Source organism: Taudactylus pleione, unplaced genomic scaffold, assembly GCF_031769625.1.
Source record: "Taudactylus pleione unplaced genomic scaffold, aTauple2 ptg000536l, whole genome shotgun sequence".
Taxonomy (NCBI): domain Eukaryota; kingdom Metazoa; phylum Chordata; class Amphibia; order Anura; family Myobatrachidae; genus Taudactylus; species Taudactylus pleione.
The window spans coordinates 4217256-4361434 of NW_028284938.1; the positions used below are offsets into that span (position 1 = coordinate 4217256).

General features: G+C 43.3%; 2 protein-coding genes across 4 annotated transcripts in view; one reads left to right on the forward strand and one right to left on the reverse strand.

The window, feature by feature from the left end:
- Positions 1–10126: 10126 nt before the first annotated feature.
- Positions 10127–114681, forward strand: SLC29A4 (solute carrier family 29 member 4). Of its 2 annotated transcripts, none has more exons than XM_088451050.1 (11): positions 10127–10185; positions 30174–30351; positions 34207–34335; positions 50863–50976; positions 64091–64219; positions 75880–75954; positions 83540–83796; positions 86073–86196; positions 91280–91467; positions 104611–104851; positions 113136–114681. In XM_088451050.1, exons 2-11 carry the CDS (start codon positions 30186–30188, stop codon positions 113282–113284), a joined length of 1572 nt encoding a protein of 523 aa, XP_088307176.1. In that variant the 5' UTR covers positions 10127–10185; positions 30174–30185; the 3' UTR covers positions 113285–114681. The 2 variants fall into 2 exon arrangements, with proteins under 2 accessions (XP_088307176.1, XP_088307177.1); XM_088451051.1 differs by lacking the exon at positions 10127–10185 and adding an exon at positions 10548–10590.
- Positions 114682–125649: 10968 nt separating this feature from the next.
- WIPI2 (WD repeat domain, phosphoinositide interacting 2) overlaps positions 125650–144179 on the reverse strand; it is a 143126-nt gene continuing 124596 nt past the window's right edge. For both annotated transcript variants that reach the window (XM_088451036.1, XM_088451035.1), the window contains 4 exons: positions 137577–137741; positions 136186–136293; positions 135661–135788; positions 125650–128835 (listed from right to left, as the gene is read on the reverse strand). In XM_088451036.1, the coding sequence (XP_088307162.1) occupies positions 128723–128835; positions 135661–135788; positions 136186–136293; positions 137577–137741 (514 nt within the window). In that variant the 3' untranslated portion in view covers positions 125650–128722. The remainder of the gene's footprint in view (positions 128836–135660; positions 135789–136185; positions 136294–137576; positions 137742–144179) is intronic.

Below are 144179 nucleotides of genomic sequence, written 5' to 3' on the forward strand. Positions count from 1 at the left end.
TGTGTTGTGCTGTGCTGCTGTTGTCCATAGGGGCTGTGTCCACTACTTCAAAGTCCATAGGGGCTGGCTGGACTGTGTTGTGCAGTCAGTTGTCCATAGGGTCTGTGTTCACTCCAAAGTCCTGTGCAGTGTCCCAGTCCTAAAGGGGTGCTGTAGTGTTGTCCAGGGGGTGCTCTGTCCGTCAGGGGTGCTCCCCCCAAGTGCTAAAAAAAATATTTTTTTTCTGTGTTTGTGAATTGTGTGCGCAGTAGCCGCACGTGCATCAACAAAGTAGTGCCAAGCGTGCGCCTGTGTCATAAGTAAAGGGCCGGCTGGCTTGACCGTTAAAGGGTGCTGTAACCCCCAAAGTACACGCCAAACCAAATAAAAAAATATTTTCTGTGTTTGTGAATTGTGTGCACTGTGGCTGCACGTGCATCAACAAAGGAGCAGCGCCAAGCGTGCGCCTGTGTCCCATAAGTAAAGAGCCGGCTGGCTCATTTCTTAAAGGGTGGTGTAACCCACAAAGTGCACTACTCTCCAGCAAAAATAAAAAAATATTTTCTGTGTTTGTGTGCGCCTTAGCCGCACGTATATATCAATATAACATAAATGGAGGACCAAACTTTCTCCGATAAAAATAAAATAGGGAAAGATCAAGAACCACTTCCTCCTAGTGCTGTTGCTGCTGCTGGGAGTTGTTCATCATCCCAGAGAGGAAGTAGGAACACCACTACTTTTACTAAACAATTGACCCTCCAACAGTCCCTAGCGATGAGGATGAAGTACGACAGCAGTCATCCTGAAGCAAAATGTATAACTGAGGCCTTGACTGCTATGTTGGTGTTAGACGTGCGTCCGGTATCCGCCATTAGTGCAGTGGGATTTAGACAATTGATGGAGGTAGTGTGTCCCCGGTTCCAAATCCCGTCTAGATTCCACCTGCATCCTCAAAGCAGCAGCGACAAGCGTGCATCTGTCTGTTAAAGGGTGGTGTAACCCTCAAAGTGCGCTCCACAAACAATAAAAATATTCTTTTTTTTTCTGTCTTTGTGAATTGTGTGGGCTGTAGCCGCACCTGCATCCTTAAAGCAGCAGCGACAAGCGTGCGTCTGTCTGTTAAAGGGTGGTGACACCCTCAAAGTGTGCTCCACAAACAATAAAAAAATATTTTTTTATGTGTTTGTGACTTGTGTGCGAAGTAGCTGCACGTGCATCAACACAGTAGCAGCGCCAAGCGTACGCCTGTGTCATAAGTCAAGGGCCGGTTTGGACATCTGGTCCGGACTGAAGGACGTGCCAACAATTTCTGACAAGTCTACTGTCACTGCATATGATACTGTCCTCAAAGCAGCAGCGACAAGCGTGCGTCTGTCTGTTAAAGGGTGGTGACACCCTCAAAGTGTGCTCCACAAACAATAAAAATATTCTTCTTTTTTTTTCTGTCTTTGTGAAATGTGTGGGCTGTAGCCGCACCTGCATCCTTAAAACAGCAGCGACAAGCGTGCGTCTGTCTGTTAAAGGGTGGTGTAACCCTCAAAGTGCGCTCCACAAACAATAAAAAAATTCTTTTTTTTTCTGTTTTTGTGAAATGTGTGGGCTGTAGCCACACCTGCATCCTTAAAGCAGCAGCGACAAGCGTGCATCTGTCTGTTAAAGGGTGGTGTAACCCTCAAAGTGTGCTCCACAAACAATAAAAAAATTCTTCTTTTTTCTGTCTTTGTGAATTGTGTGGACTGTAGCCGCACTTGCATCCTCAAAGCAGCAGCGACAAGCGTGCGTCTGTCTGTTAAAGGGTGGTGTAACCCTCAAAGTGCGCTCCACAAACAATAAAAAAATTCTTCTTTTTTTTTCTGTCTTTGTGAAATGTGTGGGCTGTAGCCGCACCTGCATCCTTAAAGCAGCAGCTACAAGCGTGCATCTGTCTGTTAAAGGATTACATCGGTGACAGCATCCAAGTAGGCATGTCAGACAGTCCGTACCTGTACTGGCAGGAAAAAGAAGCAATTTGGAGGTCCCTGTACAAACTGGCTCTATTTTACCTGAGTTGCCCCCCCTCCAGTGTGTACTCCGAAAGAGTGTTTAGTGCAGCTGGGAACCTTGTCAGCGAAAGGCGTAGGAGGTTGTTTCCACAAAATGTGGAGAAGATGATGTTCATAAAATGAATTATCAACTCTTCCAGGGAGACCAGCCTCCAGAACGTACAGAGGGACCTGTGGTTGTGGATTCCAGCGGGGACAAATTAATACTCTGTGAGGATGAGGATGTACACAACACTGAAGAGGGTGAGGAATCGGTGGATGAGGAGGATGAGGACGACATCTTGCCTCTGTAGAGCCAGTTTGTGCAGGGACAGATTAATTGCCAGCTTGTTTTGTGGGGGCCCAAACTAACCAATCATTTCAGCCTCAGTCGTGTGGCAGACCCTGGCGCTGAAATGTTTGGTTTGTTAAAGTGTGCATGTCCTGTTTATACAACATAAGGGTGGGTGGTAGGGCCCAAGGACAATTCCATCTTGCACCTCTTTTTTTTCTTTGAATTATGTACTGTTTGGGGCCTAGTTTTTCAAACTGCCATCCTGTCTGCCACTGCAGTGTTACTCCTAGATGGACCACGTGTTTGTGCCGCCCACTCGTATCTCTTAGCATAGTCATCCAGCTACCTCAGTGCAACCTTTTGGATATAAAAACACTATTGTGAGGTGTGAGGTGTTAAGAATAGACTGGAAATGAGTGGAAATTAAGGTTATTGAGGTTAATAATAGCATAGGAGCAGAAAAACACACAAATTCTGTGATTTTAGCTGTTTTTATGCTTTTTTAAAAAAAAATACAGATCCAAAACACAAAACCCAGAACCCAAAACACGGAAGGGTGGCTTTGGCAAAACCAATCCAGATCCAAAACACGAAGAAAGATCCAGATCCAAAACCAAAACACAAAACACCCCTAGTTCATATACCAAATAAGTTGATGGTTCATACATCTGGCAGTATGTCTTTATACTGTAACCTCACAACATTAGTATTGGTAAAGGGCTTTATTTCAAGAACTTTTTCTATTAGACATGGAACAAGCCAGAGATATCCCTTGTTGGCCTTGCTTTACTTATGGATACCAATCTTCAAAGCAACCCAGATATATCTGCCGTTGGAGTTGGCTTCCCATAGCATAAACCCACCTTATATGATGGTGATGTATTGCATCAATCTTCACACCTCACTTCATTCTCTCTATAAAGAGCTTTGCAGCATACATAAATGTTTCTAACTTTAAAATGAACTCTGATAAGTCATAAATACTTCTGTGAAACATAGGTCACTCTAACAATGTTCAACTTCCTTGAGAGCAATTATGCTGGCAGTCACATCAGAAAAGTACTGGATGTCCACCTTACCAATACTTAGGAGTATATTTACTAATGGTAGATTTTAATCAATGTTAATTGATTTTAAAATGAACTAAATCGATCAATATCGATGTTGTGTTTCTGGGTCTAAATCACAGTTTTACTACCACTTGAAAAACCAATCAAAAATTGTGTACTAGTAAATGTGTGATTTAGCCCAAGAAATACAACATCGACATTGATCGATTTAGACTGATTTTAAATCGATTAAAATCGAACTTTAGTAAATCTATCCATTTACTATAAGCTTTTTACTACAGGTTGAGTCTCCCATATCCAAAATGCATGGGACCAGAAGTATATGGATATCGGATTTTTCTGTATTTTGGAATAATTGCATTCCATAATGAGATTTCTTGGGGATGGGTCTCAAGTCTAAACACAGAATGCATTATGTTTCATATACACCTTATACACACAGCCTGAAGGTAAAGTTTTAATAATTTTGCGCATTAAAAAAAGTTTCTGTACACTGAGCCATCAGAAAGCAAAGTGTCACTATCTCAGTCATGCTCCAAAAATTCAGTATTTTGGAATATTTGGATATGGGAAACTAAACCTGTATTTTCCCTGATATATGGAGACCATTAAAAGAATCTCTTAAGCTGGAATGAAACGTATTTCTACTGGATTGATCACATAAATATGGTAAAAATATAATGTCCTGTCTAGGCTCTTATTTATCTATTCTAGATCATTCCAGTCTGTGTACCCTCTTTTTTTCTCTGTAAGGGGTCTATTCAGCATTGATTTTTTTACATAAAAATACGGAAATTATGATTTCCGTATTTTTTATGTAAATCCCCTATTCAGCAATGGGTTAATGGAGAAGATAACTCAATTATCTTCTCCACTAATTCCCATCTCACTGAGTACCGCACTGTAGGGATCAGCCATTGATCTCTACAGTGCTTTAAAGCTTTTTGCTATTCAACATAGCAAAATGTGTTAAATCACTCGATAAATATTTACTTTACATAACGCCATTTCAGAATGGCGTTATATGAAGAAAATGCCTTTAATTTCCCAAAAAATGCAGGGACTACAGAGGGAATATTTTCCTGCAGTATCTTGTAAGCCAGCTCAGTCTCTGTGCCTGCTTCCCGGTAATCGGCAGCAGGTAAGGCCAATTAGAGCCTATTAAACCTGCCGAAAGTGATTGACATGTGTATACAGGCTTTATACTAGCCTGTATACATGTATATTTATGTGCTATTATATTTACAATGTATATATATATACATTGTAAATATGAAAGCACATAAATATACATGTATACAGGCTAGTATAAAGCCTGTATACACATGTCAATCTATTTGGACAGACTGGAGCTGTACTTACCCCTCCGCGGTCACTGGGAAGCCAGGACGGAGACTGTTCCCAAGCGCATGACTGAGCATGCGCAGAGGAACAAACAGAAGGGATTGTTTTCGGAAACCGAAAACAATCCCTTTTGTGACATCGCAGGGAGAGCGTGTTACCGCAACCGCTGTCCCTGCTGAAAATCTTGCTGAATAGCTCACTAAAAAATTGACAATTGATAATTATTTGTGACATTGTTACCTGATAATATTGTGGGCAACATCGTCACTGTTGCTGAATAGACCCCTAAATCTCCAACAAAATATTTCTCAGTGTGTTTAGTTTTCTCAGCCTGCTCAGGTTTCATTTGTGGATCTTGCATAAATGCTGTTTAGATGTGGCCTTGGACATTCCCAATTTCCATAAGTACTACATAGAAGCCCATTTCACCAGTATAGCTTTTACGCCTGCACATTTTGAGGGTATTTTCTATACCTTCTATACCCATACTCATTGTTGTGGATCCCTGCTAAGCACAGATCTCCACCTGTGAAGGTTCTCCTGTCACTCGCAGGTTTGCACTTTCCATTTGTGATTACTGTGCCAGAGTATAAAAAGTTTTACTGTTAAAAAAAATCTAAATATACGGCTACGCTGTTGAGCAACCCAGCTCCTCTCTCAGCATCCCAACCCATAGGTTTTGTCAGGATCTCCAGTTCCAACGCAATCCACGCTGACAATTATCTGCAACAGTGTACAGTACTCCTTCTTTTAATAGCCATATTATTATCCCATTATCAACCTTTAAAGGGCCCATATGAACTGAAGAGGAAGGAGGACACAAGAAAGATCTTGGATGCCAAATGGATTAGGACAACGTTAAGAGTCATTAAGCTTTACTTATTACCAAAATGAGAAGGACTAGATGATAAAATGATGTACAGTGGGTAACTAACTAATACACAAAAGCTAAAATAAAGTTGCCAAATACACTCTGGGCCTAATTCAGACCCGCTCACGAGCGCTGAGCGCTCGCAAGCGGGTCAATGTTAGCCCAGTGCGCATGCGCACGACGGAGGCGGCTCCGTCGTGCGCATGCGCAGGACCAGGATAGCGACGGGCAAGCCGTTACTATGGGTCTCGCTACAAAGGGGGCATGCTGTCGATGGTGAGTGACAGCACGCCCCCTTTGGTGGGCGTGCCGGGGGCGTGGTTGCCCAGACGAAGGCGTTCCCATGGGAACGCCTACCGTCTGGGGCCGGCCCCACTGACATTACAAGTGATGTCAGTGAGAGTGCTTTTGGCTCTGATAGAGCCGAAAGCACTCCAGGGCTTGCGGCAGACGAGACCCTACCACAAGGGTCTCGTCACAAGCCCGATGGTCGCGATGGTCTTGACCATCGCGACCATCTTTTTGGCCGCTTGCTATAGCTGTGGGTGGTTACCCACAGCTATGCGAGCGGCCAGGAGGCCGCTCTAAAAAAGAGAAGGAGGGCACTGATTCAGAGCGAGCGCTCTGTCAGAGCGTCCGGCTCTGAATCAGGCCCTCTGTACCATCTATTCACATTTGTCCGACCAAAGGCAAACCAGAAGGACCCTGAGGGTGGCAAACATAAGTGGACAAACGACAATATGTTCGTGCACAAAATACTAGCAAATTCATCCACAGTTTAATTAGTATTTTTACCACATTCAATGAATACATAGGATTCTGTGTGATTTTCTCATGTCTACTACACACTAGAAATACATGTTTTGGGGGTTCATTCATCATGTTTATTATTGGGGGCCAGACAGCTGCTGATATTTAAGTATCCAACTCGCTGCAAGTAGCAGGGATGGATGCATAAATTCAACATTGCTCCGGTGCGAAGATAGCTGATCCGAAAATCAGCTATCTCAGCAAACTCTTTCACTGTTACTTCCGTTTCAATGAAAGTTAGCACTGCCGAGTAAGACAGGAGTGGACGCATCTGAAAGGATCCCTCTTCACAACCCAGGACTCCTTCCCATAGGGATGGAGCGGGGGTGCGGGAGCAAATGCCATCTAAAGATGGTGAATGCTTCTGCAGTCAAGCTCCAAAAATATAATATTTTGAAAAATATAATATTTTTGGAGCTTGATGAATTTAGGACCCCAAACTAGTGTATGGGGACAGCAGGACAGCGGGGCTAAAAGGTAAACAGGAGATATCAGTGATATCGTCTGCCCTACAGTACCTTTAAAATGAATAGCCCCGGTTCTTAATTTCTACAAAAGTAGGTGAAAATGTTAAGTATCTCCTGCCTTTGTATAAATTAAGTGATGATGAATGGAGCCCTCAAGGTCCAAAATCCATCACTACAGACCTGAACTACATGCAATACAGCAATAATACATTTTTCTTGTTTTACCAGAAGACAACAATAAACTTCATTTAGTGTATATACTGTATGTACAAGTAATCACTGCATTGGTAATATGTTGTGACAATCTGTGTCATAATAATGTCATAATACTATAGAATGAATTGACTAAAGTATCATTTGCTGCTCAACCAATCTCAATTAGGTTACCATGCTCATAGTGGCATCACATTCAGGATTCCCTTCTTTATTCACACATCAATAGAGAATAATTAATTATTTAATAATGTGGAAGAAAAAAAATCATAATTCTGTAAACCTCTTTGAAATCAATGAACCATTGTAATGAATGAGTCATTTAAATGAATGGGAAAAATGCAGCACACCCATGGTGTAAACTCTCTAGTGGGTATGAACAGGGCTGTCAAGAGTATGGGCATCCCCATGGGGCCCTTTTGTCAGGGTGGAGCTGTGTCATCTTGGGTGCACTCATCTTCCACTCCGAGACCTGCACAGATGTCATGGCCTGGGTACCTTGTACCAGCCTCCCCTCTTAGCACCCCTGAGTATTTCCAGAATGTGTTCCTATTACCTTTTTGCAGTCACATGCTATGAATAGCATGCCAATTGAGTATGGACACATCAGGGCTGATTCAATTACTGCTGTTTGAATGGTTTTCAGTGGCTTAGTGGGATGTGTTGCTCATTTGCATTACCTCCTCATAGCACTGGTGTCATGAGTTAATTTAGCAAACGTTTGTATGTTTCCTGCAGGCAGGGGCGTAACCAGAGGTGTGGGGGCCCCATAGCAAAACTTCCTTGGGGCCCCCAGCCCCATGATACTTACATGCCCCAGCCCCGTATCACTTAACTCCTCCTGAGTCCGGCGTGCAGCTCCATCTCTCCTCACTGAAGGTGGGAGGAGGCGTGCCCGTGGTCTGGGGATGTCATCATAGCCACGCCTCCTCCCAGCTTCTAAGAGAGCTATATCAATTTTAATCAGACACCGGGCGTGAGCCAATCGGAACTCATGGACCTGCAGCCGCTGCTGATTGGCTGCTGGTCCGCGAGTTCCTATTGGCTTGCGACTGGCTCCTGATTAAAAAAGACATTGGCGATGTACTACTTAGCTATAGAGGGTGCAGGGGGTTGCTTGCTGGGTCAGTGGGCCCCCTAAAATGCCGGGCCCCATAGCAAGCGCACCCATTGCACCCTTTATAGTTACGCCTGTGTCTGTAGGTACTCCGGTTTCCTTCTACAATCCAAGAGCATACTGCTAGGCCTTATTGTCTTCTGACAAAAATGAACCCAGTATATATGTGTGTCCATGTGTGAATATGTGTGTGCTATAGGCCTGATTCAGCGTTATACATTAAGCTGTTGTTTTTCACAAATGGAGCAATTTTTGCCACTGCGCATGCACCTGAGTCGCAGTGCGCATGCATTAAGGTGTATTACCATAGTCGCACGCTGCGAGTCTTTAATCACAGTGTGAATGACAGGCAGGGAGCATTTGGGGGTGGTAACGAGGAGTGTTGGATAAAAACGCAGGGGTGTCTTGACCATTTTGGGGGAGTGTCACATCCTGCGTCTGCATTCCCGTATGCAAGTGACATGGCGAAGGCATCTCAGTTACGTCAGCCATTCTGAGTGACAATAGACTCACTTGCAGAGTCGACGTTTGCCTGATCTGCGTCCGATGCTGTGTATGTGTATGCTGTTGCGGACAGCTGTGATGGCTCAGGACCCGACCGTTGCTGCATTAGCATATTTTTGCACATCCACAGCTACGGAAATCGCGATTAGCGTACAACTCTGATTCAGGCCCTACACATGTAATTTTTAATTCATTAAATATATTTAGGTACGAGCAGACGTGATCTACTGTAATTAAAGCTATGTGCATCATGCAAAGCTGCTTGCATGTAATTGAATCTGCCCCTATTTGGCATAGAAAGGGTTCTGTTTTCGCTTTCTGTAGCAGAATACCAACATGAAGCTTTATACATTATGGAAATAGTGGTGCAAAATATTGCGACCATTGTATATGGTGCTAGAAAACCTGTGACAATCTGTGAAAACCCAGGTGATAGTCTGACTGGATGTGCACTGGCTCTCTGGCTGACTGGATGTGCACTGGCTCTCTGGCTGACTGGATGTGCACTGGCTCTCTGGCTGACTGGATATGCACTGGCTCTCTGGCTGACTGGATGTGCACTGGCTGACTGGATGTGCACTGGCTCTCTGGCTGACTGGATGTGCACTGGCTCTCTGGCTGACTGGATGTGCACTGGCTCTCTGGCTGACTGGATGTGCACTGGCTGACTGGATGTGCACTGGCTCTCTGGCTCTCTGGCTGACTGGATGTGAACTGGCTCTCTGGCTCTCTGGCTGACTGGATGTGAACTGGCTCTCTGGCTCTCTGGCTGACTGGATGTGCACTGGCTCTCTGGCTCTCTGGCTGACTGGATGTGAACTGGCTCTCTGGCTCTCTGGCTGACTGGATGTGCACTGGCTCTCTGGCTCTCTGGCTGACTGGATGTGCACTGGCTCTCTGGCTGACTGGATGTGAACTGGCTCTCTGGCTCTCTGGCTGACTGGATGTGAACTGGCTCTCTGGCTCTCTGGCTGACTGGATGTGCACTGGCTCTCTGGCTCTCTGGCTGACTGGATGTGCACTGGCTCTCTGGCTCTCTGGCTGACTGGATGTGAACTGGCTCTCTGGCTCTCTGGCTGACTGGATGTGAACTGGCTCTCTGGCTCTCTGGCTGACTGGATGTGCACTGGCTCTCTGGCTCTCTGGCTGACTGGATGTGCACTGGCTCTCTGGCTGACTGGATGTGAACTGGCTCTCTGGCTCTCTGGCTGACTGGATGTGCACTGGCTCTCTGGCTCTCTGGCTGACTGGATGTGCACTGGCTCTCTGGCTCTCTGGCTGACTGGATCTCTTCACAGCTCATCTAGGGGATGGAGGCGTCACTTCATGTAGTGGATACCGATTTTTCTGTACAGTAGCAGCAGCGTCTCTGCCTGCTGCTTATGCACAGGTTGTGGTTATCCATGCGCATGCCTAGCAAACCTACTTCTTCCAAGGATGATTAGAAATAACAATACTTCTAAATGAGCAATAATTTACAAGACAAGTACACAGGTATGCATTATTGAAAGTTGAGAAGCCCAGTATTTCTATTCAACCACCTATTCATATATACATACATACACCCCATATAATATTTCGTTTTAATAGCTTACAAGCAGAAAGAATGACGTTACGATTGTCTGTTTTTATCTCAATCAGCTGATCATTTGTTTTTTTATGTCCTTATTAGTGTACAAATCTCTGACAATATGGTTTAGCTGGTATGAGATGATGTGGAGGGTCTGTTATTATTATACTGTACATATGACTAGAGAGAAGCCGGAGGAGGGCCCTGTATCTGCAGTAACCTTTGGAGGAAGAATATTAGTAGGCGGGATTGAATGGAAATGCATTATTATGTCTCTGCCTCAATCCCTCTCAGTGCCTCAGAGCTGTCCTTTGTCCTGGATCTAGGTGGTAAGATGTTCTTTCTCCTCTCATGTCTGTCACTGGCGTCTGTCTAGTCCGTTCATCCACTGTCCTCAGATTAATGTGTCGCCCGATTATTTATAAATCTGATCTGTAAAATACAAGCAAAAATAAAGCCCTGTTTTGTGCACAAGAAGTCTGCGGCCATGGTGGGGCGCTTCCTCAACAGATGGTCCTAAAACCTCCGTAACAATCAACAGATGGGTCTGCTGCCTAATGTACGTACAGTTGTCTATGTCATTGTCTTTTGCTGATAATTGTATTTTGCCCTCGTCCTGTGTAAGTGTGTTGCGAAGCGCTGCAAAAATAGAACAATATTATATGTTATAAAATTATTATAGCATGGCCGTGTATTAAGGGATTTAGTGAAAACAATATGGTAGCCGTGTACAGTAAGTGGTACTGTATAAAAGGATTGGTGCACATGGTGCATGATAAGTTGACGTAAAGTCACAGATCTGATAGCATTGGGAAAGGCTAGGACCTCCTTATAATTGATTTAAATCTGTGCTAGAAATGACAATTCAGTATACATGGTTTCACAATCTAGAATACATAGGAATATTTATATTATATGTGCCGTATATATATCATATATACATTGCCACAAAAAATAATGTTATGTTATTTTTGTTTAGTTAAGATTTTTAAGGGTTTGTACAATACTCAGTTTAATGTACATACATTACAGACAAAATATTACCTAATTATTTAGGGTTACAATTTAACTATTTGAGTTAAGCTAATAAGGCATAAACTGGTTGTTTCATTAAGTCATCTGGTTGTTTTATTATTCCACCTGAGCACACAGGTGTGGTTCAAATATACCAGGAATCATTGATTTGGAATGAATGGGTACATAGAGATTATGGTGATAACACTGAGAATATTATCGGGCAACATCGTCACAAATTTTTATCAATTATGATAAAATATGGCTGCTATTCAGCAATATTTTCTGCAGGGACTGTGGTTGCGGTAACACGCTATCCCTGCGATGTCACAGAAGGTATTGTTTTCGGGATTCCAAAAACAATCCCTTCTGTTTCTTCTTCTGTGCATGCTCAGTCATGCGCTCGGGAACTGTCTCTGTCCCTGCTTGCGGTGACCGCTGATGGGGTAAGTACATCTCCAGCCTGTCCAAATTGATTGACATGTGTATACAGGCTTTATACTAGCCTGTATACATGTATATTTATGTGGTTTTAATCGCACATAAATATACATGTATACAGGCTAATATAAAGCCTGTATACACATGTCAATCACTTTCCGCAGGTTTAACAGGCTCTAAATGGACTTACCTGTCGGCAATCACTGGAAAGCAGGCACGGAGACTGGGCGGGCTTACAAGATGCTGCAGGGACTTATGGGAAAATATTCCCTCTGTCCCTGCAGTTTTCGGAATATTTAAGTATTTTCTTCATATAACGCCAATTCTGAGATGGCGTTATATAAAGTAATGATTTATCAAGTGATTTAACACTTTTTGCTTTGCTGAATAGCAAAAAGTGTTAAAGCACTGTAGAGATCAATGGCTGATCTCTACAGTGCGGTATTCAGCGAGATGGGAATTAGTGGACAAGATAATTGCGTTATCTTCCACATTATTCCATTGCTGAATAGGGGATTTACATAAAGACACGGAAATCATAGTTTCCGTATTTTTAATGTAAAAAAATCAATGCTGAATAGACCCCTGTAACACTAAACTTTTGGCTTATATAAACAGATGCATTGATATAAATTCAGTGTTCAAGTAACAAGAATATAAAACCTGTATTTACATGCATCAGCATTTTGCCACACTACACTGAGGTCAAAAATTAAATTCCCATTCATGGCCTGTCTGAGTATATATGTGGAATTTGTATGTTCTCTTTGTTTTTTGTTTTTTTTTGCATGGGTCTTCTCCAGGTGCTCTAGTTTCCTCCCACACTCCAAAAACATGTTGGTACTCTACTGTGTATGTGTGCTTGTATGTAGGGAATATAAGAAGAAAGCCCAAATGGGACAAGGACTGATATTAATGACTTAAATTCTCTGTACAGCACTGTATAAATTGGTGGTGCTATATAAATAATTGGTAATAATAATAATCACCATCATCACTAATTAAGGGATCTGATTGCCCTATGTATGCAACGTGTATAACTATTACCATGTATATATGCTTACATATTCAACATTAGGGTGCCTGGGAGAAAAACCACATACTGTACTGTATGGATAACTTCAAAATAATGTGCCAAAAGACCAGCACTCTCAGTCTAATAGTGAAATAAATCTTTATTTTGAAATTGCTGTCTCTCATGAGGACAAATGTATCCTTGCTAAAAGTCGGAATAAAGATTTATTTCACTGTTAGATGGAGAGTGCTGTATTTGGAACATTGTGTGGTGTGTGTGTGCATGCGCGTGTGTGTGTGTGTGCATGTGATAACACAAACCAATGGAAATGCACTTTCATCAGGGATTAGGTACACACAAAACACTTACCTGAATAGCATACCCCTTCGCCATATGTAACATACCAGTTGCTGCAGTCGGAGTAGAAAGCACTGGTGTATGACATCTCAAGTGAGGATGCAGTCAGGAAGCCGACGGTCGAAATGCCGACCTCCGGCTTCCCGACTGTCAAATCCCGGCAAGGTACTAATGACAGGCATCAAAATCCCGATGCCTGTCATTAGACCTACGCCGGGAGCCCGGCACCCTTGCAAACCAAACAAAGGTAAGCCAGGCACCGACAGCTATGGGGAGGAGGGTTAGGTTTTAGGGCTCCCCAGGGGACTTAGGGTTAGGCAACCCCCTGGGAGGGTTAGGTTTAGGCTACGGGGAAGGGGGGGTTAGGGTTAGGCACCCCCGGGGGGTTAGAGTTAGGCAATAGGGAGGGAGGTTAGGGTTAGGCACCCCTAAAGGAGGGTTAGGGTTAGGGGGGAATAGGGTTAGTATATACTTACCTTTGGAGCTGTCGGGATCTTCACTGCTGCTGGTCTTCCGGCATCAGGGGTTTGAACTGCCGGACATAGGTCCGGCAGTATTTCTTACCGATCCCCTCAAGTGAGACCCGTGACCATGAGACAACACTAACAAAAACAAGTCTATCAAACATCAGTAAAAGCAGACCAAACAGTAGAAAGCATATGCATAATAATGTACAACTTGCATCCAGAAATACAGCTCAAATATAAGCAAGCTCTGTGTACTGGGCTAATAAGCATCATATTATTCAGTATATAAAAGCAAATCACCATTAAGTCATAGTGAATGACATAAAAATAACAACATCTCATAATAATTAAAGAGACCGTCTACCTGGGAAAATGACCAGATAGCTATTAACAATAGAAAGCTAGTAAAGACAGATATGCTGTTAAATACTTAAATAAAAAATATCTACTGCAACTGCGTGGAAAAAAATATTATTGCTAATAAGGTACCGTATCCTTACAAAGGCACTGTATGTTAACGAATAATAATAAATATAAATATAATAAATATATGGACCTCTTCCAAACATATAGACAACATATAACAAGAAAATGACAAGAAAAACCAATGAAGGCCAATAATTTGATTGAGTGCTCTCCAACCAATATATCCACTTAATTTATAACCTAAGTAACTTTTTAGATTTATCCCCTCCTCTGGTCTATAATATTATTCCAGATTTGGCTAAACTATGTGGACCTGTGCTAAAAGTCTGGCCACTGGCTATTTCTATCGGGTCGGCCACCATGATCACAGACCTATGAAGGCCATCCTTCTTTAAACTGGCATTCTATATTGCCCACATATCACTTGCCACGTGGTCTAAGTAGTACAAGTTAAGTGATCATTAATTTAGGATTTTTCATCTAGATTAATGGTGACTGATTGTATAGTCCGTATTAAGGTAACTACAGGTAAGACGATTGTGGCATTTAAAACAACCTTTTTTTTGGCACTGCTTAAAAAAATATTAGATACTTGTTTCCTTAGATTGGTGTCGCCAGTTTAATATTTGTCCCTTTGATTAACAAGGTATTAAGTGAGAGAAGCAAAAAATAGCAACCGATTGTAATGGACAATGTACAGTATAATACAGTTGAAAAAAATCTGTGTGCACACAGAATTGATATATTGTAGTTAGTAATCTATAACACTGTTCATAAATAATATAACAGCAATAAAATTGCCCAAAATGTTGACGAGAAACGCATCATTTGTTCTCTGTACCAGGAAGTGCTGTTGAAGCCATGGGACGGTTGCTGTACCACATGGCACGCTACAAGATACAGTACAACCACAGCCTGTAACATGACAGTTAGGAGCTGATTGGCTGGTTGTTTATCACTCTGCACTTTATCACTTTCCAGAGCCCCAGTGTGTGCTCTGTCCAGCCGGACATCGAGCCATTGTAATTGACAAGCAAGACCCATCCCTCCCAGCTGACCAGAGCGCAGGTTACAGCCAAGAATAAGGAGATATCAGGCAGGGCCGGCAACAGAAATCTTTGGGCCCGGTACACTTATACCTCTGGGGCCCCCGACCAAGCAACTTTTCCTCTGTCAGATAGAATTGTCCCCAAAACAAAATTAATATATATATATATATATATATACATATCAACCACCTGGGGGGGAGAGAGAGAGAGTGTGTGCGTATATATATATATACATATCAGCCACCTTGGGGGGGGGGAGAGTATGCGTATATATATATATATATATATATATATATACATATATATATATATATATATTCTAAAAGCAGAGCAGAAAATATATCATTTTGTTTTTAAATATATATACTGGTGTTAATTTTACAAACAGGGTTCTTATGCACTTTTCAGAACAGGAAGGGAAGGTAAATGGTTACAAGGATTATTTGCACACAGCGGTGGAAGGCACGGACTTGTTATGCATGTAATTTTTAGGTCACACAGATATCACAAGATGGAACTTTGACTAGGAATACAGATATTATAATCTTACACCAGTGGGCAACATGACAGGGGGAGAAGGTTAAACCTGGTCACTGTATCATAAATGAAAACTGCTGCCACAAACAAGTTGAATCCAAATAAACTGTCAAGAGAGAGAGAGAGAAAGAGAAGAGAGAGAGAGAGAGAGAAAGAGAGAGAGTGAGAGAAAGAGAGAGTGAGACTTTGACTTCTTGATGCTGGCCGGAGGTTCCGGATGAAAATCGTGCTTCTCATCAGGCTGTCTGCTCTTGTGAGGTGGACCACGGCTGCTGAGACTGAGAGGAAGGAGCGGCAAAGGACCCAGCGGAAATGTAATGACGTTGCTACGTCATTCACCCCGACCATGTGATGTGACAGGTGACCGGGAAGAGAGGACGGGCAGCTGCTGGCCACTTGCTCTCCTCGCCCATCAGTGTATACATTACAATTAGACCCCGCAGACCCATTTTACCCCTCCGAACTTCTGGGCCCTCTGAGCCTTGAGGCCCGGGTCAGGTGTACCCTTAGTCCCCCCGGGCCTGACATCAGGTCTCTATCGGGGGTGCCTGTCTTAGAACCAGTACACGCAAGCTTTACTGGGGTGAGACTGCACTTACAGTGTATTGGAAGCCACTATACACTATATAATACATCATTTAAAAAAAAAGTTTTGCATTTACAGCGCTTTCACCTTAAGCTTGAATTCCCCTTACAGTATACTAACTTTATCCTGCTTTTTGCAACTAACAATTGAACTGCTACTGGATATTCACCTTCATATGCTTATATGCTTTTACAGCTTGAGTCTCCCATATCCAAATATACCGAAATACGAATATTCCGAAATACGGAGTATTTTTAGCATGACTGAAAAAGTGAAACCTTTGTTTTCTGATGGTTCAATGTACACAAACTTTGTTTAAAGCACAAAATTATTAAAAATATAGTATAAAATAACCTTTAGGCTGTTTGTATAAGGTGTATATGAATTTCATGTATGTACACAAAGTTTTTTTGAGGCACAAAATTATTACAAATATTTTATAATATGACCTGCAGGCTGTGTGTATAAGGTGTATATAGAACATAAATGCATTCTGTGTGTATATTTGGGTCCCATTCCCAAGATATTTCATTATGGTAAGCAAATATTCCAAAATACGGAGTATTCCAATATCCAAAATACTGCTGGTGCTAAAAATGTTGGATATGGGAGACTCAACCTGTATTACTGACTACAATATATCAATTCTGTGTGCACAAAGATTTTTTTAAACTGTACTTTGCCCATTTTCTGTTACAATTGATTGTTATTTTTTGCTACTTCCTGTTTTAATTATATACACAATAATATTTTATATGCTATTGGGTGTCATTATACAATGTAATTGTGCCTTGCTCCAGCGCTCCCTCTTTTTGCCTTTTATTTTGTCTTTTGTGGGGAAACAGCATCCCCCTTCTTTCCAGTGATGAGCAGCAGAAACAGTAGTACATTTGTTTGATCTGTTTTATAAAGATTAGACTTGCACATAATTAGCGCAGGGGTATCAAATATGCTGCCCTCCAGCTGCTGGGGAACTACATATCCCAGCATGCCTTGCCAATGTTTTAATATACCCTAATAGCAAAACTGTGGCAGTGCATGCTGGGATGTGTAGTTCCACTGCAGCTGGAGGGTTTCATGTTTGACACCCCTGCTTTAGCGCCTGGCATTTCTTTCTTAAATGAGAGTGTTGTAGCATTGTCAAGTCAGGAACAAATGAATCTATCATCAGGCTAAAATGAGTAAAACAGCATTTTAGGTACCCGTTGTTCCCACAGGATCGATGGAGATTTTCCTTTATAAAAAAAAAACAAGTTTTATCACTCGTTGTGAATGATAAAACTCGTTGATAAATGAGGCGCCCAGTGTCTTATGGTGGATGACAAAGTGTTCCTGTTTATTAAATATAAAGGGAAGTTTTGTACTGAAAACCTTTACAAATTGTGATATCTAGATTATTGACTGAATCTGTATCTATCGTATATGTGAATTTTTCCAGGCTATCCATAGCATTTTATGATTTAAGTAATTCAACAAAAGCATACATAAGTTACTCTTTACATAACCAAGAGCCCATCAATGTATCTAGTGTACATAAAGGTTGGGGTCAGTGGAAAAGACCCCTTGGTCTATTTTAAATATATAAGAGTTGGCACACATTGTTGCTACATTAGACTTAGGGCCTGATCCAGACCCGCTCACAAACACACAGTGCTCGCAAGCGCGGTCGATGTTTTCCCCCCTGTGCATGCGCCGCGTCCGGCGTGCGCATGCGCGAGCCCCAGCTAGCGGCTGAAGTTCAGTCACTCCGGGGTTCGCTACAAGACGGGGCGGCTGTCGATGTTGATTGACAGCTCGCCCCGTTTTGTAGGCGGGTAGAGGAGGTGGTTGAGCAAATGCAGGCATTCCCAAAGGAACGCCTGGCATTTGTGGGCGGCCCTACCGACAACACTAGTGATGTCAGTAGTGGACTTCCAGCTCTATTAGAGCAGGAAGTCCACTCGGGCTTGCGGGAGCCGAGACCCTACCACAGCGTCTCGTCGCAAGCCAGATGGTTGCGATAATCGCAACGGTCTCCAGGCCACTCGCACAAGCTGTGGGTGGTCACCCATAGCTTTGCGAGCGGTTTGGAGGAGGGAAAAAAAAACGCCCTGATTCAGAGCGAGCACTCGCTAGCAGCGAGCGACTCTGAATCAGGCCCTTAGTCTCAAAACCCACTATTTGCATGTAGTGATCCCCATAAAAATGAAGTAAAATAAAAATAAAATAGAAATAATAAACAGATCAGTCCCCTAGATAGTGGGAATTGTCCTCAATAAGAGGACTTGTGGCTATTAGCCCTTCATGGTGTAGGATACATGTGAAATGATTGGAAACATTCACTCTACAGGCATGACTAGGGAAATTTGTGGTAGCATAAGCAAAAGAGAAGAGGTATATTTCAGAAAAATTGTCTGGTTCTAAACACACAGTTGGAGATATGCATTGAAGAAAACTGATAAAACTGATATATGTGGGAATTCAATTAGGTGCGAGTTTGGTCCTGAGAGGCAAATTCACGGAAATTTGCCTTGTAACTACAGTACAGTTGCTATTCAATTCCAAACTCACATTTCAGAGTAATTTCACCTGTTTTTGTTCACACCCCCCAAAACAGGTGAAAAAGTAGGGAAAATCTTTATTTTAAGATTCAAAATATCGGTACTTACTTCATGGACACCCCCCCCCCCCTCTCTTTCCCTAATTACTAATTAGGAATTTGGACATTTTCAATTAGCTAAATTGGGACACTAATTATATGTCATTTTGGGAGTGAAAAAAAAATAAATGGGCTCAAATTACACCAAAATAAGCTTTTTAGCTAAATAATGAACACCAAATTTAATGAAAGTATTTATTGCAACGAAAAATAATTGCTTTTTTACATTTTTTATCATTGTTTTTTCAATTTTTAAAGTTGCCTCAAATTACCCTGAAAGCATATATTTTTTCAACTTTTTTTGTGTTTTCCGTTTCATTTCTTTGTGATTAAAAAATGTCTACAGAGTTTGACACCTTATAAAACCATACAGTACTTTCCTTATGCCCACTTTCAGGGCCTCATTCAGAGGCGGTCGGAGGATGCAATCGGTCGCTCAGAAACTGGGCGGCCGCTTGCATCCTGACCGCCCGCCTCTGTTTCGGTCGTTAGGCTGTGGGTTTTCACCCACAGCTCTAACGACCGCTAGGGTGATGGTCGCGATGGTCCATCGGGGCTTACGACGAGACCCTAGGGTAGGGTCTCACTTGTCGTAAGCCCCGGAGAGCTTCTGGCTCTGTCAGAGCCGGAAGCTCTCCACTGACATCACTAGGGAACGCCTCTGTTTGGGCTGCCACCCCCCCAGCCCACCTTCCAAACGGGGCGAACTGTCAATCAACATCGACAGCTCGCCCCCTTTGGAAAGAGACCCGCTCGTAGCGGGTCTCACGCATGCGCACGAAGGAGCCGGCTCCCTCATGCGCATGCGCACTGGACAAACATCGAGGCGGCCATGCGGTCGTAGACCGTACGGCCGCCTCTGAATGAAGGCCTCAGTCTTCTATATGATTCTGCTACCGAAGTTGTCACTTTTTGACGGTCCAGGATGGTCTCCCCACTTTTTCATGCTATTTTCCTTGCTCACTTTTTGTACAAATTTCGCACTCTCTCACTGCGAGTATTACGAATTGGCATTTCTAATTGAATTGTGCGCATATCGGGTGTGCAAATAAAGGCAAAGTGTGCGAATTATATAGTGAAGTGTGCGAGTTTATCGCCTTTTGCAAACTCGCAAAGGGAACCTAGATTTAATGGTTTCCCTTTGTGTTGCTGAAGACTCTTCTGGAACTTAAGGAGTGTGTATAATAGAGAGTAAATTGCAATAAACAGCTTTTTGGAATATAGTATCCAGTTCTTTCTTAAAGCTTAATGCTGGATCTTGTGTAAGCTTCTTGTATGTTGAATTATCACCAATTTGCCGATTTATTATTCTCTAATACTGTATCAGGATAAGTACGACCTTGCAAGTGGGTGGATTGTGGTACAGTATCTGCATATATACCAAGGTGTTGGAGAGCCTGAAATTCCTTTAGATAAGTTGTTGTGTACCGGACCAGATATCTGACGCCATTTAGCTAGTGTGAAATGAAGCATCCTTGTACAGGTTTCACTTGTGGCAGTTGCTGTTGCCCGTTCAAATATTTATTTGTTGTTGTTGGAATTGTATGGGGTTTGCAGGGAAGAGTTGCTTCTTTATGAATGTCAGTTTGGCTAAAGTATTCCTTAAGTTTAAATTGGTGACTTAAGCTGGGTACACACTGACAGATACATTGGCCGATCAATTGATCGGCCAATGTATCTGCTGCCCGTTGGGCAGTGTGTACCCGCGTTATGTCGGTGAACGTTGGCGTTCACCGACATATCGCATTGGCTGTGCTGCACAGCCGATGGACAGATATGTCTGCAGACATGGTAATGTGGTAGGACTGCACTCTACTGTATGGGCAGTTGGGGTGTGGTGTTGGGGTGTGGGACGTAACTAGTGTGTTTAAGGGATGCTGCACTTTCCTTCTGGCAGGAGTACCGGGTCCTGTGTGGTAACTTGATTGAGAGGTAGGGGTTCTAAAGTGCGCTCTCCCTGTGAGTGCAGTGGTGGTGTGGGTGTCTGGGACTATTGTGTAGTAGCTAGTGTGCTGGGTGTGAGTGGGGGTGGCGTGTGGGACATGGAATAAATGAGAGACAGACACAGATGAGGAGGCCAAATGTTTTAATGGAGTAGTCACAATGCTTCTCCTATGTGGTCCCAGGCAGAGGAAGGTGTGGTGGTGGGTGGGGGAGAGAGACTGGGGAGGTGGGTCGACCCTTTCAGGGGGCTCCTTCCCGTGTGGTTCAATACACCGACACGTTACTCCTGCTGGACCTTTGGTCAACAGTCTTGTGGAGTCTCAGGTGGTGGGAGGGTGGAGAAATGGGGGAGGCAGCAGCAGGTGTGTGGGGGTGTAAGCACCCTTGCGGCGTCCTGCGGGTTGGTCAGAGTCTCGAAGTCTGATACCTACAGGTAGGATTTGGCCTGAGGTGGATGCGGCCGTGGAGGTTATCGTTGCTGCAGATCTGTGCTGTATGGATGGACTGCTGCAGTTGCAGAGTTGGGTTGCTGCTGTTCAGGGGAGGAAATCACTTTGTCTGTGGAGGTCAGCGACCGGGTGGTGTTGGTGGGTGGTTAATGCGGCTGTAGATTCTGCTGCTGTTGCCGGGCCACTAAAGCGGGATTTGGGTGCTGTTGTGGGAGCCGGAGGTGGGTGAGGAGAGTGGATGAGTGATGCCCACCCCTGTAGTAGGGGGTGGTCTGCCCGGGACGGGCTGGATGAGGTAGCCCTTGGGTGTGCTGAGCTAGATAGGAGCTATTCAGAAAGTTGAGGCGGTGCTCGCACCAGCGAGTGCAGGGGCAGGGAAGATGGAACGGCCTGGACCACCGGAGGTCCCCGTGGGGATGAGGAGCATCGGTGGGGGTAGGCCGTGGTTCTGGAGTGTGGGGGTGTAGGGGTCTCCAATGCGTTTCGGCAGGGGTTCTGCCTTCTTCAAGGCAGACATATCTGTCCATAGGCAGGTGTGCACGAGCGGTCTGCAGACCACCCATACACACAGAGTGGCAGCCGCGAGGAGGGGGGCGGGATGCGGGACCCGCCCCCTGGTCGCCGGGACCCGCGGATGAAGGCCGTTCAGTGTGTATGAACGACCATCATCTGCAGATATATCTATTCTGCACAGAAGCTCATTCTGGCTACACGAGACCCACTGCAGTCAGGCCTGCTTGAAACTCCACCTCTGTGCATTCATTATCCAAGCTCCGCCCCTAATCTGCACTAAGCTCCACCTCCAATTCACACCAAGCTCCGCCCCCAAAGCTGTATTCCCCTGGATGCCTGAATCTTTGTCCATTCACCTGGGCCCCCTCTCCTCAGTTACCCGCTCCATCAACACTGCAGCAGCCGGGCACCAGTCTACATAATCGGAGGTGTAATGTATGTCTCTCTATAAAGTAATCAAATTGGTGTTTGTATTAATGCAAATACATCACATAGTAAGCTCCAGGAGGGTTATTGTATATATTCTATAATTTGGGAAGACACCCTTACATCTTCATTTAGTAACTTCAGAGTGCCACTCTACACCTACTTTGTGCATGTATAGCACATATTATATATATATATATATATATATATATATATATATATATATATATATATAATATGTATAGAGATCCAGTAGTTTGGCACTTAGCATAAATATCCAAAAAAGTTGTTGGGTGCCCTCCTGTGGGTGGGATACACAGCAAGTATCTCCTAAGGAGCTATATAAGCCCCAGGGGAAAACAGATAGGCGGCACTCCGAAGGTAGCAAAACAGTCAATGTGTATTTAAATCAGAAACATAGTTACACACATAGTGTCAACGCTTCAAGGTCAACGGCGGACCTTTTCATCAGGACTTCACAAGCCCTTACTGTGTAGTATAGAGTACCACCCCTGCGCTGTGTTCTATCAGACCACACTGCTCCCAAAGGGACAGTGTCAGCCAGAGCCGTAACTAGACTATTTGGTGCCCTGTGCCAGAGAGAGCATTGGCGTCCCGCAATTTTTTTAAATAGGGGCATAAGATAGCACACCTGAAAAAGGGCCATGCCATGGGGAAGGGCCAGGGAAGAGATAGGGGTACTCCTGGGGCAGCCAGGAGATGCTGTGGATAAAAGAAGAGGAAACTACAAGTGAGAATGATAACAAACAGGGAAATTGACATGTCCAAACAGCCCTGCCCTGCGGTGCCCTGTGCCATGGCACTGGTCGCAACACCCTAGTTACGGCCCTGGTGTCAGCACAAACAGGCAGAGCGGCAGGGCCTGGATTAAGGGTAATGGGGGCCACAGTCATTTGGCTTGTGGGGGGCACCTACAATCATCCCCCCTTCACTGTGCTCAACATCCCATTCTCTCTGTTGTCCGTCCAGTTTCCACTGTGCTGTGCAGTTCTGTGTCATAGCTGCTCTGCACTGTGTGCAGGGCAGGGGCGTTAAGGAGGGGACCCGTGCGCAGTCTCTGTCACGGGCCCCCTCCTCTCAGTCCAGTGGCCGGCAGCGCACTGAGCACAGCGCGGCCAGCGCCGCACTGATAGACTCTGGGCACTAGCGTGTGCCCAGAGTCTATAACGCATGCACAGGCCACCGTCAAAATGGCTGCGGTGTCCAATTTCCCTGTACTGCGCACGCGCAAAATGGCAGGAAAATGGCTTAGGCGCCCATTTTCCAGACGTTTTTACAGCGCTGACACCGGCACCAATATGGGACTCCGGAGAGGTGAGTATAATATGGTGCAAGGTGTTCAGTGTTGGCCCCCTTGGACCCAGGTACCCGTGTGCCACGCACACCCTGCACCCATTATAATACACCCCTGGCGCAGGGTCTCGGAGCAACTGTGTTGCTGAAGGGGCTATTCATGGGAGCCCTCCATGTGTGTGGGCCCTGAGGTGACCACTCCCTCTGCCCTGCCGTTAATCTGGCACTACACTGCAGCTTCATCAAGCTGGCCTCCTTGTCTCTGACTGACTGAGCTCTGCCACCTGAGAGAGTTAAGAATGAGGTAGATAATTTTAATTCTAGTCAGTGTTTCTATAATTAAAATGTGGGGTCTGAAAGGGATATTTATGTATTTATATGTATGTGTGTGTGTGTATATATATATATATATATTTATATATGTGTGTAACGATGTACTTAGTTGTTAGCACCTATTGGTGTTGAAATATGTGTGTGAAATTTTCATTAATGCATCAAACATGTACTTTAGTGTGAAAAATCCAGAACATGTTAGGTGTAATGATGCCTTGTATACAACAATGGATACTGTATTTCTAAAAAACAGTGTTAAAGTGCTCAATGTACTATATATAAAGTGTCATGTGAAAAAAAATGCATTCACTATGATAAATATAAAGTGCTAGGTATCAAGAATTATTCTAAAAAATAATTTATTTTAAAAAAACACATTTATTACAATCATTTCATATAAATACTAAAAATGCATCATACACACAAAAATAAAATTAAAAATAAATAAATGAAACACAGGGGTATAAATAATATAAGATAATAAAGAGTAAAATAATTCAATATTATGTAAAACAGTATCTATTCGGTACCATGAGTATTTAGAGATGAAGTCCAGTGTGACGAAACGCGTTGGCTATTAACTTTGCCTGCCTAAGATGAACTTGATGAGATTAAAGGGGCCTATCCATTAGCAGATCTTTCTGAAAGACAACAGACAAAAGTTTTATCTTTTGAAAATTCCTAGGGCTGCTGTGATAGATATCTGTCATGTACATGACAGATTTTTGCAAACGACGAATGACGAACGATATTGCATGACATCATTCTGGGAGTGGATTTTTTTTTATGTTTCTATTACCGCAACAGATATTTCTAATATCTTTCAGTAGTAAAGGATAATTGACCAACATGTTGGAGAGACAAAAGACCCAATTTGTCGGCTGCGGGAGTGCACATTTTTATCGTTCAGAGCCTATCCATTAGCAGATAAATTGAACGACTGAACGATAAATCGTTCATCATTCAAATTTATCTGCTAATGGATAGGCCCCTTAAGATAAGAGAATTTTTTAACATTGTTTATTTATTGCATAAAAACATTTTAAATTCCTTCTCTAAATACTCATGGTACCGAATAGATACTGTTTTACATAATACTGAATTCTTATACTCTTTATTATCTTATATTATTTATACCCCTGTGTTTCATTTATTTAGTTTTCATTTTATTTTTATGTGTATGATGCATTTAGTATTTATATGAAATGATTGTAATAAATGAGGTTTTTTATAAGAAATTATTTTTTAGAATAATTTTTGATACCTGGCACTTTATATTTATCATATTGAATGCATTATTTTCTCTTGACACTTTATATATAGTACACTGAATATATTTGACTTTATCTTTATATACAAAATACATTGCACCTGAGCACTTTAACAATGTTTTCTAGAAATATCCATTGTTGTATACAAGGCATCATTACACCTAGCACATTCTGGATTTTTCACACTAAAGTACATGTTTGATGCATTAATGAAAATTTCACACACATATTTCAACACCAATAGGCGCTAACATATAAGTACATTGTTATACATCTCTCGCTGAGGGCTGGCCAACCACAGCCCTATATCTCTTGGATAAAAGCTGCCACCTTAGATAATATATAGGGGGGTGTATTTACACTTTTTCACGTTTAAAGATACATACCACATCATAGATATATCAACTATCTGGCACCGCAACCGTCACTTCTTTCACACATTTTTTGGTGTATATATATATATATATGTATGCACATATATATAAATATCTCCAACAAACCTCACATATTATAAATAACATATGTATATGTATGTATGTGTCAAAATATATATACCAGGTTGTGGAGATATGGTCATAGCGTACGATGTTATAGAACTACAAGTATCTGTAATACTCCTTTCACACCGCGAACCCGAGTCGCACCCTGGATTTTGTACACGGGTCCATCCCGAGTGAGACCCCTTTCAGACTGGTGGCCCTACCTGGCTTATTGCCAGGTTGATGATGTCACCGCCATCATGTGCCACCTCCATATTAGCCGCTGCCCAGGGCCGTAGCTAGGGTGGTGCGGTCGGTGCCTCCGCTCAGAGCGCAACAGCGCTCATGATTAATAGAATTTCTATCTTCTTTAATCTGGCGCCGGGCGGCCGCTGCTGCGCGGCCGCAGCGCCCAGCACAGTCAGACAGCCACAGTCTTCCTGCCTCCTTCTGATGTCCCGGCAATCTATTGGGGCGGGAGAGACGACATGACGTCTCCCGATCCAAGTCTCCCACAGTTCAGTGAGGAGCTGCTGGCTACTGTGTGTTGTCGGGTGTGGCTGGCAAGGAGCAGCGCGGTGCAGTGCGGCGCTGTATGTAAAAGTTGTCTCCGCAATAGAGACAGTCTTTCGGAAGTGATCATTTTACAATAGTCTGATGATGCATACCAATAATATGTAAAAAAAAAAAAATGAGAATTGGAGAATTGAAAACTAAATAATCACACATGAGATTTATCTCATGATTGATACGGCCCATAATAAATAAATAAATAAATATATAATATATATATAAATTCCAAAGGAGAGCCGCACTCACTTTGTTGTCACAGTGGGTGCTGTAGCTACATAATAAATTTGTACAAATGGCTGTATTGATCCTTAGCAAGAATCAAAAAACGAGGTCAGCACACCAAAAAGAAAAACGAAAAATTCTAAATAACAAAAGATTATAAAAATCTATTGTATCTTAAACATATATATTGTATCACTCAAAAGAGATTAAATCACTCAGCCTTATAGACAATGCTCAGCAGCTCCCCAAAGAAAACATTTTTTTTTTTTTAGGATCATAGAAAGACATTAAATGAAAGTTCATCATTAAGACCCATTGGTCGTAGTGTTTTCAACTGATATATTAATTCACATTCCTTCTGCAGGAGTTAAGTTAAGTTAAGATACAATAGATTTTTATAATCTTTTGTTATTTAGAATTTTTCTTTTTTTGTTTTTCTTCTATATGTATTATGTTAGGTGTTTATGTGGAGGTTTTTTCTTTGTATATTTTCAATTTATATTATTGTTTGTAATAGGATTGAGATGTGTTATCTGAATTGCGGGTACACAAGCGCCTGTCAGGCAGGACTCTGATTGGAAGAGCACCGGGATTATATACAGGGGTTACCTAGGTAACCAACTAAGTGTTGATATCACTTTCCCATTTAACATGTGACCGAGTGGTGTCACGTGTATCCAGCATTTGTGTAAGCCTATACTTGTTATGCAGTGACGTCATGTGAGGTTTGCCCCCGAGAGATGCACTGGCATTGGTCCCTTTGCAGTGCTTTTTCCGGGTTAGACGTAATTTTTATTGTTTGATTCACAGGTTCTCAAACTTGGTCCTCAGAACCCCAAACAGTGCATGTTTTGCAGGTCTCCTCACATAATTACTAATAAAACAGTTAGCTGCACTTGTGGATTTTTAAAATGTGTCAGTAATTATTGAATACACCTGTGCACCTGCTGGGTGACCTGCAAAAAGTGAACTGTGTGGGGTCCTGAGGACCGAGTTTGAGAACCACTGGTCTGATTGTTTGGCTACGTGACTACAGGAGCACGTGTCACATGCCGAGATGCCGCTTCCGGTTGGAGAGGACTAGCGTGTAGCTGAGTTCCCCGGCAGCAGGTGAGTTCCATCAGTGCTTTTCTGATTTGGCGCCTGTTTACCCTATTTATGTACCATGCTAAACAGTATGTTTCTGCTCTTGATGAAGGTGGTCGCACCACCGAAACGGCCGTCGGGCATAGGACTGTTCACAACGCATGTGGTCACCAGGTTTTGCTAAGTATTGATTATGTACTACACCTGTGGCATGCATTTTTAGTCACCCGATTGAACATGGCTACATCAGTAATATAAATTATTCCTTTTTCAATGGAGTTTATTTGGTGTGCTGACCTCGTTTTTTGATTCTTGCTAAGGATCAATACAGATATATATATATATATATATATATATATATATATATATATATATATATATATATATATTGGTGTCCGTGTATTGGTGGGATTATATGCTGGGGGGGTACCGGCCATCTTGCCTAGGGCACCAAATTGGCTAGGGTCGCCTCTGCTAATGATGATGATTGCAGCTGTGGATAGTAAAACAGTTGACAGAGCGGCTTCCCATTTGAGCCCTATGGAAACTAGCATTAGTATAAGGTATCAATTCAGACTTCTGTGGCATCATGCAGACACAGCCACTTTGTATCCAACTCAAAAGCAAACTTTTATCATTTATGTACCATCAATTTATGCACCATCAATTACACAGCACTGTAAAGAGAGAAAGTTTCCTTTTCATCAGTCAATGCTTTATTGGAGCTTACAGTCTAAGAGGAAGATTTATCAAACCTTTTAAAGAAAACAAGTGGAGAAGCTGCCTATTTCAACCATTCAGATTCTATCCATCATTGTATAGAATGTATGAGATACAGTGCATCCGGAAAGTATTCACAATGCTTCACTTTTTCCACATTTTGTTATGTTACAGCCTTATTCCAAAATGGAATAAATTCATTTTTGTCCTCAAAACTCTACACACAATACCCCATAATGACAACGTGTAAAAAGTTTTTTGAGATTTTTGAAAATTTAAAAAAACAAAAACAAAAAACACTAAGAAATCATATGTACATAAGTATTCACGGCCTTTGTCATGCAGCTCAAAATTGAGCTCAGGTGCATCCTGTTTCCAGCTTAATTGGAGTCCACCTGTGGTAAATTCAGTTGATTGGACATAATTTTGAAAGGCATACACCTGTCTATATAAGGTCCCACACTTGACAGTGTATGTCAGAGCACAAACCAAGCATGAAGTCCAAGGATTGTCTGCAGACCTCTGAGATAGGATTGTCTCGAGGCACAAATCTGGTGAAGGGTACAGAAAAATATCTGCTGCTTTGAAGGTCTCAATGAGCACAGTGGCCTCCATCATCCATAAATGGAAGAAGTTCGGAACCACCAGGACTCTTCCTAGAGTTGGCCAGCCGTCTAAACTGAGCGATTGGGGGAGAAGGGCCCTAGTCAGGTCACTCTGTCAGAACTACAGCATTCCTCTATGGAGAGAGGAGAACCTTCCAGAAGGACAACCATCTCTGCAGCAATCCACCAATCAGGCCTGTATGGTAGAGTGGCCAGACGGAAGCCACTCCTTAGTAAAAAGCACATGGCAGCCCGCCTGGAGTTTGCCAAAATGCACCTGAAGGGCTCTCAGACCATGAGAAACAAAATTCTATGGTCTGATGAGACAAAGATTGAACTCTTTGGTGTGAATGGCAGGTGTTATGCTTGTAGCAAACCATGCACCGCTCATCACCAGGCCAATACCATCCCTACAGTTTAGCATGGTGGTGGCTGCATCATGCTGTGAGGATGTTTTTCAGCGGCAGGAACTGGGAAACTAGTCAGGATAGAGTGTAAGATAAATGCAGCAATGTACAGAGACATCCTAGATGAAAACCTGCTCCAGAGTGCTCTTGACCTCAGACTGGGGCAACGGTTCATCTTTCAGCAGGACAACGACCATAAGCACATAACCAAGATATCAAAGGAGTGGCTTCAGAACAACTCTGTGAATGTCCTTGAGTGGCCCAGCAAGAGCCCAGACTTGAATCCGATTGAACATCTCTGGAGAGATCTGAAAATGGCTGTGCACCGACGCTTCCCATCCAGCCTGATGGAGCTTGAGAGGTGCTGCAAAGAGGAATGGGTGAAAACTGCCCAAAGATAGGTGTGCCAAGCTTGTGGCATCATATTCAAAAAGACTTGAGGCTGTAATTGCTGCCAAAGGTGCATCAACAAAGTATTGAGCAAAGGTTGTGAATAATTATGTACGTGATTTATTAGTTTTTATTTTTTTTTATTAAATTTGCAAAAATCCTAAAACACATTGTCATAATGGGGTATTGTGTGTACAATTTTGAGGACAAAAATTAATTTATTCCATTTTGGAATAAGGCTGCAACATAACAAAATGTGGAAAAAGTGAAGCGTTTTGAATACTTTCCGGATGCACTGTAAATGATACACATACTTGGTTGTATTATTGGTCAGAAGACAACACAGATATCGTATACAAATTCCACACAGATGGGACTTTGATTGGGAATCAAATTCATGGCGCCCATGGTATGAGAAAACAATGCTGCGTCACCATTGCCGTCAACTGCTTGAATATTTATTTCATTATTTCAAAATTATTTCATTATTTTAGAGTTCAGTGCACATCACAACTGCTAGTCTGTTCTTAACTGATATACTGTAACTGATAGGATAACATGGGCTCAAATCACTAGTTGGGAAATCCTGTTCTAGTCTAATTGTTAGTTGCATAGCACGTAATCTTTATTTGAGTTTGTTTCCTCAATAGGGTAAGAAGATTATGCAACCAGCCAAAAGGAATTGTTATAGAGAACATAGTCCAAACCTGACTCCAGAGGGAAATGTGGTTATGAGTTTTAGTTTTGATAGCTGTCAGCTTGAGGAAGAGGAAATGCAGGCAAGAGGAGGCCATCAGGCACAAGGAGTTCTCACACTAATGGAACCAGGTAAACTTCCATGCAATAAAGAACTTTTAAAGTTTATACACACTTCACTGAGAATTATGGTACCCCAACATCACACATTTTCCTGTGCACCTCAGTGGGGTTACTCCATTTATCTGGCACTGGCACGTCATAGCCATAGCTCACAGATAGGTAATGGATGCTAACCTGTATTTCTGGAATGATGAAACCTACTGCGGAGGCGCGGAGTCTAACGTTCCAGCGGTATTCACAAGGGGCCCCCACAAGGAGCTTTGGACTTAGCTGTGTCTGACACGCAGGTCGCGACTCTCAGACTAGGTTCTCTAATACAGGTGCTGGTGTTCTCTGGACAGGAGTAGAGTATGATGAAGAGGTACAGCATAGTCGCAAAGCCGGGTCAGAACCAAGCAGACAGGACAAGACGGTATCAGGAAGCAGACGTATGCAGGTCCTGGAGGCTAGCCAAGGGTCAAACCAGAATACCAAGCGCAGTACCAGGGAGCAGACGGAGTCAGGTCACGAACAAAGCTGAGGTCAGGAACGAGCAGTAGAATCACAGATAAGAACGCTGGAGTAAGGTTTGGGAGCCTATACTCTGGCACAGGAGTGCACTCAGAGACTTCCTTATATAGGAGGAGGCTTGAATTTGGCTCCTCTTGTGACTTCACCTTGAGGTGTGTATGGCCCTTAAAAACAATTATTGAGCAGCCCGTGTGATCCTATGGGAGCCACAGCCGCAAACTGGAAGCCAGCGGTGAATAGCTGAAGCGTGACCCAGGCTGCTGCAGAGAAGGAAGAGCTGGGTAAGATTTACAGCAGCGGGTGCTGTGGATCTCCCACCCACTGCCCTGCAGGCATAGCCTGACACCAGCACCGCTGGACCCGGTACGTGGACGTCAGGATCTGACGTGCTGTGACAGAGACAGAGCAACAGAGAGGAGGTCAAGGATAGCAAAGTGGGACAGAGAAGCAGTCAGAGTGGGGGGTGAAGCAGTGGATTGCGAGGGGGTGGGGCTGGACATAATGGGGGGCGGAGTGGGCAGAACATATGTCAGGTCCCTTTACTAGTATTTTAAAATTTTTATAGCAGTAGATAATAACTATCACTGACTGTATGATGTATTCTTCATATCATATATGCTTGTTCCACTGTATAAACTTGTTCTTAGAGAGATATAACAATTAATCTTATAAAAAGAGTAATATCATTTGAGCAATCAGAGAGGCCAAGAACTAGAGAAACTAAGCTTAGACTCATTGTCAGGTAATACATAAAGAACATATAAAAAAATTATAAATTAGGAGCCGCCATAGATTATACCATTTTCTGTTACAAAGCAGTGCACCTATTACTGAAATGGGGAGTCTGATGTGCCGGCAGTATTCACCAGGGACCAACGCAAGGAGGTATGGACTTAGCTGCGTCTAACATGCAGGTCACGGACCCTCAGACTAGGTTCCTTAAACAGGTTCTGGTGTGCGATGGATGTAGCAGAGTGCGATGAAGACGTACAGCGTAGTCGACAAGCCGGGTTAAAACCAAACGGACAAAACAGTACCCAGGAGCAAACGTATGCAGGTCAGGGAGGATAGCTAAGGGTCAAAACAGAATACCCAGCGTAGTACCAGGGAGCAGACGAAGTCAGGTCACAAACAAGCCAAGGTCAGGAGCGAAAAGTAGAATCACAAACAAGAACGCTGGAGTAAGGTTTGGGAGCCTATACTCTGGCACCAGAGTGTCCTCAGGAAGCTCCTTATAAAGGAGGAGACTAGATTTGGTGCCCAAGTGACATCTCCCCTCGGCTTGCTTGGCTCTTTAAGGAAAATACTGAGCGGTCCGCGCAGCACTATGGGAGCCGCAGCCACTCACTGGGAGTAGAGGAAACCTGCCACCTGGACCACACACAGCGTGTTCTGGGCAGCTGCAGCACAGGGAAGCCGGCTGGATATTGAAGCAGCGGGCACTGGGAGCCACCAGCACGTTGCCCCGTAGACGACCAGCACTGCCAGACCCGTTAAGAAGATGCCTGGATCTGTCACACCGTGACAGTACTCGGGGAAAGGCTCCATCACCTCTAATTCAGTGTTGCACACTGCTGCAACCACTTTAGTGTCTTTTGCCATAGTTGCACTTGCAACTTGCTAGTATAAGCCCTTCCCTTGTCTAGAATTGTGCGTCTGAATATACAAGGACTGGTATGCCCACTTTGTGTGTCTTTAGATACATCCATTGGATGCACCATCAAAACTTGTACCTGTCCCTTGCTCTGTGCAGAATCTCCATCAGAGTGTGGCCTCCAAAGTAAACGATTAAGTGTCAGTTCGCAGCAAGTTATGACACGCCCGTGTTGCCCTTAAGTCATCATTATTAGTCTGAATTGCTACCTTTCAGTCACCACCCAGTAACACCCAATACATCTTCAATGCATTCCCAATAGATTTCTGAAACAGTGCATCTCGATCGCTACTGCAACTCTGTGAAAACACTCCATGGGACTTATGTGCTATGTGATTTCTTAGTTACATAGATGCATGTGCAGTTGAAAACTATTGACCATTTGTGTGAATATTGGCATTGCACCCAACTCAGAATCAGGTCCAGTATCTGTAGCTCAGCAACATCACCATATTCAGCTGCCATTTGAAGGACTATAAGTGCCAGAATTTTCAGCGCATGGGCACTTAGGCCCTCATTCAGAGCCGCTCGTAAGCGGCCGCTCGTTCGTTCTGACCGATGTACGCACATGTGCGCATGCGTACGGATTTTAATACGCATGCGCGAACCAGTCAGTGCAGCCGAAAATCGTTTGTTCGCTATATAGCGAATGCCTGCTACTTTGAGTGACAGAAGGAGGTGTATGTGGGTGGTAACAGGGGAAGGTGCTTGAAAACGGGGAGTGAAATTCAGAACGCAGGCGTGCTTAAAGGTCAAAACGGGCGTTTTAAGGGAGTGCATAATTAATCCAGCAGCGTCATTGACAACGTCACTTGGTTATTTTTAACTCAGAACTGCTCGCAAAATAGCGGTTGAAAAACCCAACCTCAAGAATAGCGAGCAGTTCACACGCTGTACGATGTACTCGATTAAGCAATTAAATAGCGGACATGACGTATGGTGCGAGCGGCCACGGGGCGTATTTTTCAAAATTACAACCGCAAGTTTTGCTCACTCGTTCAGACTTAGAGGCGTGAACAGACCGCAAAGTGCGAATGGTTCATTTGAATAGCCACCCCTTTTTAGAAAACGAACTACCGCAAATAGCGAGCGGCTCTGAATCAGGCCCTTAGTTCCTTTGATGGGACATATATGAAATAAATATTAGGAGAGATACCTCTTAACAACATAAAACAAACAGCACTATTTAAATTGAGGGTATAATCAGTGACATGGTATTTCATTGGTAACCAAATAGTGGTGTTTTTATACTCAACTGGCTCACATTGGTATTTATATGTAATTGTGCTTAGTAAACCTTTTTTGCACACACACACACGCACACAGTACTATTGCACATCTTGATATATGTGTACAAAATAGGATGTAGTTATGAGACCAGCGTTAGGCACCCCTAGGGGGGCGGGTTATGGTTAGGCACCCCCCCCTGGAGGGTTAGGTTTAGGAAGCAGTAAGAGGGGGTTAGGGTTAGGCACCCCCGGGAGGAGGTTAGGGTAAGGCACCACTAAGGGAGGGTTAGGGTTAGGTGGGGGACAGGGGAAAGTTAGGGTACTTACCTGCCCCAGTCGGGATCTTCATCCTGTCGGGCATCCGCTGTTGGGCAGTCGCCGCTATTTCAATCCCATTCTGTACAAAATATAAGCATTGTGTGTGACTATATCTCATTCTTATCATTTAATTCTGATTCTTCATACTTTCAGATGCAAACCCTGAGCCGCTGGACAGATATCATGGAATATATTTTGCAATGCTGCTTGCTGGGGTGGGGTTTCTTCTTCCTTATAACAGCTTCATTACAGATGTGGACTACCTTCACCACAAGTTCCCAGGTAAGCAAAACGTTATTCTTGTAAGTGTTTTAGAATTCAATTTTATGTATACAGTACACTATTGCATGACCACTAAAAATGTGATGCCCATGACCAGAATATGGATTCGGCTTGGGCAAGATGATAGGATCCAGAATAGGAATAAATTCTTGGAGAAATTGATCTTACATTTTAGTTGCAATGAAACTCATTGAGTGAATATGAAGCCATTACATTCAGAGGAATTGGGGACAAAGTCCTCACATTATCTAATGTCGAGACAATTACAGTGAATGTAAAAATTAAAGGCAAAACTGTAGTCACAGATATTGAAGAAGTTTTATTTGTACCAGACCTTGGAAATAACTTAATCACCATCAGTATCCTTGAGAAGAAAAACTACCAAATCAACTTCACAGAAGGCAAATGTACTGTACGCAATAAGAAAGGGATAATGATAGCTACTGCTACCCGATGCCAACAACTAAGAGCCTCATCAGCTAGTGATAAAACTAATTGCATTTGATAAACAGTGCCACTCAGCTGCCAACTGTCATTTACCAAACAGATGACGGTTGGGAGCTGATTGGCTAGAGCACCATTATCATATGCAACAAGTTTTATCACTCGTGAATTGTAAAACTCGTTGATAAATGAGGCCCATGTCTTAGATACTGAAAATAATTATGCAATGGCTGCTGCTGACTCTAGTCAAACTATGGAACTGAGGCATTTAGGGATGGTGACAGAAATGACTATAAGCAATCCTGATCATCTGGTGTGTGACAGTTGCATCAAGGGTAAGCAAACCCTATGCCCCTTCCTGAAATCAGCAACTAGAGCTGAGGCACCACTATCGTTGGTGCACAAAGATGTATGTCATCCTATGGAACATGAATTGTTTAGTGGATTCAGGTATTTCATGACACTAATAAACAATTTTACAAGGATGACCCATGTGTAATTCTTAAGATCAGAAAGTGTAGTGATACACAAAATTGCAGACTACAAGAATTTTCTAGAAACTCAAACAGGTTACAAAAGAAAAAGACGTTAGGATCCGACAATGGAGGAGAGTACCAAAATAAAAGTTTTTCCGACTTCATGAAAAAATATAGAATCAAGAAATTTTGGGCTGAAGCAGTCAAAACAGCAGTTTATCTAAAGAACAATGCACCCACTGTAGCAGTGAAAGGGAAAACACAGATTTAAGCATGGACTGGAAAGATACCTGACATAAGCACTTAACAGTACAGGTTGAGTCTCCCATATATGCAAAGGGCTTGGGACCAGGGGTATTTTAGATAACGGAATATTCCGTATTTTGGAATATTTGCATACCATAATGAAATATCTTTGGAATGGGACCCAAATATACACACATAATGCATTTATGTGTTATATACACCTTATACACACAAATGCAGGTACTTTATACAATATTTTCAATAATTTTGTGGCTCAAACAAAGTTTGTGTACATACAGTACAGTTATGTTACAGTTATGTTTCATATACACCCTATACACACAGCCTGAAGGTAATTTTATACAATATTTTTAATAATGTGTTCCTTAGACAAAGTTTGTGTACATTGAACCATCAAAAATAAAAGATTTCATTATCTCAGACAAGCCAAAAAAATTCTGTATTTCGGAATAGTCCATATTTCGGAATATTTAGATATGGGAGACTCAGCCTGTATTTGGTTGCAAAGCTTATGTACATATTCCAAAAGAAAGAAGTCACGATTTGGACTACAAATCACAAGACTTGTTCTCGGTGGAACAAGATGAGATTCTTGGATTCAAAGACGTTAATCAAGCCAAACAAACAAATATCAGTTAAAAAGACATTTATTAAAAAGTAAAAAAAAGTGTATTATAAACACTTAACTTGCTCATTACCTCATCTACTTAGTATATACTGTAAACTATTTCATTTCCAGGAGCCCCCTCCAATATCTTGGAGCTGGAATCTCATACATTGAGAGAAAAGCAGAGGCTACTGAATATCCTTTGTCCTGAACTTTTTATACCAGCCTGCCATCAGGCTGCAGACACCACTTACAAATATGGGTATAAGTCTGTTTCCAACTACTTGATTAAATACTGATAAGAAAGGTACAGTATACAGTATGTATAAAAACCTAAAGACAATGCCTTGGGGATTTTTGGTGTGTCTAATGGTCACATTCCTTTGTACCACATAATGCAATGCCTGACCATTATCTAATGCCTGATACATTCATAAAAGCAACAACATGGCTTTTAGCAGCCATTTTCTGCACTCCCATTACAATCCACCCTTGGTTTTATGATGTAGAAGGCATTCAATCATTTATCAACTATAACAACCCACATTCATGACTGTACAATTACTAAGGGCTCTATTTACTACAATCCGCATACTGAATGCGGATTGTAGTGTGATATTACCGAGTGAATTCGCACTGCGAATTCAGGCAATATCACAGGGATTTACTATAAATCCCTTGCAGGGACAGAGCTTGCGATAAAGCTCTGTCCCTGCGGATCCCATCCGCACTCTAGTCGTGGTATTTTCGGAAAAAATACAGCGACTAAGAGCCCACGCATGCGCCGACCGACCACCGCTACTACCCCACCACCGACGCTAAGCCACGCCCCTGGTGCTAAGCCCCACCCCCGCGATCCCCCCCCTCCCCCCCCCGCGACCCCCCCTCCCTTCATTACACTTACCTGCATCCTCCTGGCCTCCGGTGATCTTCTCCGGGCTTCCCGATCAGGTGATCTCCCATACTGCACTGGGGCCCGATCACCTGATGACCGGGCCCCAGTGTACTATGGGAGACCAGCTGACCGGAGAGGAGCCATCACCGGAGGCCCGATCACCGGTCCCTGGATTCAGGTAAGTAAAAAAAAATGTTTAATTTTTTTTTTCTTTTTTTTACAGCAATCAGCTTGCGGTCTGCTTAGACCACACAGCTGATTACTGGTACCGGCTCCTGCCTCTGCTCTCCCCATTAGAGCAGAGTGGGAGCCCGGTAACCGGGGGAGACCCTGGATAACGCCACCTCCAGGTGGCGTTATTATCACAGGGCTTCCCCCGGTATTTTTTTACAATTTATTTTTAGTAACTATGGTCGGATCACATTTCCCATTACAATTATGGGAAATGCGATCTGCTTTACTAAAAATAAGTGATACTGGGGGTTGGAGTAGAATTTTACTAATTCTACTCCAATTGCCCTGTAATAACTACAGGTGAAACTAAAATAATGTGAAAAGGGTGTGAAAACACCCTTTTTCACTTTATTTTAGTAAAAATAATGTTAATAAATAGAGCCCTATATCTTCTGCATGATATCCATTCATTCACCTTTCTACCACTAAGGTAATACACATTATCAGGTAACATAATGCAAATCCCTGTTTGTTTTATGTTGAGTATATAACCCCCTTGTGTTAACATACCATTACATTTCATAATTGATATAACATCTTTAACCATTCTTCGGCTTTTCACCATACATGTACAAATACATCTGACTCTTGGACATATTGAGTCATTGATGGTATCTGAAATTGAGATCACACCAGATTCCAGTTGTTGTGAAAGTCTCATTTAAAGTCAATATCTCCCCACCCTGCATTGTGGGAGATCCCATGCAAATTAACAGTCTTCCCCCTGTTGTCATCGGACAACTTGGTAATGTAGTCTCTGATATAGTAGACAAGAAGACACTGATATCTGCAGGCCCGAGATAAATGTAAGGGATGCCATCCTTCTTGATAATACATCCTCAGTAGCGCACGCAGGGGGGGTTTCTGAGTACCCAGAAACCCCCCCTAACCAAACCAATTTTTTTATCAGAGACAGAGACAACCTTGTCTCTGTCTCTGCACTATCAGTGGGCCACCCTTGGAGCTGCCCAGCCGCTGCCTGTTAAGCGGTCAGCGCTTCTGAATCAGGTGGCTTTCATACTCCCTGATGCGGAAGCACTGACAGCTGAACCTGCAGTTGCCGGGCAGCGCACAGTGATCACCAGGGCCTGGACGGAGGCCATCAGGGACTGACTGGAGGCCCAGACAGAGGGGGGGGCCCACTCGCTCCGATGCTGCCGCTGCCGATCCCCGCGCCCGCTATGCAAAGCACAAGCATCAGGTAAGTGTGGGGTTTGGGCTGGCTGTCTGGGGGTAGGCTGGCTATCGGGCTTGGGCTGGCTGTGTTGGGCAGGGGATGGCTATCTGGGGATGGCTGAGGCATGCTGGCTGGGGTGGCAACTGTATCCGGTGCAGGGACTGCCTGGCTGGGGATAGCTGACTGGGCCTGGGATAGGCTGGCTGGGGTGGCTATCTGGTGCAGGGACTGTCTGACTGGGGCAGGGTACTGTCTGGCTTGGGCAGGGTACTGTCTGGCTGGAACAGGGGCTGTCTGGGGCTGGTTGTTTGGGGGCTGGGGCTGACCGGGATATATGGAAACCCCCCCTAAAAATCCTGCGTTTGCCCCTTATCCTGAAAGAAGGAAGAAAATAGGGTGAGTCTCAATATCTATCTAATACAACATAATACAGTGGTCCTATAGATATAATTTTCTACTTAAATGTTCCAGTGTATTTGCCAGACGGCGAAATCTACACTTTAACCCCTGTATACATACTCCTGCTAAATCACAATAAAAATTTGCTTTAATCAGCTACTATACTATAATAAACAGATATATGCATCCTATTGTGATATCTAATCTATATTTAAAACTGAACTTTTGCAAATCACCTGCTGGGTATGAGGATTTTGCTAAATCTTAAAGCTGAAACTATCAATATAAATCAGCAAAACTATATTGAAACTGTACTACTTAAATATAGTATGTCAGATGCAAAACCAGTGTATACGCCTGTCGAGTAAAGTACAGAACTAACTAGAAGTATTTCACCAACTACAGAATCTGAAATAGAGGAGATGAGAGCTATCCCATACCAAAATGCAATTGGGAGTCTGATGTACTGTATGCAAATGTTGGAATTCACACAGACATCATAAATGTAGTGAGCCGCATTAGCCAGTTTACACTGAATCCTGCAAAACAGCAGTATCTTAAGATACCTGGGTACTAGCTCATTAAAATTTATGTTTTCAAGGACTAAAACTTTAAAACTTGAAATATTCTGCAAATCAGATTGGGGAGCAGATGAAGACAACAGACGTTCTTATCCTGGATATCTAGTTGAATTAGCAGTTGCATCAATGAGCTGGTCAAATACAAAAACAACCAACAGTTACTTTAACTTCAACAGAAGCAGACTATATGGGCTTGGCTGAAACAGCAAAAGAGGCACTTTGGAGTACTGTAAGTGAACTAGAATGTTAAACCCTAAAGAAGCTATCAACATCCTATGTGACAATAAAGGTTCTATAGACTTGCCTGCTAGTACGAAGCACCATGGCAGATCAAAGTTCATCTCTGTCATAATTTTATTAGATAACTTGTTAATCTATATCAGTGAGCAAAATATTGCCGATATAAGCACTAAGGGCTCTATTTACTACAATCCGCATTTTGAATGCAGATTGTAGTGTGATATTACCGACTGAATTCGCATTGTGAATTCAGGAAATATCACAGGGATTTACTAAAAATCCCTTGCAGGGACAGAGCTTGTGATAAAGCTCTGTCCCTGCGAATCCCCTCCGCACACTAATAATGGTATTTTCTCAAAAAATCCCGTGACAAGTGCCCGCGCATGTGCTGACCGGCTGCCGTTAAGCCATGCCCCTAAGCCTCACCCCCCGTGATCACGACCCCCCGCGACCCCCCTCACTTGCACTTACCTGCAGTGATCGGGGCTCCGGTGATGTCCTCCGTGGCTCCGGTCAGCTGACATCCCATTCTGCACTGGGACCCGGTCACCTGGTGACCGGGTCCCAGTGCATGATGGGAGACCAGCTGATCTCTGGTCCCTGGACTCAGGTAAGTTTTTTTTATTTTCACTATATTTTTTAGCAGTGTTCAGCGTGTGGTCTGTTTAGACCACACAGCTGATCACTGGGGCTGGCTCCGGGCTCTGCTCTGCCTGTTAGAGTGGAGCAGGAGTCCAGTAACCGGGGAAGACCCTGAATAACACCACCTCCAGGTGGCTCTATTATCACAGGGTTTCCCCCGGTATTTTTTTCACAAATTATTTTTAGTAACTACCAGGCAGATCACATTTCCCATTACAATGATGGGAAATGCGATCTGATTACTAAAAATAAATGATAATTAGGGTTTGGAGTAGAATTTAATGAATTCTACTCCAATTGCCCTTTAGTAACTTTAGGTGAAACTAAAATAATGTGAAAAGGGTTTGAAAACACCCTTTTTCACTTTATTTTAGTAAAAATAATTATAATAAATAGAGCCCTAATAGACCTACATCACAAGTGCTGAGTGCATTTCTTGCAAAATATGGGCTGAAATGTGATGATTAATTATGTTTGTTATTATTATTGCTTGATGCTTTTTTATGCAATCTGTTTTAAATTGAAAACAACAGCATCAACAAACATAAAAGGCATATACAGAGTGTTAATAATCAAAGTCAATAAGACAAGATTTGTACATAGGATTCAGACAGAATACATATATCGACGGTTGCTCGGCCAAAATCAAATGTAGAATAACAATTAAAAATGACAGATTAATAAAGGAACATAACACAGAAGAGAGAGAGAAAAAAAGGAACACAGAGTAAGAATATTAGAAAAAGTGAGAAAGGAGGGGAAGAGCAGAGAGGAAGGGAAGGGGAAGTTCAGTTGTCACCATATCTATGAGGGAAAAATTGAGAAGAGGGGAGTTAAAGTAGGTACCATAATCCTGGGACTCTGCTGAAAGCTTTTATTATGATTTATTACATGAAGATTTTGAAAAAGCTTAAAATATTTAGAACTCGTAACAAGAGACATCTCTAATGCTGGGCATACACGGCCAGATAAAATGCCTGTCAGACCGACAGACATTTTACCTGGCCGGCTGCCAGCCGCAGATGTCGCCGGCATACACTGTGAGATTTCTCTCAATGTGTATTCGGCAGACATCTGCGCTCCGCCTCCGGGGGAGGAGACATTTCCCTGTTCCTTCCGTAGGAAGGAACACAGGAAATGTCTGTCTGTCGGCCGCGCTGGGCATACACTGCCCGATGCGGCCGACAGTTTACCGGGTAAATATCGCATCGGACGGGCATGCTGGACAATCCTGCATGCCCGACCGAGCAATATTTAACCCTCGGTCGCCCCCCCACACACTACAATTATCAGGGCGATTCGCCGATATTAGGCGGATCGCCCCGATAATTGTAGCGTGTATGGCCAGCATAAGCGAACGAGGATGTTGATATTTAGTTAAATGGTTAATCTCTACATGCTGTCTCTTAACTGTATGCTATTGTGCATGGCTCATCTGTCTAAATAACATCACATATATGAGTTAATATTATTTACCAAACTTGAAGGTCATGCTGATTACTGTAGACTCCAAGTGCAAGACTTGCTTACATGCCTCTATAAATGGATCCTCATGTGCACAAGACTGTCACTGTTATTGGAGCATCACAATGCTATACGGCAAGAGCGATAGATACCTTATCGTATTGACTGCAGTTTGTCTGTCTATCACATGTATCCTGTTATATTCAATAAAACATACTCTGATGCAGAATCAGCACGTGGTTTAACCTTCTTGCTCACATCCGCTACACACCTACCAACTTGTAGGCATCTACCAGTAGGTACCAGGGAGCAGAATTGTGATATTATGCCCTTCCTTTCCAAGCATTTTCCAAGTAACTTACAGGTGCTCCAGGCTTGATAGGATATCTTTTGAAAAATTACTGTATGAACCAAGCAGAATGTACAATTGGACTGGCTCCCAGAAATATGCCTGTTATACGTGAATCAAATATTTTCTCAACTAGAAATTCATCTAGAACTTTAATTGGAGGCTAGGTGGCAGGAGGCCATTTTCATCTGGCATAGAAGACTGGACGAATTATTTTAATGGAACTAGGAAAATGGGGCCAAATGTAGTAGGGTGGGAGTTTAGAAAATGTGAGAGATTTCTCACACTTTTTAAACTCGGTCAATGTAATAGAGTCTGAGAACATGCAAACTCGCATGTTTTTCAGACTCAAAAAACTCTCATGATTTAAACTCTCATCCAGATCTTTTCCCATTTTGAAGATACAACTCAACGAATGTAATAATGTGAGAATTTAATGCTAAACTCTCACATTTTCTAAACTCTCACCCTATTACATTTGGTCCATGGAGTTTGCAGTACCATATTAGGGTCCACATGGGCCTGGAGCTGTAATTTATGAAGGGCCTATTGTGTGCCGCCACAAGGGGTGTGTCCAATGCTGCAGGAGTGTGACTAGTTATGTGTGTGTGAGTTCTATACACGGTATGAGGCCTGTGCCATTGAGAGTGGCTAGCACCATGGAGGACATATCTACCACCTACCTTCAACCACCTCAATCTCCCGTCTCTCATCACTCACATGAAGCATGCACCACCTGTTATTTTATATAAAACAACAAAAGAGCAGGAGAGGGTACCCACAAATATTAAGTATCCCTCAAATGTATCTACAGGGTTCCATAGCAGATATATGCTACAGTCTACTGTTTTCGATTGCAAAAGTAGTTTTATTGAAAAATTTACGAAGCTCCGGAAGCTATTGCCATCTGAAGAGGCTATAGGTTACAGTCCGCAAAAAGTGAGGGAGAGGGATCTGTAGGATCCCTCTCTGGCATGCTCCACTCATGCATGCTTATACAGTAGACCACACATGCGCAGTGGCGCATCCAGCCCCAGAAACTAAAAGTAAAGAGATCGCTTATGTGATCACTTGGCAGAGCCAGGCTGCACTCAGAATCCCTGTCCCTGCATGTGGTTCTTGATTGATACTTGCGATACATAAATTCTTATTGGCGTTAAAATCAGTGAAAAGAATTTATGGTCATGTCTAAAACCCAATGATTAATAAATGGTCCCCATAATGAATTATACTGTATCCAGATGTATGTATATATAAATTATATTCCGTGTTTGTAATACCGGAAAAACAGCATGCTGTCCCAAACGGCCTTCTGTAATAATGTATGTGGCAGCACTGTCAGATGCCCCCAAATGCCTGTCGTGTGAAGGAGAGGAAAACAATGTCACAACAAACTGACAAGAGAGGCAGTTAAATAATAATATACACACACTATGGGCCTCATTCAGAGGCATTCGTAGGATGCAAGCAGTCGTTCTGAAACAGGGCGGCCGCTTGCATCCTGAACGGCCGCCTCCATGTCGGTAATTAGGTTGTGGGTTAACACCCACAGCTCTAACGACCGCTAGGGTGATGGTCGCAATGGTCAAGACCATCGCGACCATTGTGGCTAACGACGAGACCCTAAGGTAGGGTCTCATCAACCTTAAGCCCCAGGGAGCTTCCTGATCTGTTTGAGCAGGAAGCTACCTACTGACATCACTGATGATGTCAGTGGGGCCGCCCCCAAACGGCAAGCGTTCCGACAGGAACGCCTCCGTTTGGCCGGGCACGCCCCCGGCCCATCCAGCAAACGGAGCGAGCTGTCACTTAACATTGACAGCTCGTCCCGTGTGCTACGAGACCCCTAACGACGGATCACCCGTCGTTAGCCGGGTCTCGCGCATGCGCATGACGGAGCCAGCTCCGTCGTGTGCAAGCGCACTGGAGTAGCATCGACCCGTTTGCGAGCTCTTAGAACTAACGACCGGGTCTGAATAAGCTTCTGTATATCTATATAGTAATTTCTGGCCTATCCCGTCTCCAACATGCATGTGTTAGGGAGACTGAACAGACGCTAGCTTAGCAGAAGAATGGGAGGAGGGGGATCAGAGCCAATGGAAACAGAGTGGAGGAAGTTCAGAGGATGGGGGCAAGGCAGTGGATAGAGTGGGGGGAGTGCAGGGTGTGGGGGCAGGGCAGTGGATAGAGAGGTATAGAGTAAAGCTAAACTTTCAGTCACCTGGAGCAATGACTCAGCTCAGTGCCCCCTCCCTCCAAAGTAGATAGTAATCACCCTTTACCTATATGACTGCCATATAATACAGAGAACATCAAAGTGACCACCATACAATAGGGTTGTTCCAGTGACTGCAATATAATGCAGAGAACATCACAGGGACTGCCATATAATACAGAGAGCATCATTTACATCCATATAATACAGAGAGCATTACAGTGTACACCATATAATACAGAAAACATTAGTGACCACCTTTCAATATACCAAGCGACCACCATACAAAGAACATTGCAATAAGTGCTATATAATACAGACAACACCAATGACAGCCGTAAAAACAGGGAACATCAAAGCCACACAGCATGGCCCCAGGAATGAGATAGGTCAGACTGCAAGCTAATATATATATATATACATATGTGTGTTAACTATAACAGTCAATGGAGGCAGTACTATGTCACAGTACATATAGGAATAGAGTGCAGTACTTGGTAATTACATAAATAAATGTATATATATATGTATATATATATATATATATATATATATATATGAGACAAACAAATGCACCCTCTTTGCGCTAATTTCTAAAGCAGTAAAATTCAAAATAAACCAAACTATACAATAAATAGCTGCACCTTTTTCTTAATATCTCTGTTAGACAGATATAATTGATAGAACCACAAGTATATTGAATATGTAAATTGTGTAAAATTAATAAAAATTAATAAATAAATAAAAAAAGGTAATCTACGGTAAGTGCTCAAATGAACAGTCCTAGATAAAGATGTAGATGGTAGATTCTTTTCTCTCTCAAAAATGTTCTTATTGTTGAGTCCTTGTTGATCTTTTATAATTCAAAGTGACGTTTAGAGGTAATGGATACATCGTTCTTAAGGTATACGATTTGCCCTTTGCAGTCTCACTGAAAGACACCCTTACACCAGAATACACCCAGATAGAAAGGGCCAATAAGGCCACTATTAGTAAAATAAGAAACTTTCTCAAAAATATAGTAAAATAATGTTTTATTCCATAAAAACAGTAATTTCTATATGAAGTTGCTTATATCAAGTGTTAGTGCATAAATGAGATGGAAACCCAATGGGTTTCGTCCCTAAACGGAACTTCATCAGGGGCACATCATCATAACACTGAACCAACAGTCCTTAACTTTAACCAGAAAGGATCACAGCACAATAATCAGGTGATCTCAAAACAGCTTATAGAAGACGAGGTAATTGAGCACTCTCAGCTCAATAGACAGAAATTAATCCGTAGAAGAAATACACTTATATGCAAACTTACATCTCACTCCTTCAAAAAACAGCTAGTGTTTGGCTGGCTCATCGCACTGCACATGAGATCTTACTTTTTATGGAATAAAACATTATTTTACTATATTTCTGAGAAATTTTACTGATAGTGGCCTTATTGGTCCTTTCTATCTGGGTGTATTCCAGTGTAAGGGTTAAGAACGGTGTATCCATTACCTCTAAACGTCACTTTGAATTATAAAAGATCAGCAAGGACGCAGCAAGGACTCAGCGGGCACCCGGCTCCCTCCCTGCAGCGGCAGCCGAAGCTCACTCCAGAGCTCCGGCTCCCGCATAGAGCACTATGGGAGGGACGTCATGACGTCTTTCCCATAGATCCGTGGTGGAGCCGCGGTTGGACCAGACGGCAGCGGACGCAGGAGATGGGCCTACGGTAAGTATTGTGTTTGTATTTTTTATTTTTAAGAAGGGAGGCATGGGGGCATTACTACTGGGGGCATGTTTATAAGGGGGCATTACTACTGGGGGCATGTCTATAAGGGGGCATTACTACTGGGGACATGTCTATAAGGGGGCATTACTACTGGGGGGCATTACTGTTGGGGGCATGTCTATAAGGGGGCATTACTACTGGGAGCATGTCTATAAGGGGGCATTACTACTGGGGGCATGTTTATAGGGGGGCATTACTACTGGGGGCATGTCTATAAGGGGGCATTACTACTGGGGGCTTGTCTGTAAGGGGGCATTACTACTGGGGGCATGTCTATAAGGGGGCACTAATGGGGGCATGTCTATAGGGGCATTACTACTGGGGCACTACTATAGGGGGCACTAATGGGGGCATTACAAACGTGGGCACTACTGTAGGGGGAATTACTACTTTGGGCACTACTATAGGGGGCATTCCTACTGTGGGCACTACTATAAGGGGCATTATTACTGGGGGCACTACTAATGTGGGCACTACTATAGGGGGCACTACTACTGTGAGCATTACCAATGGGGGCAGTACTATAGGGGACTTTACCAATGGGGGCATTAAAACTGTGGGCATTACCACTGCGGGCATTACTGAGGGCACTGCATGGGGGGCACCAATACCAGGGCCATTGTGTAGGAGGCACCACTGCTGTGAGCATTCTTTAAGGGGAACCACTACTGTGGGCATTGTATTAGGGGCACTACTACTGTGGGCATTGTATTAGGGGCACTACTACTCAGTACTGTGGGCCTTGTGTATAAGGGGCACTAATTTGGGCATTGTGTAAAAGGGGCACCACTGTGTGTCATAACAATAATGTGTGGCGTAATTTGAATTGGGGATACTGTATTATAGAGGGCATTACTGTGTGTGACACAATGTATTATACAGGGTATTACTGTATGTGGCATAATGTGTTATACAGGGCATTACTTCATGTGGCATAATGTGTTATACAGGGCATTACTGCATGTGGCATAATGTGTTATAAAGGGCATTACTGTGTAAGGTGCATTACTGTGTAAGGTGCATATGGCAATTATTCACCACGAGGGGAGAGCTTGGGGGAAGCCCAGCACCCTCATAAGTGCTGGGCACGCCCCACAGTGTGATGAATTGGGGGTGTTCCGCAAGGACACGCCCCCTTTCTGGAGGTACGTCATTTTTTTTTTTGGGGGGGGGGTGGTGCAACTGTGAACTTTCGCCCTGAGCTCCACAATATCTAGAACTGGCCCGGGGGGGGGGGGGGTTCTAGTGGGCAGGGCTTCAGTGGCTGATTATTGTGCTCCTAAAGACAGGAAAACACATTTTCCTGTATGCGGCAGCTCACCGATCCTGTGGGCCTATTTTGATGGACGGCCTGGAGTGCAGCTTCAACCACCCTATTGTTAATCCGGGAGTTTAACTGTTACTGTAGAAGAATCAAACAGTACATTAAATGGTCCCACAAATTTATTAGCTCATTTGGGAGAAGGTTGTAGCAATTTTAGATTTTGTTAGTGGATAATCTGTCTCCTACAGAAATAACTGTTGCTTGGGAATGTCTCCTGACCACCTGCTCTTTTTTTACGAACTTGTGTCTGAAGTAAGTTTTAAAAAACTTTCTCAAATTTTTTTTAGTTTTTGATGACGTTCTTGGACAGCTTAAACATTCTGGACTTTTCTGGTTCTTGCAGCATTACTGTGTTTCGACAATGACGTCTTTTTCAAGGTGTCAAGTATTATCTTGAAACAGGTTCAGAATAAGTACTGTCTGATCTAGAGGACTCCTAATTAATGGAACATCAACAAGTATTATGATAGACACTAAGGGGTATATTATTTACTAAAGTACGGGTTTTTAGAAGTGGAGATGTTGCCTATAGCAACCAATCAAATTCTAGCTATTATATTCTAGAAGGTGCTAGATAAATGTTAAATATAATCGGATTGGTTGCTGAGGGCATCATCTTTACATCTAAAAACCCACACTTTAGTAAAGATACACCTTGATCTCTTAACTCCTGGTATGCAGATACACTTTCCTTCGTGGATTAAATTAATTTATAATTAAAAATAATGCTGCAATTTTTGTCTTGCTTTGAGGTTGTTTTGAAGCTCCTGAGGTGAATAAAGTGACTGGATTTTATTGATGTACATGCAAACAAGAAACCAGTATGAGTAGTTCTGAGGAAAAAGGGTGTATTTTTCACCCTGACGTTCTGCAGATGTGTTTTTTTTTTTTATATATACTTTTGAGGCGCACAAGAAGAAATTGACAGGAAGACACCCAACACTTATTTCTCATTGTAGACTTGGTGTGGGAGTATGTAAATTGGCTTATGTGTTTTATCCCTTCAAGGGTGTGCTTTTCCCATTGTACTCTTTTTTTATATTGTTTTATGGTGGGTTGGAGAAGCCACCATGGATTGAACTGAACCTATCACTATTGTGCAGTGAATTATTTGTTCTACCTTGTATGGCTTTAAGTTAAGAATAATATACCGGATGCAAACAGAACTCATTTTGGTAAATGATTTAACCCAGAAATGCAATTTATTGACTCAAATTCACATTTTCTTGGCTTGTAAGCAAGATTTATGGGTCTGGAATATCCCAAGACTATGGAAACTGAGGGGGAGTGTAAAATAAATGTATGTATATTTCCAATCAATAAATTCCAAAGCCAGAATCAATCAGTCAGTCCTTAATATTTGGACTGTGGTACTTGCGGCACTACTAACAATTATTTTGAGATTGCCATCTGATGACTAACCAATAGGTATCTGAACTGGTAAAAACAGAGTGTTGTTTGTATAAGGAAATACATGTGAACCTAGATGAGCTTCCTTGAACTCCTCTCATCCCTGCTGTTTCCCGACTCCTTATGGTAGGAATGAATGAAATTATTATTTTCTCCTCTGCTAATAAACAGGTTGCCCCAATCTGCATAGGTTCCACAGGAGGAGGAGTATTGGCAAAGACAATGGAATGAAAATGTTGCTCCTGCTTTCTATCTAAAATACTTCAATCAGTCTTAATAAATATTTGCATCCAAGGCAGGATACTAGAATAAAAAAGTATTTAAATTGCACAGGTAAGTCTATCCAGAATTTAATATGCAGGTCTGGATCATTTCGACCACAGTCTATAGCCCACTGCAGGAATTCAGCACAGTATTCTTCTATTGGCCAATAACCGTATCAAAGTAAGCTAAAATTTGTCTCAGCCAAAGTAAATCGGTAAGGGTCATCATAAAGTAACCTCACATTTTCAAACCAGGAGTCCAGTTTTCATGTAAGTGGATAAACATTTTGTGGTCCCTGAAAAACCAATCAGCCAAAATTAGCTTTGGCTCAAATATACCAGTGGTAGCATTCTGTGAACCCCTGAAAACTCCTCCTGAGCTGTTGCTCTGACAAAGAGATTATATATCATCTGAGTAAGACCATGGAACTGATTACCCAACATAAAAGTTGGCTTGTTATAATATAACTTCAGCTACCAGACTTCCTTGGTAAATCTTTAGAGCTCACAGTCTTCAATTATAGCATTCCTCTTTCCTATAGAGCTTTAGGTGCCAACTGGTGATTGGTTGCCCCCAGGTCTTTTATGAGTGGTATTATAGGTTTTCCTAGTTCAGACAAGGATAATTATACCACAAGTACAGTTCAGGGCAGGTGGCAGTCAATGATAAAAGGGGTCACAAGCAAGTTCAAAATCCACATTGCAAAAGGACAGGATACATAGTAATGTAAAAGAGACTAGAAAATGCTATAACAGTCATAAAGTATTACAACTGTCAGCATATAAAAGAGCAGGCAATTACTGAATGCCAATTCTGGAGCCCTTAAGCAGATGATAGTTAGATTGGTAACTAAAATGCCAAAGCTGGCTTTCAGCCAGGCCATTCGGAAGCAACATGGCAACCAACTGACTGGAGGAGAAGTTGCATAATAGAGGATATAGCAATTACACCTACAGCCGGGATGCCGGCTGTTGAAATCCCGGTGCCGGAACGCTGACCTGGGACAGAACACCGGCGCCAGAATCCCGATGCCAGTTCAGCTGCTGACACCAGAATCCCGACAGCCGGCATCCCGAACGTAAGTAGCAGGGGGGGAGTTAGGTGTGTGCTGCGGGGGAGGGGGGAGGAGGCAAGGCTAGGTTTAGGCACCACAGGGGGGTTAGGCTCTACAGGGGTTGGAGGTTAGGGTTTGGCTATGGACCGGGAGGGTTAGGTTCAGATACCACTGGAGGGGTATAGGGTTAGGCACAAGAGCGTTAGGTTCAGGCACCAAGAAGAAGGTTTAGGCACTAACAGGAAGGGTTAGGGTTAGGATGGGGGGGAGGGTTAGAATGCAGGAACAGAGGGTTAGGGGGAGAAAGGAGGGTTAGCATACTAACGGAGCCCCGGTTGGGATACTGAGCATCGGGATGCCACTGTCGGTCTTTTGACAGCTGGCATCCCGACTGCCGGTATTTCATACCCAACCCGCATAATACTGCAAAGTGCACCTACATTTACTAATTCTAACAATGATACATGAAATTCTAACATGAAAATATATGTAGGCACCGCTTTTCTTATTATTTTAACAATTCCTTTAGCACATGTACTGTATCTTTACCACTTTTACCATCAGAATAAGCCTCAGTTTGAGTAAACACACATGAATATGTTTAGCACTTCCATTTTGTTTTGGTGGGTAATCACAAATGTCAGAGAAAAATAATGTTATTGGCTTTATTGTTTCTATACATCTTTTGTTTCTGTCATTTTACATTCAGGTACATCTATTGTATTTGATATGAGTCTGACATACATCCTTGTGGCATTAGCTGCTGTCGTCCTTAATAATGCTATGGTCGAGCTTCTTACGACACACATGAGGATCACAGTTGGTGAGTTACAGAATAATCCCCATGCTTTCATCACTAACACATCAATATACATGCAATACAGCTGTACATACAGCATTGTCAGAACTGCTATGTTGGATACACCAAAAACTAACACATTAATTTCTGCTGCTTCTCACACATTGAGTACTGTATCTCTTCTATGGCACTCATCTCTGGAATATAAACCATATAAACCCAGTGGTGTGTCTGTAATTGGTGCACACGGGCCCCTGGATTCTACCAGGGCCAGATTAACAATGGGGTAGATGGAGCTACAATGCCAGGCCTCCACATAAAAATAGGCCCATGATCATGGCAGCATTTTGATGACCAGCTGCCTAGTTGGCCCCATGGTCAGTCATAAGTCTTAAGTTTTAAAATTGTATTTCTAGTTTTCTCATAAAATTATGCATTTATTTTATACAGTGGGGCTTATAGTGTAGGAGATGTACACACCCATGTGGTTCTTCTACCAAAATAGCACTAGTCACACTGCTATAGACTCTTGAACATTTTCAGCCCCAGGCCCATGTGGTCCTTAATCTGGCCCTGGAGCCAACAGGGCCCACACTGCATCTTTTTGGTATACTTAACTCTTCAGAGCCCCGTGTTGGCACTGCACAAATCACTGGGAAAATGGCTCAGCAGCCATTTTTCAGGAGACTTGCTCATGCGCAGCATAGAAATCACAGGGAACATGGCGCGGGTGTCAAGTTTTCGGAGACCTGCACATGTGCAGTAAACTCTGGCACAGTGCCATAGTCTAATCGCAACTGCGCAGCGTAGAGAGGAGGGGGTCCGTACTGAGGCAGCACACAGGCCTCCTCCTCTTTTAATCCGCCCCTGAGTAAACCAATTTATGTCAAAGAAGAAAGGAAAGATATATTCTCCGAGTTGCAAAGTTTTGGTGTGCTTTATGCAATGAATTAACAGTATAATGAGAAGTACCCACCAAGACATCAATTCTACAGTAAGCCACAACATATTGGGCCTGATTCTGAGCAGCATGCAAAGTGACTGTGACAGGCAGATTTACTACCATATAGTAATGCCAGTATCCACGCGGCCTCATACATATAGTTGCACTGCCGACTGTTTTTCCGTCTGCAACTGTCATCATTAATATCGCTGCTTACACCTACCCCAAGCTTGGTGCAAAAGATCTGTCAGAAACAGACATCCCTTCATCATATGCACAACTCACAATAGAACAGAAGCCTGGCTACACATCCATGACACTCCCACGACACTCCCATGAACTAAATCTCCTGTGTGCGTTCACAGGGGAACTGCCCAGTTGACACCCAGAAATGCCTATTTCACAGATGGAGAGAAAAAGCCATGTTCTGAGCCTCCATCACGGTGCGTACACACAGTGCTGCTCAAAACATGCTATATACTGCAAAATGCATCAGCTTTTGTACTTACATGTGACTTATAATCAGGCTCATTGTGTACATCTCATACTGTACCAGGGCCGTAGCTAGGGTAGTGCGGCCGGTGCCATCGCACAGGGCACCACAGGTCAGGGGGCGCTGTTTGGGCCTGTCAAATTTCTGTTTATTATCATTCTCCCTTGTAGCTTCCTCTTATTTCATCCCCAGCATCTCCTGGCCTCTCCTATCTCTTCCCTGGCCCTTCCCCATGAGGCCATTCCCCTTTGTTGGGTGCATTATGTCCCTTTGAAAAATGAGGGGGCGCGAATGCTCTTTCTGGCACAGGGCACCAAAAAGTCTAGTTACGGCTCTGTACTGTACATATGGTACTTTACACATAGAATAATATTTAACATAGAAATATCAGCCCTGTGATTGGAAAAATCCTTCTGTGCAACCCTGTTGGGACATAATATTGCACTGACCACAAATACAGGCCCTATGGTCCCAAACACAGGGTAGGATGCTAGGCAGAAATAGAATAGAACATTTGTCTAATAGCTTATCTCCTGGCACTACTTGGTGTACTGCTAGGTACATAATGTAGTCAAAGTTATTACAGATATTATTAATGTAGGCCAGGTAATATATATTGACAGCAATTGTACTGTAGTCATCTAAATGATGTTATACTGGGAAAGTGACAATTCTAGGTCTGGTTATGTCCCTGTAGGCTGTGTGTGAATCTGGACCTGTCCTTCATTCTAACCATAGGGTGTGTTTGTTTGGGTTGTTTATTAGTCAACTGAATTCAGGTTCATTCCAGCCAACTGATTGGGGGCCTGTAATCTATTGCAGTGACTTTAATAGAATATTTACTTTACATTAACAAGCTAAAAGGGGCATGTGGTTTACACTAGCCACTGGATGGAAAGAACAAGGGTCTGTGCTGTATACAAATCATCTCAATAGGGTCTGTATTATATTCTAGCCATCTAAACAGATGCATTGTATGTACAGTAAGCCTTTTCAATGAAGTTTACACTGTGTGCTCATTTGAATATGGCATGTATTTTAAAATAGCTCTTTGAAAGTGTGCTGTATATCTCATAGAAGAGTGACTGATCATGGATGTCTGCCTGTCCATTAAATACGCGGGACTACCGCATACTTGCCTACTTTTGAAAAAGCATTTCAGGGAGATTGTGAAAGCAGCACCTATGGGCGTGTGTTACAGTGGGCGTGTACTGATAAATCTGAGAGGCGTGTCCTAAACCTGACTTACATCCACATGTAAACCAGCCCAAAAGCAGTTAGTAAGATCTGTTTGTTGATGAAAACACAATTCATAGGTATCATTGGCCCTCATTCAGAGCCGTACGCTCTGAGCAGAGCGCACGCTCTGAATGAGGGCCGGCCTCCATAAAAATGGAGCGTCCTTCTGGACACTCGTATAGCTGTGGGTCACCACCCACAGGCTATACGAGCGTGCATTTTGATGGCCGCGATGGTCGAGACCATCGCGACCATCGAAATTGCGAGCCGGAGCCTGCGGTTGAGGTTTTCAACCGCAAGCTCCGGAGTGATTTTGGCTCTATCAGAGCCAAAATCACTCCCACTGACATCACTAGTGATGTCAGTGGGCCGGCTTCTGACGGGAGGCGTTCCCGTGGGAACGCCCCCGTCAGGGAGGCACGCCCCCGGCACGCCTACCAAAGGGGGCGTGCTGTCAATCAACATCGACAGCACGCCCCCTTTGATCAGACACAACGAGCGAAGGACTTTCCTTCGCTCGTCGCGTCTGGCGCATGCGCACGACGGAGCTCCCTCCGTCGTGCGCATGCTCAGTGCAGAACATCGACCCACTTGCGAGCGGACAGCTCGCGAGTGGGTCTGAATCAGGCCCATTGTGCCTTATAATAACTAGGGGTGTGCACCGGCCACTTTTCGTGTTTTGTGTTTTGGTTTTGGATCTGGATCTTTCTTCGTGTTTTGGATCTGGATTGGTTTTGCCAAAACCACCCTTCCGTGTTTTGGGTTCTGGGTTTTGTGTTTTGGATCTGTATTTTTTTTTTAAAAAGCATAAAAACAGCTAAAATCACAGAATTTGTTGGTTTCTCTGCTCCTATGCTATTATTAACCTCAATAACCTTAATTTCCACTCATTTCCAGTCTATTCTGAACACCTCACACCTCACAATAGTGTTTTCATGTCCAAAAGGTTGCACCGAGGTAGCTGGATGACTATGCTAAGCGACACGAGTGGGCGGCACAAACACGTGACCCATCTAGGAGTGACACTGCAGTGGCAGACAGGATGGCAGTTAGAAAAACTAGGCCCCAAACTGTACATAATGCAAAGAAAAAAAAGAAGTGCAAGATGGAATTGTCCTTGGGCCCTCCCACCCACCCTTATGTTGTATAAACAGGACATGCACACTTTAACAAATCAATCATTTCAGCGCCAGGGTCTGCCACACAACTGTGGCTGAAATGATTGGTTCGTTTGGGCCCCCACAAAACAAGCTGGAAATTAATGTGTCCCTGCACAAACTGGCTCTACGGAGGCAAGATGTCATCCTCATCCTCCTCATCCACCGATTCCTCACCCTCTTCAGTGTGTACATCCTCATCCTCACAAAGTATTAACTCGTCCCCACTTGAATCCACCACCACAGGTCCCTCTGTACCTTCTGGAGGCTGGTCTCCCTGGAAGAGCTGATAATTCATTTTGATGAACATCATCTTCTCCACATTCTGTGGAAGCAACCTCCTACGCCTTTCGCTGACAAGGTTCCCGGCTGCACTAAACACTCTTTCGGAGTACACACTGGAGGGGGGGCAACTCAGGTAAAATAGAGCCAGCTTGTACAGGGGCCTCCAAATTGCCTCTTTTTCCTGCCAGTACAGGTATGGACTGTCTGACATGCCTACTTGGATGCTGTCACCGATGTAATCCTCCACCATTCTGTCAATGGTGACAGTATCATATGCAGTGACAGTAGACATGTCAGAAATTGTTGCCAGGTCCTTCAGTCCAGACCAGATGTCCAAACTTGGTCCTGCCTGCCCTGCATCACCGCCAGCGGGTTGCTTAGGATACCTAAGTTTTTTCCTGGCAGCCCCAGTTGCGGGAGAAAATGAAGAAGGAGCCGTTGACGTGTCACGTTCCGCTTCAGCTGACAGTGTGTTCACCAGCAGGTCTTTGCACCTCTGCAGGCTTGTGTCGGCCGGAAAGAGAGACACCACATAGGCTTTAAACCTAGGATCAAGCACGGTGGCCAAAATGTAGTGGTCTGATTTCAACAGATTGACCACCCTGGAATCCTGGCAAAGCGAATGAAGGGCTTCATCCACAAGTCCCACATGCCGAGCGGAATCGCTCCGTCTTAGCTCCTCCTTCACTTTCTCCAGCTGCTTCTGCAAAAGCCTGATGAGGGGAATGACCTGACTCAAGCTGGCTGTGTCTGAACTGACTTCACGTGTGGCAAGTTCGAAGGGCTGGAGAACCTTGCACAACACGGAAATCATTCTCCACTGCGCTTGAGTCAGGTGCATACCCCCTCCTTTGCCTATGTCATAGGTGGATGTATAGGCTTGTATGGCCTTTTGCTGCTCCTCCATCCTCTGAAGCATATAGAGGGTTGAGTTCCACCGCGTCACAACCTCTTGCTTCAGGTGATGGCGGGGCAGGTTCAAGAGTGTTTGCTGGCGCTCCAGTCTTCGGCACGCAGTCGCTGAATGGCGAAAGTGGCCAGAAATTTTTCGGGCCACCCAAAGCGTCTCCTGCACGCCCCTGTCGCTTTTCAGAAAATTCTGCACCACCAAGTTTATTGTGTGAGCAAAACATGGGACGTGCTGGAATTTGCCCAGATGTAATGCCCGCACAATATTGGTGGCGTTGTCAGATATCACAAATCCCCAGGAGAGTCTAAGTGGGGTAAGCCACTGGGCGATGATTTCCCTCAGTTTCTCTAAGAGGTTGTCGGCGGTGTGCCTCTTACTGAAACCGGTGATACACAGCGTAGCCTGCCTTGTAACGAGCTGGCGTTTCTGAGATGCTGCTACTGGTGACGCTGCTGCTGTTGCTGCGTAAGGTGATACATCTACCCAGTGGGCTGTCACAGTCATATAGTCCTTAGTCTGCCCTGTTCCACTTGTCCACATGTCCGTGGTTAAGTGGACATTGTGTACAACGGCATTTTTCAGGACACTGAGGACACTTTTTCTGACGTTTCTGTACAGTCTCGGTATCGCCTGCCTAGTGAAGTGGAATCTAGACGGGATTTGGAACCGGGGACACACTACCTCCATCAATTGTCTAAATCCCACTGCACTAATGGCGGATACCGGACGCACGTCTAACACCAACATAGCAGTCAAGGCCTCAGTTATACGTTTTGCTTCAGGATGACTGCTGTCGTACTTCATCCTCCTCGCTAAGGACTGTTGGAGGGTCAATTGTTTAGTAAAAGTAGTGGTGTTCCTACTTCCTCTCTGGGATGATGAACGACTCCCAGCAGCAGCAACAGCAGCAGCGGCAGCAGTAGGCGTAGCAATGCAGGATCCTCCAGAGGAATCCCGGATAGGAGAGTCAGTCATGCCAGTGACATGGCCTGCAGGACTACTTCCGATCCTGACTAAGGAGGAAATTGACGAGGAGGGAGTTGATGGTGTGGTTTGCAGGCGCTTGGATACAACAGGACAACGGGATTTAGGTGTCCCTGGACTGCTTACGGTCTTAGCCAAAGTTTCTGAACTTGACAGTAACTTTTTATGAACGCGCTGCAGGTGCCGTATAAGGGAGGATGTTCCTAGGTGGTTGACGTCCCTACCCCTACTTATTTCACCTTTACATATGGTACATATGGCAAGACAGTTGTTGTCCGGATTTGGATAGAAATATTGCCAGACCAAAGAGGTGGAATGTTTGGTCTTCTGCCCAGGCATGACCGTGATGGGCTTTTTCATCCCACGGACAACAACTGTCTCCCCCGGAGCCTGATTTAAACAAACCACATCACCATCAGAATCCTCCTCGCCAACTTCCTCCTCAGCGCCAGCTACACCAGTATCCTCATCCTGTTGTACTTCAACAGTGACATCTTCAATTTGCATATCAGCAAGTGGACTGTGGGTGCTCCTTTCAGCACTTGCAGGGGGCGTGCAAATGGTGGAAAGAGCCACCTCTTCCCGTCCAGTGCTGGGAAGGTCAGGCATCGCAACCACCACCACACTTGGACTCTCCTTGGGGATTTGTGATATCTTCTTAGAAAGCACAGTTCTTCGCTGTGCTTTTGCCAGCTTAACTCTTTTGATTTTTTTAGTGGGAGGAGGGCTTCCATCGTCATGTGAAGCTGAACCACTAGTCATGAACATACTAGGGATCGACCTTAGCCGTTCCTTGCCACTCCGTGTCGTAAATGGCATATTGGCAAGTTTACGTTTCTCTTCAGCTGATTTAAATGTCTTTTTCAAGGTCATTTTCCTGAACTTTGCCATTTGGGATTGTATGTGCCCTCTACTATGACATTGGGCATCGGCCTTGGCAGACGACGTTGATGGCATGTTATCGTCTATGTCATGACTAGTGGCAGCAGCTTCAGCACTAGGAGGAAGTGGTTCTTGATCTTTCTCTATTTTATTTTTATCGGAGAAAGTTTGGTCCTCCATTTATGTTATATCGATTTGATATATACGTGCGGCTAAACACAGAAAATAATTTTTTTTTTGGTTTGGACTGGAGTGTACTTTGTGGGTTACAGCACCCTTTAACGGTCAAGCCAGCCGGCCCTTTACTTATGACACAGGCGCACTCTTGGCACTACTTTGTTGATGCACGTGCGGCTACTGCGCACACAATTCACAAACACAGAAAATAATTTTTTTTTGGTTTGGACTGGAGTGTACTTTCGGGGGTTACAGCACCCTTAACGGTCAAGCCAGCCGGCCCTTTACTTATGACACAGGCGCACGCTTGGCACTACTTTGTTGATGCACGTGCGGCTACTGCGCACACAATTCACAAACACAGAAAATAATTTTTTTTGGGTTTGGACTGGAGTGTACTTTCGGGGGTTACAGCACCCTTTAACGGTCAAGCCAGCCGGCCCTTTACTTATGACACAGGCGCACGCTTGGCACTACTTTGTTGATGCACGTGCGGCTACTGCGCACACAATTCACAAACACAGAAAATAATTTTTTTTTGGTTTGGACTGGAGTGTACTTTCGGGGGTTACAGCACCCTTTAACGGTCAAGCCAGCCGGCCCTTTACTTATGACACGGGCGCACGCTTGGCACTACTTTGTTGATGCACGTGCGGCTACTGCGCACACAATTCACAAACACAGAAAATAATTTTTTTTTGGTTTGGACTGGAGTGTACTTTCGGGGGTTACAGCACCCTTTAACGGTCAAGCCAGCCGGCCCTTTACTTATGACACAGGCGCACGCTTGGCACTACTTTGTTGATGCACGTGCGGCTACTGCGCACACAATTCACAAACACAGAAAATAATTTTTTTTGGGTTTGGACTGGAGTGTACTTTCGGGGGTTACAGCACCCTTTAACGGTCAAGCCAGCCGGCCCTTTACTTATGACACAGGCGCACGCTTGGCACTACTTTGTTGATGCACGTGCGGCTACTGCGCACACAATTCACAAACACAGAAAATAATTTTTTTTTGGTTTGGACTGGAGTGTACTTTCGGGGGTTACAGCACCCTTTAACGGTCAAGCCAGCCGGCCCTTTACTTATGACACAGGCGCACGCTTGGCACTACTTTGTTGATGCACGTGCGGCTACTGCGCACACAATTCACAAACACAGAAAATAATTTTTTTTTGGTTTGGACTGGAGTGTACTTTCGGGGGTTACAGCACCCTTTAACGGTCAAGCCAGCCGGCCCTTTACTTATGACACAGGCGCACGCTTGGCACTACTTTGTTGATGCACGTGCGGCTACTGCGCACACAATTCACAAACACAGAAAATAATTTTTTTTTTGGTTTGGACTGGAGTGTACTTTGGGGGTTACAGCACCCTTTAATGGTCAAGCCAGCCGGCCCTTTACTTATGACACAGGCGCACGCTTGGCACTACTTTGTTGATGCACGTGCGGCTACTGCGCACACAATTCACAAACACAGAAAATAATTTTTTTTTTGGTTTGGACTGGAGTGTACTTTCGGGGGTTACAGCACCCTTAACGGTCAAGCCAGCCGGCCCTTTACTTATGACACAGGCGCACGCTTGGCACTACTTTGTTGATGCACGTGCGGCTACTGCGCACACAATTCACAAACACAGAAAATAATTTTTTTTTTGGTTTGGACTGGAGTGTACTTAGGGGGTTACAGCACCCTTTAACGGTCAAGCCAGCCGGCCCTTTACTTATGACACAGGCGCACGCTTGGCACTACTTTGTTGATGCACGTGCGGCTACTGCGCACACAATTCACAAACACAGAAAATAATTTTTTTTTTGGTTTGGACTGGAGTGTACTTTCGGGGGTTACAGCACCCTTAACGGTCAAGCCAGCCGGCCCTTTACTTATGACACAGGCGCACGCTTGGCACTACTTTGTTGATGCACGTGCGGCTACTGCGCACACAATTCACAAACACAGAAAATAATTTTTTTTTGGTTTGGACTGGAGTGTACTTTCGGGGGTTACAGCACCCTTTAACGGTCCAGCCAGCCGGCCCTTTATTTATGACACAGGCGCACGCTTGGCACTACTTTGTTGATGCACGTGCGGCTACTGCGCACACAATTCACAAACACAGAAAATAATTTTTTTTTTGGTTTGGACTGGAGTGTACTTTCGGGGGTTACAGCACCCTTAACGGTCAAGCCAGCCGGCCCTTTACTTATGACACAGGTGCACGCTTGGCACTACTTTGTTGATGCACGTGCGGCTACTGCGCACACAATTCACAAACACAGAAAATAATTTTTTTTTTGGTTTGGACTGGAGTGTACTTTCGGGGGTTACAGCACCCTTAACGGTCAAGCCAGCCGGCCCTTTACTTATGACACAGGCGCACGCTTGGCACTACTTTGTTGATGCACGTGCGGCTACTGCGCACACAATTCACAAACACAGAAAATATTTTTTTTTTTGGTTTGGACTGGAGTGTACTTTCGGGGGTTACAGCACCCTTAACAGTCAAGCCAGCCGGCCCTTTACTTATGACACAGGCGCACGCTTGGCACTACTTTGTTGATGCACGTGCGGCTACTGCGCACACAATTCACAAACACAGAAAATAATTTTTTTTTGGTTTGGACTGGAGTGTACTTTGGGGGTTACAGCACCCTTTAACGGTCAAGCCAGCCGGCCCTTTACTTATGACACAGGCGCACGCTTGGCACTACTTTGTTGATGCACGTGCGGCTACTGCGCACACAATTCACAAACACAGAAAATATATTATTTTTTTAGCACTTGGGGGGAGCACCCCTGATGGACAGAGCACCCCCTGGACAACACTTCAGCACCCCTTTAGGACTGGGACACTGCACAGGACTTTGGAGTGGACACAGCCCCTATGGAGAACTGACTGCACAACACAGTCCAGCCAGCCCCTATGGACTTTGAAGTAGTGGACACAGCCCCTATTAACAACAGCAGCACAGCACAACACAGCCAGCCCCTATGGACTTTGAAGTAGTGGACAACAGCAGCACTACACTACACTACACTACACAGCCCTAACTCCCACCCTCCCTCTTCACTGTCCACAGCCGAGTGAGAAAATGGCGCCGACGTGTGTACCTTATATAGGATCCAAAACCCGCGAGACTCGGAAGGCGGGAAGATGACATTTTGCCTCGATTTCAGATCCGAGTCAGGCGGGAAAAGTCGAGCCTGACTCGGATCGGACTCGGATCGGGGGGGCTCGGGGGGGTTCGGATTTCAGAAATCCGAACCCGCTCACCCCTAATAATAACCAATGCAAGGAAATGACACTAATGATCCCATTTGAATGTATATATCTCTGTTTTTTAATATAACAGCTTCATAATGGGGGTAAGGATGAAATGAGGGAGATTGCTAGACTCTTCAGGGAGACAGGGAGATTGCTACTATTTCAGGGAGTCTCCCTGACAATGAGGGAGAGTTGGCAAGTATGGATTACCGAGCATTAACTCATTTGCGATAGAAGCTTCTTGGGAGCAGTCTCTGGGCCTGATTCAGCAAGGGATGCAAGTGAGAGATCGCACGGAGCTGGCCGATGTTGCGTTACTGTGCATGCATATGCGTCGCAATGCGTGTGCACGAACCAGTCACTGCGACTGGGTAAAGGTTCGCACGGCATACACAGTGAGGCGGGAGACCCCTCTGATGTTGATTGACGGGAAGTACTGTTTGTGGGTGGTGACGGGGTGGGGGTGGGGTGGCCAGGCAAACGCAGGCACTTCTGAACGCCATTAAAAGGGTGTGCATAATCAAGGCTGTGCGGCAGCATACACATGAGTACGTAGTACGTTTCGATACACACAGGAAGCGGCCAAAATCCTGCCCCAGGTCAGGTCATCCACTATTGTGCGTCTGGGTCTGATGGTTCTCGTTGTTACTGATGTTTGCACTATCCTGCTTTCTGATTGAGCATTGAGTAAAGGGAGATGGGCGGCACTATGTATTGCTGGGCGTCTGCATCCTTGTGCTGCAGATGCCATACGTATGCATTGATTAGCATGTACTCGCAGCGGCCGGTCCGTGCGATCTCTCACATGCGTCCCTTGCTGAATTAGGCCCTCTGTCACTTCAATGGAATTTTTTATTCCAATGGATTATGAAAGTTCAAGAAAACAAGATTATAGTTAAATAATAAAAAAAATACAGCATTACTAAAGAAAATATTAGGGACGCATTAATATTAAAATAGTACTTCTGGAAAAATATTGATGTCTTACTGCAACTAAAAGGGTACTATTATTTAAAATAATTTTATGGTGGAACTATTATTTATTATGACCTGTATGGAGACACATTTTTTTTATAATTAATCATTTGGAGATGCAATGCAGAATATTTGTAGATAAAGGGACACTATTCTCTATTTTGCCCTAATACCCTTGGACAGGGGTATCAGGTGAGACTCAATTCTACTTTGTATTAGGCCAGCATAACACATTAGTAAAGGAGAGAGATAGTGTTTTAGTACCTTAATAATATTGAATTCCTATTCGAGCAGGGTATGTGCCCTGGGCGCTGTGTCGGATCTGGTGGTGGTGGGGGAGTTGGGCTGTGCACCACTGGCCGCCATCCAGGTCAGTGCGGTTCGGGGTAGTATACAAAACATCCATCGTGATCGACCAGTCAACCACGAACACACGGCCGGTCGATCGCGATGGATGTCCAGGAGCAGCCAGCAGCAGGCAGATTCATACTGGCTGCTGCACCCAGAGCCGGCGCCGAACTGGAGAGGTGCCGCCGCTGCCTACTCCATTGCCGGGTGCCCGCTGAGATTTTGTTACCAGTGGGCACCCGCAGCTTATTCCCTACAGCAGCAGCTGGAGACTCGAGCTCACACAATCATGACATCTCTCCCATAATGCAAAGCGGGAGGAGCAGTAGGACTGTGGCAGTATAGTGTTGTGTGTGTGTCTGTGTCTTTTATGTGTAAGGGGCACTACTACTGGGAGCACTGTATAAGGGGCACTACTGGGGGCACTGCATAAGGGACACTACTGGGGGCACTGCATAATGGGCACTATTACTGGGAACATTGCATAAAGGGCACTACTACAGGGGGCATTACATAAGGGGCACTACTACTAGGGACATTGTATAAGGGGCACTACTACTGGGGGCTTGAATAAGGGAATGGAAAGAATTGTTCCCAGTGTGACGAGAAACGGTGGCTTGTAATGTTGACACACCCACATTTTCAGTGCACACGCCTATTTTTGGCACACAGTTGGGGCTATTTTTCATCTTGCCCTGGCGCCAAAGACCCTAGTTACACCACTGTGTAAATCACATGCAATCTAGGGGTTTAGGGGGTATTTATCAAGGCTTACAAAGAAATAAAATACTTTACCAATGAGCTTTTAACTTACATTTTACAGAGTGTGTTTGAAAAAAATGACAGTTAAGAGCTGCCTAACTCCTTTTTCAAACACAGCCTGTAAAGCAGGCTTGCCGACTTTCTGGCTGCCCCTTCCGGGAGGGAGCAGCCAGATCGGCATTACAGGGGGGGCGTGGCCATCATGAGGAGGCGGGGCTGGCCAGATTATGTGTGTTTGTGAGCGTAGCGGGGGGCGGGCCACGTGATCGCGTGATTTTGGCCCTGCCCCCGCTACACAATGCCGATATTACAGACGCAATTCGATGTGAATTGCGTCACGGCCCCCCCTGCTGCGGGAGTTTCTAAGGTAAGTGCGGGGGGATAAGAGGGGTGGGCAGCAGCCGGGAGGGTTGCCTGCCTTCCCGGGAGGTCGGAAGTGGCACCCGATTTTCTGGAGGCTCCCGACCAAATCGGGAGGGTAGGCAAGTATGCTGTAAAGTGATAGTTAGAGGCTGATTGGTTGGTACTTTGTCTCTCTCCACTTTATCTCTCTCCGAGGCTTAGTACATCTCCCCCTAAGTGTTTAACCACTTCACTTACCTTCTCAGGAAGTTGGTTATGACCTTTTTATTTATCCATTAATTTTCATTGTGTATATGTTAATGTTGTAGTAATAGCAATGAATATCTGGCCACTGTATATTTAATTTGCAGGCTATCTTCTTGCTCTGGGACCACTAATCTTTATTGGAATCTGTGATGTCTGGCTTGAACTCTTTACAGTCAAACAGTCTTATGCCATTAATCTATTTGCTGTAGGGGTGGTGGCCTTTGGATGCACAGGTAAGTCATATAAAAACAAGCTAGATTTTTTTTCTATGGTAATATGCCTTTGTCATGACTAGAAAAAAGTTAAGCAAATAAGTTCTCAAATGCTAAGCAATGAAAAACTTGAAAACAGGGCAAGGATTTATTGTATGATATCAGATATGATTATCATACAATGTCATCATTGTCACCATTATATAAAATGTATTTAATATATGTTACTTGTTTGTGTTTTATGGGTTTTTTTTTTTTTTTTTTTTATTAATTATCCGGCTCTTGTAAGATACTTCATTGAGTTGTGTATGCTTTAGTTTATTATTAGACCATTTGATATTTTTTTATTATTGTCTTATTATAAGGGTGCCACATAGTGTCCATAGCTCCTTACAGGAAATGTACTGTACATAGTGACCATCTTGCAATTTCAGACACTCAAATCTTTTTGTGAATTCCAAAAACCCAAGGTACTAAGAGAGGGTCAGAGCAATGCCGAGGGATGATGTGTACAATGAAGTCAAGGGTCAGTCACTGAATAATACCAGAATAAAATACATCTTGGTAAAAGCAGCTTAACCTACAATGGGCAATGCACCTACACGTTTCTATCTGTGGATCATGTTAGTGAGTGCCATTGTTCAACACTAGCTCTAAGCAACTTAGTGACCATCTTGCAATTTTAGACACTGAAATCTTTTTGTGAATTCCAAACACCCAAGATACTGAGGGGTCTATTTACTAAGCAGTGTTAGGAGACAGAGTGAAAAGTGATAAGGTGCCAGCCAATCAGCTCCCAACTGTCATCTCACAGGCTGTGTTTGAAAAATGACAGTTGGGAGCTGATTGGCTGGCACCTTATCACTTTTCACTCTGTCTACTAACACTGCTTAGTAAATAAACCTCTAACAGAGGGTCAGAGCAATGCCGAGGGATGATGTAGTACAATGAAGTCAAGGGTCAGTCACTGAATAATACCAGAATAAAATGCATCTTGGTAAAAGCAGCTTAACCTACAATGGGCAACGCACCTACAAGTTTCTATCTGTGGCTCATGCTAGTGAGTGCCATTGTTCAACACTAGCTCTAAGCAACTCATGTGCACAAGCAACTCATGTGCAACCGCGCTGAACCAATGTCTAGTGAGACACATAAATGACAACAGAAGAGATGGGCATGTGTAGGGACCCTAATAAAACCCCCTCTTTATGATGATTCCCATGACCGTAAAATGAGGTTTCACATGATACTGTTTATGGAAAAACATTTTTATTGTGCTTTGGCCAGAACAAAACAATTTTCTTGTGGACCATGCATTGAAGAATTTTACAGTGAAAAATCAAGAATCTAGGATATTCTCATTTTCAAACTCAAGTCTACCTTCAGTTATGATTGGGAGTATTCAAGAAATGTGATACTGGCTTGATAATTTATCTGAAGGAAGACAAAATTTTATATTCTTGGTTGATAATCAGACTCTGGAGTTGGCCATATTTGCTCTCGCATTGCATGCACAGAACTAAATTCATTCACCCATATACAGAGTTGTAGGCATCTCTTCTAGCTGTCACTTTCATCAGTCTAGGATATCCATTGACAACAGGCATACTTGCATGCACATGCAACTCTACATACAGATGGGTCCTCACCCGTCTTTGCTGCAGTCGGGTCAAAAAGCTCCTCTCGGCGTGCCTTGTCCTGTGACACTCTGCTAGAACCAGGTGTCTTTTTTTGCCCTAAATGCATTTAAGTTGCAATGTGACTAGGACGCACTAGGAGACTGATTCATTTGATATATGACACTTCTATATCTGTGTGCGACTTAGGACCTGATTCAGAAGTGCACGCAAGTGCACTGCTGAACGCAGATTCCCGATTATTGGGAATCTGCGCCTGCACAGGACCCATTCTGCGAGTGTGCAGAATGGTTTCTGCTAAGAGGCACACAAGCCGTTGAATGCCTCTGCCTGATTGACAGGCCGAGACATTTAAGGGGCGATGTGGGGGCAGGGTCCTGAGTGGCCAGCCCAGGCACTGCGTGGACGTACTTGCAATTGCGATCCTTGCTGAAACAGGCCCATAGGGGTATATTTACTAAAGTGAGAGTTTTTTAGAAGTGGAGATGTTGCCCATAGCAACCAATCAGATTCTACTAAACATTTGACTAGCACTTTCTAGAAGATAATAGTTAGAATCTGATTGGTTGCTATGGGCAACATCTCCACTTCTTAAAACTCTCACTTTAATAAATATACCCCTATGGGCCTGATTCAGCAAGGATCGCAATGGCAAAGCAGCACGCAGGCAGCTTTGCAATTGCGATCCTTGCAATAATGCAAATGCAGCAGGAGGTGTATGACACCCCCTGCTGTATTTGTGATCCCAGCATTGCGACGGAGGTCGCAGACTGGGATCATCATCGCGACCATCGTGACCATTCATGGTAATGATGGACAGCACTGGCGGCCGGCTAGCTGAGTTAGCCTCTATGGGTAACATCTCCAATTCTAAAAACTCTCACTTTTAGTAAATTTACCCCTTAGTCTCTCAAACAGCATGTGAAGTGCTACGATGCAGCGGCTGCAGCTTTTCTCCATGCCAGGTTCTGTTTACAGGCTCAAGTCGCACACAGGTATATAAGTGTCATACTGTATATCAAATTAATCAGCACAGACTCCTGGTGCATCCTAGTGGCATCGCATTGCAACTTAGACACATATTGGGAAAAACAGACGGCCGACACTAGCAGAACTGCACGGGACCTAAGGGCTCACTCACACCGGGAATTTCGCGCTGCATGGCGTATTGAGGCTAGATGAGCAAGGACACATCTGCAGCCTGCAGTTCCATTGGCATGCCTTCGCTAAATTGCCCATATGAGAAAATGCCCAGTTACACCCTTTCAGTCACAAAAAGATTTCATAATAATGTGGCCCACAGCTACCCAGATTAAAAGTTTTATACTTTGAAGAGAATAAGATGGTGATGAAGTCTATGGGGTAGTGGTTTTAAAAGAATAAGTAGGGACTATAACAAAGGGGATGTAGTCAGCATCCCGGCGTGCGGGATGCCGACGGGAGAAATACCGGCGCCGAAATCCGGACAGCGTCGGGATCCCGGTACCAGAATCCCGACTACCGGCATCCTGAAGGTAAGTATCGGGCATAAGGGGGAAGGTTAGGGTGCGGGGTGGCATTAGAGGGGAGGGATAGGTTTAGGGTGCAGGGAGGGGGAGGTTAGGTTTAGGCACTAGAGGGGGAGGTTAGGATTAGGCACTGGGGAGGGAGAGTTAGGTTTAGGATGCAGGGAAGGAGAGGTTAGGTTTAGGCACTGGGGGGGAGGTTAGGTTTAGGCACCAGGGAGGGAGGTTTTGGGTTAGGTGTTGGGGTAAGGGTTAGTTTTACCTGCTTTGCTTATGGGTGTTGGGATTCTGACTGTTGGGATGCTGCTGTCGGTATTCTGACCAGCGGCATCCTGACTGCCGGGATCTCATACCCAACCCATAACAAAGGTACTTAATATATGTATTACAACCTAAGGAAGCAGCTATTACCTTTAAGAGTGTGCTGTTTATATATATATATATATATATATATATACATACAAAATGAACCCTTATATCGCACGTACACTGGTTCAGCTGCACCAATTAGGTGGACCTCTGCTAGTAGAGGACCTAAAAATAGAAATGGAAGAGAGGGGGTACCTTTGGTGCACTACAACTTTGAATATTAACTGAATAGGAGAAATTTCCACCACTTAGGGGGATTTATTGCAGTATTAGCTGTTGGTCAAACACAACCTTCTAGTTATTCTTCAAATCACCATTTGTTTATGTTTTGGATATTATTCATAAAATAAAAGCCCTATGGTAGCCCATAATTCTTATACCTGAATATTTTATTTTTGGTATATCAACAGAGTTAAAAATATATAAAACAATTTACAATACAAATCAATACATAAATAGCATAAAACAACTTTTCGTAAAACCTGCCCCAGTACAGAAGGATAGATATTATCTGCCACCTACACCCTTACAGGTGTGATCTCTTAGGTGGACCTCTTATGTGGTAGGTGCAGGTTTTTCAAAGCGATGACCCTACGCGTTTTGTCCACATACGGGACTTCATCAGGGGTAAACACATAATTGAAACTGGTCTGTCTAAACACTTGATGATATGGAACTGGTTAGAACAATCAATGGTATAAGCTTATTTTCCGTCCCTTGATAGGGAGAAATTCCTAGAAAGGCTCTTAGAAGCGTAGCTCTTATAACGATTTTACTGGAGCAATTAGATGGATGTTTCTCGACCAATAAATGTAACTGTACTGCTAAAAGAGGGAGACATACACTTCATTGGACTGAATAGAGTTTTACCACTTGCTTGGCACTGGGGACCTCATTCAGAGTCGGTCGGGGACAGCAATGGGTAGTAATTTGGCGCCCGCATATGCAAATATTTATATGCACAGTTATGAGAGTAATAACATCTTACCCAAATTTGGTCATGTAATTTTGCATTATAGTCATTTTATTGATGGGGTGATACAGAGGAAAGATTCTGGATGATGGTCAATGATCTTAATGCACTATCAAGCCCAATTAGATTTACTGCAAACATTAATGAGGATCGCATTAATTTTTTGGATGTGACTATATACAAGAAAGATGGTAAACTCTGTACAACACTCTTCAGGAAAGAAACGGATCGTAATACGTTACTCTATGCAACGAGTCAACATCCCCCGAGACTAAAGGAGAGTTTACCGATCTCACAGTTCTTAAGGGTCTTGAGATTAAACTCTGAGAAAGAGATTGCAGAGAGACAGATCCTGGACATGAAAACGCGCTTTTTGGAACGTGGGTACACTAATTCTACCATTCAGAGATGCCCGCTAAAAGCACGATCCAAGTTTGTAACTGGGCCGGTGGTTGATGAACGTACTAGCTTTAAAAGGATGATTTTTACCAGCAGATATGACAATAAGTCTAATAAGATAAACAAATCTATTAGACAGAATTGGCCTATATTGGCATCAGGTCGCATCAACAGAACAACTGTTGATGCGACCGCTTAGCCAGCCTGATGATGCACCTAGTGATAACTGGTTGAAGTCAACTAGGAAGGGTTGCTTTAGATGCCCTAATTGTGTAACATGTCGCTCGATGGTGACGGGTGCGACATTTCCACACCCACATAGTGGCAAACCGATTAAAATCCTGCATAATCTCTATTGCACATTGGACCATGTCATTTATATGATTATATGTCCATGTGGACTTACATATGTGGGCCTTACTACCCAAAATTTTAGAGAGCGGATGGCGAACCATAGAAGTTTGATACGTACAGCTATTCATCAGGGATATCCGATAAACCAGTAGCTAGACACTGGCAGAGAAACAATCATCAGTTATCAGCCCTGAGATGCAGATTGATTGATTGGGTCCCTCCTCATCCAAGAGGAGGTGATCGTGAACTTATGCTACACAGATTGGAAGCACATTGGATATATAGACTGGATACGATCTCGCCTAGGGGGCTGAATGAGCATAATGCTCTTCGTTCCTATTTGCCACATTGATATTATAGGCTATATCTTTGATCTCATAATAGCCGTTATATGGTAAAAAAAATTCTAGAGAATTTCTCTAAAAGTTCTTCTAAAAATGTTTTTTTCTCTAATTGGCTTTTGGGCTAATACAGTACTCCACTAAATGTATTTATATGTGTAGGTTTTTTCCTTCACATAGTTAAATTCTTTTATATTTAAAAATGTTAGTTTGTTTGTCTAAATTGTATTATTTGTCTATTGTCTATTAGATATTTGATATGTATTACAAGGGTCCTGACGCCCGCTTATCCCTAGAAATGCTATTTTCTATAGCTATTCTTTTGGTATTTATCCTGATTGTATAAGATGTACTATTTAATATGTATGTTTTCTTGGGCGTTCTCTATTAATATTCTGCCCTAGTTGTTGCCAGTAATTGGATAGCCCTGTGATTGTAGTCTGTGAACTACTTGTAAGTTGACTTGCCCCTATGGAAGCTGATCACCTGATCGGAAGCATTGTGACTTCCGGGTGATGCGTTCCACTGCGTATGGACTAATCCAGCGTCTGTTGCTGGATATCACATGACCGGAAGTGGAGTGGCTTCCGGGTGATGCGTTCCACCGCGTGGAACGCACGCGGTCTGTGAGCGGCAAGAGCACCACATTTAAGGGCCAGGCGGGCGTCAGGTAAGTAGGACCTTACTCTAAGGGGAGCTGTATTTGGTTGTCACTATGCAAGTGAAGGCTTGATTGCTTGAAAACGGTCCATTTGGGGACCGAAACATCGCCTTCTGTATGTAAGCCTATGATTGGTTTATTGGAATAAATAAGCTGCATTTATGCTGGTGAGTGCCATCTTCTTTAACTTTATATATACTGGGACTTATATTAAAAACTATGGATCATAATACAGTGTATAAATAAATAAAACACCTCCTAGATGGAAAACAAGAAAGCAGGCTATCACAAGAATGTAAAACTCTACGTAACCTCTTGAAAAATTATCTCAATATTAATATGATAGGGCGACATAATGGTCAATATACTAATACAAAATTAAAAAGTATAATATATTACCGTCAAACAACTAAAGCACACATATGTAAAAATTAATAAATATAAATAGGTAATAGTATGGGTGGAAGTCAGACTGTGAAAAGAATTATGATAATAAGACAAGGTATAGTGTAATGCCGACAAACAACTGGATCACATATATGTAAATCAAATAAATAGATAAAATTAGAGATTAATAAGGATGGGAGTCGGACTATGAAAAGAATCGTGATGATGAGGCAAGGGTGGACAATGGCATCCCTCCCTCTATGAGATGTATTTAAACTCAGAGCTGGAGGAACAATCACATTCCCACCCACCCCTATACATCACAGGTAATTGGAGTGTGAGCAAAAGATGTCCCGGTTGCTAGGTGGTGGGTGTGAAAAGATGGTCACTAGACAGGGGATGAATAAAACATGTGTAGAGAACCGAAAACAATAAGATGTAGTGATGTTCCCTATCAAAGGGGATCAATGCCATCTCTCCCAACACCAAGATGTATTTAAACTCGGAGTGGAAATGACGGCAGCGGTACCCAGTGAAAGAGGGAAAGTGTGAATGTGAGTCTAAGTGAGAATAGAATATGGCAAGGTCAACTGGAACAAAATCACCCAGGTGGCATACAGTCTCTAGGGAACTAGGGTCCTGATGTCACACTGCAAACAGGGTGCTAGACATTATTGAGTTCTATAGTGTCATTGAGACCACGAGGAGACAAAGTGTCTAATTGGAAAATCCAAAATGCCTCTCTTCTGCATAAAAGGTTATATCAGTCTCCCACTCTCTGTGTGGTTTTAATGTGCTCAATAGATGTTATTGTGAGTCCTCTCATGTCTTTGGTGAGACAGTTGTTGATAGAGTGTGTGTCTTGACACCTTTCAAAATATTGCTTCTATGTTCTAGAAACCTAATATTAAGGTTACGTGTAGTTCTTCCCACATATTGGATGCCACATTGACATTGAATAATATAAATCACAAATTTAGACTTACAGTTGAGAAAACTAGTAATTTCGTATTGTTTATTGGTGGAAAAAGAAGAGATACTTTTGGTGCTATTGACTACATGTTTGCAGGTGAGGCAATTAATATTCCCACATTTAAAAAACCTTTTCGGTTTCTGTGGTAGCCAATTGGTAGTGCAGAGCAAAGGTTCTGAATTTGAATCTATGTCTCTGATGGCAAAGAAACTGGGTGCTAATTTCTGTTTAAGTGTCATGGATTTTCTAAAGACTACTTGATTTTTCTGGGGTAATATGGAGGTAAGGAGTTGATCATGATGAAGAATCATAGAGTTTTTGTTGATGATATTTTTTATTTCGTTGGCAGATGAATTGTATTGGGTAATGAAAGAAAGAGTTCTATCGGAAGTAATAAATTGAGTTTTATGTGTCAAGGACATATCTGGATTTAATTTATTAGTAGCTATATATTCTGTAGAATTAGATAAAAGGGAACATCTAGTGTGTGACCTGGCTTCTCGAAGGGCTTTATCTGATATATATATATATACATGGGATAACCTTTATTTATAAAGGCAGAATATATATCTTTGCATTGAGTATTGAAGACTGATTCTGAGGAACAGTTCCTCCTGAGTCTGAGAAACTAACCTTTAGGTATATTCAGTTTATAAAGGTCTGAAATGACTTGTAGTGTAAGTAGTTCTGGCAGTCTACGTCCTTTTTGTACGTTGCTGTATGTATTTTGCCATCAGAGACATAAACAGCAATATTAAGAAAATTGATCCTAACCGGTTCAACGATATGTGTAAACTTCAAACCAAAGACATTAGAGTTCAAATGATCAATAAATAATTGAGGTGCACCCATATTTACATCCCAAATAATAAAAATATCATCTATGTATCGGCCATAGAGGACCAGGCCCGACCCGAGACCGCTCGACCAAACATGGCTCTCCTTGAGGAGCCCCATGTATAATTTGGCGTAACTCAGGGCGAACCTGGTCCCCATGGCCATCCCACATTCTTGTAAATAAAAAAGTGCATTGAAAGAAAAATAATTGTGTTCAAGAATAATTCTAATCGAACTAAGTAAAAAAGTGCGTAGGTGTGTATCTACTTCTATATCAGAACTTAAATAGTGATTGATAGCCAATAAACCTAATTCGTGCGGGATATTGGTGTAAAGTGATTCAACATCGCAGGTTAGTAAAATATAAGAGTCCTTCCAAGTAACAGAATCAAGTATGTGCAAAAAATGCAAAGTGTCTCTAATATATGAAGGGAGCGATGACACATATTTTTGTAGGTGTATATCAACAAACAAAGATAGATTCGATGTGAGGGATCCCACCCCAGAGATGATGGGGTGTCCTGGGGAGAAATGAAAGTTTAATGCACCTTAGGCAAATGATATGAAATTAAATGGGTCTTCTCTATATCCCTTCTGTACTGGGGCAGGTTTACCAAAAGTTGTTTTATGCTATTTATGTATTGTTTTGCATTGTAAATTATTTTATATAATTAAACCTCTGTTGATATACCAAGAATAAAATATTCAGGTATAAGAATTATGGGCTACCATAGGGCTTTTATTTTATGAATATTATCCAAAACATAAACAAATGATGATTTGAAGAGTAACTAGAAGCTTGTGTTTGACCAACAGCTAATATTGCAAGAAATCCCCGTAAGTGGTGGAAATTTCTCCTATTCAATTAATATTCAAAGTTGTAGTGCACCAAAGGTTACCCCCTCTCTTCCATATATATATATATATATATATATATATATATATCCACTATAACAAAAGGTGTTGTTCTAGGATTTTAAGATTGCTACAAAACAGACGTGGATAATAATCAGGGCCATAACTAGGGATGTTAGAGAGGTGCTGTCGCCCAGGGCATGGGGCTTTGTGTGTGGAACCCTCACTGCCCCACAGTCCTTGCATTTGGCTTACAGGTGTTTGGAATGCTGCTGCAGAACTAAACAATCCCCTGCAGAATGTACAGCCACCTGGAGAGTCCTGAGTATACAGTGCTTTACGTCCCGGTGCTAGTCCTGCCCCCTAAACATGAGACATCATTACATGACACCAGGAGGCGGGACTAGCACATGGTGCAGTGCCACCCTGCTACAGCACTGATAATAATTAATTAGTTTTGTAAATTCTCCAATGAGATGTTGCTAATTTAAGGTCATGAACCTCTGAGACATAGCAATTTGGGAGAGATTCCTACTGAAGGCAGATCTGGGATATGTTTAGTCTGGGCAAATGTTGAGTTAATTCCGTTATGATTTGTAACCTGGATGTGATGAGAATATGTACTGTATATGGATTCAGCATGTTTATGAAGAAAACCTTGGGATAGAGCATCAGCCTTCATGTGCTTGAATCCTAGTCTAATGTTAACAATAAAGTTAAAGCATAAAAAGAAGACTGTTCTGGTGAGGAATGCATCTAATGGCTGTCTATATATACTCATGATTCCTATTGTCAATCTAAAAGCTAGTTACTTACAGTTCCCTATATTGTAGTTGACTTCTGAAGTGAAGAACTACATGGAAAAATAGGTACAGGGATATAATCTAAAATTAGCAGATTACTGGGAATGGCCACAATTACATTTCCGAAATATTAACTTCAACCAGGGACGGACTGGGGCTAAATATTGGCCCTGGCATTCTTTCCATGCTTGAAAAAGGGGTGTTGCCACACATCACAGATGTGCCCCATCTAGACCGGGCCATCAGGCCATCAGCTCTTGTCTTTTGGCATTTGTCAGAATTGCCAGATGGCAATTCTGGCCGTGACTTCAAAAATATATACCTTTTTTTTAATAAAGGCTCTAATATATGCTTTCATGATGAACGGTCCCTTAATGAATTGTTTGTAGTAGTTAGAAAAGCCTAGGGGTTATATTTACTAAAGGTTGATTTTACAGTATCTCAGTCATGCTAAAAAATCTGTATTTCGGGAATATTCCGTATTTCGGAACATTTGGATATGGGAGACTCAACCTGTAATTGATTTTGATTTATTTAAAATCGATCAAACTCAATCAACATCAGTGTTGTGTTTCTGGGGCTACATCCCACATTTACCAACAGACGGTTTTTGATTTGTTTGTTTAAGTATTAGTAAATGTGTGATTTAGTCCTAGAAAAAAAACATTGATGTTGTGTGATTTGTTTCGATTTTAAAACAATTAAAATTGACCATTAGTAAAAATACTACCAGGATTCTTTGTAAATACTTTAGATTAATTATGTAATTGTCATATCATTATTGTGAATAATGTGATCAGCAATTTGTTGGAAGTCAGTCAAGCTGAAGTGTATAAACTCAATTTCCTATTGTTTAGCTTTGGCCAGAATCTTGTAATTGGGATTGTAGCAAATATTTAATATACTGCCATCTCAATCTTCATAGAAATGCAAAATACTTTGAAGTAGATTGTTTACTGAAATAAAGACATCAATCCTCCATTTCTTATAGCAAACCTTGTTAGGGGAGCCAGGGAAAGCCGATGGTTGATTTTGATTGCTCAGTCCCTCATTAATTCGGGTGGAGCTTGAAGTGCTTTTCAAATGAGAATATTGTACAGTATTCCATTTGATCCTCACTGTAACAATAATTTGTTTTTAAATCTCGGGCCCCATCTGATGCAGTGTAATAAAAGCCTCAAACAGAGCTCTCAACTATACATTTTTTACTGTATTATGGCAATTTAGGAGGATCCCAAACAATGATTTGATAGCTTTGGGAAGCTAATTAATTAATTTACAATACCCCTTCACCCTATGCCACTCCAAGTGAGGCTTGGGTTCAGCACTTCATGCATACTTTGGTGCTTATATTATGTCATTAGGCCACTGACCTAATACTGTAGCAATTTAGGCTGGAAACTGCCATATGCATGGTCAATGTTGTTTATCAATCAAAATGTTACCAAAGGAATGGCTTCAGCCCTGAATACAGTAAGTGAATTATCCAAAGTGGTTGTAGTAATGCATGCAGAAATATCAGTTCAATGTCATATGTTACAAGTTTAATGCATACTGTATGTATGATCATTTCATTTATTTCCCAAGTACAGCAATCCAGTTTCTATGGCTACACTGGCATGCTACCTAAACGGTACACGCAAGGAGTAATGACAGGCGAAAGTAAGTATTGCATGCTTTATTAGCAAGGATAGTAGTTTGTGATTCATTAAACATTTATTTAGAAAACATTACCTGCTAACGTGTATTTCACAGTATGATCACATTGTGTTCCCTTTTTCTCCTTATTATACACCTGCAGTAATATTGGCTAAACTACTGTAATTACTTGATGTTACTGTAACACTGAATCTGTCCTTAAAATGGATTGCAGCATGCATCAACTCAGTGGTGGATCCAGGGGGGTCGATTGGAGTGATCGCCCCCTAGCACAGTCCGTCCTTGATCTTCTCTCTCCTCCTGCACTGAAGTGAACACTGCAGGCTGTGTGTGCCTTCTCCTCCGCACCGCCGATGGAGGGGACGGGGTGACTTCTGCACTTTCCTGAGATCCCGCTCCGAGCATGTGTGTCACTGTACTACATTGCTGGGCTGCTCTACTGGCTCCTCCTTGTCCCAGCAATAGTGTGATACACACACCGCTGGCTGTATGCACCGCACATCCGGTGGGAAATACCCGGCTGGGGACAGGGGTGAGGCGAGAGAGCAGCACAGGGCCAGCAGTGTAGTACAGTGAGACACACGCTCGGGGTGGGATCTTGGGAAGCAGAGGCGCTGGAGTCACCCCCGATGGTGTACACTGCAGTTCGAAAAGGACTGCCATGTGCGAGGCGGCTATGGGGCAGGCGCTGCGGACCTGCTCCGGGTTCCAGCTGCTGCTCACATAGGAGACGGGCTCAGTCAGTGTGACATAAGGAGTTATGAATGGTCTGTATATAAGTCATTTAAATGCTGTAGTAAAATCACTACACTTCCCGGCGCTAATTGTGTGAAAATGTAATTAAATAACACCAGCTGGGGGTAAAAGGTCTAGTTATTACCAAAAGTAATGAAAGGAGCTACAAAAATCTTAATTAACTGCGCTAGGAGATGCAAAGTAATCCCATTTAATAAAAGATAATAAATAAATCAATGATTGCTTTCTATTTTGAACACAGGAGGCTAGTCTATAATACAAAAAATGCAGTTTAATCACATAGTCATCTAAATAACATGGAAATTAATAAAATGCAGATAAAAACACAATCAATATAGCAGCATATTTATGAGACCCAATAATTATCCTATTGATAATCATATAATCATATGGGATAGAAATCAATTACTAAATAGGCTTTACATTCAAAGCTATTCAGTTACCACTTCTGTGTGGGAATAGTCTGTGTTCACACCTGAGTGAGTATTTGATTGCTACAAATAGATTGATATATCAGATGGCTTAAAATTAGTAACAAATTTGTTGCAATTGTAGTATTCTCGCAGAACAAGCCTGAAGCTAGCTCTCCGTGGTTAGCAGTAACATACTGGCGTCCCAGTTAATATCACATTTATCCTGCCGCTGAATAAATACAGTATTACCTCAGTCCAAGTGAGTATTTTCACCTTCTGGAGACATGTGAACTGCTACATACATGTTGCATAGCACTTGTGTGTAGTTATGGTCAGCAGGGTGTTAGAAATACTGGCACCCAAATAACATGGTCTGAGGTAAACATGATCCTAACACACAGCTTTATTATGTACTGAAGTCACCCCATACCCTCCATGAGACTTGCTGTTGTGTGTATATAATGTGTATGTGTATATGTGTGTAAGTGCCCAGGTGCACAGCAATAATATCACTAATGCCAGGAGGGCCGATGGCCAGATGGGCCGGAATGGCTCGGACAATTTCGCGAAAGGGGGCCCGGGTGGCAGTAGATTTGAATTTGTTGCCGCCCAACCATCTGCAGCAGCCCTAGAGAATGACAGCTCTGCTCTCATTCTAATCTAGCACTGGTCGCAAGCCAATGGGAGCTTGCGGACCGGCAGCTGCTGCTGATTGGCAGCCGGTCCGTGAGCTTCAATTGGCCCGCGTCTGGAGCCTATCACCCCCCCTAAAAGAACAGTCTAGATCCGCCCCTGCATCAACTGCTTTGAAAGTACTACAGACATCAGCATTTTTGATCCCCTGCATGTCTGTTGTTCATACAAGCAGCAGTAAAAAAAATTGTTCACAGCAAAACTCCAGAAATCATGCATTCAAATGCATTTCCCATCATGTTTGTTTTTGTCACTTGGGGCACGGCAATCATTTGGTGTCCCCCAGCAGCACAGTAATGTGACATCAGGGTCCCCCCCAGCAGCACAGTAAGTTGTTATAAGGGTCCCTCCATCAGCACAGTAATGTGACATCAGCGTCGCCCCCAGTAGAACAGTAAGGTGACATCAGGGTCCCCCCAGCATCACAGTAAGGTGACACTGAGGTGCCCCCCCCAGCAGCACAGTAAAGTGACATCAAAGTCCCCACCAGCAGCATAGCAAGGTGACATCAGGGTCGCCCCCAGCAGCACAGTAAGGTGACATCAGAGTCCCCCCCAGCAGCACAGTATGGTGACACTGGGGTGCACCCCAGCAGCACAGTAACAGTAAAGAAAGTACGGTAACCTCATTACCTGCTGCAGCCAGACACAACAATGTTCTCCATCTGCTGTTGCTAGTAAAAGCATTGCCCTTTTAAATTTTGGGGATAAGCACAGTCAGAAGTGCCAGGTTTAAGGACCTGATGCTTAGCAAATAAACCCCTGAGTCTCCATGCGTGACTGGCAGCTATAATTGTGTGCACTTCAGAGACATTTTGAAGGAGATAATGATTTGTAGGAAAACAACTGAGAAAAATACCACATGCTTAAAAGGTAAATGTAAAATGATGTATAACAATGCAATGCAATGTTTTAGCTCGGAAAATTCGAACACACCATTGACATTTGCTGTAGCCTAGGGTCTACTCTAGCTATGTTCCTCAAAACCAACTAAACACGGTCTCTGAAGCATTGTATTTGCGATTTGGAATGCAGCAGTGATCCCAGACACACCCATGCCACTCCCCATGCCACTCCCATGTAACAACCCCTTTTTGTGATCTCTTCAGGTCACCTCCCAGTCTCCACCCTGATATGCACAAGGATCGCAACCCCATTCTCAAGTGTTAGCGATTCCATATGCAATTCATGCATAGTATGGGATTCCTGAACTTTTTGCACTCTCTAAGCATTGCTCCCATCAGAGTAGCATTCATCTCTGAATCAGGTCCAGTACCGAAGCGCTTTGCTCTGTAACATCAATTATGTTTATAGAATGTTTTGTGGACAGAACTCAGTAAAAGAGTACCACTACTCTGACCTGATGCTCATACAGTTTACAAATGAGATGTCTTTATAGCGTATTGGAATTCACAAATCAGTATTGTTTATTATATAATTGCTTTTTAATGCATTCTTAATTAACTTATATTAAATATTATGTGATCAAATGTAGCTATCTTAACCAGCGTATCTTATTTCTATTGTGTTTCCTCCACTGAGCACAGAATCGTTCTGTACATGGATAATGTGTTGCTACAGTAACCATAGCAGATCCCTACCACTTTCCACCATATCTATTAATGAGATTGCTTTGTATGAATGATTTTTGGAGCATACGATCTATACTCAAAAAAAGAGAGGTTTAAGACTACTATATTCCCAGTGCAGAAAAGGCTTCCCTGGAAATGATGTTCCCCTATAGAAGGCATATTTAAGAGATTAAGGGGTCTATTTACTAAGCAGTGTTATGTGACAGAGTGCAAAGTGATAAGTCTGTGATAAGGTGCCAGCCAATCAGCTCCTACCTGTCATCTCAAAGGCTGTGTTTGAAAAATGACAGTTGGGAGCTGATTGGCTGGCATCTTATCACAGAATTATCACTTTTCACTCTGTCTCATAACACTGCTTAGTAAATAGACCCATAAGTATTTTGATATTTACATCACCCAACTATACCACCATCTCTATCAGACCAATTTTTCACGTCTACTCACTCAGGTCAAATTAGACCTAGACACATGGTCTCACCTTTTTATTTTTTGTATTGGACATTTTAATTTAGTAAAGATGAATGTACTACCTCCATTCCTATACCTTTTCAAAACCTTCCCAATTAACACCCCCCCTTATTTATTTAATTTTTTACAATATTATACCTGACATTTTATTTGGTTTTTGATAGACTCCATGTACTCCAAATGTCATCGCAGAGTGGGGTTCCTGGCAGGCTGGATTTTAAAAAATATTGTCAGACTTTATTGAGTTTATTGATATTTTTGAAGAAAAAGATACAATGAAATCCAATAAACCAGTCTGATCAAATGCAAATAATAGTTGATATCACTTTTGTAAAGAAATAATAAAAAAATGGAAAAGAACATTTACGTCCCTATAATTTCCCTATGTTAGTAAGTACAAAAATGGTGTCATCCTCATTTGCAAGATGCCCCCATATACGTTGTTTTCTTTTGATTAGTGTGCCTTACACTACTGCAAAATCATGGTGTCCAGGGATAGGGGAAGATATCCACCAACCTGGATTAAATAAATTCAGGGCACCCACAATTGTGATTACCAGATGTAAGACAATATTAACCTTTACTACAGAAATCCATGCACACAGCGTGATATCATAACGCCCGACATTCTGGGAGATGAGAAGTCCGGATCAGACTTTTATATCCCGGCAGCAGGTGGGCGTGACCTTAGCAGTCAATGATTGACTGTGATAGTGAGTGCGACTACTGTCCACCAGACTATACGGTGCTGCTGGGGTGGCTTTGGCTGCTCCTCCCAGGTTGCAGTTCCCTTGGCAATAGCCCTGAGAGCCCGCCCCGTAAGCAGCAACTGTCACATTTTAAATATCCTTATGTGACCTGGAAAACATGAACTATTTGGGGTCCTGGTACTTTATCTCTGTCCAAGGCTTAGGGCCTGATTGACTACTGTACGCAACTGCAAATGCAATAGCGATTACGCACACAGGGCCTGATTCAGACCCGGTCGCAAGCGCTGAGCGCTCGCAACCGGGTCGATGGTGGCCCAGAGCGCATGCGCACGACGGAGCTGGCTCCATCGTGTGCATGCGCGAGACCCAGATAGCGACGGGCAATCCGTCGCTCCAGGTCTCGCACCAAAGGGGGCGTGCTGTCGATGTTGAGTGACAGCACGCCCCCTTTGGTGGGCGGGCCGGGGGGGTGGCTGCCCAGACGTAGGCGTTCCCATGAGAATGCCTACCATTTGGGGGCGGCCCCACTGACATCACAAGTGATGTCAGTGGGAGAGCTTTCGGCTCTGTTTGAGCCGAAAGCTCTCTGGGGCTTGCGGCCACGAGACCCTAGCACAAGGGTCTCGTCGCAAGCCCAATGGTCGCGATGGTCTTGACCATCGCGACCATCATCCTGGCCGCTCGCATTAGCTGTGGGTGGCAACCCACAGCAATGCGAGCGTCCAGGAGGCCGCTCCATAAAAAAAGAAAAACATGCCTTGATTCAGAGCGAGCGCTCTGTCAGAGCGTCTGGCTCTGAATCAGGGCCACAGTTCAACTGTGATAGTATGTGATAGCAATGCCCTCGCAGCATAACTGCAAAACCATCAGTACAATAGAGTACCATCGCAGCATCACGCACACTTGCATAAGCCCTCACCTTACTGAGAAATTGCACTCTCAATCGCAATGGCTACTTCGCGCACGTGCACTGCGATGCATACGCATGCACAGTACCCAACAATCGGCGGATTGCTTGCTTAATCACAGTTGCACATGGTAGTAAATCAGGCCCTTAGTACACAGACCCTCAAGTTTACGAACCACTGAATTAGAAATTGCTTATCACAGCACCCGAACAGTAATTTACCATTTCGCGACCTGGAAGGAAGGGCATGAAAAATCACCCTGAACCCCCAAAAAAGAACAAATAAGATTCAATAACAGTATAAAGGATTGTAGTAGCAAAGTATTTGAGGTTCTTAAAATAAGTCAACAGTGGAAAATGATAATAAAAAAGGGTTTTTATGCCAAATTAAAGCTTCTAGAATATTTTACGGTACAGAAAATCTAAGTACTGTGATTTTCAATTGTTTTAAAGCAACTTTAAAAATATTGAGGAAAATATACTTGTAACTCCCAACTACAAGTTTAAAAACTCATTTTCGATCTACACAACATTTTTTTCTAAATATATTTTTTCACTTATAATACTTATTATATGATAATCACCATTCATTTAAACCTTGTATGTCAGCTATGCAGACAGATAGTGCAAATGTTAGATCATTTACAATCATTGTGGATAAACTGCAAAATAAGTTGCATATATGCTAATTATTTTGCTGCTTAACCATCATGCTTCTAAATGCTCTATTGTTTACTGTACCTGACTGCTTAATTGTGATACAAGGTTTAAATGAATGGTGATTAGCATATAGTAAGTATTATAAGCTAAAATATATGTTTAGAAAAAAATATATAGTCTCCCTAATCCAATTGTGTATGATATAATGTGGCTATAATCCAATACTGCTCTTAATGTCTAATTGGCGTCACGGATACTCCCTATAGCCATTTTTCCTCCCAGCATTAGTAATGAGAGATAGAGCTAGCTGAACATTGATAGCAAAACCATTGACCATCGGTAGTAAACAATCTCTGTTTGTTACTATCAATGGTCAATGGCCATCCCTAATCCTGATTTTTTTTGGTAGTCCTCCCATTAAGAATGTATTAATGAGCAGATATGAGCAAAATAATTATTTTCAAAACTTTTTGAGGCTTCAGATCATTTATGGAACAAAGTTTTGAGAGTTCACGCAACTTGATTCTCAGTGATGACATAGGGCCTGACTCAGCAAGGAACGCAGTTGCTAATACACAGGCAATTGGTTGATTAATTCGCATTGCGCATATGTATGCATCACAGTGCACGTGTGCAAACTAGCAATTGCGATGGGAACTGCATTTGCAGAGGTTACAAAGACCCGGAGCAGAGTGATTGATAGGAAGTGACATTTGTCGGTGGTGATGGGGGGTGGTCGGGTGAACGCAGGTGTGCCAGTGCGTTTCAACGCCGTTACATGGGCATGCATAAATTAACCACTGCGTTACCAGACGCCTCCAGAGGTCTCATAGCGTGTGCTGAAGTTAGCAATTCCTGACTGAGGTCTGACCTGCCTTAACTGTGTGTATGGGTCCAATGTTACTCGATGTTACCGATTGTTTCGCTATGTTGCCCTAGTATACGGATGTGAGTGAGGGGAAGTGGGCATCCTTATGTTAGGCTGTGATCGCAATGCGATTGCAAACATTTACATATCACCGCTGTTATTAGCAATTGTGTAGCTTGTGTATTAACAGAATAGCGATCCTTGCTAAATCAGGCCCATAATGAATTGTTAGCATGCCTTCATAATTTACTGTCACTTTTAGCCATACATTTTGCCATACATGCGGAAGTGTATGCAATGAGCACCAAGCTGTTTTAGGTATACCAATATGTACAGCATGAAGAAGGAAGTAAAATAAAAATTGTGAGGCTCCGAAATGAAACCTCAATGATTTGATAATCTGAACCAAAGTAAATTCTTCAACGTTGATAGTATGAATGGGCTTAATAGGAGATTGTGGTTTACTCATCACTAGTGAGGAGTTAGGACATTTTCTAACATACTTTTCATTTGACTCTTCAGGTACTGCCGGAGTAATAATCTCTCTCAGCCGCATATTTACCAAGCTTTTGTTACCAAATGAGAAAGAGAGCACAATCATCTTCTTCTTAATTTCCATATCACTTGAGCTCATGTGCTTTGTTCTGCATTTGTTGGTGAGAAGAACTCGATTTGTTCAGTACTACACAAATAAATCTCTACTCAAAAACTCATTGACAAGGAGTCTGTCTGAGCCAAGCTTCCGGTATAAAGTGCACCACAGTACCTATGCAGAAGAAGTAAGTTACATTTATATACAAAAGTAGCTATCCACAGCAAAAGAATAATATTTACCAGAGTTGTATGTTGTGATGTTGTCCAATTTGAAATATTATCACAGTAAGAAATATATACATGTAATGATCTATTGTCCAGAATGCTTGTGTGTTAAGGGATTCTGGATCAGGAGTTATTCAGCAATTTGCAGCACAATGTCTAAAATATACTAACATTTTGCTACTGTAGCTGTTCTAGCCCTAGTGACCGTAGGAGTAAATGCTAAGTGATCACATCTGTTGGATGTCATTGTTAGTAATTAATTACTTTTTGGTCTTTCTGGGTTTTGGAAACTGGATAACAGATCCCAAACCTGAGCAATGTAGAAGGCACACGTTTAGGGAACCGTAAAATCACATCAAAAGCATATACCGAATGTTCAAATTTCAAGGGAAGATATCTTTTTTTGAGAATGACAACCAATATTTGATATTCAGACTATTAAAATGTCATGTTTCACCACATTAGACACCCCCAAAAAATTATACTGTATCTTCTAGTTTTTCATATTTACTCTCAGTATGCGGTATGTATTACCCCATTAAAGAGAGAGTAGTTTAAAACAATACAAAAATAACTATGATTTTAGCCATTAGCTGGCAGTATTACCATAAAAGAATATCACATGAATGTCATAATTTGAACAATATTCACTTGTTAAAAAAGTTCAGGAAGGTTACAAAACAAATAAAAACAAAGAAATGTTTCCAGACTAATACCTGTTTCAGACCGACAACCCTGGAAATACATGGATTTATCAAGCCGTAAAATTACTGGGTCTGTGGGCCTGATTCAGACCCGGTCGCAAGCGCTGAGCACTCGCAACTGGGTCGATGGTGGCCCACAACGCATGTGCAAGACCCGGCTAGCGATGGGCAATCTGTCGCTCTGGGTCTCGCCCCAAAGGGGGCGAGCTGTCGATGTTGAGTGACAGCTCGCCCCGTTTGGTGGGCGGGCCGGGGGGGGTGGCTGCCCAAACGGAGGTGTTCCCGAGGGAACGCTTGCCGTTTGGGGGCGGCCCCACTGACATCACGAGTGATGTCAGTGGAGAGCTTCTGGCTCTGTTAGAGCCGAAAGCTCTCTGGGGCTTGCGATGAACGAGACCCTACCACAAGGGTCTCGTCGCAAGCCCGATAGTCGCGATGGTCTTGACCATCGCGACCATCATCATGGCCGCTCGCTATAGCTGTGGGTGGTCACCCACAGCTATGTGAGCGTCCAGGAGGCCGCTCCTAAAAAAAAACAGCGCCCGTCCTGATTCAGAGCGAGCGCTCGCTTTTTGCGAGCGCCTCTGAATCAGGCCCTCAGTCCCTGACCCTGGTACAGAGCACGAACCTGGTTGTTTGCAATCACACTTAGCAAAAACCCGGGTTGATGTGCGTTCACATGCAAAAACACGGGTTTTTGCACAGTGTGTGAAAGAGGTATTAGTTTGTACCAGACGCCTCATCAATTAAGAGTTACAGTTAGTTAGGTTAATACCGCAGCCAATTTTCTAAAAACTGAGATGCCCACTTGCAGCGTCTTGAGACAGTGCATTTCCGTCTCGGAGCATCTGTAGATGCACCACTGGTCGCACCATTGAAACTTGCACCAGCCCTGTGGCAGCTGTAGTTTCTACATCTGAGTGTGGCCTCTAACGCAGCCACTTTAAGTGACACACCCGTGTCGACTAAGCTACCCCCGTTATCTCCCAGGAACCACCACTAAAATCCTCATACCCTACATCCGATTCTATACTGAGTCTCTGAGCTGTAACAATCGAGACATATATGCTGTGCGACTCAGACGCATTTGCAGACTTAGAACATCAGCCAACTGTGTGCAGCATCGACACTGTGTCCACCTCTGAAGCAGGCCCCTAGTGTTTTACCCTTGATAATACTAGGATAGAAGGGCTGAATTAAACCTTTGGGGGCCTGGGGAAATAAAGACAGGGAAGCTAACCCCACTCCTCCGCTCTTTTCAGCACTGTCCCCACTCATTATCTGGCCCTCCCCCACTCGCCCCCCGCCCCGTCCCACTATTCCATCCATTAGAGTTTTTGTTTTTGATATTGTTTGCTTACAGAAAGTTTTACGTTTTTGAGTTTTCGTATTTTCAGCAACTTCATTATATTTGTGAATTTTCTTGTTCAAATTATGTGGCTATACAATTAATACATTTTATATATAAATGAATTCCTTGTGAAAAGTTTACCTTCATTAATTACAGTATATTATGGTATACTATCTTTAAGGAGAACAGAGGTACCTCCACTGAAAACAGCATGGAACTGCAGTCTGATTTAACAACTAGAGGAACCTACGTCAGGTTTGATGTTCCGGTACCCAAAATAAAAAGTTGCTGGCCAAACTTCAGAGGTAAGGCACATTACTGCTAATATTCAAATTAAAACATTTGTTTTTATTTAGATAATTATACAGGCTTAGTGTCTATTTTAACATACACAAACCATCTTTTTATAAACGAAAAATAATTCATTTCTATGGCTGGAAAGTTCACTTCTTGAAAACTGATCAATGTGTTCTTTCTTGAAGTTCAGGGTGAGAGCCTTCCTCAATGTCACAAAAAGTACCAATAGTGTAGGTCAGTTGTTCTCTACCCAGGGTATTAGTACCACCAGTTGTACTCGCGCTTTGATGATGGATATTCAGAAATAGATACTTTTTCCATTAACAACTCATGTTGCTTTAATAAAATATGATATACAAAAATACAATATAAAAACAGTACGAAAAACAGATAAAAAAGTGAACCAATGTTACACCCTGATGTAAGTCCACATATATTGCCTGTTCCTATAATACTCCCGGATTGACCGATGATCATAATGGCAATGAATCACATTTTCATGAATATTCACTGGGACTGTCCTGTATAGATAGCCAGTAATCAGCAAATGACACTTGTGTCAATCGTGTATAGAACTGTTCATAGTATAGTTACCATTCCTGGCACCGATGGACACCGCTACATTTAGCTGATGATTTGCACAGTGCTGCTACTGCCAATGCAGGACTCCGGAGAGGTAAGTATTGAATAAATGGGTGCAGGGTGTGCGGTGTTTGAGACCTGGTAAGGGCCATTTTTTTTAATCTTCACTACAGAATTAATAAGAAAGCACTTGGTGGTGTGTGAGTTCTGTCATTTATACAGGTAACTGTGTTGACCAAAAAGACGCACACCCAGCATTGCATAAAGACCGAGCAATTAAAATTCAGTATTCTTATCCAACCCTACTGAACTCAATACATTGTCCACAGCTTCCCACCACCTGGCACCTCTGCTACTTTATGCCCCCCAGCAACATTCTATGCTAAACCGCCATGCATTAGACATTGTATTGTACACATTACAGAGTCATCTCTCTGTGTGTATGGCCACCCAAGTCCCTTCACCACCTCCCCCCACCATGATGTATTACTATTCAACCTCACTGAGCTAATTGTATAGCTCACCACCATCCCCCACCATCATCGTACTGTATGGAGCGCCACACACCACTTTCTTGAGCACACAGTTTATCAGCAGTACAGTGGCATAAAGTAGCATAGAAATGCCAGGTAGTATGAAGTTGTGGACAGTAGGCTTTGATAAGAATACTGAACTTCGATTGCTCGGTTTTTATGCAATGCTGGGAGTGTGTCTCTTGGTCAACAGAGATACCTGTATAAATGACAGAACTCACACACCACCAAGTCCTGTAGTGAAGATTTAAAAAAAAAATGTCCCCTACCCACTCTGCAAGGCACTCACCCAAACCACTAATCCACACACAACAGCCGAGTCGAAAGCCGCACCTGTTGTGTACAGCACACAGTGCATCAGCCTAGTGCTGATGCACTGTGTCACTGCTGACCTGCTCCACTGGGCATGCGCAGTATTATGAGACTCCATATTCCACAGTATAGCGCGACTAGCAGGGCACTACGTAGCATACTGTATGGAGCACCGCACACCACTTTTTCAGCACACTGTCAGCAGTACACTGGCATAAAGTAGCATTGAAATGCCAGGTGGTATGAAGTTGTGGACAATGTATTGAGTTCAGCAGGCTTTGAATAGAAGAAAATGATGGTTGGGGAGCATTAGTGAATATTTATCCCGCCTCATTAAAAGCTGTGCATGGGTGTGAAATATTTTTATAAAAAAGTACTTGACTCACACACTTAATGTAATGATTGAAAACTTTATTAGACATTCTTCTACAGGTCTGATTCCATGAGGAAAATGCTGTACTATAGGGTACCGAATCACAGCTTCTGTCAGTCAGTCATCGGTCAGTGATACAGAAAATGCATTGGTAACCTGACACATGTGCTGTGTAGTTTAGGAAAAGTGACACCTGGTGGACAAAAAGTTGTATTGCACGTTATGACTTTTTTCCAGTGCTACGCTACGTTCCATTCCGAAACATTCTGTGTGGCGCGACTCAAGGCGTACTGTGTGGCGCGAGATGCATGGCGTGCTACATGGCGTATGGAGCAACAAACTAGCTGGGCCCATCTGTATATGTGTGTGTGTGTGTATATATATGTATATATATATATATAAAAATATCATACAAACTCGGCACTCACATGCTTTTTAAACTGCAACTCCTTTGAACATAGGGAATGTTGGTTCCAAAATATTGCAATAATTTGTTAAGCTGGCCACCGCTTCACGGTCATTCCCATCTAGCCAGTCCCTACACTGATTCTCAGATAAATGAACTTGATCTGCCATCTTGGGCTCAAGCTTGCATACATTTTAAACATGAAACTGGGTCCTGCCTTAAAGAGACAGGACCGCACCCAGGGTTATCAGTTAATAAGCACCTGGAAAAAGGAAAAAAGTTTGTCTTACATTTGAAAAACAGGGTGCCCTAGCAAGTGTGACCACAAAATTTAAATAAACGACAGGCTCAATCCACGGCACTCGACCATCTGGGGTGCCCTTGGTATGTGACCACACCATCTACATAAAAAATATCATACAAACTCGGCACTCACATGCTTTTCAAACTGCAACTACATGATTTATACATTGATGCATAACACTTAGATAAGCAGCATGGTGTCTGTAACCAAGGGTTGGGTGCTGTTGTAAATTAGAGAATAATTAAGTGAAGGAGAAGCACATGAGGGAAGAGGGCCCTGCTCGTTAGAGCTTACATTCTAAAGGGGAGGGGCAGACAAACATGGGTGACACAGATTGGCTGGATACAAGGATACAAGGGTTAGTAGTAAGTAGTCTAACATCTATGGAAAGGTTAGCCTAAACTTAGGGAAAAAAATAAAAATACGAGTACAGCAAAATTGCACCAAGCCTCATGATTAGGGGGCCACAGCCAAGGAACGTTTGAGAGGTCATCTTTCTATTTTATTTATTTATCTTCATATCCTTTTCATATTTGTTTTGTATTCCTATGAATTTTAGTATTTCAGCTACTTGTCCAGTGATTCCTAAATTTTAAATATATGGATTAAAGGTTATGTTTTAGGGTTATTATAAGGTGTGCCCCATCAATTAGAAGTTCTGATTTTTTTGCCTTTGTTGATTACTGTGTATCTGCCCCTAGGGTGCACTCTTATAACGATATTTTGTTCTACTTATTATCACTTACTTGTTTTAGGAATCACTCTAGTCTCAGAACCTACTCAATATGTCAATTTGACTCTGCGTTATTACCATTGTTTTTGAACCTGTCTGCCACCTTGGTGTGGTGTACCATATTCCTTTCACCCCTTCTCCTCTACCCCTACTTACTCCCTTTTGACTCCGTATAGATTATGTTAGCAGCTGTGACATCACTAATATGGTGTCATGCCTTTGCTGCCAGACTGCGTGCGTGATTACAGGCCCGTTGTGCACATGCTGAACTGCTGAATCAGGCTCTTATTTATTATGAAGAGTGGTGGATGTACTGAGATTTTTGTAGTGGATGTACTGAGATTTTTGGGTCATTCCATGGTAACTCACGTTACAAAGTGACTTAGTAAGTATATGCACGACTATAAACAGCAAAAGGATTTATGTGAAATACATTTTATTTACTGAGAAAATAATAAGACAGGTCATGCTTTAAAAAAACTGTATACAGGAATTGCTAATTGTTTGCTATGTCACTTTGTAACATGAGTTACCATGGATGAGACCTACTGTATCTCGGTCTCATCCTCCTTTTGCTGTTTACATATTATTTTGGTAGCATACACATCATATTGGTGTATCTGCTAATTTATCTGTGACAAACTGTTCTGTTAGCAATTAAGGGGAAGCCAAGACCTGAGATTGTATTTGCTGTACTTGAATTAATAGATTTTCTATATTTGTCTCCTAGACTTTCCCCTTTTTATAGAAATTCCAGCAGTTTTATATTTAATGGGGGCAATTGAAAATCACAAGTACTTGTTCATTTTCCAAAGAGATAGAATGTCAACATTAGAGTTATGCTGGGTACACAACAGAAAGATATATCTGCAGATGATGGTTGTTCATACACACTGATCAACCATCATCTGTTATCTGGCCATGGGTCCCGCTGGCTAGGAGGCGTCACACCCCTTTCCCAGCGGCCTCTGCTACAAGTGTACACTGTACAGGCGGTTGTCTGACCACCTGTACACACAGCACGATGCCCCAATATATCTGCAGATATATTGGGCATTGGCTGTGCAGCACAGCAGAGGTAGGGATTAGGTATAGGTGAGGAATACTTACCAGAACAACCGCTTTGTCAGAGGTCTGCGCCAGACCTGCTCAGAGTGTGACCTCAGAAGCCGCCACTGGAGGAGCCACTGCCACCGAGACCAGGTAAGTCACCGTTAGACAACCAGGGACGGTTTGTCAACATTCTATCATGTCGACATTTCAGCAGTGTCCACATGATGAATGTCGTTATGCTAAGCATGTCGACGTGATGATGGTCAACATTTTGACCATGTTGACATTCTCATGTCAACATTTTAAGTGTAGACCTTATATAGCACACCCAATAGTGTACAGCTTATGATTTGTTGTCACAAAGCAGTACCATGTTGTAGAGTCAGAAGATTAGAAGTAAATATATCAAATGTAAGTAATGGCATCATTATTTATTAATCATATGGAAATATGTTTTGCACTTTTACATTTATTCCTATCACCTGTATTTTATATACTATCTATATATGTTTATTAATACACATTACTTAACATATTAGTACAGTGATTGTTGATGTCACCCACTGTGATATTTTTGATAATGCCAACCACTGTAGCCTCAGGTGGGATGCCGTTGTATATGCCAGCTTTTGGGACATAATTGGTGAAGTAACTCATTTTGATGTCATGATTATTGCAGCAATGATTACATTTGGCTAGTTTTACATGGTACTGTCTATGTACATTAAATGATAATAATAATAATATGCATTACCATATGCCAAATAATAATAATATGATGTGTTTGCATTGTAGACATGATGTTCCATCGTTATCTGGTGTTCCGAGTAATATGGGCATATATGCTGTCTATATCTGTGACATACTTCATTACACTTTGCCTCTTTCCGGGATTGGTGTCAGAGATCAGAAACTGCACTATGGGAGAGTGGCTTCCTATCCTTATTATGGCTGTATTCAACCTGTCAGATTTTGTAGGGAAGGTGAGTTTTTACATTATAAAGGTCAATTCTGTTAGTGATCTGTCAATAAACATGAATGTCTCTTATTTTTTTGGCAGATATAAAATATATAGTAAATATTACAATAAGTTCCATAACCTATTATTAAGGGGTCTATTCATGATGTTAATTATCGGGGACCCCGATAATTAACATTCTAACTCGCCCTGGGTGCTGGAGCAATTCATCATTGCTCTGGCGCGGAGACAGCTGATCCAAAAATCATCTGTCCCCGCGAGCGGTGCGCATGCATGACCTACAGGTCACGCATGCGCACAAGAGCCCCGACATCCAGCGGTAGGAGCCGGACAGGGGTGGAAGGATCCGAAAGGAACCCTCTTTGCAACCCAGGACTCCTTCCCATAGGGAAGGAGCAGGTAACGGGAGCACTCGCCATATGAAGATGGCGAATGCTCCCGCAATCAAGCTTGGAAAGTACTGTATTTTCGGAGCTTGATGAATTCTGTCCCCATACTAGTGCATGGGGACAGAGGGCCATTCCTGGATAGGAAGGTAAACAGGTTTATTTTCACCTGCTTTTGTAGAAATTAAGTGATTATGAATAGGCCCAATAAAGAGCTAAGCCTGTGGGTCTGATTCAGTCACTCGTAATGCAGATTTTGACACAAAAATTGTAAATTTTTTTAACTGCGCATGCATCTAAGTCAATGAAAAGTCGCAGAGCGCATGTGTCCCATGGTGGGTACTCAAAGGAGCGCAGTTTGAAATGCACAATCCCAGAAATGTATTGGAAATATGCTGGGCATTCCAGGGCATTGAGGAGGTGACTATTTAGACACAAATAGGTGGTGGAGAGAGATCGAATAGGGTGATGCAGGGGAGGGAGAGAGACAATAAATAGGGTATACTAGGGAGGACAAAGAATAAATAGGGGGACGTGGCGGAACAGAGAGAATAAACAGGTGGAGATGGGGGATAATAAATAGGGAGAGATTGGTATAGTGGAGACAGAATGAATAGGGGGAAATAATGAATAGGAGGATGTAGAGGAGATGAAGAGAGAGAATGAATGACGAGATTGACAAGGGAGTCGAGAGAGAGGTGTAGAGAGAGAATATGTAGGGGTGAGGGGAAGGGAGAGAGAGGGGGAAATGGGGAGAGAGAAGATAGAAATTGAGTTATTAGAGAAAGAGGAAGGGGAGACTGGGAATGTCACATTACAGCAACCGGCTCCTGTCATCAGAGGAGTAGCGTGGAACTATGGCGCCTGGAGAAAGTGCATGTGATAGCGCCCCCCTCCCTGTACTGAACTGTGCCAGTGGGGTATTGCCAGCCTGCGGGGGATACTGAAGTGAAGAGAAAAACAGCAAACAGTGGCAGTATTACACTGGGCATTGAGGTCCCATTGGGGGAATAGAATGCTTCGGTGATGCACTATCTGACATTAAGGGGTAGTTCCTTTGGCACTGCTTTATTTATGTATAGCACCTAGGATCTGACTTTTGATCCTTTGAATCATTGTTATTAGTCAATAGAGGAGATTGTATTATAATATTCTGATCATGTAACTTAAGTTGACAGAGTACATGTGCTAGAGTAAAATTCCACAGGCTGCACAGCTTATTACTGCCCCAAGCAGCTGTCACTGCAGTGGGAACACCTATGGGAAGCTCCCTTCTCAGCTATGCTCCTACTTCGCAAATATACATTGAACCTATATTAATGTGAGCACTACTAATCATGTCATGTTCTGTCTACCACTTCTTATTATTTCAGGTCTCCTAATATTTTTTAAATGACCTTTCAAATAACACTTTGTGGTCATGCCTGGTTATGTCCATTTAGCAACAAATTAACATTGAGAAAGCCCGACTGGTGAAACGGCCGTAGGATATCTGTAACTGATTGTTAATGTCATGTAACTAAATTCACTGTTAATATGTTGCTAAATGGACATAAACCCCAGCCATTGATGTCTAAGTTAAAATTATATATGCGCTATACATAGTGCTGAGACTAATTGCTATTGCCTACGATTATTGAAAGCTATGCTAAATATATGAGGCCTATGCTCCAGCTACTGATGTATAAAATTATAATGTGCTAAATGCAGTGCTGTAAATGATTGCTATTGCCTAAAGGTTCAGCTGCATTATTGTATACATGAATACCCAGAGCTGCAAAGGTTAATATTTTGACCTTTAAAACCTTTTTTATGGTATGTGATACACACACATGATATAATGGGAACTACTAATACATATCACATGTAGTGGAGACCCATGAATGTAGTGGAGAACCACTGTGTTATTAAACACTGATCGTACTGAAAGAATGACAAATTGACAATGGTTTAGTTTTTGCATATTATTTTATTATCCACGTTAACTTTCATCTTACAATTCTATCTTTACCATCTTAACAAATTTAATACAGTGAGATATTTTAATGCATACCTATTAAAAATATAACATTTTAAATTTACTAACGTGGGTCCCAGTGCACCCGTTAAAACGACTTACTTTTCTTCTTTGTAAATGTAATTATAAAAGATAACTGAAAATAACAAACACCACAATATATCAATCGTCTAAGAGACAACTGAGTCCCAACTGTGCATTTAGACCCAGAGGTTGCAAAGATTTTAATAACCAGTTGCAGGGCCGTATTTCCCACTAGGCAACCTAGGCGCTTGCTTAGGGCCCGGTGGAACCGTCAACGGGTCCGCGGCCCGCCGCCCTGTCCCAGCTACTCCAACTAGCTCCGGCAGTGGCCCGCCCCAGCAGCCACTCTGCCAGCTTGCCAGGCCCGCCACCCACCAGCAGCAGTCAGCAGCAGCACCCAGCAAGGCCAAGCAGGTAGGGTATTTCTCTGCAAGAAACTGTAAAAACTGCATATATCACAGTAGGTGTCAATGGGGCAAGATACACATATCATATACACACTATAAATATATAAATATGTGTATCTCGAGCTAGTGACACCTACTGGATATATGCACAGTATTTACAATGCCACTAGATGAAATAGTGCTTGTCTGATACAGCGCTGTTTTAGTGGTCGTCATACCGACATAAATTTTTCCAGATGGACACTTTATTATATGAATCATCATAGAACTAGAACATGTCAATCTGTGTTTCACAGGGATTTTCTTACCACTTAAAGGATGGTTAAAAGTACAAGCCCATATACACGCACATATATGCACATATTAATTTATATTTATATGTACACACATATATATATATATAAATATAAAGCTATATATATATATATATATATATATATATATACTACAGCTCATTAAATTCAATACACCACTCGATTTGTCGATTTCTCTGTGAAGGAGGGACTTGATACGTATGTTTTTGCACAGAAATTAGGCCACCGGCTATGGCTCGCAGAAGCGGCAGACCCTGCAAAGTCATGCCCCCTAACCATGAGGCCACACCCCCTAATTTTGGGTGTGCGGCTGTGTATGTGCAAAGGTCCTTCTTCCTGACGTAAAGAAGTTGGGAGGTATGCTAAAATCGGGATGTCTGTTCCCTGAAAATAAACAAATTACGCCCGCAAAGTCACAAGGTGCTTGTAGTGATATCAGATACTTGCCCAATGCTGTTTTGAAACCGATTTGTCAACACATACACACTAGAAGAATTCTGGTGTTCCACTTGTATTGTGGTACTGTAAACACTTGTGAAAACTTGTAAAGTGGCCTCGTAAATGGCTCCCTCGAAGGAGCTATCAATATAAAAATGATCTGCCATATTCGCTTTGAAAATTTTTGCGTGAAATTGCTCGTCTGGAGAAGGTTGCTCTTATACCCCTGTGGACCAGTCCAACCCTGTGAAACCCTGTCTAACCCTGACGTCTTGGAAATGCCCAACCTTCATCAGTTGTAATCTGACATCTCGTGAGTCAGTTAGAACACTGGCTAAACTGATCATGGCAAGCCAATGTGCATTAATGGACTTCAAGCATGATAGTGGGTGCCCAGCGGATGGGACATTCCATTTCTGAAGTTGTGCGGACATTCAACTTTCCCTTGATCTACGGTGTCACATGTGTAATGGGAATACCTCATGGAAGGCATTACCATCCACGGTGGTCGCAGTGGCCGACCATGGGTGCTTAATGATCGTAAACCAGCGGTGTCTGGGCAGAATTTTCCAAGGTAACAAAGAAGCGACACTCGCTCAATTCACATCCACATTCGATGAAGGAAGTTACAGATGCATATCCAGCAGGTCAGTGCAGCGTTATTTAGGTTCCATGGGAAATGGTGGCAGAAGACCCACCAGAGTGCCTCTGGTAACTAACCGGACACAGTGCCTCACCTGGGCTCATGATGTCTCTAATTGGACCCTGGAGGACTAGCAACATGTGGCGTGGTCCGATGAGTCATGGTTCCAGTTGTTTTGGGCTGATGGTACGTTTAGGGTGTGGAGCAGACCCCATAAGGCCATAGACCCCAGTTGTCAACAAGGCACTGTGCAGGCTGCTGGTGGTCCCATAATGGTGTGGGGTGTATTTACGTGGCATGGGCCCGCTGGTCATCCTGAACATGTCATTGACCGGTATCCACTATGTTGCATTGCTTGATGACCATTTGCAACCCTTCATGGAATTCATGTCCCCCACAAAGATTGAATATTCCAGCAAGATAATGCACCGTCATCGGTCCGAAGTTGTCCAGAATTGACTAGAGGAGCATTTTGGAGAGTTCTGTGGCCACCCTATTCACCTGACATGAATCCAAAGAAGCATGTGGTGGAGGGGTCCATTTGCATCCAAGATCCTGCACCTACAAATATCAGGGAGCTGCGGGAAGCTATACAAACGGCATGGGTCAACATCTCTCCAGAGGTCTTCCGTCCTCTTGTGGAATCAATTCCATGTCAAGTTGCTGCTCTTCTCAGGGCTAGAGGATGTCCTACGTGATAATAGGCATCTATCCCATTACTTTTGGCACTTCTGTATATATTTATTTAATATGTGTGTGTTATTACAAAGAAGACCGGACAACCAGCAGCTGTCTGGTAGAAGGGAGGGGGGACACCGGGGAGAAGTGATGCTGTAGCACGGAGCTCAGCCTGAAAAAAGCACGGTGCCAGCATGGTCTTTTGAGCCCGCTGGCTGAAGGAAGATTAGCTTCTAGCAGCCACTGGTGGGCGTTTCTGACATGGTTAAATCAGATGTGACCATGGCCCTCATTCAGAGCCGGACGCTCTGAGCAGAGCGCACGCTCTGAATGAGGGCCGCCCTTCATAATTATGGAGCGTCCTCCTGGACGCTCGTATAGCTGTGGGTCACCACCCACAGCCTATACGAGCGTGCAGTTTGATGGCCACTGCGAGCCGGAGCCTGCGGTTGAGGTTTTCAACCGCAAGGCCCGGAGTGATTTTGGCTCTATCAGAGCCAAAATCACTCCCACTGACATCACTAGTGATGTCAGTGGGCCGGCTTCTGACGGTAGGCGTTCCCTTGGGAACGCCCCCGTCAGGGAGGCACGCCCCCGGCACGCCCACCAAAAGGGGCGTGCTGTCAATCAACATCGACAGCACGCGCCCTTTGATCAGACACAACGAGCGAAGGAAAGTCCTTCGCTCGTCACGTCTGGCGCATGCGCACGACGGAGCTCCCTCCGTCGTGCGCATGCTCAGTGCAGACCATCGACCCACTTGCGAGCGGACAGCCGCTCGCGAGTGGGTCTGAATCAGGCCCCATGTCAGCAAAAGCCCCACTTGGTGTGTTCACACATGATGTCACCACATCTGGCAAGTGGTTAATAAACTGATCTCGATTGCCAACTCTTGGTGAGGGTAACCAGGTTTTGACAGAATTTATTTAGTTACGATGTGGATATGCCTGTCAGCAAATATACCTGCTGCCACTGTGCTGAATGTGCTGTGCTGAATGTGGAGTGAATAGTAGCTGAAGATGCCAGCAGGTGCAGCCACACACTGTGGCCAGCATTGGACACAGCCGACAAATATCTCTGAGATGGATCTGGAACAATAGAACAATAGGGAAATGCTGATTAAAGCAGGCGGGTGCAGCTGCACACTGTAATCAGCACTGCACATGCTTGCTGTAGCCACTGCCAGAGTCTCCACAGAGGTAGAAGGGGACCCAAATGGAGAGGGTCACCGCCCAGCCGGCAATCATCATACGGTCTACCTAATGTGGAATATACACTGGGCCGACGGACCAGCCATCCGAATGTCTTGAAGACCGATCCAATGATTGGTAAGGTATATGTACAAACGATCTTGTGCATACACATTTACCAATCATACACACAGTACGTTAGCCAACGAGATTCTGCGCCCGATATATCATTTACACAATATATGTGAACGTTATATCTGCACAATATTTTGCATCTGCCGTGCAGCAGGGCAGATACGATATATCTGTGAGCGACGTTGTTCACAGATTGTTGTGTGTACACGATATATCGGTCATCGGCTGTACGAATGATATATCAACCAGTGTGTACTCAGCATAAAGTAGGACACACTGTATCTATTCCAGATAAATGGAGCCAGAATATTGGAATGATTGTCCACTGTCAGGGAACCCCACATATGAGGTCAGATTAAAGTGTGGATAAAATGTGATTGACAGTTAGGGACCATTTCTGGGAGGTAACGGGAAGTGTCGGGAAAAATGCAGGGATGTTACATTCTTATTGGGGTGTTGCAACCTTTTTTGGGGTGTTCACAGCCTACGTCTGCGGTCCTGTATGCAATAAAAATGGCTCTGGCATCTCGCGTCACATGGCCATTCTGTGCAACCTTCACCATCAGAAGGTTGATTATTTAAAGATCTGCGACCGTTGCTACATCTATGTACGCGAATCAAGATGCCGCCTGTTAGCGTCTCAATAGAAATACCGCGACATGTGCCACAGCCGCTGCATACAAAGACGCAGGGGCGCCGAGAGTGGGAGGGAGCGGGTACTAATTACCTGGACCCGGGCTTGCTGGAGGGGCCCGGAACCGCTCCCCCCCCTCTTACATCACAGCAGCCCAGCACACGCTGCTGTGTTCTGGGCTGCACTGGGAGACTGCTCGCGGCTGCTAAGAAGCCTATGCCTGTAGGGGGAGCGATCAACCTGATCACTGCGCCCCCCTCGCCAGAGACTACACATATAGCATTGTACACCTTAGAGTTAATCAGGTTATTATTATTATTATCATTTATTTATATGGCGCCACAAGTGTTCCGCAGCGCCTTACAAAGTACATAGACAAAAAAGTAACCATTGACTTACAATACAATACAATACAATACAGGACAGGACATGGATAAACATTGCTATATTAGTGACATTAACGCCCGCATAAGCAGCCAAGTGTTAGTTGCCCTAGTGGGTAGTAAGTGATAAATTAAATTACAGTAGGGAGAAGCACAAGAGGGTAGAGGGCCCTGCTCGAAAGAGCTTACATTCTTTAAGGGAGGGGAAGACAAACAGGAGTGAGACAGAATGGGGTGGGCCGGGAGAAAGGAAGATGTAGCAGCAAGTTAGGATGAGATCTGGAAGGCTTTAATGAAGTAGTGGGTCTTAAGAGCTCGTTTGAAAGATGGTAGAGAGGTGCAGAGTCTGATAGGGAGAGGGAGGGAGTTCCAAAGGTGAGGAGCAGCACGGGCAAAGTCTTGGAGGCGGGAGTGGGAGGAAGTAATCAATTGGCATGAAAGGCGGCATGTATTAAGTGAACGAAGAGGGCGGACAGAAGAGTGAAGGGAGATTAGATCAGAGATGTAAATGGGAGAGGAATGGGTGAGGGCTTTGTAAGTGAGTGTAAGAGCCTTGAATTGGGTTCTGAAAGGGAATGGGAGCCAGTGGAGGGCTTGCAAAAGAGGGGAGGCAGATGTAGAGCATTTGGAGAGGAAGATGAGCTGAGCAGCAGCATTGAGCACAGACTGGAGAGGAGAGAGATGGGATTTGGGGAGGCCAGCTAGGAGAAGGTTACAGTAGTCCAGTCTGGACATGACCAGTGAATGTACAAGGGTTTTGGTAGCATCCTGGGTGAGAAAGGGTCTGATCTTGGAAATATTCTTGAGATGGAAACGACAGGACTGTGAGAGGTTCTGAATGTGTGGTTTAAAGGAGAGGGAAGAGTCCAGGATGACTCCAAGACAACGCACTTTGGGGCTAGATGAGATAGTAATGCCATCTATTAATAAAGAAATAGTGGGACATGATGTTATGTGGGAGGGTGGGAAGACTATCAGCTCAGTCTTAGACATATTAAGTTTGAGAAATCGCTGGGACATCCAGGAAGAGATGTCTTTGGCCACTGACAAAATCAGGTTATTGTCTTTGGCCACTGACAAAATCAATATCAGTTCCTTTTGGTATCCCAATGTAGGGTCACCAGAAAGTTTGGCAAAAACGTCCTGATCTGCCAACTGATTATAAATCTGTATGATGTTGAAATGATGAAGGAACAAAAACAGGAAGTTCTAAAGATGCAGCGGTCTATGCTATTGAATCCAGTGAAACGGGATGATATGAGTGTGATTCCGTGGACCAGTGATTTTATGGTGGCAAGTCCCGTAATTAGGAGAACCACTAGGGCCCTTTGGCCTATTATGAGCACTGACAAAGATTTGCCAATGTTTCGCAATAAGAGACCTTTAGCTGCCTTTAAGAGGGGACGCAGTTTGAAAGATAGACTGGTTCATTCAGATATCTCTAATCTTGACAGGACACAACCCCCTAATGTGTACTTTACGCCACCTGGTTGTTATAAGTGCTTTGTTGTTTAAAGAATCTAGGTGGATTACTAGATTGGGCGCCACTAAGCCTGGTGGACTTAATGATAAAATTAACTGGAACAGCCTGATGTAAATAGGATTTTCTGCATATTAGATGGTTCTGCTATGTATTATATCTTGATCTTGGATTATCTTGATATGTCTGTGTACTTTGGATATTGGATAATTTTATGTATTTATCTGCATTTGTTTTTGATCATTTTTATTTATTATTTTTTTAATAAGAATAAAAAAAATTAGAAAAAATAAATAACAATTATCAGTAATAAAAATAAACATCCGGAGTTATATTAAAACAGCATGTGGGTAATATTTTACCAACAAATACAGACAAAGGGTTATGATAGTACATAGATATAAAACTAACAATAACTAAATAAGATCCGAATCAGATATCTTGCTGTGTCAAAACCGGTGAATCTGGGATAGGGTGGCTAGATATAGGGATCTATTGAAGAGCGCTCACTCCGGACTTCTCAGTAACATAAAGATGCCATGACATCCATTTCATCAGAGGAGAAGAAGGTTAAGTAGAGTAGGGGGCAACATATGTCTCCATTTCAAATTTATACTGGATGTTTGAAAATACTTGAGACAGAGTAGGAGGATTTGGAAATTTCCACAATTGGGTCAATGTGGCTCTAGCCACAAGTAAAATTTGGCCTGTCAGTTAGCGTTCACTTTTGGGAATAGAACGGGGACACCAGTTGAGCAACGCTAGAACCGAATTCGTAGTAACAATCATTTTAAGAACTTTAGATAATGAATCGAAAACCTCAACCCAAAAAACAAGAAAGACTGGGCAATGCCAGAAAACATGAAAAAGAGTACCTTCCTGCAAACATTCCCTCCAACAGAATTTCGAGCATGAGGACCTAATTTTGTGCAACTTAATTAGAGTAAGATAGACTTGATGGAGTAATTTAAAGTGCATCTCAATATGATTAGTGCACCAATATGATTAAGCACACTGCAAATCAGATTCCCTCCAGAGTTAGTTTGTAGAGTTGTCAATAGATGCAGGCTGTACAAACAAATACCAAAATGAAATATCCCCTCTAGAAGCTTGCGAAGATAGTTTACTCAAGACCAATGGAGGAGGTTGGGACAAAGTTATTATTATCCTTTATTTATATGGCACAACAAGGGTTCCGCAGCACCTTACACAGTACAGTTCTAGATAATTTATGTATGTCACAAAGCCAATGGGCTGTTCAGAGATATGAATAGTGGGCTGTAGTGGGATCTCTAAAAGTTGATTGAAGCTGGGAGAAAGGTAATAAAATACCGCTTAGGAGAAGGTTATTGAGAGTAGATACCCCTTGGGAGATCCATAAAGTAAGAGACAGATTGGGAATTAAAAAAACTCAACGCTTTAACAGATAAGTTTCTGGAGGGCAAACCCCAATCCGCACTAGAGATAACAGTAGTATCCCAAACTCTCAGAGCATCAGTAGTAGTTAGTGGGCAGATCTTAGGAAGGGGCCGGACCTGTTTTGGGAGCCAAAGTAGGTTTGCTAGAAGAAATCCTAACATGGTAGTATGTTTAGATCAACCCAGGGCTTGACCCCAGGGGGCAGGAACCAGTTGCGAAGATGTGCCAGAATGCAGGCTGATTGATAAAGGGAAAGGTCAGGAAGTCACCAAATCTCTTTGGAAGAGCCATCTTATGGGCCGCTAATAGTGGAGGTTTGTTTTTCCAAAAATATCATTAGCTTTTTGAACATTGTTAAATAGCGGGAGGGGAAAAGGCAATGGATTGTTCTAAACAGATACATTCATTTAGGAAGTAAGTAATTTTGAAGGCAGCAATACGGCCTAGCCATAAAATCTCATAGGAACCACAGATGCGAACTAGCACAGACAAATGTGTAAACATCGGAGATAGATTAACTTCAAAAACATCTTTAACATGAGTTTAGATGTGCACACCAAGGAAAGTAAGAGGCGTAGGGGTAAATTTACTAAGATGGGAGTTCTATTAAGAAGTGATGTTGCACATAGCAACCAATCAGATTCTACTCCTCATTTATCTAGCACCTTTTAGAAGATAATGCCTGGAATCTGATTGGTTGCTATGGGCAATATCACTTCTTAATAGAACTCCCATCTTAGTAAATTTACCCCGTAGTCTTTCAAGTATAGTGAAAATTCCGTGTGAGGAGGGATAGTGAAGATGGGGAAATATTGATGGGAGGACGTCAGATTTAGGGGTATTTGGTTTATAAAAATAGGCCGCACCAAAATTATTCAAAATGTTATGTAAAACTTAAGGGTTTGGTAACAAATAGCAGGATGTCATCAGCAAACAGACAGAGTTTGTGAGGGCCTTCCTGAGTGGAGTAGCCGGGGGAATTCTGTAGAGTCCCTAAGTTTTTGAGCTAAGGGTTCCATAGTGAGAACAAAAATGAGAGAGGAAACTTTCTCTCAAGTTTTCGTCCGGCTACAGCATTAGCATATTTTAGCACATTAGCGCTAATGCATTCACATCTAATGTGCTAAAATACGCTAATGCTGTAGCTGGCTGAAAATGTATTGAAACGCCAACCGGCAGCTTTGCAGATCCATGCAAGTGCGTACAATACGCCGACACTGTCGTAGTCCGTCCGATAATCGGCCATCTGAGTAGCCCTATGGTCACGCAGAATGGCCACGTGAACTGACCCATCAGAAACACTTTATCTGCCTAAAGGATCGCAGACACAGCCCGAAAACGTGCCGAACATGCCTGCGTTTTTGTTTTACTCCCCGTTACCTCCCCCAAACGGGCCCTGACTGTTCAGTTTGCGAAGTTATCCTCACTGCAAGCGGCTTCGCAAAGTCACCTTGGCGCATGCACAGTGCGACCGATAATGACTTTACTGCATAAATATCAGAATAGCGTATGTATCTGAATCAGGCCCTTTGCACCATTCATTGGTCCTTCAATTTTAACAAGCTAATCTGTCCCTGCTGAGGAACAGTGGGCCTGATTCAGAGCCGCTCGTAAGCGGCTGCTCGTTCATTCCTACCGATGTTCGCACAACTGCGCATGCATACGGATTTTAATACGCATGCGCGAACCAGTCAGTGCGGCCGAAAATCGTGTGCTCGCTAAATAGCGAATGCCTGCTATTTTGAGTGACAGAATGAGGCGTTTGTGGGTGGTAACAGGGGAAGGTGCTTGAAAATGGGGAGTGGAGATCTGAACGCAGGCGTGCTTAAAGGTCAAAACGGGCGTTTTAAGGGTGTGCAAAATTAACAAAGCAGCGTCACTGACCACGTCACTTGGTTGTTTTATAGTCAGAACTGCTCGCATGATTGTGGTAGGAAAAACCAACCACAAGAATAGCGAGCAGTTCATCTCTTAATCTAATAATTAGCGGACATGACGTATGATGCGAGCTGCCAGGGGGCGTTTTTTTCAAAATTACGTTCGCATGTTTTGTTCGCTCGTTCAGACATAGAGGCGTGAACAGACCGCAAAGAGCGAATGGTTCATTTAAATAGCCAGCCCCTTTTTTCTGAACGAGCGAGCGCAAATAGCGTCCGGCTCTGAATCAGGCCCAGTATCCCCACAGCATAATGCTGCCACTCAAAATAGTGTTTTGAATAGGGGCCAAAAAGCTACATTTTTGTGTCATTTGACCATGAAACCCTTTCCAGCATTTCAGCTGGGTCACTGATGTTTTCTGGCAAACTCCAGACTTGTTTTGATGTGTTTTCCTCAGTAATGGCTCCTTTCTAGCCACCATCCCATAAAGGCTAGTTGTATACAGAGCTCTTGATATGGGTGACTGGAGCACCTACACTCCAGTCTCAGAAACTGAACTCTGTATCTCCTTCAAAGTGATACATTGGCCCCTGTGTGGCTTCCCTCACAAGACTCCTACCTGCTCTGATGTTGAGTTTTGAGGATCAGCCTTGTCTGGGCAGTGCCTGGGTGGTATGATGCAGCTTCCATTTCCTCACAATTGATCAAACAGTGCTCACTGGTACAGCCAAGCACTTGGTTATTTTTTGCAACCTGTTCCTCTCTATAATGTCTATAACTGTAGCTTTAATTTTGTTAGAATCCTCTTTGGTCTTCATTTTCACAGCTTTCCTTCAGATTCACAGTATGACCAATTTTATATGAGGGGGGTCTTTAATTTGCCATCTTTGTATCTGTTACCACTGCAAAGTCCAAGGCTCTTTTGGGCTCTCTAAATCTCTTGCGAATGTAATTGCTCAATCCGTTTGCTTTATATATCCATAAGACTGTATAAATAAGAAAGTATAACCTTAGCTTAGCTTACCATATTGTCTGTATGTGGAAAATATTAAGACAACTGAAATTTGCAGCTACCTGTTATAATAAGCACTAATGTTTCTGTCTCTTTATCTTTTTACCAGATATTGGCAGCCTTGCCATATGACTGGCGTGGTACTAATCTACTCATATTTTCAAGCATGCGTGTTGCTTTTATTCCACTTTTTATAATGTGTGTGTATCCAAGTGGGAAACCTACCTTCAGCCACCCTGCCTGGCCGTGCATCTTCTCTCTCCTCATGGGCATCACCAATGGATATTTTGGCAGTGTGCCTATGATCCTAGCTTCAGGGCAAGTAGTACCAGAGCAACAAGAGCTGGCAGGTATGGTGTCAGGTTGCCAACAAATGATCACATAATTCAATTTGGTTGCTGTGTTTTTTTTATATGTTTACTATTATTATTATTATTAATAATAATTATTATTGTTTTAGTTATATAGGGCATTTCTTCAACAGGACTCAAGGCGCTTAACAGATAGGATGAACCTAATACAGTGGTTTAGATTTAAAAAAAAAAAAAAAACTTTAAACTCTCCTATCTCTGCCATGAAATGCTGTAACTGAGATGCCACGTTGCCTCTTATGGATGCTCAAATTTGGAACCATATCCTCAGTTGTACCATATTCGCAGCATTTCTTTATGTTAGACTTGATGAATTGTTTAAACTTTTCTTATCTCCTTCTGCAGTACTGATTGGTGTTTATTAATATTTTTTGGTCATTTGCTTTCAATGTTCTTTGATCCTATTTATAACTCTCTTGTTTGGAAATGCACTGGCAGTGCAGGCCCCGGGTGTCCCGCAGGGAGAAGTTGCAGGTCCGTATGAGGGCGGCAGTGCGTCCTGTGATGGCAGCGGTCACGTGTCCTCTCATGGAGGTGAAACAACACTGACGCTAATGTGCTATTAGTCCGCTGCCCCTCCCCATTGTCTTGAAACAAACTGCAGCTGACTATGACTGTGCCTTGCAACTTCTCCCTGCAGGACACCTAGACTTCAGCCTAGTCACCCTTATGAATAATACGTCCCTGTCCTCTAATATTATATAGATTATCAATGGGAGCGCTGATTGGCTAAGAGTCAGACACTTTCAGCCAATCAGCAGATACTGCCATAGAAATCATCCGCTGATTGGCTGAGAGTGTCTAACTCTTAGCCAATTAGACTTCACCATTGTATAATGCACTGTCCCATGTGGGAACTCTAATATTGCGGTTAGTGTGAGTGTGTTTAATAAATGGTTAAAACAATGTGTGTCCTGTCATTTTAATATTTTTTTTTCCCAGTGGGACTACAGGTGCCTGCAGACAGATAATGTCCAGGCATACTGGCACTTGTGGCTCTCCAACTGATGGCATGCCGGGCTAGGCTTGCTGGAACCTGTAGTTCCACTGTAAAGAACAATATTAAATATATTTTTTACAAATTACCCCCACATCCACCTCCTCCAGGGGTGTGCGGGAAGAGCCCCTGGTTGGTGGATGTTCAAGAGGGGGGCACCAGTTTATTTTTGTGGTGGCAGGGAAACCTCATGCTGTGTGTCCTGCTATGGCATTACTACCCTGCTTGGTTCAGCCTAGTGCTGGTTAATAGAAAATAGGTTTTTCCACCCGATTTTCCATGACCGGAACAGGATAAGAGGTCTTTGGCTGTTTATGGATTGGATGGGTTTGTCATCATGTTTGACCATCTATTTTGAACTAAAAGTTCAAAATCGATGGCATTTACATCTGCATAATCCATCTGACATCAACATCAGGTTTAATTTGAAGTTCAATAATAATAAAACCCAACAGATGATAAGTATGCAGATTGTGCAGGCTCTTGGGTACCCTGTGTGGTGTATGTGGGGGAGTGGAGTGAGTTTAAATGTGAAAAACCTATGCACCCTGCTCAGGGTTGTAGTCAACCACCAGAAATCCATACTCTCGTATTATGATGTTCTACTTGACAAAACAGGTACACAATAAGAGTCACTAGACAAAACAGAACCTTTTGAACAATCCTGTTTGATACTGATGGCGACCTTTTAAATCCAGTATCCCTTTTACCCTGGCATTCACCAGAAATCAAGGTGCTGAAAGTTTATTTGTTAAAAAGCAGATAACAGTCCTTCCAGCAGGACTATAAAGTAAGCCTGGCTTGATTGATCCTTTATATGCCAGTGATTGTGGGGAGATGTTATTGGTGTTTGCAGTTTAATACTTAAAAAACAAGAGATATGGTAAGAACTTACCTTTGTTATCTCTGTTTCTACGAAGTCCATAGGGTCCACAGGGTGACCTTGGGGTATAGCTGGATCCTGGATCCTCGGGCACCACGGAGTTAAAGCTTTTAGCTGCTCCCAGGATGCACTTGGGTCCAACCTCCCCTATACCCCGCCCCCGAGCCACAGGCACCTCAGTTGGTAAGCAGCCCAGGCCGGAGGAGGAGACGAAACAGAGAGAAGGAAGACTGGAACACACAAGAACCATACTCACAGAAATGGGAGACGGAAAACCGGTGACCAGTCACAGAGCCCATATGAAGCCAGGTGCGTCAGGGCGGGTGCCCTGTGGACCCTATGGACTTCGTAGAAACAGAGATAACAAAGGTAAGTTCTTACCATATCTCTTGTTTTCTACTTCAGGGTCCATAGGGGTCCACAGGGTGACCTTGGGGATGTCCCAAAGCAGTCCAACTAAGGGCGGGGACGCTCCTGTGCTGATAGGAGAACCCGGCGCCCAAAGGATGCATCCTGAGAGGCAAAGGTGTCAAACGCATAGAACCTCAAAAAGGTCTGAATGGAAGACCAGGTGGCCGCCTTACAGAGCTGAACAGCAGAGGCGCCACGGCTAGCAGCCCAAGAAGGGCCCACGGACCGAGTGGAATGAGCCTTAACAGAGGCTGGAACAGGTAAACCCTCCTGCATATAAGCCTCAATAATAACAGAACGAAGCCAACGGGCTAGAGTCTGTTTGTTGGCAGGCCAACCCCTCTTGTGAAAACCAAAGAGGATAAACAAAGAATCCGACTTCCTCACAGAACTAGTCCGGTCCACATAAACCTGGAGTGCCCTTACAACATCTAAGGAAGTCTCCCCAGCCGAAAGATCAGGTGACTGAAAGGCTGGTACAACAATTTCCTGATTAATGTGGAACCTGGAAACCACCTTAGGCAGGAAATCAGGACGAGTGCGAAGCACCGCTCTGTCCTGATGAAAAATCAGAAAAGGGGGACGACAAGAAAGCGCCCCCAAATCTGAAACCCTCCTGGCAGAAGCAATTGCCAAGAGGAAAACAGTTTTAAAAGTTAGCCACTTGAGCTCCACTGACTCCAAGGGCTCAAAAGGAGGACCCTGTAAGGCCCTAAGAACCACCGCCAAATCCCACGGGGCCACAGGTGGCACAAAGGGAGGCTGGATTCTCAAAACACCCTGGAAAAAGGTGTGTACGTCCGGCATAGCAGCGATCCTGCGCTGGAACCACACCGACAAACCAGACACGTGTACCTTCAGTGAAGAAAGACGTAATCCTAAGTCCAAACCGGACTGAAGGAAAGCCAGAATACGCGAAACTCGGAACACCTGGGGATCATAGTTTCTGGCCTCGCACCACTGAAAGTAAGTGTGCCACACTCTGTGATAGATCCTCGCGGAAGCAGGCTTGCGCGCCCTCAGCATGGTGGTAATAACGGAGCTAGAAAAGCCCCGAGACCTCAGGACGGCTGTCTCAAGAGCCACGCCGTCAAAGATAGTCGACCCAGATCCGGGTGAAGACAGGGCCCCTGAGACAACAGGTCCCGCCGTTGAGGTAGGAGGTACGGAGCGTCGATGGACAGGCTCCGCAGATCGGAGTACCACGGCCTTCTGGGCCACGCTGGGGCCACCAGGATCAGTGTGCCTCCGTCCTGTTTGAACTTGCGCAGGACCCGAGGCAGCAGAGATATCGGAGGGAACAAGTAAGCCAGTTGAAACAGCCATTTCACCGACAGCACGTCTATCAGACTTGCGCCTGCGTCCCTTGTCCTTGACCCGTACACAGGCAGCTTGTGATTGTAACGGGACGCCATCAGGTCCAGCTCTGGCAGCCCCCACTTGTCCACGAGTAGTTGGAATACCTCTGGATGAAGCGACCATTCCCCGGGATGCACATCGTAACGGCTGAGGAAGTCTGCCTCCCAATTGAGGACTCCTGGGATGAAAACTGCCGAGAGAGCAGGAAGATAGCGCTCCGCCCAAGCCAGGACGTGGGACACCTCCGACATCGCAGCTCGACTGCGAGTCCCTCCCTGGTGATTGATGTACGCCACCGTGGTGGCGTTGTCTGACTGCACCTGAACGGCCCTTCCGTGAAGAGCGGTGCCGGATGACTGCAGGGCTCTGTATACTGCCCGCAGTTCCAGGATGTTGATGGGAAGAATCGCTTCCTCCGCCGACCAACGACCCTGAAGTGACAAGGAGCCTGTCACCGCCCCCCAACCCCGGAGACTGGCATCTGTCGTGAGCAGAACCCATTCCGGGATCCAAAAGGGGCGCCCCTCCAGGAGATGCGCTGTCTGCAGCCACCAGGCTAGGGACAGACGCACCTCCGAGGACAACACCAGCATCTGAGAGCGGATCCTGTGTGGCAATCCGTTCCATTCTGAAAGAATCAGCCCCTGCAGGGGCCTGGAATGGAACTGGGCAAACTCCACCATGTCGAATGCCGACACCATGGACCCCAAAACTCTCATCGCTGAGTGCACCGACACTCTGCCACTGCTCAGACAACTGTGAATCCGCAGCTGTAAGGAGGAGACCTTCCCCGGAGTCAGAAAAATCCGTTGCTGACGAGAGTCCAGCAGGGCCCCCAAATGAACCATCCGTTGTGATGGGATGAGGGAGGATTTCTTCCAGTTGATCAACCAGCCGTGCGCCTGTAGACAAGCGACCGTCAGGTGGAGATGCTGGATCAGTACCTCCGGGGAGCTTGCCAGCAAGAGGAGGTTGTCTAGATACGGTAGCAACCGTATCCCCTGGCTCCGAAGGTGAGCCGCCATGACCGCCATCACCTTGGTAAATACCCTTGGTGCCGTGGAGAGACCAAAGGGTAGAGCCCTGAATTGGTAGTGGTTGTGGAGAATAGCAAACCGCAGAAACCGTTGGTGCGATATTGCTATAGGCACATGGAGGTAGGCGTCCTGGATATCCAGGGAGACCATATAATCCCCCGGTTCCATCGCCAGTATGATGGAACGCAAAGTTTCCATCCTGAATTTGGGAACCCTGAGAAACCTGTTCAGGGACTTCAAATTGAGGATGGGGCGATGAGAGCCATTGGGTTTCTGCACCAGAAACAGCGTAGAGTAATACCCCATCCCACGTTGAGACTGTGGTACGGGTATAATGACCCCCGCCGTCAGCAAGGCCTCTATGGCTTCCTGAACCTGCAAGGCCTTGGTTTTGTCCTGAGAAGGACTTGTGCAAAAAAACTGGCAAGGCGGCCTGTGCCGAAAAGACAGGGCGTACCCCTGGGAGACCACTTCTCGCACCCAGGCATCCGTGGTGGTATTGTGCCAGCACTGGGCGAATTGAAGAAGTCGGCCTCCCACTCTGGGGTCCCCCAGAGGGAGGCCCGTCCCATCACGCAGAAGGCTTATCTTCTGGCTTGGAAGAAGGGCGCCTAGCACTCCAGGCTTGCTTCTTTGGCTTTGAGGCGGTCTTGGGTGCGGACTGCCTCGGGAAGGACTGACCCTTTGCCTTGCCCTGAACCCGAAAGGAACGAAATGCCGAGCTCCGGACCTTAGCAGGTGTAGTAGCTGAAGGGAGGAAGGCTGACTTGGATTTTGCCAGGGTATCTACTATTTTGTCCAGGTCCGGACCAAATAGTAATTCCCCATTAAAAGGTAAGGCCTCCAAGCCTTTCTTTGAATCCGCGTCTGCTCTCCAAGACCGCAACCACAAGGATCTACGAGCAGACACTGCTGCCGCCGAAACCCTAGAGGTCAACAGGCTAGCATCCAAAGATGCTTCTCCAATGTAGGAGGCGGCATCTCTCATCTGTCCTAACAACGCCCTCTGGACGTCCGGAGATTCATCCGTAAACGTGTCCTCCAAGGCGTTGGCCCACCCCTCAATGGCCTTGGCCACCCAGGAGATGGCCATGGATGGCCGGGCTACAGCCCCTGAGAGAGAATAAATAGACTTTAGACAAGTCTCCACCTTCCTGTCCGTAGGATCCTTCAGCGAGGATATAGACGGCAATGGCAAAGTAGCACTCCTGATGAGGCGTGTTACATGGGAATCGACTGCAGGCGGAGTTTCCCATTTCTTACAATGCGCTTCCGGGAATGGATAATTGGACGCCAAGCGTTTCTGTGGCAGGAAACGCTTACTGGGCGTCTGCCAGGCCACCGCCATGTGATCAGTCAACTGATCAGACAAGGGGAACGCTGTAGAAGTAACCTTAGCTTTTTTAAAACTAGGATACCTTGACTTGGGAGCGGGTGCCTCATCCTCAATCAGAAGAATAGCCCGCACCGCCTTAACCAGAGCCCGCACATTGATGGAAGACTTAGTGTCTACCTCCTGGACTGAGGCATCTGAGGCTGAGTCATCCTGTACCTCACCATCATCCGAGAACCCCTCAGAATCCGAAAGATGCGCAGCCTGTGCCATGACTGAGCGTTTAGACGCCCTAGAGGGCACGTCACTGCGCAACATCGACTGAAAAGCCGAAGATGCTGCCGCCAAATCTTGGACAGTGTGGGAAAGCGCATCCACCCAGGGTGGAGGAGCTGTCACAGGAGCCTGAAACGGCACCACAGCCGGCTGTGCCACAGGGGTGGACTGAATATACATTGGCAACCCCGCATAGGGACCAACAGGCTGAGACCCCGGGGGAGTCAGCAATAATTGTGGGACACCCGGGGAATGGGGGATGGCAGGCTGGGGCAACGCCCTAGTAGGGGCGGCAGTCGGGACCGACAGACGGTCCGCGATGGACACCAGCACCTGGGAAAACATCGCCCATGGTGGCTCCTGCGAAATGGGAGGTTTAGACGTACCAGGGACCGCCTGGCACCGTCCGCACAGGCCGTCCTGTGACAAATCCTCCCTATCCACTCCTGCAGAACAGCGCCTGCAGGAGAACAATGCTGGAGCCCCGGAGTGCTCAATCTCCTCCTCAGACATGACTTAGGAAGAAAACGTGCGCACTCACCAGTGTGCTGAACAACAGCCCACAATATGGCACCGTGTAGCACACAACTGTATGTGACGGACCTCACAAATACGTGATCTATATAGGTGAGGTCAGTAGAAACACCCTTCCCCCGCACACCTGTAGGGCTTGTAGGAGAAGGAAAGGGATAGGTACAGGCTGACAGTAAGTAGAAAAAAGACACAGACAGGCAGCACTAGCAAAAGTCACATACCATGCAGGAAGATATACTCACTGCACCTTTCCACTACAATCAACCTCCCAGATTCAGTGTCTGGGAGGGCTATAGCGCTGTGTACACTGTCCTTGTCGGGGGAGAGGTACACAGGGGGACCGGTCCGCGTGCTCCCTGAGAGTATCCACGCTGCCAGTAAGAAAATGGCCGCTGGAGACCTCAGAGGAGGAGTGGCCGAGTAGCTGCAGCTCAGCGACGCCAGACTCCGAGCTGAAAGGCGCGCTGAGCTGAGGGGAGGAGCCGCTGACAGGGAAGGCTTCCTCCCCTGGCTAGCATATTTAACCCCCAAGGTTGCGGCATCCCGCTTGCCGCTTAATTACCCTGGTGGTCTAGTGGTCTGGCGGGGTATGCCTCCGATGGAGGGGGGGCCCGCCGCCACCGCTAGCGCCCCCGGTCCGTCCCCTAGACCGGGGGCATGGGACTGCATATGAAAGGCATTACCCTGATTAGCGGCGGTGCGCGGCTTACCTGATCTCCCCGGCGTCTTCCGGCAGCAGTCCCGGGGGAAGCCAGAGTCCGGCTAGTACAGACTCTGGCTTCCCCCGCCGCGATCCCCAGTTCAGTGCTGGCGTCGCGGCGCCAGCAGGGAGAAGGAGCGGCAGCGTGGGCGTCTGTACAGACAGCCCATCGCTGCCGCTCTGGAGAAAAAGAAAAAACTGTAGTCAAAAAATAAATAAATTTAACTAAGTTAAAAAAGCTTTAGGGGGCTGCTCCTGCAGATCCCCCCCGCAGGGTGACCCGACTCCGGCCGGGCACCATCTTAAACTGAGGTGCCTGTGGCTCGGGGGCGGAGTATAGGGGAGGTTGGACCCAAGTGCATCCTGGGAGCAGCTAAAAGCTTTAACTCCGTGGTGCCCGAGGATCCAGGATCCAGCTATACCCCAAGGTCACCCTGTGGACCCCTATGGACCCTGAAGTAGAAAAAATATTATTGCACATGTGAAAACATGGGGTGAGATTCCTGATGCATATGGGTTAGGATAAGTAATCATTTATAGAACTGTTCTTCTGCATTTGGCACCCAAAAGGAAACAAACATTTTACTGACTGTTATATTCATGCAACTACTATAGTCTCAAACTTAAGAGTGTTTTGTTTCATTTGGGTTCTGCCAAATGTTGGACACAGTAATTTTTTAAACGTTTTTAGCTGTTTTAATACTTTGATTTACTTTTTCTTCTTGTTTTGCAGGAAACACAATGACCGTTTCATACATGACTGGATTAACACTGGGCTCAGCTGTATCTTATTTTGCCTACAGCTTGGCCAGTACATCTAAAAGTATATGCTTCAATCCACAGCTATACAACAGTTCTTTGCCACCTGAGATTTCAATGTAACTACAGTTGGTTCACTAGCATTTAAACTGTGGAAGCAATTCTTTCACATTCCAGCAGTTTTACCCAGTGTTATTCCAAATGCGATCTACAGATCTTTGACAAGTGTTGGACTCATGCTAAACTGATGCAATGTACGTAAAAACCATCAAACAACAAATACATATCAAGATACCATTTTGCCAAAGCTTTTTTTTTTCTGTGAGAAGGAATGAGATAGAAAATGTTTTACTCCCATTTATAATATTTATCTATGTCCATCAATATTTTAACTCCATTATTCTTTTATTTTTCAAAACAATGCGCACCGTGTACAATATATATATATATATATATACACACACACACACACACACAGTGGGGCAAAAAAGTATTTGGACAGCCACCGATTGTGCGAGTTGTTGCACTTTAAAAGATTGAGAGGTCTGTAATTTCCATCATAGGTGCACTTTAACTGTGAGAGACAGAATCAGAACAAAAAATTCCGGAAATCACATTGTATGATTTTTAAACAATTTATTTGTATATTCTTGTGGAAAAGAAATATTTGGACACCTATCAACCAGCAAGAATTCTGGCTTTCACAGTCCTGTTACTACTTCTTTAGGAAGCTCATCTATCCTCCACTCGTTACCTGTATTAATGGCACCTGTTTGAACTGGTTAACTGTATAAAAGACACCTGTCCACACCCTCAAACAGTCAGACTGCAACCTCTCCACCATGGCCAAGACCAGAGAGCTGTCTAAGGACACCAGGGACAAAATTGTAGACCTGCACAAGGCTGGGAAGAGCTACTCGACAATAGGCAAGCTGCTTGGTGAGAAGAGATCAACTGTTGGCGCAATTATTAAAAAATGGCAGAAATACAAGATCACTGACAATCTCCCTCGACCAGGGGCTCCATGCAAATTATATTTCTGCAGTGCCAATACTACAAGTAAGAATACTAATACCCCTTTTCCACCAAAATTCCGGGTCTGACCCGGAGTTGGAACAGAGTTCCTATCCGGATCAGACCCGGAATTTAGCCGGTGCCGACTCGGGATATTCCTGAGTCGGCGCGCTCACACCGGAGTCGGGTCTGCATAGACCCGGCGTGAAAGTGGACGCTTGGAGATGACGTCATCTCCAAGCGCCACTAAAGCCGGACCAATCACCCGGCTTGCAGCGAACTCCAGGTCATCGTGACCCGGAGTGCTCTGTTCTCACAGCAGGGTTTCACGGGCTACGCCCGTGTTAAACCCTGCTATTTACCTGGGCTGGATTGCCGGGTCACTCGACGATCCAACCCTCTCTCCTTTTACACCAGGGAGCAGCCCGGGTTAACCCTGCAATAACCCGGGTTTTAGCTCCGGTGTAAAAGGGGTATAAATGAACAGGGAGCTGTACTCAGCCTATTGTGTAATAAGTGTACCTGGTAACGATTTGTTGAAGCTGTACAGTGTTTTTCAGCCCAGTGTTAACCCATTTGGCCTTGCCTCTATGGGCTTGTAATGGTAAGAAATAATTAGTGCTGCACTCTGTCTAGTATCAGTTTCTTATATAGGAATATATGTCCTTAATTGATTATTAAGTAGAGTAGATATAGTAATATCACTGGTATAGAACAAATAAGTCTCTAGGATATGGTGCAAGTAATCTTTACTTCTAAAATAAGTAAGTATATCACATAAAATATAGACCATATGCAGCACAATAATAAACAGTGAACAATGCTCCAATCCTAATGCATCAATCTCATCAAGTATGAATTCTAGTGTTTATGGTCCCCCTGTGGATGCACAGGATCAGGACTACTGGTACTAATTAGTCAATGCGGACCAACTGTTGTCTCGTTTCTCCAATAGAAATATTCATTTAGGTGGGGTAGAAAAAACACAAGGGTAGTGTCCCGTTAGTCTGGCTATGTGTGATGTGAGTAAATTTTCTATAACGGGGCCTGGGGTGGTCTTCCTAGGAATGGAACCTAGGGTACAGGGGCAGTAAAGAGGTCCTCTGGGCTTGACACACTCCCTTTCAGATGGGAACCCGGTAGTGTATCTGTTGCCAGACACACTCCGAGACCTGTGACTAGGAGGGGGCCGGTTGGTGCCTGGGGAGGGGATGTACTGGCTAGGGCTCAGTTTCCGGGCACCCCCTCCACGTGGAGATTCACCTCGAGGATGCTCTGTCCGCCCGTTTCTTGCCGGCTCATTGCACACGTCTCTTCTTCCTGGATCGCTGGTGTTTCCAGATGGGTGTGTCATGTAATCGCGGTCAGTTAAAGCAGTGGGCGTTGGCCCTGATTCAGAGCCGCTCGCTCTGAATCAGGGCCGGGCTATTTTTTTTTTTAACGGCCTCCTGGCCACTCGTATAGCTGTGGGTGACCACCCACAGCTATAGTGAGCGTCCAGGAAGATGGTCGCGATGGTTAAGACCATCGGGCTTGCGACGAGACCCTTGTGGTAGGGTCTCGTTGCCGCAAGCCCCAGAGAGATTTCGGCTGTAACAGAGCCGAAATCTCTCCCACTGACATCACTCGTGATGTCAGTGGGGCCGGTCCCAGACGGAGGCATTCACATGCTTGTCAGGCTTAGTTCAGGTAATGTGCCCCAACACATTTCAGCCATCTTTGGCCTACTTCTGGGAGGTAGTGTGTTGAATCACTTTCATGATCTGTTGTTAGGTGGTAGTCCAGGTCCTGTGCACCCACAGGGTAGTGATGGGTAGTTCACGAGTGATCAGTTCAAAATGAACTGATCTTCAAAATGAACTAGTTCACAGCTCTGGCAAAGATCAGTTCATCAGGATCTACAACAAGTGGGAGGAGTTAGACACAGTGACAGAGAGAGCACAGCAGCTCCATTAGGCATGAGTCCGTACTGCTAAATGACCACAGGTGGCACTGCTATGCTCAGACTGTGTGTGTGACTGTGCAGTTCATTGAACTAAATTCAGGAATTCTAGTTCACTAGTTCGAATAGGTCAGTGACTCATGTGGAGCCGATTGAAATATATTGTCATGATGACTCATTTAGTTCAAAAGTCACATGATACATTCCTCATTAGCTCTCTCACATAGTTATGAGTCAATACTGCTAAACGACCACAGGTGGCACTGCTGTGATCAGACATATGCATTGTATGGATCTGATGTATATTGTCAGGATTCATTCTCCTAGTATATTACTTCACAAGATACACTCCTAATCAGCTTAAGACACAGTGCTGAGTGCTACTGTATATACTGTACTTCTGTTTACTCTACAAGACATAGGTTCCATTTTATCTCTCTTGAAGGTTTGATACATTTCCCCCTATCAGCTTCTGTCATTTTATAGACTATGCTTTGCATAACTTCTTTACTTTATCTCTCTCTCTAAGATTTGATACATCTTCATCATATCTTTACTGTACTGATCTCAATTTTATAGGTGTGATGTATAAAGCATTCTAAAGAGGACAGGTAGAGAATTTGCCCATATTGAGACCATCCCCCTATTTTTATGTGGAGGCTGTAATCCCACCCACCCTATTGTAAATCTACAGTAGCTCTGGTGTGCATTAAGTGACATTAATGGGTGCAATTAAAAAAATGAGGCAAAGTTTTTTTTCTTGTAATTACTGTATTTTAAAAGAAAAAAAAGTGACACGTTACAATACTCTAAATATGAGTATCTCACTTGTATATTATGGAAATCAAAAATATAACAATTAAATGAACATTGGAGAGCTAAACATGTCACTACTACTAGTAGTTTGTTATATATTGCTTTTTTAAAATATTAAAAGATCAGACATATTAAACATAGCTGACCATTTGAACAAGACTATAACTCGCCTAATGAGCTAGTAGTTGAAATCCCTACTGTTTGGAAACCTAGAACTAGTCTATTACACAATCACTTCTCTCAGCAGTGTATCAGAGTCAGTGATGTAATGACCTAAATAAACTACATGAACTGATCATTTGAACTATTCTTTTCAGTGAACTAGATCATAATTAACTGATCACCAAAATGAACTACATTTCCCATCACTACCACAGGGTGACCATAAACACTGGAATCCATACTTGATGACATTGATGTATTAGGATTGGAGCATTGTTCACGGTTTATTATTGTGCTGCATATATTTTATGTGATATACTTATTTTGGAAGTAAAGATTACTTGCACCATATCCTAGTTACAGCTTACTTATTTGTTCTATACCAGTGATATTACTATATCTACTCTACGTAATAATCAATTAAGGACATATATTCCTATATAAGAAACTGATACTAGACAGAGCGCAGCACTAATTATTTCTGACCATTACAAGCCCGTAGAGGCAAGGCTACATGGGTTAACACCGGGCTGAAAAACACTGTACAGCTACCATAAATAGTTACCAGACACACTTATTGCACAATAGGCTGAGTACAGCTCCCTGTTCATTTTGTGCATTACTTATAATAGGTTGAGGGTACCTACAGTGCATCCGGAAAGTATTCACAACACTTCACTTTTTCCACATTTTGTTATGTTACAGCCTTATTCCAAAATGGAATAAATTAATTTTTGTCCTCAAAAATTCTACACACAATACCCCATAATGACAAAGTGTAAAAAGTTTTATTGCGATTTTTGCAAATTTAATAAAAAACAAAAAAGGAACTAATAAATTGCTCAATACTTTGTTGACGCACCTTTGGCAGCAATTACAGCCTCAAGTCTTTTTGAATATGATGCCACAAGCTTGGCACACCTATCTTTGGGCAGTTTCGCCCATTTCTCTTTGCAGCACCTCTCAAGCTCCATCAGGTTGAATGGAAACGTCGGTGCACAGCCATTTTCAGATCTCTCCAGAGATGTTCAATTAGATTCAAGTCTTGGCTCTAGCTGAGCCACTCAAGGACATTCACAGAGTTGTCCTGAAGCCACTCCTTTGATATCTTGGCTGTGTACTGAGGGTCGCCCCAGTCTGAGGTTAAGAGCGCTCTGGAGCGGGTTTTCATCCAGGATGTCTCTGTACTTTGCTGCATTCATCTTTCCCTCTATCTTGACTAGTCTCCCAGTTCCTGCCGCTGAAAAACATCCCCACAGCATGATGCTGCCATCACTATGCTTCACTGTAGGGATGGTATTGGCCTGGTGATGAGCGGTGCCTGGTTTCCTCCAAACATAACCCCTGGCATTCATGACAAAGAGTTCAATCTTTGTCTCTCATGGTCTGAGAGTCCTTCAGATGCATTTTGGCAAACCAGGCAGGCTGCCATGTGCTTTTTACTAATGAGTGGCTTCCGTCTGGCCACTTTACCATACAGGCCTGTTTGGTGGATTGCAGCAGAAATGGTTGTCCTTCTGGAAGGATCTCCTCTCTCCACAGAGGAATGCTGTAGCTCTGACAGAGTGACCATTGGGTTCTTGGACACCTCCCTGACTAGGGCCCTTCTCCCCCGATCGCTCAGTTTAGAGGGCTGGCCAATTCTAGGAAGAGTCCTGGTGGTTCCGAACGTCTTCCATTTACGGATGATTGAGGCCACTGTGCTCATTGGGACCTTCAAATCAGCAGATATTTTTCTGTACCCTTCCCCAGATTTGTGCCTCGAGACAATCCTGCCTCGGTGGTCTACAGACAATTCCTTGGACTTCATGCTTGGTTTGTGCTCTGACATGCACTGTCAAGTGTGGGACCTTATATAGACAGTGTATGCTTTTCATGTCCAATCAACTTAATTTAACCACAGGTGGACTCCAATTAAGCTATAGGAACATCTCAAGGATGATCAGTGGAAACCGGATGCACCTGAGCTCAATTTTGAGCTTCATGGCAAAGGGTGTTAATACTTATGGACATGTGATTTCTTAGTGTGTTTTTTTTTTTTTTAAATTAAATTAGCAAAAATCTCAAAAAAACTTTTTACACGTTGTCATTATGGGGTATTGTGTGTAGAATTTTGAGGACAAAAATGAATTTATTCCATTTTGGAATAAGGCTGTAACATATCAAAATGTGGAAAATGTGAAGCATTGTGAATACTTTCTGGATGCACTGTATTTGTTGTTAGCAGCTTGCCGTAACTTTAGAGCTCAGGGCCTGATTCAGCTTTATGAATAGTGAGAATTAGCACTTAACTGTGATCCTGGACAAACCATATTGCAATGCAAGGGATGTAAATGCATACATTTTTTTTGTAGTGTAAATACTGGCTGCTTTTGTATGTAGCCCACAAATACTGCACAGCTTTATTATTACACAGCACTTTAGATGTCAGTTTGGACAGACTCCTCCCAAATCTAAATCTCTCTGCACATTTTAAATCTGCCCCACCTACAGTGCAGCATGGTTTCACAAAGATGATCAGTTAAGTGCTAAATCTCACTCTATTTCAAAAGCTGAATCAGGCCCTCAGTGCGCAGGACAAAACCAGTTATAAGTAAGAATACTCAAACACTTAAACAAATGAGCCTGTGTGCTTCTTTCATCTGTTCTCTTCCATTAGTGGTGTCAAATGGACAGAATGATTTGTAAGAGGTAAAAGTTTTTTTACGAAATAACAGTGCCAAACGATCATATTGTATATTCAAAAATTATGTATTATTATTACTATGTTCTAGTGATTTAAAAGAAAAAGCAAGAAGGTATTCTATCACATAGTGCCATTGGTAGAGTTTAAGACCATGTATGCCAAAGTCCTGCAACTTCTATGAAACTAGAAATTAGTGTCTTCTAAATAAACTTTGTTTTCCATGACTGCAGCACATTGACCCTGATCTCACAATTGTATCAAAGTCAAATGGAATGAAAGAAATAAAAACAAGTCTATGCTGATCCATATTTGATGAGCATTGGTTGAAATGAGAGGGGAAGTTGCTCCAGTTGTAGTTGGGGCAAAATTTAATTCCGAAATTTGCAAAGAATTTTAAATTTTTTTTCCTTAACACTGGAATGCAAAATCTAAAAGGCATTATTCAAGTAGTGATGCATCCTCATGTCCGATAGATCACGATTTTTGTTTTAATTTTGTAGAAATGTAGACATTGGCACAATTCCAGTCAGTCTGCCCGATGTTTTAAAGTGGCAATCATTAATTAAAAGTCAAAACCAACCTGATTTTGCCTTTTAAATGATTGACACCTTAAAACATTGGGCTAATACATTTCCCCTATGGTGTTGTTGATTCTCTTTAACTTTCCTCGGCAGTGTCTCCACTGTAAGGGCTATTATATTTCCCCAATGGTCTATCGATACATTGATCCAGAAATCACAGTGGTGGCGGTGATGTTCTTACCTTTCCTTTCCAGTGTCTCCGCTATAAGGGCTATTACATTTCCCCCATGGTGAATCTATAGGGTTGATCGAGAAATCACAATGGTGGTGATGTTCTTACAGTGGAGACACTGGAGTGGAATGGTAACTGCGCATGTGCAACCTACTATCACTATGCAATTATGCATGCAAGGAACTAGTATAGCTCACAGAAAAGATGCAAAGCCAAGGATACAGTATTGACCCAAAAGATTGATATGGACCTTTATTTGGCTACCCCCCATATGCAAGCTTTATTAACGGGTTAGTAGATGGAACTGGCAAATGGATGACAGCAGGGTTAAGCATTACTATTGTTGTTTCCTTTTATCAGCATTAATACTATAGATAGTTAACAAATACACTATAATGCACTGTTATTGTTTAAGTAAAAAGTTTTTTATTTTATTCAGAAAATAAAAAACTGAACGCATCAAGAATAGTTAAAAGTATCCATGCAGCAGACTGTTGAAAGTCAGAAGTGAAAGCTGAAATTGTTGTTTCCTCTGCTCCTGCTCCTCCCCTATAAAGGGAAGATTGCACCTTGCAAGCATTGCTGGGTTATTAGGCTTTCTTAGGCAACAATTTATCTGAATAGATGTAGCATAGATATTGAGTTCACACTAGTGGGGTATTGTAAGGAAAATAATTGAGTTAAACCAACATAGAGGCCTGTCAGAAATATAATTTTTAGATGGTGCTGGGTTGTTGGTGCTCCAAGACTTTTGAAGGTACAGAGAGATACTGTTAAGCAAAAGGACAAAAAAAAATAAAACATTTTAGGGCACTCTCCTTAGTTAGTACACCTGCCCCAAAAAGGTTTTATTGTGGGTTTTTTTTCCTTTTGCATAACAGTATCTCAAAGTATCAGTTTACAGCAAAACTGATTGCAGTAAAGCAGGAACGTGGAAGTAAAATAAGAATACAAAAATAAATTCTCTTAACCCTAATAAAATCAATTTTGAACTGTAAAATATCAAATTGGTAAAAAGAAACTGGTCTTTACATAATATAATAGAAACATCCAACGGGGCAACAAGCCAGACAAAGTCGCTCTGATCACAAAGATCAGTTGAGACATACTGACAAATATATAGTCAAAGCCATCCACACCTGTAAGATAAATCTATAAAATCTGTCCACATTGGTTACTTATAGGGGCAGATTCAATTAATCGCGAGGTTTACACGTGGCTAATTTCTCTGCCCTGAGCTATCCAACAGAGTGCCGATATCCAACGCATTAAGCTCCAGATAGTGCACTTAACGCAGGTTATATCTCACAGCCTCAGGAGCTGCACAGGGAAAAAAACATGTTAAGTGCACCCAATGTGGCTTAATACGATGAGCAACTCATAGATTCTGGGCATTTAAGTGGAATCTATGGGTTAGCTGTGGATTTACAGCATAGGGAAAATGCATAAAAATTTTATATTTCCAGACATTACCACTGCTAACTGAATCTGCCCCCTAATGAGATAATTTCCAAGGATAAAGAGATCAGTACCTTAGAGACTGACCATTTCAAACTATTGAGATAAGCCAGACATTGGGAATGTCTAACTTGCTACATGAACTAGAAAAAGTCATTTTATCCTAGCCCATTTTGGAAAAGCCTTAGCCCAGAAGGGTTTTCCATTATTACAAAACTTTCAAATACCAATTCTCCTATTACACGACATGAACAATAATAATAAAGAGTTGTATTAAAAACTATAGGCAATAACAAATGAGCCTAAATTTGACTTTTGGAAAAACTTAGGGGTTTATTCAGAGTTGGACGCAGGTGCAGCTATGTCTTTTGCCGCAGTCGTGTACTCATCTTTATTCTAATGCCGCTACAAAGTCCTTCCCTGGCGTATATCCGTGCAAGGACTGAGACAGCGTCTGCCAGCGCATGTAGATGAGGAAATACCACTTGGTGCGTCTTCACCATTGGTTGCATCATGGAAACTTAAGCCAACCCCATAGCAAAGGCAGTTTCTCCATCTGTGTGGCCTCCTTCAGTTTCTTTGTACGCAACCGCTTTTAGCGACACTCCCATGATGCAATATTTCAATGTGTATTTTTAGCCACCCCCGTTACCTCTCAGTCACCCTCCAGGAAAGCCACTTATATTTCTACTACTGTGAGTTTAAGTTTGCTCTGCAACTTTGTACAAACAAAATGCGCAGAAGAAAAAAAACAAAACATCAGTTTGTGTGAATATCAGCATAGCATGTGACTCTGAATCATGCCCTTAGACCCTTGTCCTCTCCACTAACTCCATACGCAACCCAGACATCCTTCTGGCATCCAAAATTAGACATTTAAGACCAGACAATGTCTATTAAACAGTCAACACCTATGCATACCGTATCTGGCATTTACCAAATATCCATCAATGAACTATTTGATACTAATGTCCTTTCATAGAGCCTTGGGACAAAGACCATGCCACATCAGCTGGCCAAATCCAATGGACAAAATAATTTCAAGCAACACAGGGGTGTTGACTGAACACTTTGGTATAGGACACACAAAATAAATGCCTGACCAGGTGGTATTGATGACCTGAGGCCATACATAAATTCTCCCAGGTGGTTTCTCTGACCTGTTGGATCAGGCCCCTCTACCACATTTGGTAGCATTGTGTATATACTGTATGGTTTTAGAGGGAACTGATCAGACTCACCGTTAAAATAAATCAGGAGTGCAGTCCTGACTTTTGGTCCCTCTCTAAACATACCAGTCTAAATTCAAGAAATTACTCTTTCAATGCCAGTAATGCTGAGCCCGACCCCTTGAGAGTCAATAACTTCCTGTCAATTGAAGAATGATATTGAATTGATTTTTGTGTCAATGGATAGAACTTTGACAAATATCCATAATTTGCTGCAGCATAAGTTGGTTAGATGAAGTACAAGAAGTTATGCAGCTACTGAATTTTATTTTTATTTTTTAAATGTGATTGTACCTCCAGGCTCTATTTGACTGGTAATAGCTAGGTTCATTTATATGTGAACTTGTGTGTACTCGGGTATGGACCTCTGGGCGGAAAACTAAACTGAATTCTTATATGATCATATTTTATTCCTATGGCACCACAATGGTTCCATAGTGCTGTACAGAGGAGCTTGAACATACAAAACAAATACATTCTAGCCAAGTTTACACACTAAAATATTATATACACACACACACATATATATATATATATATATATATAACATGCAAATTAGAGAGAGTCCTGCAAGCCTACATTCTGCAGGGGATGTGAGGGAGAACGGACGACGACAAAAAAAGGGAGATTGGAGCAAAGCAGAGTTAAGGAGATCATTTAAGGGCTGGGTGCAACTTGAATTTTGTGAGGGAGGACATTCCAGAGTGTGGGAACAGTATGGAAGAAACCGATATTTCCAAGTTGTATTAGCTGCAAGAGCTGGAAAGGAATCTTAAGCAGGGCATCCACTATACAATTATCTGTCAGATATCTGTACAATCTGGCTGGTTGGAATCAAAACCTGGTAATGTATGGGAGTAAATGACAATCATCCATTTGCTCACAAACACTAGAAAATAGACAAAAATGGTCGTTCAGACAAATTGGTTAAAACACACACATTTAACCAATTTGAACAATTTTTTTTGTCCTTTTTTCAGTGTTTAAAACCAAATGATCGACTGTCATTTGCTCCCATACATTACCAGGTTTTCATTCCAACCAGCCAGATTGGGCAGATATCTGACAGAAAATTGCAGCAAATTTTAAAGGACAGAGGATACAGGAGTATTGTCAATAGAACGAGGACCATGGCAGGAGGAAATACTACTTCCATTTTAGAGATATTAGGTTTAAGCTTGTGACACAGGTCAGAAGGGGGAGGGTAGGGAACTTTTTTCCCAAGACTTTCCCTCTCACCATCCCAAAAAGGTTTAAAGTAAAAAAAATAAATAAATCTGATACTGTTTTATTGATTGATCATTTAAATTTGCAAAAAATTGTCAGTTTTGTTTATTGATGCCAATATTGATGTTTTCACCAGTATCCTAAATAGACTATATAAAAGCGAAAATTTGTCCTTCTGTCTTTCTAAACAAATCCACAGTTTACAAGCCACAATTGTGAAATTTTACATACAAGCGTATTAAAACATGGCTGAGGCAACTAAAAAAATTTGAAATCAAAATGAATTACTGTTAATTTTTAATAAATAAAAAACCCAAATTTTTTACATAGCATTCGCCCTCTACAGGTCACATACGAAATTACAAAAGGATTTAGCTTATCTACTATTTTTTCTTTTCTATCTTCTCTACTAAATCGAAATTTCTGTTAATTTTTAATAAATCAAAACCCACAATTTTTACATAGCATTCGCCCTCTACAGGTCAGGTACAGAATTACAAAAGGATTTAGCTTATCTACTATATTTTCTTTTCTATCTTCTTTACTATATCAAAGTGAAAATTTGCCCTTCGGTCTTTCTATACAAATCCACAGTTTACAAGCGAAGATCGTGACATTTTACATACGAGCGTATTAAAACACGGCGGAGGCAACTAAAAAAATTTTCAATCGAAATTACTGTTCATTTTTAATGAATTTAAAACCACAATTTTTGCTGGACGCTCATTGTGGGGCCTCACGGCATATGGGTGTTTTGTATTGTCATGTTTTGTCATGATCTTAATGTTTATTACCGAGGAGAGCTTTAGCAGGCTTTACCAAATTATGCAACAACATTTACTTCTTTCTTCCAACTGTGTCAAAATGATGACTTTGCAAGGACCCTGCTGTACTGTGAGCTGCCAAAATATTACACATGGAATGTTTCTCCCAAAGTTTTTCTGCGCAGAAAACAGAAGCTCTTGGCCATGTTTACACTGTAAATCCTACAAATTTTGAATGCTTCTATCTCCGAAGTTTGCTTTACACCGTCACAGGTCCTACTTCCTTATGACTGTTGATGGGGAAGTTTGTCGCACTGTTCGTGAGGCCTGCCTAAGGAGAGGTCGGTTGGAGGATGATGTGTAAACAAACATTCTTAAAATCCCGGGCAATGCCGGGTACTCCAGCTAGTAAAGAAATAAAAAAAACAAAACTCAAATTCTTTATTAAACGCATACAATTTATTAAGTCCCTTGAGACACGACAGAAATTCCAACTTAAATAAGTTTTATAATATTTCCTGGACGCCTTCAGGGCATTGATGAAACTTCAGTGGATTTCCTTTGTGGCTAGTGAAACTATTCAGTAAACATAAGAGTGCCATAAGGACAATTCCTTGAGGGACGAGTCTCAGAGTTCACAAGGGAGCTACAATTGTGGTATGCTTTAGCTATTCAAAAATATTCAAAACAACTTTGAAATATTTCTCTACAGAAACAAATGTGTGTGACTGATACATGTAACTTATTTGGTTTTACACAGAACATAGCTAAACACTGGAATAGTTTGTGTAATGATGTTGTATATCTTATTATAGGCTTCCATTACACATAAAAACAAAATTAGATTTATATACAAATTTTAGGCACAATACAAAAAACCCCTCCAAAATATTAATTAAAAAGTCTTTATACATTAAAAAAAAAAAAGAAAAGAAAAAACTGGTTTGAATCTTACAATTTATATTAAGATGTGTCATTATAATCCTTTATTGAATGCAGACTCAATTAGAGATGTGTTTGCTTTGCTCTAATGTTTGTACACTTATACAGTGTTATTTATGGTTATTTTTATGATTCATAATAGTAATTTTATCTTGGCGGAACAATATATACTTCTCTTTATATACATATTCTAGGTATATTTATGGTTGACAGAGATGCATTAGATCATAGGCAAATAGATGATACAATATTAACCAGCACTGTATGTGTACAGTGTATTGCCAATAACTAGCCCATACAAATACATGACAAGGGACTATGGCTCCAAAACGGATTGAGCACTGGAGTACCACTGGTTAATAGAAATGATCAAAACAAAGAAAACTGTTCTGCTATATATTTTCATGATTCCAACAAATTCTGTGTTGAGTAAATTCGACCATAAGTTTTCTAAATACAACACATCAGAATGAACTGACCGTCATCATTCTATATTCACTGTTCTAAATATTAATTTGCAAAAACAGCTTGGAATGACATTTTGAGGAATAGCAACGCAAAAGAATCTAAGTCTGTACTGGTGCAACTTCAGAGCTCTGTATAACTTCCAGTTTCGCCACAAACCTTCACTCACAAGAAATTTTGATGAAATTTCACTTTTCTTTACTGGTTTAGTAATCATTGCCCATAGTGTTCCCATGTCTAGACGTCATTTACAAGTATTTACTCTTTTTATAGCAAACTATAGTAATCGTGTCAACACTGTATTATACCTCACCAACCTATTCCACAATGAAGAGAAAAAAATGTAGATTTTATGGAGCAGTCTGAAAAGATGTGATACAGAAAATGGTCCAACTGCAGAGGGACAGTTGATCTTCACATTTGTTATGAAAAGTGCTGTATTTAGCACCACATACAGCATTTGCTACTACTGTCTGTTTAAATTAAGACATAACTGTTGCTTCTAGTTCTGTAATTGCAGACTACAGTTTTAAATCATTCGCATTAAATCTGCACCCAAATGTTTTCACTTTTTATATTATGTTACTTTAGACTTTGGCCACTCATATCTCAGATGATATATAACTATACAAATATGCATTTTACTACATTTCATTTTAATATTGATGGGAAAATGTTACTTAATTCTGTTAGTAAGTACCCTAGGATAACAAACAACAAAATAGGAGAGCTACACTTTATGTAAGTATGTTAACTGTATTTATAGCTATAAGCAATATGCATTTTGCAGAGTGCAAAAAGAGAATGTACACTAAATGGTTAATGGCTACATTAGATGAGTTCTACCGAGGTGCAATACCAAGAAAAGAGGCAGAAAAACTCAGCGAATGTAAAGACTGATATGCTTACGTGCAATTACTTTCCAATACACAACATTACAGAACAACAGTGTGCTTAATATCATTATACTGTATAGTTATGTATGTATGTATGTTATGGCTAAAGTGAGAAGTTTGATAGTAGTTAAATATACAATATTTTCTTTAGTGAGCAGACATTCATATGTATCAAAACCTCTGTATGTTTGAGCTAGACAGAATACCTGATATTTATTTTACCCTTTACAGAAAGCAGCCAAATAAATGCTATGGATACCAGTGCTGGTCTATCTTGCATCATCCTGGGACACTGTAATGTGTGTAGGTAATATTAATTTTGGGTTAATTTATTTATTAACCAAGATGCAGTGGATTATTATATTTTTGCTTAATATATAGAAGATTTAAAAAATTGGACTTATTGCCTTTTCAGCCATTTCACTCTACAGTTTCTGTTGTTTCTGAAAGGTGTATTAAGTTACATTACTCACACTGTATTTAGAAGAAACAGAATACATTGGCAGGAAAATGTGATAACAGAAGCTGGGCCTTTAACATGTAGAAACATAAATGTAGGAGTAGTGTACTAAGTGACACAAAGTGTACATAATTGTAGATAGCAAACATTGTCATTTGTTTCTCCAGTGGGTAGGTCTATAGGAACTAGTGTACTGTGCGTTTTCATTATAGTGAAGTGTTTGGTAGAATGCTTCTTGAGACACAGAGAGAGGTGAATGAGAGCTTGTTATATTGCGTTTGACTAATCAAGTATGAATTTAGCCATCTGAAGCAACAATAAGCAGGATGAACTCATTTCTACATTTTCCAGCATTAGTTGTATTTCGCTTTACTTTAGCCACATAATATACATACATACATATATACACACGTACAATATATTTTATGCACAGAGGTTTTAAAAAGGATCTAGTTGAGTTTAGCTGCTTCTATTTTTACTGACTTAGTTGGCACACAGTAACATGCTAAGCGACAGATCATATCTTGATTTGGCAAACAGACACCAACAGCTAAACTGGGTTGAAAGTGAAGTAAAAAATATCTGTATTTCTCTTATTGTTAAAAAGAACCAACGTGTATTAAGCAGAACTTCGAAAATTACTTGAATCTTCCCTGATTCCTATTGTCCATAGCAGCAAACACAAGAGATCCCGAGATATCATCCTGTAGTTCTGTGTCTAGGGTGAGAAACAGCTAGTATAAACATTCACTCTGTTCTCAAGACCATGGGTGGGTTCTCGCTGTCTTCATCTAGCCGAAGAGCATGGGTTTCATCTTCTAAGGATGTTCCGCCCACAGCCCCTAGTTCATCAGAAAAGGCTGTACAAACAGAAATAACAGATCACTCACCAAATGTTATTCTAAGTTGCATTCAAATCTATGCAGCACTACCGCAGCTGTGTTTACTTCACATCTCATCATGATTAAATGACTTCCACAATAGTAGTAAAATAATCCTGTCAAAAAGCAGCACAATTTCTTGAAGACTATATGATGAAGCACAAAGTTAAGCTTGATCGTATGTTAATTATATATATCTTTTATATGAAATTCTATTGAATAATAAAAATCAAACTGTGATTAAAAGAGATCCTAACCTAACAGAGCCATCTTGACTATTTGCCACCTTTATGCACATGCTTTGAAAACCAAGAACACGACAGATGAGGTCCAACACCTCCCCAATAGAAAAGTGGTACTTCCCTTAAGGAAACACAAATCGTAAATAGAGGTTTTTGATGACAGTCATTCTAAATGGCATATTTATCACAATCCAAATTTTTTTTTTTTAATTCAATACAATTTTATTGATTTTTATAAACATTTGCAAACAGAAAATTAGAAAATGACAGTGCTGAATCATTATGAGAACAATCTTATGACATTTGTTGATTTACAATAAATTTATATATACTTTCAAGGAAGACAAAGACATGGTCTCTTATTTCGTTGGCATTTGATACATTATTTTGAGTTATATAGAAAAAGAAAACAGTTTCTGAAGGGATCAAACAGTCACTTACACTTAATTTCCAACGAGCAGGACACAAGACAACATGTCGCATTGAATCACACCCTAAAGCAACATATATAGGGAGGCTCATTGTTTCAAGCATTTTTCATACTGTATATCATCAAGACTCAATAAGCAATCACTGATCACCAATAAGCTTTTAACTGGACCAGCATAAGACGATTCAAGCCATCTAGACCAAATTTTAAGATATTTCTTTTCAGATTTTCGGGCTATATATACATATTTTTCGTGTGAAACGACTGTGTTTACCAACGATAGCCATGTGCTGATGCTCGGGCCGCAAGGTGCCATCCATTTCATCACTATGCGCACCTTAGCGAGCATGCACATATTGGTTACAAATAATTTAGATTATTTACCAATGGAATATTAGCTAGAATGCAGGATACCGGAGTGAGGACATCTTATGGTATACCCAGATCTGATATAATGCGACACACTTCTTGCCACAATCCAAATTTTTAATGCGGATGTGATAAATACTTTTCGCATACAGTGTTGATGCTCTTTTATACATGTTCAATTTATTTTCTGTTTACCACATATAGTTTGTTCTCTGCTTTTTTTTCTTTTTCCTACTATACTTCCCCTCTCTTATCCCACACTCCTTCCCTCAGTCACCATATCTGCCTTCCATAAGGATTACTTAGTGGTTAGTACCTTCAGCAACTGCACTTTACCGATTTCTATACTGCCCCATCCTAATTCACATGGCTTCTACTGCTTGTGCGGATATAAAATTGTACTCTCTATATGCAAAAGGACTTAATATCCCAGAAAATCATTCCACCTTACATCAGAGCTCTAGCAGAAAGGGTAGATGCTGCATTTCCACAAAAAAACACACTTTAAATTACATGCCTCTCCTAAATTGGGTGATTACTACTATCCGCTGGCCTTTTGTAGTGACAATTCATTGGGAAACTCTCTAGGTGCGGCTGTCCTACTTTCCTGTACACTACCACTTTCTGATGTCTCCCACCACATTTTAGAGGATGGTAAATGTCAAGTCCTATTATTTACCCAGATGTACAGTATACATTTGTTAATACATACTCTCCCAACCGTAACCAGCATCAGTTTTTATCTTGAAACTACTGGAGCCACTGAGGCATGGTTGCCTGATATTAGGGAGTGATTTAAATTGTTCTCTAGACCCAGCTCTTGCTTGCTCTCACACTCCGTGATCGCTGTAGAGATCCACCAACTCCTCCACGAACACCAATTGGTGGATTTATGGAGTGACATCCCACCGTTAGGGATTACACCAGTGGTGGATCCAAGGGGGGGGGGGGGGGGGGGGGGGCGCGATCAGGACGATCGCCCTCCATACCACACACAGCTCTAGCCCTGTCACAGCCACCTACTGGTCCTGCAGGCAGCAGAGGCTGGGGCCAGTTGCGAGCATCAGCCGGGACCTGGACGCGCCAGACACATACAATTAGGTGTGCAGAGCCAGCCAGAGAAGTGGAGTGACATGGGATTTGTAGTTTTTTCTTGTACTGCTCAGACTCTGAACAGTAAAGATAAACAACAAATCCCATGACTCATAGCGTCTTTTTCAAAGATGGCCGCCGCTGGAGCAACCCAGCATGTGGATAGGAAGAATAAAGTACTGTAACTGACATGCTGACAGGACTGGGACTGAGTGGTACACATTACAGAACACTTAGTTAGAACTTGAAGAGGGAGGGACCCTCTGCCGTCAGGTAGGACCATCCAGTGGCTGATCCAAGAGAGGTGGGCTTCAATATGTGTATTTCAGATACCATAGTGATGGTAAAATAAATAAAAGGCTCCTGTTTTAAAATATGCTACAGAGTTTTATGTTTTTTTTCGCCTATTACATTGCATTGACTTTCCGCCTAGGCGAAAAGTCTTCCAAATTGTATACGGGGTAAAAGCTAAACAGGTGAAAATTACGTCATCGGCAAAAAGTTTTCGCCGAAAACAGGCAAAAAACGGACTTTTCGCCTCAAATTGAATACGGCCCTAAGGCGAGGAAGGCCTTTAAATAAGCTCCTCCATGACAGGACCAAGCTTGATATGCGTAAGTGTAGACATAAATATTACTTATGGGGCAATAAGGCTGGCTCAATGCTTGCTAGGGTGCTGAGAGCACAGAGGGCCTGATTTAGGTTGGTTCGCAAGGTTGCGTTCGCACACAGCTGGCCGATGTTTGCATTCTGCGCATGCAGCACAGTGCGCGAACCGACTGCTGCGATCGGGAAATGATCGTAGTAAACACGCAGTCCCCATTACACAGTGATTGACAGGAAGTGGCTGTTTGGGGGTGGAGAGGGGTGGTGGTCGGGCGAACGCAGGTGTGCCTGTACATGTGAACGCCGTAACAGGGGTGTGCATAATTAAGCCCCTGCGATTGTATACGTAGCCAGAGCTCTAGTTGGCGACAGAAAGTTTAGCAGTTTATGCGGCAGGTCATGGTCAACCACAATTGTGCGTATGGACTCGATGTTACCGATATTTTCGCTAACTTGCAGATGCATGTCATGGGAGGTGGGCGGCTTTATACAGTGGTAGGCGTCTTGTATAGAGCTGCTGTTGCTGTGCGATTGTATTCATTAGCATATTTTCACAGCGAGCAGGTGCGTGCGAACGCAGCCTTGCGAACCAATCTGAATCAGGCCCAGAGGGTGCAGTCCTACGTTCACTCTATTCGAGATGCTGGAGGGAGATGTGTTTATGCGTTCCCTCAAATTGCTGAAGCCTTTTAGACTTGTTATACAAGCCTTTACAATTTAAGGACAGCCCCACCCCTCTTGTGAACAACCTTCCTTTAGGGAAACGATCAGAGACTCCCTCTGCTCTGTTGATTTCCCTTGCATATCTGAAAAAGTTGTAACTTACCTAGAACAGCCATTTACCATTGAAGAATTGGGGATGGCATTGTTGGCTATTCTCCCTTTTGAACACTGACTTAAAGTTGTTCGCTAAGCTACTCGCCAATCGATTGGTGCCTCTCCTTCCCGTTTGGTTCATGGGGACCAGATGGGATTTGTCACTGGTAGAGAGGCTAAAGATAATACTACCAAAATCATTGATCTCATCCATCTTGCCAGACATGGTGGGTCCCACATGGTTCTCCTGTGCACAGACGCCGAGAAGGCGTCTTGATATTAGATTGCCGTTTTATGGAGGGTCATCTTGAGCACTTGGGCCTGGGTCCACATTGTCTTTATTGTATACTTGCACTATACTGTTTTCCCTCTGCGAGAGTGCGAATCTATGGGGCCCTTTCTGATTCCTTCCCTTTTCGAAATGGTACCCGAAAAGGCTGCCCTCTGAACCCTCTAGTCTTTGTGCTCTATTTGGAAGCCCTGGTGAGAGCGATCCGGGTTAATGGTGATATTACGGGGGTTCAGGTGGGGAATAATAAACACAAATTACCATGGTTTGCTGACAACCTTCTTGTCTATCTCCAACCAGGGGACCTTTCTCCCTGCTCTCATGCATGAGCTCCAAAAGTTTGCAATGTCCAATTTTAAAATCAATTACACGAAATCGGTGACTCAGAATATCTCGACGACTGGTTCTGTCGTGGTGGCGCTTCAGGGGATGTTTGTGTTACACTGGCACCCTTCTCACTTTAAGTATCTCACCATCCCTCTATTACTCCGGGTGTCTCACTACTGACACCACAATCCAGACTTCCCACCTGGGCTATCATCAATACCCCTTTCTGTGTGGTATCTCACTCTTGGGAAATCTGGTGGATGTTGAAGGGTTGCGGTCCTTTACGGAACTTCAACACACATTTGGTTTTCCATTAAACTCATTCTATATTTACCTTCAACTTAGACATTGTAACTCCTCGTTACCTTCCAGTATGGCTGGGTGGGATTCAACCTCATTTGAGTCCTTACGCATCTCGCAAATCCCACCTGGACATTTAATATCTACTTTATATCAGTTCTGTTTGATTGGCCTCATGGATACTGTGCTGCCTTATGTGGCTGAATGGCATAAGGAACTGACCAGGGAGTTGACTGAAGACCAATAGTCCCAGATATATATTTACACATTTTGCCAGCTCCACTTTGGTACAGGTGCTTGATTTTATCTCAGTGGTATCGGTGCCCTGTTTGTCGCCACCAGATGTCTCTGGTTCTCTCTGATCTCTGCTGGAGGTGCGGTTAATTGCCGGGCACTGAGCTCCATATTTGGTGGTACTGTCCATGTTGATCTACATGACCATGAAAGATCTTACGTCTTCTTCTAACCTGACGTCTTTTGCTTTCACTGCCACCTGGTTTGATTGGCTAGAATGCAAAGAGTCCCAGGACTATACTGTCCACCTTAAATCTCCTCCCTGAAATTTGCCCTAATATATATGGCTGACAACTTTCCTTCCCTTTCTCTTATTTCCTACTATTCTTATGCTGTGCTTTTTGTTCTTTTTTTGTTATGTTTTCTTTTTAATTTTATATTACTCATAGTTTACTTCAGACTCATGAAGAGGTAACGTAGAGCAGTGCAGAAAACCGAGGTTAAGTAGTTGGCTTGTAGTGTCACTCAACCCAATGTAAGCAACTATAGACTGGAGACTTAGTTATACCCCTTTCAGATCGCATTTGGCGGGTTGCACCTGGGATTTATGCACGTGTACATCCAGGGTGCGACCCAACTAAGACCCCTTTCAGACTGGCGGCCCGACCCGGCACTAATGCCAGGTTGATGACGTCACAGCCATCGCTACTGAGCCGGCGCTTGGAGATGAGATTATCTCCAAGCGCCAGCTCTCCCTATGCAGTGGACGGGATCTGGGTCCCCTCAACCAGAGTTACCCGTTCACACCGCACTACGAGCCGGGTTGAACTAGTGTTCAACCCTGCTCGCCAAGAGATGTTGAAATGCTGGGTCGCTCGATCCGGGATATTTCAAATGGCCCCTTTCATAATGCGCAGTACCCCGGGTTGCTGCATGTTCATGTGCAGTAACCCGGATTACTTGATGCCAGTGTGAAAGGGGTATTAGAGACAGGCTTACAATTGTAATTGTGTGGGGAGGCTAAACCACTGCATACGGGATGACCGTAGAATGATCTTTCCCCCGCGCTCCTCACTCGTATCAACAGCTGTATTTCTGCTATTTCCTCCTGGACATCCCAGCGCTTTCTTAAACTAAACATGTACAAGACTGAGCTGATAATCTTCCCACACTCCCAAATACACACACCGCCCACAATTGGGCAGCACAAACGGTGTAATGGTTAGCATTACTGTCTCACAGCACTGAGGTCGTGGGTTTGATTCCCACTTCGGCCCTAACCATGTGGAGTTTGTATATTCTCCGGGTATTCCGGTGTGTGTGTGTATGTGATAGGGAATATAGATTGTAAACTCAAATGGGGCAGGGACTGATGTAAATGACCAAATATTCTCTGTAAAGCGCTGCGGAATTTGTGCGCTACAAAAATAACTGGTAATAAATAAATACATTTGTTTATCTATTGACAACACCACCATCTCATCTAGCCAGTGTGAGTGCTGTTGTGGAGTCATTCTTGACTGCTACATCTCCTTCAAACCATACATCCAGTACCTCTCACAGTCCTGCTGTTTCCAGACGTGGAGGCAACTAAGACCCTTATCCACTCACTGATCATACCAAGAATGGCCTTCCTGACGAGTACAATGTGTCCAATATGCTGCTGCCTGGCTCATCTCCCTCTCCACACGCACTACATCTGCCTCTCCTACAAGCTCTACAATGGTTCCCCTTCAGAACTCAATTCAAACTTCTCACGCTCACTTACAAAGCCCTCACCAAAGCCTCTCCTATTTAGATCGCTGACCTCATCTACCTTCACACACCTGCCCACCTACTTCGTCCAACCCATGAATGCTGCCTCTCCTCCCAACAGATTACTTCCTCCCACCCCCAAGATTATAACCGTGCTGCTCCTTACCTCTGGAACTCTCTCCCTCCACAAAATTTCAATCCTTATGTCAACCATCATCTTCTCCCCACTAACTACAACGCCACCCATCACTTGGGTGGCATCATTTAAATAAAGGATAATATTAAACATTGATTAAACAGTTAACACTAAGTAAGTGAACAGTTGGTCACTTGTGAAGCCTTACCATGACTTGTTGGTGATGTAGAGTATGTATCTTTTGTTCCTGCAGCACTATAGTTCTTTGATACAAATGGTCTATCATGTGATGCAGACTCTAAGATTTCATTGGCAGGCTCCATACTACCATCCAACCTGAAACAAAGACTCATAGTGAATTTATTGCATGTGTGGGCAACTTAAAAATAAGAACTCTATAATACAAGTGTTATAAATACTTGTATAAACAATACCTAGTTTTATCTGAGTGACAAAATTTCCGACGTTCACTACTCCATAAATTACTGCAGCTAGAAATATAACCTCCCACAATGTACCCAGGATATAATCATTGTCCCTGCTGCAGTCTTTTTCCTTTCAACGAGCACAGTCACAGAGAACTACAAGGTTTTTACCCAGCATTATTCTCTACTTATACAGATGTTATTTTTAACAAGTACTGATAGTGTAGATAGAGGAGTATGGATTCAATCACTGAAGCAATAAGAAATTCCACATATAAAGGCTATAAGAGAGAATGACATTTTCTTACTTGTGTTGCTTCATTAGCGTGCACTCCCCGCCCTCCTGTGGGTCGAGGTTATAAATGTAAAGGTAACCATCTGCTGCCCCAACTAGTAGACGTGGGATCTTCTGAATCCTAAATGTAAACATAGGAAAATACGTTGGTGTAAATATAAGAAAATGTTTGCTTGAAACAAATTAGACCCACAGTACCTCCACACTAGCCCCTTACAAAGCTTTACAGAACCGGTGTAGACTAGGGGGTACATAGGAACAAAACTTGACGTGCTGCATTGTAGCACTTTGCATGCCGACTCAGAAACTCAGTCGCACACAGACATACAAGTGTCACATATCAAATTAATCAGTCTCCTGGTGCATCCTAGTTGCATTTTGGTAAAAAAGATACCTCCGACCTAGCAGAGTCTCACGGGACCTGGCGCGCTGAGAGGGGCTGTTTGGCGCGACTGAAGCAAAGATGTATGAGGACACATCTGTACAATCGGTATGCAGTCGGGAAATCGGCGGACCTAAAGCCGACAGCCGGCTTCCCGATTACTTAATCCCGGCAAGGGTTACATGACAGGCGTCTAAATCTAGATGCCTGTCATTTTACTGATGCCAGATAGCCGCAGGGGGGGGGGGGGTTTAGGGTTCCCGGGGGGGGGGGGGTAGGTTTAGGGTTCCCGGGGGGGGGGGGGGTTAGGGTTAGGCAGCCCCCTGGGAGGTTAGGATTAGGCTAGGGGGAGGGAGGGTTAGGCACCCCCCCCGGGGGACTTAGGTTTAGGCGGCGGGGAAGGGGGGGTTAGGTTTAGGCACTTAAGAGGGGGGATTAGGGTTAGACACTGGGGGGAAGGTTAGGGTTAGGGGATTAGAAATAGGTTAGAGAATATTTACCTTCGACGATCAGGATTTCCTCCTCTGCCGGGATGCCGCTGTCGGGATTCCAACCGCCGGGCAGGGGTCCGGCGGTAAATCATACCGATTCCATACACTCTACACCTTCAAGCACTTATCTCCTAGATCTAAATACTTCCAAGCTCCCTCTTACATATCTATAAAATCAGCTGTATTCACTATATATGTACAACACTACCCCAATCACCACCCACAAGCAGGACAGATAAATATTGCTTTAGTTCTAGGTTTATTAGTTGAAGGAACCCAGGTTAGCAACACACAACACAGTCTTCCTCACTAGTTAGGCAGAGCTGTTATACCATTAATAAAAACTTTGTGTTCACAAGTACAGTTCCTTGCCATATTATTTATGGTGTAATACACATACATTATAAATACCTGTTTGTATCCTAGATACTAAAATAAGATGCTGTAGAGGCTGTAATAATAATTTAACAGGACAATCAAAAGCATGATGTGTAACTTAAACACACAAATAAACTAAGAAAATGTAATTACACTGCCAATGCACAGATGTTCTTGTGACCACAGAAAGGCAAACGAACAGTTGCAAAAGCTCTCCCCTGGTTGAACATCTCAGTTACTTGAGTGGGCAAATAACTGGTGGAAGCCATGATTACTTTTCCAAAGTAACCTGTCCAGGTAGTTGGTTCTTCAGCAGGTCTAAAACAACATCACAATAACAACAAAATAATAGTTTACATAAGAGATAGCTTGCATAACACTGTTTAAATGCATTCTCACTTCTTATTATTGATTTAGCACCAGCATCAAAAATGTTGAAAAAATAAAAATAAAAAAATCACCAGACTCTGTTTTTCCTTTACCGCCTATACCCTGAGTTGCAATTAAAGGGGCAGATTAAAACTAGAAGAGGATGAGTGACTCTCATATAGGAGTCATGCATTTGGGTTTCTGAGTTTGAGAGCTGCGAGAGCTTGGGAGAGATTCTACCTATACTGATGTTGGCTTTAAATTCTGGTCTATTACACTGCAGAAGGGTAACAAAACAAAAATAAAGTAGATTTTTTTTTTTTTAAAGTTTAAAACCACTCTCACACTGTAATTATAACATTAAGTGCTGTTCACGATAACCCAACCTTCCATTTAATTATGGTGTGGAACTCATTTTCCAGCTTTGTTTTCTTTGTTAATGTTTTTATTTGCATTTATTACTGTCCCTAATTGTGGGACGTCATGTTAATTTCATATTGTTGACTTTAATAAAAAATGTTGGATTCTAACAAAAATTAAGAGGTATGGTAGACTTACCTAGATAACTCCTTTTCTTTGAGGTATATAGGGTCCACAGGGATACCATGGGGATAGTATGGTTGGAGAGATCCAAGCACCAAACAGTTAAAGCTTCAGCTCCCAGGATGCCTCGGGTTCTCCTCCATATATACCCTGCCCCTAGCCATAGTCCTTCAGTTTAGTTAACAAGCCTCAAGGCATGAGCAGGAAAGAGGAGAAGGAAGAGCATTCGTACACCAGAAACACTCTTACACAAAATGAGGGAATCTGTGACTGAAAGAAAAAACTACCCATGCAACAAGGTGCTTCAGGGTGGGTGCCCTGTGGACCTCAAATAAAAAGGAGTTATCTAGGCAAGTCTACCATAACTCAAATTTTCTTCTTCAGGGTCCATAGGGATCCACAGGGATACCGTGGGGATGTCCTAAAGCAGCTCCCCTAGGGTGGGGGACACTCCTGAGCAGAAAGGAGAACTCGTCACCCAAAGGAAGCATCCTGAGAGGCAAAAGTATCTAAGGCATAGAACCTAAGAAAAGTGTGGACAGAAGACCACATGGCTGCCTTGCACAATTGTTCAGCAGAGGCACCACGACTAAATGCCCACGATGGCCCTACAGAGTAGAATGTGCTGTCACCGTGCTTGGGACAGAGAGATCAGCCTGTGTGTACACCTAAGAGATAGTCATGTGTAGCCATCTCGCCAGAGTCTGCTTGTTACCTGGCCATCATCCTCGTTTGTTAGAAAATCAGATGCTCTTTTTGTAGTATATGGTATTCACAGAGTTTATGCACTCCACTTAGATACGGAGAGCATGAACTACATCCAGGGAGGCTTCACCTACAGAAAGATCTGGAGCCTGAAAAGCTGGAACTACAATTTCTTCATTTATATGAAAACGGGACACTACCTTAGGAAGGTAACCCTCTTTTGTACGAAGAACAGCTTTACCAGTGAAGAAAAAGGAGGCTGAACTCGCAGACCTCCTTGGAAAAAAATTCTAACATCTGGTAATGAGGCAATCTTCCTCTGGATCCGGACTGACAGTGCAGAAACCTGCACTCTTAAAGTGGCCAGACGGAGACCGCTGTCTAACCCCGCCTGAAGAAAAGCCAGTACTCTGGAAATCCTGAACACCTTAGGATCATACTTCCTATGGGAACACCATTGACCAAAAGAATGCCAAGCTCTGTAATAGATGCAGGCAGGGGCAGGTTTCCATGCCCTAAGCATTGTTTGCATTATAGAACTAGAAAAACCCTTTGCTCTTAGAATGGAAGATTCAAGAGCCATGCCATGAAAGCCAGACAAGGTAAGTTCGGATGCTGGCAGTGACTGAGGCTAGGGAGTTTGACTGGGGCGGTACACCTGTCAAACGTAACGCAGGTTTCCTAAGGCGAGCTCATGGAGGACAGAAACCGCCTGTGGAGCAGAAGGGCCATAGAGGAAGAGGATACGGACTGCCTATGGACAGATTCTGTATGTTGGTGAATCAATGACATTTGGGTCAAGCCGAAGCCACCAGTATTACTGTTCCACCTTCCTGCTTGAATTTCCTGAGAACTCTTGGAAGGAGGGAAATGGGAGGAAAGAGATACGCCAGCTTGAAGTCCCATCTTACGGCCAGTGCGTCCACGAAGGCTGCTGATTGGTCTCTGGACCTGGACCCGTACCTGGGGACCTTGTGGTTGTGACGTGACGCCATAAGATCTACCTCTGGTAGACCCCATTTGTTTACCAGGAGCTGAAACACTCCCAGATGGAGAGACCACTCTCCGGCGTGTATGTCCTGGTGACTTAGGAAGTCTGCTTCCCAATTGAGTACTCCCAGTATGATTATTGCAGACATGGCTGGAAGATGACATTCTGCCCAAATCAGAACCTTTGTCACTTCTTTCATGGCTGCGTAACTTCTTGTGACTCCCTGATGATTGAGGCAGGCCACTGTAGTCGCATTGTTGGACTAAATCTGGACCGGCCTGCCCTGGAGCATGTCCTGTGCCATCTTAAGTGCCTTGTACACTGCTCGCAATTCCAGAATGTTTATTGGCAGATGAGTTTCCTGATTTGTCCATCTTCCCTGAAAGGTGTGATGACCTGTCACTGCCCCCCATCTGCGAGGACTGGCGTCTGTGGTGAAAAGCATGCGATTTGGAATCCAGAATCGGAGCCCTTTGTTCAGATGATCCGTTCTCAGTCACCACAGGAGAGAGTGACGGACCTCTGGATTGAGAAGGATCCTCTGAAACCTTATTAAATGATACTGAACATTCCACTTGGAGAGAATCAACTTTTGCAGAGGCCTGGAATGGTACAGAGCAAACCCTACCATGTCGAAGGTGGAAACCATTGATCCCAGGAGACTGCATTGCTAACAGAATGGATACCCTTCGCTTGCGTAGCAGCTTGCGTATTCGTATTGACAGTGCCACGATCTTGTCCTCTGGCAGAAACACCCATTGTGCCAGAGTATCCAGCAACGCTCCCAGATGTACCAACTGCTGTGTTGGAGAAAGTGACGATTTCTTCCAATTGATTTTCCAGCTGTGCTCTCGGAAGCAGGTTATGGTCAGTTGAAAATGGCTTTGTAAAACAACTGGAGCCTGTGCCAATATCAGAAGGTCATCCAGATATGGCAGAATTCTGACTCCCTGTGCCTGAGACAGGCCGTCATGACTGCCATTATTTTGGAAATACCCTGGGAGCAATAGATAGGCCAAAGGGTAGAGCCTGAAATTGGTAATGCTGCTGAAGGACAGCAAACCATAAAAATTGTTGGTGGAATGGTATAATAGGAACATGCAGATATGCATCCTGAACATCCAGGGAAACAATGTAATCCCCTGGCTCCAATGCCAAAATAATTGACCGGAGAGTTTCCATCCGAAACTTGGGTACATGGATAAACTTGTTGAGGGTTTTTAGATTTAGTATAGGGCTATAAGCCCCATTCCGTTTCTGAACCAGAAATAGATTGGAATAATAACCCCGGCCCTGTTGCGACACAGGAACCAGGATTATTAACCCCACCTGTAGCAGGAAGTGAATGGCTTCCTGAAAGGTCAAGGCCTTGATCGCATCTGATGGAGAATCTGTGCAAAAATACTTCTGGGAAGGATGCCTCTTGAAAGTGAGGGCATACTCCTGAGATACTACTTCTCGGACCCAGGCATCTGTTGTTTGATACCAATAATCCGCAAACATAAGAAGTCGGCCACCCACCCTGGGATCCCCCACGAGGAGGCCCGCCCCATCAGGCCGAAGGTTTGTCGTCCGGTTTAGAAGCTGGACATCTTTGTGGGCCAGACCTTAGTTTGTCGACTTGTTGTCTTGCAAAAACTAGTCGACCTACTGTAGAAGAAGACTGTTCCCTTGCTCGTCCCTGAGGAAGGAAGGATCGAAAGGAAACCTGCTTAGACTATATAGTCGGCGTAGATGGCAGACCTGCTGATTTTGAAGCCGCCAGAGTAGCTATAATTTTATCCAACTCTGCTCCAAAAAGTATTTTTCTATAGAAAGGTACTGTAAGACCTAGCGCACTCTTTTATCCTATATCAGCTTTCCAGGATCTTAACCAAAAGGCCCTGCATGCCACTACAGAAGCTGCTGATGCTTTAGAAGCAAAAATTCCAGCATCTACTGTAGCTCCTCCCAGATAGGTATGTGGCAGATATACCTCCTCTGTTCTCTGGTATCATCTGGTAGAGAGTCTTCCAATGCCCCCATCCATTCTTTCTTCAACAGCTTTGCCTACCCATGCTCCAGCCATAGCTAGACGAGTAACCGCTCCAGATGATGAAAATATTGCCTTAAGACATGCTTCAATTTTCTTACCTGTGGAATCCTTCAGAGAAGATACTGATGGAATAGGCAATATAGCATTTATGATTAAATGCGTTACATGAGCATCCACAGTAGGAGGTACCTCTCGCTTAGTACATACAGAAGCTGGGAAAGGGTACAACGATGTTATTCTTTTATTCACATAAAAACGTTTATCCGGGTTACCCCATGCCTCATCCATAAGGTCAGTGAGCTGTTCAGATACAGGAAACTCCATCTTGACCACTTTCCGGTAGGGATTAATGATTGGAGCCTTCTTACTATGAGCTGGTTCATCATCCTGAATATCTAGGATTGATTTAACTGCCCTCATCAAAGAAGGAACATCCACTATGGACGGATGGTCCTCCTCCCCTGAATTAGACCCTGGAGAAAAACCCTGCGCATCATCTGACTCTGATGATGCGTCTGAATCCATATGTTGAGCAGACTGATAAAAAGATAACTTTTGCTTAGGCGCCTTAGTAACTAGTGGTCTGCTTTCAACATTAGATGGTGCCACACTCTGACTAGAATGGCCATAAACATCTTTCCAGGAAGGATGCATAGGAGGTGCAAACAAAGCATGCTGTGGACACCCCACCCAAGGAGGCATTGTGGAAGCCGCCATAGGATCCACATTTGTTTCATTACCTGGGACAAACAAGATACCCAAGATGGCTCTTGTACAGTGACAGGTAAACTGGACTGGTGAGGTGGCACTTTATAACAGACAACACACAAACCATCCTTTACATCCTGAGAGGACACCTAGGCCATACATGATTTACATGAAACCAGCACAGGAAGCTCCCCCTCCTGTTTCCCTTTATCTTTAGACATGTTCATAAAAGGTAATATATGCAATGCTACAGTATGTGACAGCCTTCACAAAATCTCAAATGAATGCGAAGTACTCCAAAAAAAAATTCCTCCACCCCAAAGCATAGAGAGAAAAAATAGTGATAGTTATAATTGACAGACAGAAATAAAAGACAGTGTCAATAGCAGCTAGCAAACAGTCACATACAATGCATATGCAATATAATTTCAATGGACTCTAAATAAACTACACAAACGCCAGGAATGGTAGGATAGAGAGCCCTGTATACCTTAACTACAGGAGAGGTATACACGGAGACTGACCCAAACCCTCCTGAGACCAACAGCTACAGCAGCACACTTGTGTGTCTCATTATACGTGGAGGGTAGGTGGGGCAACTCAGACGCGCAAAACCCTTCATAGGAACTGCGTCTGGGTCGGAGCTACCGATGGAGCACCTACCTTCGCTAAGCTGAGTTAACCAGCCAGGTACGCTGGCCTCGTGGCATCAGAAGCGCCTGCTGCCGATCCCCGGCGTCAGACGATATGGCCCCGATGGTGTAGTGAGGACGCAAACAATCCCGGGACCTGACAGCAGCGGCTTCTGGTGCATCTCTGACACCAGAAGCAAGGACTGCTGTGCGCGATTCGCCGTAAGCGAGGAACCGCCTTACCCGACATTTCCGTGCTTCCGGTTGCAGTACAGGTCGCAGCATAGCTGCTAGCAAGCTCAGCCGCGACCAGCCGAAATCACCAGCCCAGTTACTGGTGTTGCGGCCCGGCGGAGGTAGATGGAGTCGCAGTATATGTGTCTTAATTTAGAGGCTTCATACTGCCAGCCCAAAAACAATAAAACAAAATAATACAAAACAAAAGCTTAGGAATGCAAGAGCAGTCCCCTGTTACAAAAGTGCGTCTTGATCCTGCAGCACCAAACGAACAAATGAAGGTCTGTGGCTAGGTGTGGGGTACATATGGAGGAGGACCCAGTGCATCCAGGGAGCTGTAGCTTTAATAGTTTGGTTTGTGGATCTCTCCAACCATAATATCCCCATGGTATCGCTGTGGATACATATGGACCCTGAAGAAGAAAAAGGAGATTGGAGTCTATGGCCCTGATTCAGAGCCGGATGCTCTGACAGAGCGCTCGCTCTGAATCAGGGCCGTCCCTGCTCCTTTTTGGAGCGGACTCCTGGCCGCTCGC

What these genes read in the sequence shown, in the direction of transcription:
- SLC29A4 (XM_088451050.1), top strand. Translation starts at nt 30,186, where the DNA reads ATGCAACCAGCCAAAAGGAATTGTTATAGAGAACATAGTCCAAACCTG. An exon ending in ACAGTACCTATGCAGAAGAA is followed by an intron (nt 83,797 to 86,072) that starts GTAAGTTACATT and finishes ACTATCTTTAAG; the next exon opens with GAGAACAGAGGTACCTCCAC. An exon ending in AGAGCAACAAGAGCTGGCAG is followed by an intron (nt 104,852 to 113,135) that starts GTATGGTGTCAG and finishes CTTGTTTTGCAG; the next exon opens with GAAACACAATGACCGTTTCA.